This window comes from Bombina bombina, chromosome 6 (genome assembly GCF_027579735.1).
Source record: "Bombina bombina isolate aBomBom1 chromosome 6, aBomBom1.pri, whole genome shotgun sequence".
NCBI lineage: Eukaryota > Metazoa > Chordata > Amphibia > Anura > Bombinatoridae > Bombina > Bombina bombina.
The window spans coordinates 847390077-847534255 of record NC_069504.1 but is presented as its reverse complement, the minus strand read 5'-3'; the positions used below and the strand labels follow the sequence as shown (position 1 = coordinate 847534255).

The 144179-nt window shown below is 39.5% G+C and overlaps 1 protein-coding gene across 1 annotated transcript; it reads right to left on the bottom strand.

The window, feature by feature from the left end:
* Positions 1-26645: 26645 nt before the first annotated feature.
* Positions 26646-88594, bottom strand: LOC128663766 (AP-1 complex subunit sigma-1A). Its single transcript, XM_053718258.1, has 5 exons — positions 88441-88594; positions 47171-47349; positions 32413-32521; positions 31384-31521; positions 26646-27240 (listed from the first exon to the last, which is right to left on the bottom strand). The coding sequence occupies exons 1-5, from the start codon at positions 88441-88443 to the stop codon at positions 27193-27195; spliced, it is 477 nt and encodes a 158-aa protein (XP_053574233.1). The 5' UTR covers positions 88444-88594; the 3' UTR covers positions 26646-27192.
* Between the last annotated feature and the right edge of the window lie 55585 nt (positions 88595-144179).

Genomic DNA, 144179 nt, shown 5'->3' with positions numbered 1-144179 from the left:
AAGTAAACACAAATGTACTTTAGTGCAGAGATAAAGAGGGGCACTACTGCTGGGGAAGTAAACACAAATGTACTTTAGTGCAGAGATAAAGAGGGGCACTACTGCTGGAGGAGAAGTAAACACAAATGTGGAAATGCAGACAAAGCCTTCATAATAGAATCATAAACAAATTCTTTAAAATTTACAGGTATATCATGCACAATAGAAGTTGAAGGAACTGATAGAAACACTATCTGCATGTAAAAGTTTATCATGACAACTATTACAAATGACATTCGGTGGAATAATTTCTACAATTTTACAACAAATGCACTTAGCTTTGGTAGAACCGATGTCAGGCAACAATGTTCCAGCAGAAACTTCAGAGACAGGATCAGATTGGGACATCTTGCTCAATGTAAGAGAAAAAACAACATATAAAGCAAAATGATCTATTTCCTTAAATGACAGTTTCAGGAATGGTAAAAAATGCAAAACCATAGGCGTCTTGATAGAAAAGAAAGCAGGAGGCAAACAACAATGGGGTATTGAAATAATGAAGAAAATTTGGCGCCAACTATAACGCACAATGTACCGTAAACTTTTTTGCCGACAGAAAATGACCGGAAATGACACACTTGCGTCACTAATGACGCCGCCGTGTGAAAGGTCTCGGTGTCACGTATGACGCCGGAAATGACAAAGTTGCGTCAAAAACGTATTTTTTTCCGCGCCATAAATGACGCAATAAAGTCTAACATTTGACGCACCCGCGGGCCTAACACCCGCAATTGCAAAAAGTAGTCAGATTGAAAAAAGACTAAACCCCAGGTAAGAAATAAATTTCTTAAAGTGTTTATATTCCCAAATATGAAACTGACAGTCTGCAGAAGGAAATACATGAACGTGACTCATGGCAAATATAAGTACAATACATATATTTAGAACTTTATATGATTTGCATAAAGTGCCAAACCATAGCTGAGAGTGTCTTAAGTAATGAAAACATACTTATCAAAATACATCCATCCACATATAGCAGATAGCCAAACCAGTACTAAAACAGTTATTAGTAGAGGTAATGGTAAATTGAGAGTATATCGTCGATCTGAAAAGGGAGGTAGGAGATGAATCTCTACGACCGATAACAGAGAACCCATGAAAAAGACCCCCATTAGAGAAATCATCGTATTCAATAGGTGATACTCCCTTCATGTCCCTCTGACAATCGCTGTACTCTAAGAGGAATCGGGCTTCAACAATGCTGAGAAGCGCATATCAACGTAGAAATCTTAGCACAAACTTACTTCACCACCTCCATAGGAGGCAAAGTTTGTAAAACTGAATTGTGGGTGTGGTGAGGGGTGTATTTATAGGCATTTTGAGGTCAGGGAAACTTTGCCCCTCCTGGTAGGATTGTATATCCCATATGTCACTAGCTCATGGACTCTTGCCAATTACATGAAAGAAATGTCAGATATACATTATGCGTCTGTTGTGACACATTTTCTGCGTGTAACATGGCACGCGACCAGGATGAGCATTTTATGTGTCTGTTTTGACGCGGGCATAGAATTTTTTCGTGCAAAAAATTGCAAGGGGAATAGTATCTGTCCCAGGGCCATACATACACATATAGTTAAACTTTTAAAAATCTTAAAAGTGCAAATAAACATAGCTGTGTCTATTAAAAACATAATTTATGTAAGAATTTACCTGATAAATTCATTTCTTTCATATTGGCAAGAGTCCATGAGCTAGTGACATATGGGATATACAATCCTACCAGGAGGGGCAAAGTTTCCCAAACCTCAAAATGCCTATAAATACACCCCTCACCACACCCACAATTCAGTTTAACGAATAGCCAAGCAGTGGGGTGATAAAGAAAGGAGTAGAAAGCATCAACAAAGGAAATTTGGAAATAATTGTGCTTTATACAAAAAAATCATAACCACCATAAAAAGGGTGGGCCTCATGGACTCTTGCCAATATGAAAGAAATTAATTTATCAGGTAAATTCTTACATAAATTATGTTTTCTTTCATGTAATTGGCAAGAGTCCATGAGCTAGTGACATATGGGATATCAATACCCAAGATGTGGAGTCTTCCACTCAAGAGTCACTAGAGAGGGAGGGAAAAAAACAAAAACAGCCATATTCCGCTGAGAAAATAATCCACAACCCAAAAAAAAGGTTTATTTTCACTTTTGAAAGAAAAAAACTTAAATCAAAAAGCAGAAGAATCAAACAAACAGCTGCTTGAAGAACTTTTCTACCAAAAACTGCTTCCGAAGAAGCAAATACATCAAAATGGTAGAATTCTGATCAACTGAAGCTTCATTCTTAAAAGCCCACGAAGTGGAGACTGATCTAGTAGAATGAGCTGTAATTCTCTGAGGCGGGGGTTGACCTGACTCCAAATAAGCTTGATGAATCAAAAGTTTCAACCAAGAAGCCAAGGAAATAGCAGAAGCTTTCTGACCTTTCCTAGGACCAGAAAATAAAACAAATAGACTAGAAGTCTTCCTGAAATTTTTAGTAGCTTCCACATAATATTTCAAAGCTCTTACCACATCCAAAGAATTCTTAGGATTAGGACATAAAGAAGGGACAACAATTTCTCTACTAATGTTGTTAGAATTCACAACCTTAGGTAAAAATTGAAAAGAAGTCTGCAAGACTGCCTTATCCTGATGAAAAATCAGAAAAGGAGACTCACAAGAAAGAGCAGATAGCTCAGAAACTCTTCTAGCAGAAGAGATAGCCAAAAGAAACAACACTTTCCAAGAAACATAATTTATGCTTACCTGATAAATTTATTTCTCTTGTGGTGTATCCAGTCCACGGATCATCCATTACTTGTGGGATATTCTCCTTCCCAACAGGAAGTTGCAAGAGGATCACCCACAGCAGAGCTGCTATATAGCTCCTCCCCTAACTGCCATATCCAGTCATTCAACCGAAACTAGCCGAGAAAGGAGAAACCATAGGGTGCAGTGGTGACTGTAGTTTAAAATTTAGACCTGCCTTAAAAGGACAGGGTGGGCCGTGGACTGGATACACAACAAGAGAAATAAATTTATCAGGTAAGCATAAATTATATTATCAGGGATATTGTGATACTGATGTAATACCACAAATCCCCTATAGGAGGCGCTAATAACTACGGGCAGAGTATAGTACTGGAATGGTAATACAATCAATATGCCCCTGGTAATACCATATATGTGGATAGAATTATAAATCTAAAAATTAAAAAATAATAATAATAATAAAAAATATATAAAATATAAAAAATAGTTAAAATATATGTATATACAGACTTATCAAATGGTCAAATGGAAAAGTTCAAATGAAGTCCAAATGAGTCCAGAGAAAGATAGATAAGGCAGCTCTCGGTCTTCACCCAAACGATGGTGTATCTTCAAAAAAAGGTTAACTGCAAGGAAAACAGAAACAGAGGCGCCACATGTGTAGATCAATCAAAACTGACAAAATCCAAGCAAGATGAGATACAGGATACTCACAAACGTGAAGGCACTCTCTTGTGCCTGTAGGGGCAGGCTGGTATTTAAACAGCAAACCAGCTGGCTGTACCAAGGGATCCCCGTCAAGATATCCTACAGTTGTGGTGAATCTCACACCAGCAACCCTTAACTAGGTTACTTCCAGCAAAAAGGAAAAATTGTCCAGAGGGGAGGTAGGCTAAACAGCCTTATGGTTACTGGCAAGGGAAATGCCACACGAACACCAGATTTGTTAAAAAAGTTTCAAGTATTTTATTTTTCAAAAGATAAAAAATACCATCAGTAACAAATTACAGCTGAGTGTGTTAAATGGCAAGTCTCCTTGTATATGCAGAGATAATAGCGACGCGTTTCTCAGGGAAGACCCTGTTTCATCAGGCTTGTATACTCTAAAACAGTTTAAATCCCCTTTATATAGGGATCAGTAACCATATGTTTGCAATAAACCCTCCCCTTCCTTAACATCAACCAATAAAACCTTTTCTTTCCAAAAACTCCCACTTGTTGCCTTAATTAGAAGTTTATTATAATTTTTTCTTATGTACTATGTTCACTTGATAAGTAATCTATGAGCCATAACCCTAATGTGGTTGTCTGTGAAATTAGATCTAAATAATGATGTATCGATTATGAGATAATTATAAGTGTGTAAATGTAAACAAACTCCATAGGTAATCGTTCCCTGACCAATTGTAAGCCATCTTAAGGAGGCTTGTATAATTTAAGGCATCTAATTGGTTTATGTGCTCCTAGTCTGATGACTGCAAGTACCATCGTGCCTCTATGCCGGAATTACGAGGAAATTGTGTCTGCATGATTGTATGTTGTTCTCTAACCGGCTAATCTAAGTGACTACAAGTACCATCATGCTTCTATATTCTATACCGGAAGTACCCGGATAATGTGTTCGCGTGACTGTTACTTTGTAGTCCTTTTGTTCCTGGAGGGGGCTTGTACTTAATGATTCATTTAATTGGTTAGTGTCACGTTATGATGAACTGTAGCTGCCATCTTGCTCTGATTAACTACAATTACCATCATGCTTCTGTGTGTCATATCAAAACCGCTCTCTGATTGTCTATTGGACGTTCACTTGAAGTTTCCCCACGAAAGCGCATTGGGTCAACTCATAATGCTTTTGCAGATGAACATATTGCGCTCCTCAATATGATAGTGGGGGCACCAAGATAAATAATAAATTGTATATATATATACAAAAAAATATATATAATTGCTGTAAAACTCAATATTCTCTTATGTTAATGTGGTCGCAATAAAAATAAATGTAAATATAAAGTGCTATAAATAACTAAACTATACTGTACTCACCCTATATACTTTTAACTATAAACTTACACAGATTTTTGACATAAATATATAATGTCAGTGCACATTGATTTATAATTGAAGTGACTTTCCCTTATCACCTTATGAGGTATTTTTGACATGAATATATAATGTCAGTGCGCATTGATTTATAATAGAAGTGACTTTCCCTCTTCACCTTATGAGGTATATTACTCCCCACCATTATAACAGTAGTAATAATTGTGAGGGTAAAAATTGTACTGAGTGAGGTGTTAGATATTATACTAAATATGTTATAAAGAATAAAAGTGAATGGTCATGTTTAGGACACTTGTGGCTAATGCAACATAAGTGTGTGTATCGACAGTTTACAATTAGTGTGAAGGTGATTGTGAATTCCTAATAATGTTTTAGACTGCCACTTCATCTAAGCTATACCCTACTGTTGTGTTGTAGTGTTGATGTGATTATCTATGATAAGTGAATACCTATTGCAATATATAATGTTGATAAAGTGGTTGTGTCACCATGTCAAGCTATACCCTACTGTTGTGTTAAAGTGTTAATGTGATTATCTCTAATAAGTGAATGCCTATTGCCATATATAATGATGATAAAGTAGTAGTGTCACCATGTCAAGTTATCTCATGTATGCGGCTATGTGAATGCCATTTTGTATAATAGGTATAATAATGTAATATGTTGTTATCCTAATTAGATGTAACTAAGCAACAAGTGAGCTAGGAAAGTCCAGTATACAGAAGCTCCCACTGTTTACAACAATAAAAAAAGAATACATAGAACATCTCAAAAACGAGGTATCAAACAATCTGCAAATAAGACCGTGTTAAACATACTAATCTCCAGAAATGTTAAAAGAGCCCATAATAAATCTAACATTATAACCATGGCATACTATAAAAATAACTTAAGAAAATGCAGCAGAATCTATAACTTCATTGAGGCCAGTGGGAAATAAACTATTGAATTTAAAGATCCAATAGGTTTCTCTTTGTCTAAGCTTACTAAACCTATTGTACAGATTGCTTTTGGGAATACATTCTATTGGAGTGATTTTAAATGGACATTTTCCAGATATATATTTTTCACAGGTATGGCGGGATACACTATGTTTAGATGACTTTACTTTGATGTTCCTTAAATGTTCACTCCACCGAGTCCTGACCATCCTACAGGTCCTGCCTATATATTGTATCCCACATTCGCACGTTAGTGCATAAATGACAAAGCTAGAGTCGCAAGTCATTTTGTTTTTGATGGGGAATGTCTCCCCGGTATTATGTGAAACAATCTCAGTGGAACCCTGAGTGATGTGATCACACATATAACATAGTTTCTTACCACATCTATAAGCTCCCGTCTTATTCAAGATGTTATTACCATTCTTTCTTGTTAATCTAGACGTATTGGCAATATTCCTTTTGGACATGACAACCTTACTTGGGGCCAATTTCTGTTTGTATGTAGGTGCTCTTTTGAAAACTAATTTTGGTTGTGGTGGTAAAGTTTTATTTAAGATCGGATCTTTAAGAAGGATAGGCCAATGTTTTTTTAGAACTTTGTTAATAATTCTATGGTTAGAATTATACTGTGTGACAAAAAGTGGTTGTTTATTAAATGTTGTTTCTCTCTGGCTGTTATGTTGATCTGAAGTAGTGACTGTTGATAGTAAAAGTTCCCTATCAAGGTCCCTGGCTCTCTGTTGGCCCGCACTAATTAATTCAGAGGGATACCCCTTTTCTAGGAATCTGGATGTAAGTATACGAGCTTGTTGATTGTATTGTTCTATTGTACTGCAATTCCTGCGCAGACGACAGAACTGGCTAAATGGAATATTCGTTTTCCATCTTGTTAGGTGGTTGCTTTGGAAATGTAAGAAATTATTGCAGTCCACTTTTTTGAAAAAGACTAAATTGTCTTTCGATCCCACTATAGATTACACAAAGAAACTGAATCTTTTATTGGAACAAGGTCTTGTGGAGAATATCCTCACAAAAAAAGAGAAAAGATATCTCACACCTGATCACCCCAGTACACCGTATTACTACCATCTTCCTAAACTCCATAAAAATGAAAAAATCCCGCCAGGTAGACCCATCATAGCGGGTATGAACAGTATTACTGACAAACTATCGGAGTATATAGATATCTATCTCCAGAGATATGTCATAAATCTCCCTTCTTACATTAAAGACACAAGAGACCTCCTGAACAAACTATCTGACATTAAAAACAAGGGGAATTATCTGTGGTTATCATGCGACGTAGGGTCTCTCTATTCTAATATATCTCACAATTTAGGGATATTATCCACACAGATGTATTTGAATGGAGACTTCTTTATGCCTGAGCAACAAAAGGAATATTTGTTATCACTCATCAATTTTATTCTGAAACATAATTATTTTCAGTTTCTGGATACTTTTTATTTACAGATCAAAGGAACGGCCATGGGCACCAGATTTGCCCCCAGTTTCGCAAATCTTTTTATGGGTCAATTTGAGGATCTATATATTTACAACTCGCGATGGAGGGGCAATCTGGTGTTCTATGGCCGTTACATAGATGATTTAATATTTATTTTTGACGGTTCAGAATCTGAGGCTCTTGACTTTGTTGCACATCTTAATAGGAATACTATGGGTATAAGTTTCACACATAATCTACAAAAAGACAATATTGAATTTTTGGATGTGACACTATCATGGGACGCAATAGGTAACATATCAACATCCACTTTTTTCAAAAAAGTGGACTGCAATAATTTCTTACATTTCCAAAGCAACCACCTAACAAGATGGAAAACGAATATTCCATTTAGCCAGTTCTGTCGTCTGCGCAGGAATTGCAGTACAATAGAACAATACAATCAACAAGCTCGTATACTTACATCCAGATTCCTAGAAAAGGGGTATCCCTCTGAATTAATTAGTGCGGGCCAACAGAGAGCCAGGGACCTTGATAGGGAACTTTTACTATCAACAGTCACTACTTCAGATCAACATAATAGCCAGAGAGAAACAACATTTAATAAACAACCACTTTTTGTCACACAGTATAATTCTAACCATAGAATTATTAACAAAGTTCTAAAAAAACATTGGCCTATCCTTCTTAAAGATCCGATCTTAAATAAAACTTTACCACCACAACCAAAATTAGTTTTCAAAAGAGCACCTACATACAAACAGAAATTGGCCCCAAGTAAGGTTGTCATGTCCAAAAGGAATATTGCCAATACGTCTAGATTAACAAGAAAGAATGGTAATAACATCTTGAATAAGACGGGAGCTTATAGATGTGGTAAGAAACTATGTTATATGTGTGATCACATCACTCAGGGTTCCACTGAGATTGTTTCACATAATACCGGGGAGACATTCCCCATCAAAAACAAAATGACTTGCGACTCTAGCTTTGTCATTTATGCACTAACGTGCGAATGTGGGATACAATATATAGGCAGGACCTGTAGGAAGGTCAGGACTCGGTGGAGTGAACATTTAAGGAACATCAAAGTAAAGTCATCTAAACATAGTGTATCCCGCCATACCTGTGAAAAATATATATCTGGAAAATGTCCATTTAAAATCACTCCAATAGAATGTATTCCCAAAAGCAATCTGTACAATAGGTTTAGTAAGCTTAGACAAAGAGAAACCTATTGGATCTTTAAATTCAATAGTTTATTTCCCACTGGCCTCAATGAAGTTATAGATTCTGCTGCATTTTCTTAAGTTATTTTTATAGTATGCCATGGTTATAATGTTAGATTTATTATGGGCTCTTTTAACATTTCTGGAGATTAGTATGTTTAACACGGTCTTATTTGCAGATTGTTTGATACCTCGTTTTTGAGATGTTCTATGTATTCTTTTTTTATTGTTGTAAACAGTGGGAGCTTCTGTATACTGGACTTTCCTAGCTCACTTGTTGCTTAGTTACATCTAATTAGGATAACAACATATTACATTATTATACCTATTATACAAAATGGCATTCACATAGCCGCATACATGAGATAACTTGACATGGTGACACTACTACTTTATCATCATTATATATGGCAATAGGCATTCACTTATTAGAGATAATCACATTAACACTTTAACACAACAGTAGGGTATAGCTTGACATGGTGACACAACCACTTTATCAACATTATATATTGCAATAGGTATTCACTTATCATAGATAATCACATCAACACTACAACACAACAGTAGGGTATAGCTTAGATGAAGTGGCAGTCTAAAACATTATTAGGAATTCACAATCACCTTCACACTAATTGTAAACTGTCGATACACACACTTATGTTGCATTAGCCACAAGTGTCCTAAACATGACCATTCACTTTTATTCTTTATAACATATTTAGTATAATATCTAACACCTCACTCAGTACAATTTTTACCCTCACAATTATTACTACTGTTATAATGGTGGGGAGTAATATACCTCATAAGGTGAAGAGGGAAAGTCACTTCTATTATAAATCAATGTGCACTGACATTATATATTCATGTCAAAAATACCTCATAAGGTGATAAGGGAAAGTCACTTCAATTATAAATCAATGTGCACTGACATTATATATTTATGTCAAAAATCTGTGTAAGTTTATAGTTAAAAGTATATAGGGTGAGTACAGTATAGTTTAGTTATTTATAGCACTTTATATTTACATTTATTTTTATTGCGACCACATTAACATAAGAGAATATTGAGTTTTACAGCAATTATATATATTTTTTTGTATATATATACAATTTATTATTTATCTTGGTGCCCCCACTATCATATTGAGGAGCGCAATATGTTCATCTGCAAAAGCATTATGAGTTGACCCAATGCGCTTTCGTGGGGAAACTTCAAGTGAACGTCCAATAGACAATCAGAGAGCGGTTTTGATATGACACACAGAAGCATGATGGTAATTGTAGTTAATCAGAGCAAGATGGCAGCTACAGTTCATCATAACGTGACACTAACCAATTAAATGAATCATTAAGTACAAGCCCCCTCCAGGAACAAAAGGACTACAAAGTAACAGTCACGCGAACACATTATCCGGGTACTTCCGGTATAGAATATAGAAGCATGATGGTACTTGTAGTCACTTAGATTAGCCGGTTAGAGAACAACATACAATCATGCAGACACAATTTCCTCGTAATTCCGGCATAGAGGCACGATGGTACTTGCAGTCATCAGACTAGGAGCACATAAACCAATTAGATGCCTTAAATTATACAAGCCTCCTTAAGATGGCTTACAATTGGTCAGGGAACGATTACCTACGGAGTTTGTTTACATTTACACACTTATAATTATCTCATAATCGATACATCATTATTTAGATCTAATTTCACAGACAACCACATTAGGGTTATGGCTCATAGATTACTTATCAAGTGAACATAGTACATAAGAAAAAATTATAATAAACTTCTAATTAAGGCAACAAGTGGGAGTTTTTGGAAAGAAAAGGTTTTATTGGTTGATGTTAAGGAAGGGGAGGGTTTATTGCAAACATATGGTTACTGATCCCTATATAAAGGGGATTTAAACTGTTTTAGAGTATACAAGCCTGATGAAACAGGGTCTTCCCTGAGAAACGCGTCGCTATTATCTCTGCATATACAAGGAGACTTGCCATTTAACACACTCAGCTGTAATTTGTTACTGATGGTATTTTTTATCTTTTGAAAAATAAAATACTTGAAACTTTTTTAACAAATCTGGTGTTCGTGTGGCATTTCCCTTGCCAGTAACCATAAGGCTGTTTAGCCTACCTCCCCTCTGGACAATTTTTCCTTTTTGCTGGAAGTAACCTAGTTAAGGGTTGCTGGTGTGAGATTCACCACAACTGTAGGATATCTTGACGGGGATCCCTTGGTACAGCCAGCTGGTTTGCTGTTTAAATACCAGCCTGCCCCTACAGGCACAAGAGAGTGCCTTCACGTTTGTGAGTATCCTGTATCTCATCTTGCTTGGATTTTGTCAGTTTTGATTGATCTACACATGTGGCGCCTCTGTTTCTGTTTTCCTTGCAGTTAACCTTTTTTTGAAGCATAAATTATGTTTTCTCTTGTTAGGTGTATCCAGTCCAAGGATCATCCATTACTTGTGGGATACCAATACCAAAGCTAAAGTACACGGATGAAGGGAGGGACAAGGCAGGTACTTAAACGGAAGGGACCACTGCCTGTAAGACCTTTCTCCCAAAAATAGCCTCCGAAGAAGCAAAAGTATCAAATTTGTAAAATTTTAAAAAGGTATGAAGCGAAGACCAAGTCGCCGCTTTGCAAATCTGTTCAACAGAAGCCTCATTTTTAAAGGCCCAGGTGGAAGCCACAGCTCTAGTAGAATGAGCTGTAATCCTTTCAGGGGGCTGCTGTCCAGCAGTCTCATAGGCTAAGCGTATTACACTCCGAAGCCAAAAAGAAAGAGAGGTTGTCGAAGCAAACGTTTTATATTGCACATTAATCAGAGTATATACCTCTGATAGCAAGCCTGATGCTAGTCGCTATGAAATCACTGTATTTAGGCTTTAACTTACATTAATCCGGTATCAGCAGCATTTTCTAGCAAATTCCATCCCTAGAAAAACTTAACTGCACATACCTTATTGCAGGATACCCTGCACGCCATTCTCCCTCTGAAGTTACCTCACTCCTCAGACATATGAAAGAACAGCAGTGGATCTTAGTAACTTCTGCTAAGATCATAGAAAAATGCAGGCGGATTCTTCTTCTAAATGCTGCCTGAGAAAAAATAGTACAACTCCGGTACCATTTAAAAACAATAAACTTTTGATTGAAGAAAAAACTAACTATATTTTACCACTTTCCTCTTACTACCTCCAGCTATGTTGAGAGCTTGCAAGAGAATGACTGGATATGGCAGTTAGGGGAGGAGCTATATAGCAGCTCTGCTGTGGGTGATCCTCTTGCAACTTCCTGTTGGGAAGGAGAATATCCCACAAGTAATGGATGATCCGTGGACTGGATACACCTAACAAGAGAAAAGTAGTTTAATGTCCAAAGAATGCATAGGTTCAAATGGAGGAGCCTGTAAAGCCCTCAGAACCAAATTAAGACCCCAAGGAGGAGAAATTGACTTAATGACAGGCTTAATACGAACTAAAGCCTGTACAAAACAGTGTATATCAGGAAGTATAGCAATCTTTCTGTGAAATAAAACAGAAAGAGCGGAGATTTGTCCTTTCAAGGAACTTGCAGACAAACCCTTATCCAAACCATCCTGAAGAAACTGCAGAATTCTAGGAATTCTAAAAGAATGCCAGGAGAATTTATGAGAACACCATGAAATGTAAGTCTTCCAAACTCTATAATAAATCTTTCTAGAGACAGATTTACAAGCTTGTAACATAGTATTAATCACTGAATCAGAAAAACCTCTATGACTTAGAACTAAGCGTTCAATTTCTATACCTTCAAATTTAATGAATTGAGATCCTGATGGAAAAACGGACCTTGAGATAGTAGGTCCGGCCGTAACGGAAGTGGCCAAGGCGGGCAACTGGACATCCGAACCAGATCCGCATACCAAAACCTGTGTGGCCATGCTGGAGCCACCAGCAACACAAAAGACTGTTCCATGATGATTTTGGAAATCACTCTTGGAAGGAGAACTAGAGGCGGGAAGATGTAAGCAGGTTGATAACACCAAGGAAGTGTCAGCGCATCCACTGCTTCTGCCTGAACATCCCTGGACCTGGACAGGTATCTGGGAAGTTTCTTGTTTAGATAAGAGGCCATGAGATCTATCTCTGGAAGCCCCCACATCTGAACAATCTGAAAAAACACATCTGGATGGAGAGACCACTCCCCTGGATGAAAAGTCTGGCGGCTGAGATAATCCGCCTCCCAATTGTCTACACCTAGGATATGTATCACAGAGATTAGACAGGAGCTGGATTCCGCCCAAGCAAGTATCCGAGATACTTCTTTCATAACTTGGGGACTGTGAGTCCCACCCTGATGATTGACATAAGCCACAGTTGTGATATTGTCTGTCTGAAAACAAATGAACGGTTCTCTCTTTAGTAGAGGCCAGAACTGAAGAGCCCTGAGAATTGCACAGAGTTCTAAAATATTTATTGGTAATCTCGCCTCTTGAGATTTCCAAACCCCTTGTGCTGTCAGAGACCCCCAAACAGCTCCCCAACCTGAAAGACTCGCATCTGTTGTGATCACAGTCCAGGTTGGGCGAACAAAAGAAGCCCCTTGAACCAAACGATGGTGGTCTATCCACCATGTCAGAGAGTGTTGTACATTGGGATTCAAGGATATTAATTGTGATATCTTTGTATAATCCCTGCACCATTGATTCAGCATACAAAGCTGTAGAGGTCTCATGTGAAAACGAGCAAAGGGGATTGCGACCGATGCTGCAGTCATGAGACCTAAAACTTCCATGCACATAGCCACTGAAGGGAATGACTGAGACTGAAGGAGCCGACATGCTGCGACCAATTTTAAACGTCTCTTGTTTGTTAGAGACAGAGTCATGGACACTGAATCTATCTGGAAGCCTAAAAAGGTGACCCTTGTCTGAGGAATCAAGAAACTTTTTAGTAAATTGATCCTCCAACCATGTTTCCGAAGAAACAACACTAGTTGATTTGTGTGAGATTCTGCAGTATGTAAAGACTGAGCTAGTACCAAGATATCGTCCAAATAAGGAAACACTGCAATACCCTGTTCTCTTATTACAGATAGTAGGGCACCCAGAACCTTTGAAAAGATTCTTGGAGCTGTTGCTAGGCCAAATAGAAGAGCAACAAATTTGTAATGCTTGTCTAGAAAAGAGAATCTCAGAAACTGATAGTGTTCTGGATGAATAGGAATATGAAGGTATGCATCCTGCAAGTCTATTGTGGACATATAATGTCCTTGCTGAACAAAAGGCAGAATAGTCCTTATAGTCACCATCTTGAAAGTTGGTACTCTTACATAACGAATCAAAATTTTCAGATCCAGAACTGGTCTGAACAAATTTTCTTTCTTTGGTACAATGAATAGGTTTGAATAAAACCCCAAACCTTGTTCCTGAGGAGGAACTGGCATGATTACCCCTGAAGACTCCAGGTCTGAAACACACTTCAGAAAAGCCTGAGCTTTTACTGGATTTACAGGAATGCTTGAGAGAAAAAAAATCTTCTCACAGGAGGTCTTACTTTGAATCCTATTCGATACCCTTGAGAGACAATGCTCTGAATCCAATGATTTTGGACAGATTTTATCCAAAAATCCTTGAAAAAACTTAATCTGCCCCCTACCAGCTGAGCTGGAATGAGGGCTGCACCTTCATGCGGACTTAGGGGCAGACTTTGGTTTCCTAAATGGCTTGGATTTATTCCAATTTGAGGAAGGCTTCCAACTGGAAGCAGATTCCTTGGGAGGAGGATTGAGTTTTTGTTCCTTATTCTGACGAAAGGAACGAAAACGGTTAGAAGCCTTAGATTTACCCTTAGGTTTTTTATCCTGAGGCAAAAAAACTCCTTTTCCTCCAGTGATAGTTGAAATAATAGAATCCAACTGAGAACCAAATAATTTATTACCTTGGAAAGAAAGAGATAGTAATCTAGATTTAGATGTCATATCAGCATTCCAAGATTTAAGCCACAAAGCTCTTCTAGCTAATACAGCTAAAGACATGGATCTAACATCAATTTTGATAATATCAAAAATGGCATCACAAATAAAATGATTAGCATGTTGCAGTAAGCGAACAATGCTAGATATGTCAGAATCCAATTCATGTTGCGCTAAAACCAGAAAGTTGATGCAGCCGCAACATCACCCAAAGAAATAGCAGGTCTGAGAAGATGACCTGAATATAAATAGGCCTTCCTTAGATAAGATTCAAGCTTCCTATCTAAAGGATCCTTAAAGGAAGTGCTATCTTCCATAGGAATAGTGGTACGTTTAGCAAGAGTAGAAATAGCCCCATCAACTTTGGGGATCTTTTCCCAAAACTCAATTTTGCTGGTAAAGGATACAATCTCTTAAACCTTGAATAAGGAATAAAGGAAGTACCTGGCTTATTCCATTCCTTAGAAATCATATCAGAAATAGCCTCAGGAATGGGAAAAACACCTGGGGAAACCACAGGAGGTTTAAAAACAGCATTTAAATGTTTATTAGACTGAACGTCAATAGGACTTGTTACCTCAATATCCAAAGTAATTAACACTTCTTTTAATAAAGAACGCATATACTCTATTTTAAATAAATAAGTAGATTTGTCAGTGTCAAAATCTGAGGAAGGATCTTCTGTTTCAGATAAATCCTTATCAGAAGAGGATGAATTATTATGTTGTTGGTCATTGGAAATTTCATCAGCTAAATGAGAAGTTTTAAAAGACCTTTTACGTTTATTAGAAGGTGGAAATGCAGACAAAGCCTTCATAATAGATTCAGAAACAAATTCTTTAAAATTTACAGGTATATCATGCACATTAGAAGTTGAAGGAACTGCAACTGGCAATGTACTATTACTGATAGAAACACTATCTGCATGTAAAAGTTTATCATGACAACTATTACAAATGACATTCGGTGGAATAATTTCTACAATTTTACAACAAATACACTTAGCTTTTGTAGAACCCATGTCAGGCAGCAATGTTCCAGCAGAAACTTCAGAGGCAGGATCAGATTGGGACATCTTGCTCAATGTAAGAGAAAAAACAACATATAAAGCAAAATTATCTATTTCCTTAAATGACAGTTTCAGGAATGGGAAAAAATGCAAAAGCATAGGCCTCTTGATAGAAAAGAAAGCAGGAGGCAAACAACAATGGGGTATTGAAATAAGAAAAATTGGCGCCAAGTATGACGCACAACATAACGTAAACTTTTTTGGCACCAAAAATGACCGGAAATGACACACTTGAGTCACTAATGACGCTGCCGTGTGAAAGGTCTCGACGTCACGTATGACGCCGGAAATGATGAAGTTGTGCCAAAAAAGTTCGCGCCAAAAAAAGACGTAATAAAGTCTAATATTTGACGCACCCGCGGGCCTAATACCCGCAAATGCAAAAAGTAGTCAAATTGAAAAAGACTAAACCCCAGGTAAGAAATAAATTTCTTAAAGTGTTTATATTCCCAAATATGAAACTGACAGTCTGCAGAAGGAAATACATGAACCTGACTCATGGCAAATATAAGTACAATACATATATTTAGAACTTTATATAATTTGCATAAAGTGCCAAACCATAGCTGAGAGTGTCTTAAGTAAATGAAAACATACTTACCAAAAGACACCCATCCACATATAGCAGATAGCCAAACCAGTACTAAAACAGTTCTTAGTAGAGGTAATGGTAAATTTGAGAGTATATCGTTGATCTGAAAAGGGAGGTAGGAGATGAATCTCTATGACCGATAACAGAGAACCCATGAAAAAGACCCCCGTTAGAGAAATCATCGTATTCAATAGGTGATACTCCCTTCATGTCCCTCTGACAATCGCTGTACTCTAAGAGGAATCGGGCTTCAACAATGCTGAGAAGCGCATATTAACGTAGAAATCTTAGCACAAACTTACTTCACCACCTCCATAGGAGGCAAAGTTTGTAAAACTGAATTGTGGGTGTGGTGAGGGGTGTATTTATAGGCATTTTGAGGTTTGGGAAACTTTGCCCCTCCTGGTAGGATTGTATATCCCATATGTCACTAGCTCATGGACTCTTGCCAATTACATGAAAGAAATATACTTATCCATATACACTCGTCCACTTAATAGCAGACAGCCAAAACAGTATTGAAACATATCGGCAGAGGAATAAGAGTATAACTTCGATCTGAAAAGGGAGGCAGAAGAGCCTATGAAGGATTTCCAATGAGGCGAAAACATAGTACCATGGGGCAGAACTCTATTCACATACCTCTGACAAGCACTTTACGCTGAGGGGAACTGGGCTTCAATATACTCTGAAGCGTCTTTCACTGAAGAAATCAAGCACATCATCATCCAATGGAGGCAAAGTTTAAAATGAAGGTATGAGTGAGGTGAGAGGGGTTTTATAGGTTTTTGAGGCTTGGAAAACTGCTTCCTCCTGGTAGGAATGTATATCCCATACATAACAGCTCATGCTCAACACCTATATGAAAGGAAATCAATTTTTCTGTGAGCTAAAGGTGCAAATTGTTTTCCAGTCAGTACACTCCCCTTATGAGCATGGCACTTTAGTTGTAGCTAAAGCGCTGATCGGACAACAATTAAAACCGTCAGTTCACAGAAAAACGTTTGAAGTGGGCGGTGGACCATTGGTTTTAAAATAGAAATTCTAGACACATTTTAAAGGTATTTCAAATCTGTTAGAAACAGAGCAAACAAAGCTTCTAACCAAATTTGAAATACAGTGACCAGAGAATCTGTTAAAACTCAAAATGTAATTCCATTTCAAATATTGGACATAACATTTTGCAATGTATTTTCATTACTTTGCCTGCTTTTCGGTTATTTAACACTACAAATTGCAGATCCCCCCAAAAGAGACTGACATCTATAGTACCCTAACTATCCTACATTCTGCAAAGTAATTATACATGCAGGAGATCTTTTATATCTGTCTCTGATTGGCCACACCAAAGGCAATGACATAACCAGTGGGCGTGTCAAAGGGCTGCAACACGGTGCACATTTTGCTAACATTGCAATTGTAAATGCTTTTAACCAATACTTTGTACATAAATATTTCACAATCCAGTCATGTTTGATGCATAGATAAAAATGACTAATATCCCTTTAAATGTTTTTTATATATATATAAAAAAAAGTAAGTACTGCAGCATTGCTTTTGTATTTTCAAACCTAATCCTTGCTGACTGAAAACAACTGTCTCTGCAAGTATGACAAGAAAACAGTTTATTCAAGAGAGGAATAGGTTAAAAAATGTACTTTTCTTTTCTACCCTATTCTGGTTTTTGCCAAGCGACCACCAGTGCTCTAGATTGCGCTTACAAGAAAATGAGGATTACTTTTTACTGAAAAAGCTCATTACATCGGATATATACAGTATATATATATATATATATATATATATATATATATATATATATATATATATATATATATATATATATATATATATAAAAAAAACTTAAATTATGCTTACCTGATCATTTTCTTTTCTTCAGATGGAAAGAGTCCACAGCTGCATTCATTACATTTGGGAATAAAGAACCTGGCCACCAGGAGGAGGCAAAGACACCCCAGCCAAAGGCTTGAATAATACTCCAACTTCCCTCATCCCCCAGTCATTCTGCAGAGGAACAAGGAACAGTAGAAGAAATACCAGGGTGAAAAGATGCCAGAAGAATAAAAACTAAGACGCCCCACACAAAAAAATACGGGTGGGGAGCTGTGGACTCTTTTCATCTGAAGAAAAGAAAATTATCAGGTAAGCATAATTTAAGTTTTTCTTCATAAATGGAAAGAGTCCACAGCTGCATTCATTACTTTTGGGAAAACAATACCCAAGCTATAGAGGACACTGAATGCAAAGAAGGGAGGGTACAATAGGCGGGCCATTCTGAGGGCACCAGGCCTGAAAAAAAAAAACACAACCCAACCAAACCGCAATTCGTCGGAGCCGGGCAAAAGAACTAGAAGCAAAAGGCTCCAAGGACACTGACCCCCAGATAGTCCAAAGGCCTAACTAGAGACCAAAAGTAGACTCACCGAGCCAACACTCCTCAAGGAGAACCGTCGCCCAGCAGTCAGTCCCCATACTAGTACAGAACCAAAATCCCCCAAAAAGGAGAGAACAAGGGTAAACCAAGGGATACCCAAGACCTGAAGATGAACAACAGATCTCAGATCCTACACCTAGCCGGACAAGCCCAAGCAACGGCAGATCTGAAGTAAGGGAACCGACAGGAACCCCAAGACTAGTCCCCAAAAGGATGGAAGTATTGACACAGCCACCTCAATCTACAGACAAACAAGCAGGCGTTAGACCTAAGGAGATCTAGCAAGGCCACCCGACCAAGTCTCAATGCGGAGCCAGCAGCTCCCCAGATGGAGAACAACTCAAAGTGCAGACCAATCCCCGAACCAGATAAACATGTGTTCCAAACACAGGAGAGGCCCCCAAAAAGGAAACCACACCTGCGTAAGGAGGACAAAGAGCCCCCTGAAGAGGAGAGTGTCGATAAACACCTGCCCATAAGACAGGGAGTCGTAGGAAGAACCGAGAGGACACAAGGCCATGTCACTGACGAACACAGAAGAACCCCTTAAAACACCATTGTGCTAGCACACATAACAGGCACAAAAGTGACAGCTGAGCAACCGTAAACCTTCCGTTTGCTAGACAGAAAGCCCACCATCAGGTCACGTTAGTTGGCTGTCCCAGGGGAACCGTATCGTCTGGCACAAGACAAGGCACAAGGAGCCCCGGCACTCATAAATCTGGCCACATTGTAAAACAGAACAGCCAGAACAAGGGCGAAGCCCAAGTACCCCGGAAACTGGAGCCCCCAGGCAGTCCTAGGATCATAAGGTCCGGTAACATCCTATGGCGGGATCCCGAAAGAGAAAATGCTGAGTAAAACCTTCGACAACCGGAAGATCAGGACAAGAAGCCCGGGCCCCACAAATGTTTGGATTAAACAATCTTCAAGGAACATAAATTCCCTGTCTGATATCAAAAAACAGACTTCCCAGGGAAGAATCCAGAATAAACCGGATAACAAGAGCAAGAAGCCCTTGCAAGTCCCAAAGGGAAGAGACCACCCCTTGCAGGAGCCCAACACTCCAAAGAGCCAGGGCCATAAAAAAGGACACTAGAGCTAACAGGCGTCCAAGCATCATTAACATGATTGTGCTTGAAAAGAGCGACTAATCCCCCTAAGGGACACAAGGCGCTCATTTTATCAACCTCGAAAGGAGAAAAGGCTGAGTAGACATCGCCGGGGATCGAACTAGCAACCCTCGGTTTGCTACAGTAGAGAGTAGCCAGAGAGAATTAGATGCTAAGCTAGCTGTCCTGCTAGCCCCAAGCTCCAGACACAAGGGAAACAGAGAGGACAAGTCACCCGAACAGAGCAACATCAACCCTCCACATCACCTCAGATTCGAAGTCAGAGGACAGTAAAACATGGGTTTGGATGCCACCGGGATGGCAATACCTTAACCCTATGATGGGAAAACCACTAGGAACTCTTCTATTCCAAGAAGGAGATGCAGAGCATTCCCAACACCAGCGAAGGACCCCTAACCGTAGCCCAAAAAGACCTGTCTAAAGTCCCGAAAAAGGAACAACCAACTCCCAAAGGGAATACAAGTTCCTGAAGGCGACCCATCCACAAGGAGAAACTCACAATCCAAGAGGTCTCAATGAAGAAGAGAACCACTAAAGGAACAAGTCCAAAAAGGAATAATTTCCTAAAGCAACACCGCCCGACCGGCGGATAAGAGGCGCTAAATCCTCTAAATTTTTCCACCACGTGGGAAGTAACTCTCTAGGTTTTAAGGGTATCGGAAGCAACAGAGAGTGACGCAGCAAAATTCACTGACCCAGCCACCAGAGAAACGTCTATTTAGGACTGAAACAATCCCGAGAGTTGCACGGACCCGTAAATCCTCTTGAGAATGCTTAGCTGAAACGTGTAAAACAAATGACAAGAAACATAATAATGTTAAGAGCACTCGGCACCCCAACCTGACCAGCAAGGTATATTAGGTGCCATGTGTCTGAATAAGCCGCGAGACAGAAAATCTGAACCCAAGCAGGAGCAACCTGCCAACCAGGGTCATAACTGCCAAGCTGACTAAATCTGCCCTCAGAGAGGGAGGAAGAAAAACAGACAAACATGGGACTAACGTGTCCCAAACAACTTCCGTAGAAGCAAACAGTGAGTATCGGTCCCAGAGAAGTTCCCGCAGGTAACATAGCATAAAAAATAAAAATAAAATGAATCCTAACCGGATAAAATAAAATAAAACAGGCAACCCGAGGGTTAACGCCCAAGAAGAACAGAAAGATCTGCAGGACCAGCCTAACAGAAACCCTGTTCTTCCAACAAAACTGGGAAGGATCTCGATAACAAGACTAAAAGGAGATTACTTCATCCCCCCATGTCTAACAAGGTTAGCCATTCAAAGGAGGAGACTGATGAGTCCCATAACCGAGAAGGTAGGGTCCCCAAACAGCTCAAAAACGTGACTGAGTAGAACATGAAGGTGAGCCAGCCTGTAACGAAAGGCACAACACTCAGGAACAGTTACACCCGCAGGGAACTGCACATGTCCTCCTGTGGCCGAGAGACCTGGGGCAACTGGGCACGAACACAATAGCAAATAAACATCTGGACCTTGTAGACGCGCAAGCGCCAAAAGAATGTGAAAACGAAAACGTGCCACAACCTCCGGGGGGGGGGGGGGGAACAATCCACAAAAAACATAACCTGGGTTACCCGCATGTGTAGTAGTAAGGAGCAGTAGAGAACTCGCCTCCCGGAGGACAGGGCCCCCCCAAGGCAGATGGCTCAGCAGTCTCTTGAATCTCCGAGCCTGAGAAACAAGGCGCTCTAGAACAGCCTAAAGAACATAACTGACTGACCTGAGTCAATGGGGCCCAATTCGCATTCTTCAAAGGACGAAGAATCTGAAAGTTGACCAAACTCAGTATCCTCCATAACTGGATCAAAGATACCCAAAAATGGACTATATATATAAAACAAGTTAAACGGCACCTGACACCCACAATGGCTGGGACACTCACCACCTCCTATGAACCAGACACCAGTGGACTAGAATTTTCCGTCTCCACACAGTCAGGAATGCAGAAATAGGAGACCAGAACATAACCCCGCTCGATCACAAGGTGAACCGTACAGTCCAAACCTAATGTTGCATTACTTCGAAAGGCTTTCTATTTCTATATTTATATTTTTTATATTAATTTTTTTTGTTTTTAGGGGTCTCACTTTGGGAGCTTGTATCTGTTTGGATGTTGGCACTGTATATGCACTTTTAATCACTTTGAAAGGCTGTTATGTTCTAAGCCACGAGCACAGATAACACAACACATAAGCAGGTTGAATCACAAACATGATTAAAAAAAACCCTGTTCAATAATCCCCCTTAGGAGATATTAACCCTTAATTCCAAGATTTAAAGGAGTGCCTCTGAGACCCTGCATTTTTCATGTGAGTTTGCAGGAACTTTCATGAAGAAGTAAAATGAAACGATCTTACCGGAATCTACACCTTCAAGTGTGACGGATAGTTGCCTAGCCTCCACCATGGACTTGAGAGAAAGAAGCAGGCAGCGAAGTTTGACAACGCCGATTGCTTGAGGAGCTGTTAACATGAGTCGGGATGGTTTTGCAGAAAGACTCTTCCTGCATCTCCTGACTGACTCATCCAAGCCCTCACTGAGAGACTGACAGGACTACTTAAAACTCCCGTCCCATGTCGAAGAGTACTACCCTCCATAAGAGACAAAAACAACTTCTTACACCTCTCTGCCAACCTCCTGAAACGAAAGGCAAAGAATGACTGGGGGATGAAGGAAGTGGGAGGAGTATTTTAGCCTTTGGCTGATGTGTCTTTGCCTCCTCCTGGTGGCCAAGTTCTTAATTCTCAAAAGTAATGAATGCAGCTGTGGACTCTTTCCATTTATGAAGAAAAGGAGCACAGTACTCTCACTTGCCATTATTGGAGTGGATTGCTAGACGGAATGATTTTAATCAACAGTACTTGTTACAAGCTGGATTGTTATAACTTTTTGTTGCAAATGCAATTTTAGTTAACGTTTGTGTCTTTTATTGCGATTTTGTGAATATTAAAACTGTATGCTATAAATATCAAACTATGCAATCTGATGAGACCATTTGCACATAGCTTAGTGTGAGCAGACACTTCCTTGTTATATATTTTGTTTTCTTCGACGTCCCTTTAAAGGGATACTAAACAAAATGTTAAATGATTCAGATAGAGCATGCAATTTTAAGCAACTTTCTAATTTACTCATCAATTTTTCTTCGTTCTCTTAGTATCTTCAGTTGAAAAAGCAGGATCGGAAACAGTAGGAACCGGACCATTTTTTGTTCAGCACCTTGGATAGGGCTCGCTGATTGGTGGCTACATTTAGCCGCCAATCAGTAAGCGCTACCCAGGTACTGCACAAAAATGGGCCGGCTGCTAAGCTTACATTCCTGCTTTTCAAATAAAGATACCAAAAGAACGAAGATAACGTGATATGAATAAATTAGAAAGTTGCCTAAAATAGCACGCTCTATCTGAATCATGAAAGAAACATTGGGGTTTACTATCCCTTTAACCACATAGCGAGTTTTATTAGTAATGCAAAAAATTCATGTGATGAAGTAGACATTTAATCTTTGCATTAGGATGTCCCATTAAATCTGATCTTGCTTGTTTCATTATTTTCTATGCTATGAAAAAAAATAAACATGCAATAAACTTAATCTAACCATGGTCTCTGAGGAATAGAGCTGAGTGACATTGCTTTAGTTCCAAGAGCAAGATCTCTACGGGATATCTGCAACTTTCATCTACTAAAAGGGATCTATGACACTCCATTAAGGTAGTTTGATTTCCTTTCATTATCGTCATGACAGTTCCTTATGGAGGCCTAGATCTATTAAAATTAAATACCCTAGAGGACTACAGTCTCTTTACGTCTAGAAATAAAATTAGGTTACTCTAGACTAGAGCTTCAGCTCTCTGGTAATGGCCACTGGAAATTTTCCCTCTACACAGATACAGGACAGGATATGTTTCCTGTTATCTGATGATATATGCAAGTTTAGGACAATTTGCCTTCTGGGAAATTCCAGTATTACTGCAATTTTTTTTATGCGTCATTGCACCCAAGAGAGGTTGGCATTGAAAATTAGAAACGGTTTAAATTACCCTCTCTTGATTATGAAATCTTATTAGTGTGTTTTTTTAATGAACAGGTTTTGAATTTAAAAAAAAAACAAAACACACATTTACACACACGTCAAGTTATAATTTTTAATCACGCATCCTGATGTTGTAGGAAATTAAAAATACCATCATGGTGGTGAAAAAGAACAAGTGTGAGGGAAACTGAAATTATACACAGGAACAAACCGGCATCAAACATCTAGATGCTGTATTCCTCGCAAACTATATCTTCATGGGGGGATATTATAAAAACTTTTAGTGCAGTAGGAGAAGGCTCACACTGAAGCTAAATTTAAAGCAAAGCACACACGCGTGTACTCAGAGTAGCCCTCAGACAAGACCTTCGCAATGTAATATTGCAGAACATGGCGGCCCCCAAATAGTAACTCCGGATGGTGAAAGTTATCGCTGCACACCAAACCAGTGGCCTGAGCAAACTTTGGGTGCATTAATGCAGATGCATGCATAAAATGGCAAAATGCCCTGGTGTCATAAATTACTGCCAAAAAAGATCATCCTGAGGCCTTCCTTGGGGAGAGTTTCCTAGCCATGTCCCCCTTGTGTCTGGACAGAACTATGAAGAGGAAAGGGAGGTGCCTGAGGATTACCTTTATAGGTTAAATCAGGGGAGTGGTGGTTCTGTCCACGCCTCTTTGGGGAGGGGTTTTAACTGGTAAGTATTACCAAGAAAGGTCGATATATAGCGAATTTTGCCTGTGGTTTCCCTACCTAAGTTTCTTTACTTAAAGGGACATAATACTCATATGCTAAATGACTTGAAACTGATGAAGTGTAACTGTAAAAAGATGACAGGAAAATATCACCTGAGCATCACTATGTAAAAAAGGAAGATATTTTACCTCACAATCTCCTCAGCTCAGCAGAGTAAGTTCTGTGTAAAAAGTTATACTTCACCTGCTCCCAGCTGCAGGTAAAAATAAAAAAAAAATATGAAGAAATGAACAGCAGCCAATCAGCATCAGCAGTGCTGAGGTCATGAACTCTTTTAATGTGATCTCATGAGATTTGACTTAACTCTCATGAGATTTCATAGTAAGCTTCCTTTACCCGATTGGTGAAATAATATGAGAGGTCACAAGGCTCATCCTTTCAGCTGTCCCAGGACAGACACACTAAAATGCTGCTAATAAATACTTTACAATGAGAGGTGGCTACTGAGGAACTTTTGAGGTAAAATATCTTTCTTTTTTACAGAGATGTTCAGGAGATATTTTCTAGTCAGCTTTTTACAGCTATGCTGCATCACTTTCAAGTGTTTAAACATTTGGGTATTATGGCCCTTTAAAGTGATGGTAAACTCCGCCCTTTGAATAAACAGATCTGAAATGTCAGTGATATTTTAGATGGAGTTTAATTCATCATTTGTAATGATGATGCGCTATAAAACATACTTTTTAAAGTAGTGCTGAAGTAGAAATACCCTGCACTCCGGCCTCCCACTTCAAAAGTAATTATTTTTCGTGAGCTACCTGTTTGAACTGTTCTCCAATCGGTGCTCTAGCCAGTGCTACGACAGTCACACAGTAGCTAAAGCACTGATTGGATAACAGTTCAAACCGTTGGGGTATACAATTCCAGCACTACTTTAAAAAGTTAATTATACCGCATCCTCATTGCAACTGATGAATTAAACTCCATCAAAAATATAACTGACATTCCAGATCTGTTTATACAAAGGGGAACGTTTACCATCACTTTAAGTGTTAGTTATAGAAAAGCTATGTAAACATAGCTAGCAGAATAAATTGCACTCCAAGTGGGATGTAGGAGAGATAAGCAATAACATTTTATTTCTAATTATTCTAAGTATTGGGAAGCATGTGTGCGATACAATAAGGAGAGTCGATTTCCCTGCAAGCTCACCCCATTTTGATAGGTTGTGGTTTCAAAGAACAAAACCAGCTATTCATATACAAAAATAACCATAAGGAAGCAATTTTTCATACATTTTATACTCTGCATCTGGTATAACAAGTCATTGGAACACATTAAGGGTTAAACAAATTTACAGTACACTGTCCCTTTAACCTCACCTAAGCATACATTCTGAAAGAAACATTAACAAAATGTATTCCCCATAAAATGTTTGTTATGCATTGTGAAAAAAATGCAGTACATTTTAATTATGTTCCTACACTTCCTGTAATTCAATCTTACATTTTTTGTAGTTTTTAGACTGACCTCAGAGAGGCTGGATTGCATTGGGTGGAATTATTTTCTACCTTACCACCCAACATGCTGCACAATGATTGCTTGATATGTTCAGGAGCACATTTATAGCTGTTCTTATTGGGCCAAAGTAAAGGAGAGAAGATAAACACTCAGGGGGGGTTTTCAAGGTGTCTGTGCCTGGACTACAAAGCAACTCAAAACTGCAGCCAACAAGGTGTTAATGTAGCCCAAAAGTTGTCATGCTGGGTTGGTATAGTAACTTCATCAGTCTACAAATATCTTGTAAAGAGTTACGTCAGTTTAAAAACAGATGTGTGCATACGTACACACATTGCACTGAATTTCATATAGGGGTCTGAGACTAGTATGGGCTGTGGTGTGTGAGGGCAGCAGTTTGAATACAAATACTGTGATAATACCAGATCTTTGCTTGCAGTCACTGCTCTATTAGAACCCTGTCAGCACACCTTGGTGATCCCAGCCCATTGTTTTCAGCCATTGCACCCCACACCTACCACTGCATACTAGGCCATTTCCAGACTCTTTACTACTCAGTTAACTTATAATAATACCAGAATCTCCTGCATACACTGTACACACATTACTCCCTGCTTATATACACAACTTCTACACACATAATAAAAACAATACAGAGCAATAAAATAGCAGCACCTATGTTTTATTTAGAAGAACGTGCAGGAAGGAGGTCCTTGTCACGGACACAGAGGGAGCGTGATATGTTTCAGGGTAGGATGGGCAGCTAGCTGTCATACACCCCATCCTTCCCCAGCACTAATGTTAATACAGTGCTTTGCCTAGAGAACGGGAGAGCACAGAATTATAATCTACAGACAAGTGCCCATCACCAAATGTTCAGATCAAGGGAAGATGTGAAAGTGCTCCAGCACATATTCATCTGCCTCACTTAGTAGAAAACATAATCAGGTAAACAAGTGAGGGCAGAAATGACTTAACTCACATCCACAGGTGGGTTTGGATAGGTCTGGCTGAGTAATTGGTCCCTTTGTTTTCCCATTTAATATCACCACACACTCCAATTTACACAAGCAGCTACACACACACACACACACACACGTGAAATCCTAGGTGGCCGAGGTCATTGTGTAAATGTTGGAAAATTGCTGTGATCAGGGTAAATGTTGCTGTAACTGGAATGGAAGAAAAAAGGGGAAGTGTATATGATTGAGTATCAAGCTAATCCCATCTCCTCCAGAACACTGCGCGGTGACTCATCCTCCTGCAGAGAGAGAAAAGAGATCGGAGGTCAGAGAGAAAGCATGGGGAGATAGAAAGAGAGAATATAGCATACTGCATCAAAACACAAATACAGTGTATATTCTGCAACTTACAATTACTTTCATAATCAATCGGGCGATTATTTTTTCTAGCAATTGGATAAAAAAAAAAAAAAAATTCCATACAATTTTTTTTGTATATTTAAAATTAAAGGCACAAACTGAGTGTTACAAATATAAACTGCAGACTAAAAACTTTACATCAACACAACGATGTCCAATTTTTAAGCAAAGGAACACAGTTTTATAATTTAAGGGATACTAAACCCACATTTTTAATTTAATGATTCCTATAGAGCATGCAATTTTAAGCAACTTTCTAATTTACTCCAATTATCAATTTTTCTTCATTCTCTTGCTATCTTTATTTGAAAAGCAGGAATGTAAATCTTAGGAGCCGGACGATTTTTGGTTCATCACCTGGGTAGCGCTTGCTGATTGGTGGCTAAATGTAGCACTATAACCTGGGTCTAATATGCAAGGTAACAATTATGGGAGAAAGCGGCAGGAACTGAACAAAGACTGGCTGTGGGGAGAGAAAGATTTCAGCCAAGTGTGACCCCAAGACATTGGGCATGCAGGGTTGGGGTAATGATGTTATTATCAACAGTTTCAGAGTCCGGGGGTTGAGATTTTTGAAGAGGGGGAAACAAGGAGCTCAATTTTGGAGAGATTTAGCTTAATGTAGTGAGAGGACATCCAGGATTAAATATTAGAAAGACAGTTAGTGACAAAAGTTAGTAAGGAAGCGTACAAATGATATTGAAACCCATGGGACTGTATTAAGGAAACTAAGGATGATGTATAAATTGAGAAGAGGACCAAGGACATAGTATTGTGGTACTCCAACAGAAAGTGTCAAAGGGTCAGAAGATGTGCCAGATAAGACTACACTAAAGGTCTGGTTAGACAGGTAGGAGAATCACAGAGGGCTGTATTGCAAATGCTGAAGGATTGCAGGGTTTGGAGCAAGAGAGGGTGGCCAACAGTGTAAAAGGCTGCAGACAAATCACAAAGGATTAACATGGAAAAGTGGCCTTGATGACTGCTGTTTCTGTAGTGTTTGGGGAAAATTAGATTGCAATGGATCAAAGAGGGAGGAAATTTGATAAACGTGTATATAAAAGCCTTTTCAAAAGTTTTGAGGTAAGAGGGAGAAGGAAAACAGGGAGGTAGTTGGATGAAGATTATGGATCAAGAGAAGATTTTTGAGGATAGGTGTGATTAGTGCATGTTTAAGGGATGAGGGGAATATACTAGTGCTGTGGGAGAGATTAAAAATGTGTGCAAGGATTGGAGTAAGAGTAGGAGAGAGGGATCCTGGCTGAGGCTGGCTATCTTTTTGTAACCTATTTTTGCCTGCAGAAGAGGAGGTCAGATTGTGTTGAGGTGCCAATTTTTTTTGCCAATTTAACCAAGGTGGGATATTTATATTTGAAAGCTCTCCACCAATGCAAAGGTTTTTCCTCCTTGGAAAGGGGCTTCTCAACAAAGTAAGCCTGGACTTCATTTTGAACTTAAATATCTATAAGCAGTGGTAAATAACCAGCTATATGGCTAGGGGAAAATTATCTAGTTCACTATTAAAATAACAGATATTAGGGAAACATCTAGTTCACTCTTAAAATAACAGATATATACTTAGAGGTTGAATCTGGTACAAAGCGCTAAGGGCTACATATAAATAACAGGACAAAGCCTTACACAGTTATCTATACAGTACATATAACAAGCAATAGCAAGCAATCAGCTAATAATTGTGCAAACAGATATTAGTGCACATCAATTTAAATTACTCATTACTCATCTAACTGTAAATAATAAGATTGGCACTATATCATGCAAAGCTTAGTCCAAAAACACCCGATTTAATATAAATAATCCAAATGACGACTACTATTATTTCTGGGTTGCCATGCACAGACCAACTACTTGATAATGAGACTCATTGACAACAATTTTCATAATCAATTATCGATTATATTGATTAGCAGTTGCAGCTCCAATATTAAGGCATTTTTTTCCCCCTTACCGTCCAACCTCCCTGATTCCTACCAAACAGCTCTCTAACCCTCCCTCTATGTCTGCCAGTAACTATAAAATGTATTTTTTTTTTCTGTATTGTATTGGTCCCCCACCTCCCCCCTTCCCGAGATCAGTAGTTAGGGAACCCAAACACCCCCAAACCCACTTTTTTCTGTAGCGTAGCGCCCCTTCCCTTTTTTATTTTCCGCAGTGTAGGGCCCTCCCACCCACCTCCTGGATTCCCGCCTACACCTCTCGCCGGCACCAGCAGATTATCATTACAGACTGACCCACACAGTGTAACCATCTGTAAAGTTCTGGCATCTGCCTTCCTATGGAATACTCACCCTCTCTTTCTTAAACCTTGCTCACGCTAGACCCCCCCCCCCCCCCCCCCCGGTTACATAAAGATCCCCTATGCATCGCAAATAGCTGCCTTTAGGTCTCCTCTCCATTCCAAAAGCTGTATCAAACCTCTCCTCCAACTTAAAAAATGCCTTAAGGCAGGGCTTGACAGATGTAGGTTGCCTACTTTCCATAGCGATTCAAAATTCTCAACTGATACTTTGAATTATGTCAGCTACTCTAGGTTTACACTTCATAGTGCTTTGAAACACTAGTTTCATTTTTGCATAGATGTATGCTGCACATGACAAAAAAACTATTTCAAAGCCAGGTGCAAAGTTATAGCAGAGCTTCCCTGTCTAACTGGCGAGAGCCTGAAAACAGGCTTAGAATAGAGGCCCGTGCACTGTTAAGGCAGTGCTCCCAATTTGTCAGGGTAAAATGGCTGATGCACAATTAAAGTATTGCTCCCAGCACTATAAGGGGACATTCTGGTGGTATGAGCTAAATTTGCGTGAGACTCCAGAAGCAATAGGTTCATTCTGCACACCAATTACCAATCTGAACAAGTTTAATTAAAAACCCTTTAATAAACAACCATTATGGAAATAGCAATCACAAAGATAGAAGCTTATCAGACTTGTTCCAAACTACAAAAGCTAGTTCACTGATTAAGGCTTTTAATAAAACTTTTAGCTTTTACTAAATTGGCATATGGGAATTATTTGGTCTTATGTGGATTGTTTTTTGTGCAGAAGGAGATGTGCCTTTGCTTCGTTGCCTAAAGGAGGATGGAATTTTGACGTGTGCCCTAGGAACTGTGTTGGGGGGTTGTTGGGGAAGACTGAGCACACCAGAATTTATGTGTGAAGAGCAAGTATATTGCAGCATACTTCAAGGAGCCAAATTAATTTGTTGGGTTTTTAATTTTAACTTTAATGTTTTTATTATGTAAAGTTATCATTACTGTATAAGACAAATTAATATTGCTATTCTTATTAATTATGGGCAGAATTATATAGCTTATATTATTTTCAGACAAAGTATTTAATTTCCAAAGACCTATGTAGGGTTAGAGCGGTATTTTCAGGGTTAGTGGAGTATATTTAATGTTAATAACTGGTCTAGTTTATGTAAATAAACTTTAACTATCATATTTTTTAGTGTTTAATCTAAAAAGTATACTAATTTGGGTCAACACCCCCATACACACACCCAAAAAATAATTATTTGCCTCTTTCATTCTGAAAAAATGGTTTTGTGCCCTGCATAAAGCAACTTTCCCAGTAACAAATGACTTTAAAAATACTCTGTCGGTCCCAAATTGCATCTCTCTCCTCTGCCTGTCCCCAGCAAATCCCACACACTTCAGCTAACTTTCCTTCTCTCCCCCGCTCCCCAGTCCATCTCTCCCTCCCACCACGTCTACAACGTGGAAATTTCTTGCAATGAAAGTGAGTGGGTGGGAGTCAGTGAGCTGTGACAGGCCAAGAGATGTGTGATTCATCCACTGCAGAGAAAGGGGGGAGCAGGTGCAAGAGACGGAGAGCAGGAGACACAAAGAAAAATACCGATGAACACAGAGAGCTATAGAAAGATGTTGAGTGACTGAAAGCTGAACAAAATGGAAGTAATGAGACAAGAGTGAAAGATAAGAGAGAGAAAATGAGTTTGCACTCTGTAGCCCACACATTTTACCCTGCCTGCTCTCTCACCTCCTGCAGCATATCTGACTGTTCAATTGCTTTAAGTACGCTCTTCTTCGATGTGTCTTGGATTTCACCTCCCATCAGAAATTCATCCAGAATAAAATAAGCCTTTTCAAAGTTAAATATGATATCAAGTTCACACACCTGTAAAATGAATGATAAAAGTTATTAAGGACATACGTATGGAGATGAATAATAAAGAATCAAACAAAAAAGTAATGCAGACGAGGAGGTTTAGAACAGAGAAGACAGAGAAAGAGACAAAGTAAAAAGGACATACAGAGAGAAAGAAAACCCTGAAGGTTTGGGTGGTAAGATGTATGTACAGGAAGGGAAAAAATACAGTAGAGAAAGGTGGGAAATTGAAAAGAAAAGAGGAATGATCTATGAAAGAGTATACGCAGCAGGGGAAGTAAAAAAGAAAAAATAACTGCTCAAAAAGAGGTACTAGAGAGAGGACAAGAAGATAAAAAAATACAGGAGATAATATAAGCTATATGAATATCTGAGCAGCAGGTAATGAATATAAGTCAATAAATAAATAGGAAAAAGGGGAATAAAAATTGAATTGTGCGAGGAGCACAGAAGTAACTGAAAAACAGAAGGGCAAACAAGGACCAAAATAAGCAAAGGGGGGGGAGGGTGAGATGAGGTAAGAGATTAGGGGTAGCAAATGGACAGGAAAAAGGGGGGTATAAAGTTTTATATTCCCGTGATAGGAAAGTAAAATCAAATGGTAGGGAATGAGGAGCAGGCTACAAAAAATAATTACACATGACGTTTGTTACACAGACGTCTGACCGTGCAGATTACAGAGAGCCTGTGATCCCTGCAAAACTCAATTAGCAGAACTCAGATTAATGCCTAAGAAGAATGGATTAGTCAGAGGCAAAAGGGGGAGGGGGTGGTGACAAAGCGAACAACATCAAACCGTATCAGGCCAGCTTTCTGTTACCCCAAGTCACATTTTCTGCCTCTGATCCAAAGGGTCTAAAACGCTAATAGTGGTCACAGCACATCACGTTTTTAACTCACGCTGCCAAAATATTTGTCCAGCAACTCCACGTATCTGTGAATTAACTCTAGGGTTATGAGCTCATTATCCTGGTCCTCAACTGCACAGCAGAAGTATAGACTGGCGTATCTGGAAACGAGAAATAGAAGGTGAGTGTGAGAAAAACAAAAACACAAAAACAAACAAATGGGATAAGAGAGAAACATATAACACTGAAAGAACAGGTATAAAAAAACAAGATGTTCCATAGTAAATTTTAAATATATGTTATAGATTGAACTGCTTCAAGTCATCCGTTTACTACTTCTACATATGTCTGCTATGACAAGTTGTTTGAAATCGTAAAAGTAAACTAGGTTTCGATCCTGTTTAGTGTTTATGTCTTGTAAATTAACTGACATTAAGCGAGATCCACTTAAACGATGGGTAACAAGGATTTAAAGGGACAGTAAACACCTTGTCATTTCAAGACATTACTGTTCTGTTATAAAAAAAAAATAAAAAAAAAAATAGCCTTGTCTAAGCATTTTAAAAACAAACTAACATCCTTATTACAGTAATTACTTTTTAACAGCCAAACTCCACCAACCATGTGTCTTAATTGAAGGAGCCAATCTGGGCTTGTAGTCCCACAGGCAAAAAGGCTAACCATTGTCATAAAAAAAAAAAAAAAAAAAAAAAAGAAAAAGGAGTATAGAATACATTGTTTTGCAGCTATCTGAAAAAGCCAATTTTCGGTATATGTAGCAGGGTTAGCCTTGACAGGTCAGCAGGGTGCATTTCATGGTCTTAGAATTAGAAACTGCTCAATTTTCGGAGCTAAATTACATGAAAATAGGGCAAAATAAATAATAAAAATATATTGCAAAGTTGTTTCATTACTCACAACTAAACATTAAAAAGGGACATTAAACACTGAGATGGTAACATAAAATTATATATATGCAATGTACTTTTCCTGTAATTCCATTCCTAAATTGTGAGCTTTTCAGTTTCTGCTAGAAATGGAAATGCAGAACACATATTCCACACAACCATTGGCTGCACACTTTAGTTACCTATTTATAACTTTCCCTAATTGGCCACAGCAGAGAAGGTAACCTAAGTTAGTTACAACATGGCTGCTCCTATTGTTTGATAGACACTAAAACTTTACACTTATTTTATTTTGTCAATATTTAAACAGTGAATGAAAATGTAAAAAAAAAAATACGTCTACATGTTATTGGCAGATTAATCTTTTCTTTGAATGCATATTTCTATCTAGCATTTATTTAGTGTTTAATTGGCAGTCATGCTACTCTATCCTGCTATTATATAAAAAGTTTTAGATTAGATTAGTCATTTAACGTTGCAACTATAGGCAGTCCCCAGGTTACAGACATCCGACCAACTCATACTTACAAACTGAGAAAAACAAAATGTATGCTTACCTCATAAATTTCTTTCTTTCCGGATATGGTGAGTCCACGCATCATAAATTACTGTTGGGAATATAACTGCTGGCCAGCAGGAGGAGGAAAAGAGCACCACAGCCAAGCTGTTAAGTATCACTCCCTTTCCCCCAAACCCCAGTCATTCGACCCAAGGTAATGGAGAAAAAAGGAACACAAGAAGGTGTAGAGGTGCCTGAGGTTTTAGTTAAAAAGGGAGGGACAAGACAGGTAACCTAAACAGAAGACACCACCGCTGTAAGAACCCTTCTTCCAAAAGAAGCCTCAGCCAAGGCAAAAGTATCAAATTTGGAAAAAGTATGCAGAGAAGACCAAGTTGCAGCCTTGCAAATTTGTTCCACAGAAGCTTCATTTTTGAAAGCCCAAGAAGAAGAGAGCCCTAGTGAAATGAGCTGTAATCCTCTCAGGAGGCTGCTGTCCAGCAGTTTCATAAGCCAAACAAATTAAACTTCTCAACCAGAAAGAAAGAGAAGTAGCAGTAACTTTCTGACATTTACATTTCCCAGAGAAACAAACAAACAGGGCAGAAGACTGGCGAAAATCTTTAGTCGCCTGAAGGTAAAATTTAAGAGAACGCACAACATCCAAGTTATGAGAAGGAGGATTAGGACATAGAGAAGGAACAACAATTTCCTGATTAATATTTCTATCCGAAACCACTTTAGGAAGAAAACCAAACTTAATATGAAGAACCGCCTTATCAGCATGAAAGATAAGATAAGGGGAATCACACTTCAAAGCTTAGATTTCCAAAACTCTCAGAGCAGAAGAGATAGCAATAAGAAGCAAAACCTTCCAAGATAACTTAATATCTATCAAATGCAATGGATCAAACTGAGCCTTCTGTAAAACCTTAAAAGATTAAGGCTCCAAGGAGGAGCAACCGACTTAAACACAGGCCCGATTCTGACCAAGGCCTGACAAAAAGATTGCACATCGGCATATCCGCCAGACGCTTATGTAGAAAAATAAATAGAGCAGAAATCTGACCCTTCAGGGTACTGACTGATGAACCTTTTTCCAGACCTTCCTGGAGAAAAAGCAAAATCCTAGGAATCCTGACCCTACTCCAAGAGTGGCCTTTGGAGTCACACCAATAAAGATATTTACGTCATATCTTATGATAAATCCTTCTAGTAACAGGCTTGCGAGCCTGAATTATGGTCTCAATGACTGACTTAGAAAACCCACGCTTAGACAAAACTAAGTGTTCAATCTCCAAGCAATCAGCTTCAGAGAAATGAGATTTGGATGAAGGAAGGGAACCTGAATTAGAAGGTCCTTCCTCAGAGGTAGTGTCCAAGGTGGGAGAGATGACATCTCCACTAGATCCACATACCAAATCCTGCGAGGCCACGCAGGTGCTATTAGAATCACAGACACTCTCTTCCCTGATACGAGCAATGACTTGTGGAAGGAGAATAAATGCCAGTCTGAAGTCCGAAGGAACCGCCAGAGCATCTATCAGAACGGCCTGTGGATCCCTTGACCTTAAACCGTACCTTGGAAGCTTGGCATTCTGCCCAGACGCAATGAAATCCAGCTCCGGCAACCCCCATCTGAGGGTTAAGCTGGAGAACACCTCTTTCATGGCTAAGGAACTCTGAGGTCCTCCCTGGTGGTTGATATAAGCCACTGAGGTTTTGTTGTCCGACTGGAACCTGATAAACCGGGCAACGAAGGCCAAGCCATCAGAGGATTGAAAATCGCTCTCAACTCTAAGATGGTTATAGTGAGAACTGACTCCTCCCGAGTCCAGAGTCCCTGCGCCTTTAACGAGTCCCAGACTGTTCTCTAGCCCAGCAGGTTGGCATCTGTGGTCACAATCACCTAGGAAGGTCTCCGTAAGCATGTTCCCTGAGAGAGATGTTCCTAAGAAAACCACCACGGGAGAGAATCTCTTACCGACTGGTCTAGATCTATCTTCTGAAACAGATCCGCATAGTCCCCATTCCATTGTCTGAGCATGCATAACTGCAGAGCTCACAAATGGAATCGAGCAAAGGGAACAATGTCCACGGAAGCAACTATCAGACCAATTACCTCCATACATTGAGCCACTGATGGCCGAACAGAAAACTGGAGAGAGGGGCAAGATGAAAGAATTATGGTTTTTCTGACCTCCCTCAGAAATATTTTCATCGATAGGGAATCTATTATAGCCCCTAAGAAAACTACCCTTGTAGCTGGAACAAGGGAACTTTTTCCCAGATTCACTTTCCATCCGTGGGAATGTAAAAAACATAATTTATGCTTACCTGATAAATTTATTTCTCTTGTAGTGTAGTCAGTCCACGGGTCATCCATTACTTATGGAATATATCTCTTCCTAACAGGAAGCTGCAAGAGGATCACCCAGCAGAGCTGCTACATAGCTCCTCCCCTCACATGTCATATTCAGTCATTCGACCAAAGCAGACGAGAAAGGAGAAACCATAGGGTGCAGTGGTGACTGGAGTTTAATTAAAATTTAGGTCTGCCTTAAAGACAGGGCGGGCCGTGGACTGACTACACTACAAGAGAAATAAAATTATCAGGTAAGCATAAATTATGTTTTCTCTTGTTAAGTGTAGTCAGTCCACGGGTCATCCATTACTTATGGAATACCAATACCAAAGCTAAAGTACACGGATGAAGGGAGGGACAAGGCAGGAACATTAAACAGAAGGAAACACTGCCTGAAGTACCTTTCTCCCAAAAATAGCCTCCGAAGAAGCAAAAGTGTCAAATTTGTAAAATTTTGAAAAGGTGTGAAGCGAAGACCAAGTCGCAGCCTTGCAAATCTGTTCAACAGAGGCCTCATTTTTAAAGGCCCAGGTGGAAGCCACAGCTCTAGTAGAATGAGCTGTAATCCTTTCAGGAGGCTGCTGTCCAGCAGTCTCATAGGCTAAACGTATTATGCTACGAAGCCAAAAAGAGAGAGAGGTAGCCGAAGCCTTTTGACCTCTTCTCTGTCCAGAGTAAATGACAAACAGGGAAGAAGTTTGACGAAAATCTTTAGTTGCCTGCAAGTAGAACTTCAGGGCACGGACTACGTACAAATTATGCAAAAGTTGTTCCTTCTTTGAAGAAGGGTTAGGACACAGTGATGGAACAACAATCTCTTGATTGATATTCCTGTTAGTAACTACCTTAGGTAAGAACCCAGGTTTAGTACGCAGAACTACCTTGTCTGAATGAAAAATCAGATAAGGAGAATCACAATGTAAGGCAGATAACTCAGAGACTCTTCGAGCCGAGGAAATAGCCATCAAAAACAAAACCTTCCAGGATAACAGCTTGATATCAATGGAATGAAGGGGTTCAAATGGAACGCCTTGAAGAACATTAAGAACTAAGTTTAAGCTCCACGGCGGAGCAACAGTCTTAAACACAGGCTTAATCCTAGTTAAAGCCTGACAAAAAGCCTGAACGTCTGGAACTTCAGCCAGACGTTTGTGTAGAAGAATAGACAGAGCAGAAATCTGTCCCTTTTAACGAACTAGCAGATAAGCCCTTTTCTAAACCCTCTTGTAGAAAGGACAATATCCTAGGAATCCTAACCTTACTCCATGAGTAACTCTTGGATTCGCACCAATATAAATATTTACGCCATATCTTATGGTAAATTTTTCTGGTAACAGGCCTGTATTAAGGTATCAATAACCGACTCCGAGAAGCCACGCTTTGATAGAATCAAGCGTTCAATCTCCATGCAGTCAGCCTCAGAGAAATTAGATTTGGATGTTTGAAAGGACCCTGAATTAGAAGGTCCTGTCTCAGAGGCAGAGACCACGGTTGACAGGACGACATGTCCACTAGGTCTGCATACCAGGTCCTGCGTGGCCACGCAGGCGCTATCAGAATCACTGAAGCTCTCTCCTGTTTGATCTTGGCAATCAAACGAGGAAGCATCGGGAATGGTGGAAACACATAAGCCATGTTGAACACCCAAGGGGCTGTCAGAGCATCTATCAGCACCGCTCCCGGGTCCCTGGACCTGGATCCGTAACAAGGAAGCTTGGCGTTCTGGCGAGACGCCATGAGATCCAGATCTGGTTTGCCCCAACGAAGAATCAGTTGAGCAAAGACCTCCGGATGAAGTTCCCACTCCCCCGGATGAAAAGTCTGGCGACTTAGAAAATCCGCCTCCCAGTTCTCTACGCCTGGGATGTAAATCGCTGACAGGTGGCAAGAGTGAGACTCTGCCCAGCGAATTATCTTTGAGACTTCCAACATCGCTAGGGAACTTCTGGTTCCCCCTTGATGGTTGATGTAAGCCACAGTCGTGATGTTGTCCGACTGAAATCTGATGAACCTCAGAGTTGCTAACTGAGGCCAAGCTAGGAGAGCATTGAATATTGCTCTTAATTCCAGAATATTTATTGGGAGGAGTTTCTCCTCCTGAGTCCATAATCCCTGAGCTTTCAGGGAGTTCCAGACTGCGCCCTAGCCTAGAAGGCTGGCGTCTGTTGTTACAATCGTCCAATCTGGCCTGCGAAAGGTCATCCCCTTGGACAGATGTGGCCGGAGAGCCACCATAGAAGAGAATCTCTGGTCTCTTGATCCAGACTTAGTAGGGGGGACAAATCTGAGTAATCCCCGTTCCACTGACTTAGCATGCACAATTGCAGCGGTCTGAGATGCAGGCGCGCAAATGGTACCATGTCCATTGCCACTACCATTAAGCCGATTACTTCCATGCACTGAGCTACTGACGGGTGTGGAATGGAATGAAGGACACGGCAAGCATTTAGAAGTTTTGATAACCTGGCCTCTGTCAGGTAAATTTTCATCTCTACAGAATCTATAAGAGTCCCTAGAAAGGGAACTCTTGTAAGTGGTAATAGAGAACTCTTTTCCAAGTTCACCTTCCACCCATGCGACCTCAGAAATGCCAGAACTATCTCTGTATGAGACTTGGCAGTTTGAAAACTTGACGCTTGTATCAGAATGTCGTCTAGGTACGGAGTCACCGCTATGCCTCACGGTCTTAGTACCGCCAGAAGTGAGCCCAGAACCTTTGTAAAGATTCTTGGAGCCGTAGCTAATCCGAAGGGAAGAGCTACAAACTGGTAATGCCTGTCTAGGAAAGCAAATCTTAAGTACCGATAATGATCCTTGTGAATCGGTATGTGAAGGTAGGCATCCTTTAAATCCACTGTGGTCATGTACTGACCCCTCTTGGATCATGGGAAGGATGGTTCGAATAGTTTCCATTTTGAATGATGGAACTCTTAGAAATTTGTTTAGAATTTTTAAGTCCAAGATTGGTCTAAAGGTTCCCTCTTTCTTGGGAACCACAAATAGATTTGAATAGAATCCCTGCCCGTGTTCCGTCCGCGGAACTGGGTGGATCACACCCATTAGTAAAAGGTCTTGTACACAGCGTAGAAACGCCTCTTTCTTTATTTGGTTTGCTGATAACCTTGAAAGATGAAATCTCCCTCGTGGAGGGGAAGTTTTGAAGTCCAGGAGATATCCCTGAGATATGATCTCCAACGCCCAGGGATCCTGGACATCTCTTGCCCAAGCCTGGGCGAAGAGAAAAAGTCTGCCCCCCACTAGATCCGTTTCCGGATAGGGGGCCCTCTCTTCATGCTGTCTTGGGGGCAGCAGCAGGTTTCTTGGCCTGCTTGCCCTTGTTCCAGGACTGGTTAACTTTCCAGCCCTGCCTGTAACGAGCAACAGCTCCTTCCTGTTTTGGAGCGGAGGAAGTTGATGCTGCTCCAGCCTTGAAGTTACGAAAGGCACGAAAATTAGACTGTTTGGCCTTTGATTTGGCCCTGTCCTGAGGTAGAGCATGGCCCTTACCTCCCGTAATGTCAGCTATAATTTCTTTCAAGCCGGGCCCGAATAAGGTCTGCCCTTTGAAAGGAATATTAAGCAATTTAGATTTAGAAGTCACGTCAGCTGACCAGGATTTAAGCCATAGCGCTCTGCGCGCTTGGATGGCGAATCCGGAGTTCTTAGCCGTAAGTTTGGTTAAATGTACGACGGCATCAGAAACAAATGCGTTAGCTAGCTTAAGTGCTTTAAGCTTGTTCATAATTTCATCCAATGGAGCTGTGCGAATGGCCTCTTCCAGAGACTCAAACCAGAATGCCGCCGCAGCAGTGACAGGCGCAATGCATGCAAGGGGCTGTAAGATAAAACCTTGTTGAACAAACATTTTCTTAAGGTAACCTTCTAATTTCTTATCCATTGGATCTGAAAAGGCACAACTATCCTCCACCGGGATAGTGGTACGCTTAGCTAAAGTAGAAACTGCTCCCTCCACCTTAGGGACCGTCTGCCATAAGTCTCGTGTGGTGGCGTCTATAGGAAACATTTTCCTAAATATGGGAGGAGGGGAAAAGGGCACACCAGGTCTATCCCACTCCTTGCTAATAATCTCTGTAAGCCTTTTAGGTATAGGAAACACGTCAGTACACACCGGTACCGCATAGTATCTATCCAACCTACATAATTTTTCTGGAATTGCAACCGTGTTACAATCATTCAGAGCCGCTAATACCTCCCCTAGCAATATGCGGAGGTTCTCAAGCTTAAAATTTAAAATTAGAAATCTCTGAATCCAGTCTCCCTGGATCAGATCCGTCACCCACAGAATGAAGCTCTCCGTCTTCACGTTCTGCAAACTGTGACGCAGTATCTGACATGGCTCTCACCTCATCCGCGCGCTCTGTCCTTAACCCAGAGCTATCGCGCTTGCCTCTTAATTCTGGCAATTTAGATAATACTTCTGTCATAACAGTAGCCATGTCTTGCAAAGTGATTTGTAAGGGCCTCCCTGATGTACTTGGCGCCACAAAATCACGCACCTCCTGAGCGGGAGGCGAAGGTACTGACACGTGAGGAGAGTTAGTCGGCATAACTTCCCCCTCGTTGTCTGGTGATAATTTCTTTACATGTAAAGATTGACTTTTATTTAAAGTAGCATCAATGCAATTAGTACATAAATTTCTATTGGGCTCCACATTGGCCTTTAAACATAGTGAACAAAGAGATTCATCTGTGTCAGACATGTTTAAACAGACTAGCAATGAGACTAGCAAGCTTGGAAATACTTTTCTAAATAAATTTACAAGCAATATAAAAAACGCTACTGTGCCTTGAAGAAGCACAAAAAGCTGTCACAGCTGAAATAACAATGAACCAAAATAGTTATAGCAACCAATTTTTCACAGTAAATGTATTAAGTTAGCAAAGGATTGCACCCACCAGCAAATGGATGATTAACCCCTTAATACCCAAAAACGGATTAACAATTTAATAATTAACGTTTTTCTCAAAGTCAAAACACACTGTCACAGGTCTGCTGTGACTGATTACCTCCCTCAAAATGAATTTTGAAGACCCCTGAGCTCTCTAGAGACGATCTGGATCATGGAGGATGAAGTAGACAGATTGTGACTGAATTTTTACTGCGCAAAAAAGCGCTAAAATAGGCACCTCCCACTCATATTACAACAGTGCGGAAGCTCAGAAAACTGTTTCTATGCAGAAAACAAAGATGGCCATGTGGTAAAAATCATGCCCCAATAAGTTTTATCACCAAGTACCTCACAAAAAAAGATTAACATGCCAGTAAACGTTTTAAACATACATTTGAAAAGTTATGAATGGTTATTAATAAGCCTGCTACCAGTCGCTTTTACTGCAGTTAAGGCTCATACATTATTTCAGTATTAACAGTATTTTCAGAGTCAATTCCATTCCTTAGAAAAATACATTCAGTGTACACACACTCATCAGCCTAATACCAGTCGCTATCACTGCATTTAAGGCTGAACTTACTTTACATTGGTATCAGCAGTATTTTCTCAGTCAATTCCATTCCTCAGAAAAATAATTACTGCACATACCTCATTTGCAGGGGGGCCCTGCATGCTATTCCCCTTCTCTGAAGTTACCTCACTCCTCAGATGAGAACAGCCAGTGGATCTTAGTTACGTCTGCTAAGATCATAGAAAACGCAGGCAGATTCTTCTTCTAATGCTGCCTGAGAATAAACAGCACACTCCGGTGCCATTTAAAATAACAAACTTTTGATTGTAGAAATAAACTAAGTTAAAAAACACCACAGACCTCTCACAGCGACCTATCTAGTTAGGCTGCAAGAGAATGACTGAATATGACATGTGAGGGGAGGAGCTATGTAGCAGCTCTGCTGGGTGATCCTCTTGCAGCTTCCTGTTAGGAAGAGATATATTCCATAAGTAATGGATGACCCGTGGACTGACTACACTTAACAAGAGAAAAGACAACAAGATCTCTGTATGAGAGTTTGCTTGTTGAAAAGATGGCGCCTGAACCAGGATGTCGTCCAAGTATGGCGCTACTGCAATTCCCCGAGCCCTGATCACTGCCAAGAAAAGTCTGGGAGCTGTGGCAAGGCCAAACAGAAGAGCTACAAATTGAAAGTGTTTGTCTGGAAAGGCAAATCTCAGAAACTTGTGATGATCCCTGTGAATGGGAACATGAAGGTACGCATCCTTCAGGTCTATGGTCGTCATGAACTGACCCTCCTGAACTAAAGGAAGAATGGAACGGATCGTCTCCATCTTGAAGGACTGTACCCTGAGAAATTTGTTTAGACACTTAAGGTCTAAAATAGGTTGGAAAGTTCCCTCTTTTTTGGGAACCACAAACAGATTGGAATAGAAACATAATCCCTGATCCTGGACTGGAACAATCACACCCAGGGAGAAGAGATCCTGTATGCAATGTAAGAACGCCTCTCTCTTTATCTGGTCTGCAGATAATCTTGAGAGGTAGAACCTGCCCCCTGGGGGGAAAGGTCTTAAATTCCAATTTGTAACCCTGAGATACTATGTCCACAGCCCAGCGATCTCAGACATCTCGAACCAATGCCTGGGAAAAAAAAAGAGAAAGTCTGCCCCCCACTCGATCCACTCCCGAATCGGTGGCAAACCCTTCATGCTTATTTAGAGTCAGCTGCTGGCTTCTTAGATTGCTTCCCCTTGTTCCACGATGGACTGGATTTCCAAGAAGGCTTGGACTGTTCCTGATCGACTGAGGCAGGGGAAGACTTACCTCTGAAGTAACGAAAGGAACAAAAATTACTCTGATGACCTTTTGGTCTATTCTTCCTATCTTGAGGTAGAAAAGACCCTTTCCACCCGTAATATCAGAAATAATTTCTGCTAGACCAGGACCAAACAAAGCCTTACCCTAGTAGGGAAGAGTCAAAAGTTTGACCTTAGAGGAGACATCTGCTGATCAAGCAGCAAAACCAGATGACTTGGCTCCCAGCCTAATCAACTGTAAAATAGCATAAAAAAAATATAGAATTAGTCAGTTTAAGAGCTTTAATCCTGTCTTGAATCTCATCTAAGGGAGTCTCTACCTGAAGAGAATCAGACAATGCATCAAACCAGTATGATGCAGCACTTGTCACAGTGGCAATACACACTACAGGTTTCCATAAGAGGCCTTGATGAACATATATTCTCTTAAAATAAACCTCCAACTTTTTGTCCATAGAATCTTTAAAAGACCAACTTATCCTCAATAGGAACAGTAGTTCTCTTAGCCAGAGTAGAAATAGCCCCTTCCACCTTAGGAACCCTGTGCCATGGTTCCGTTATGGAGTCAGCGACTGGAAACATCTTCTTAAAAATAGGAGACGGGGAAAAGGATACCCCCGGCTTCTCCCACTCCTGTGTGATAATATCCATAGCACGTTCTGGAAACGGAAAAAAACTCCTTAGAAGAAGGAACCTCAAAGTAATTATTACGTTTACTAGATTTTTTTAGGATGGGCAACGACAGGAGTGTCTGAGTCACCTAAAGTAGCCAAAACCTCTTAACATAACACGAAGGTGTTCAAGCTTAAATCTGAAAGAACTTCCTTCAGTTTCAGATGAAGGCATTACACTGTCCAAATCTAAGATTTTACCCTCAGAAAGACCTGATGCATCTTAAGAGGAAGAGCCATCTGAGAAGCATTACTGGAATCAGAAACATTGCCATCTGAATCCCTAAGTTCTCTTATGTTTTCCATTTAACATAGGAAAAGCAGCTAACGCCACTGATACCACTGAGGATACTTGAGCGACAATCTTTGCTTTCAAATATACTCCACTAGGAGTTATAGATGAACCGCAGGGCACTGCATGTGACACCATTGAGGCTTAGGAAGTTACAGGAGAAGGCTGTGGCATTACCTGAAGAGCATCATCCTGAGAGACAGGCTCAGTAATAAAAAGTCTCTCTTTACACTGTAAAGTCTTCTTAACACATGAGGAACAGAATTACATAGGAGAAGCAATCTGAGCTTCTAAACACAAAATACAGGCATTCAACTGAGCATGTTCTTGCTCTGTATCAGACATGATCTCAGTAAGTTTGTCCACTGCTTAAAATCAAAGTTTACCAGCGACATACCTCAGCTTAGGGCATATCCCCACAGCAATTACTAGATAACACTGCCGCTTATTAGCTAGGGTATAGCCTCACAACAATAAAAAATATATATATATGTTTTGCACCCTTTTCTTTATTTTCAAAAATACATGATACATTTAACACAAAAAGTACATTTTCGTCACGCAGGACAGAGTCATCTATAACAATATTATTAACATGAAATAATATACAAGTCCCAGAGTACCTAATCCGATAAAAAAAAAAAATATATAAGTGGCAGATTACATAATTTGGCACTTCTCAGGTCAAGAGAGGAAAAAAAAAAAAAGGGAAGGGAAAAACCCTAACCTCCCTCTCACCCTCCTCCCCACACCTATAACCTCATTTGGTAGTAACCTCTCCTGTTGTGATTTATAATGTTTAAATTAAAGATTATCAATCTCCCATTGTTCTAAAAGTTTAAATGTCTTAAGCGGGGAAGGTATTTGATTTCTTTCCGCTGGTTGTAGATGTTTGATAAAACACTGCCATTTTGATAATAATTTAGCCACATATGTCTCTCCAAATCTGCATGGACTGTATTGTTCTAAAATTAATTGTTCTTCAGAGAGTCAATAATCATAGTTAAAGTGTGTGTGTGTGTGTGTGTGGGGGGGGGGTTGTGTTTTTCCATGTCCTAAAAATCAGATTAAGACCAAAGATTATACTAAATGTTGAGGAATTTGGTTTTACAGAGAAATATGATATCCTAAATAGAAAACTTAATTTCTTCCTTACAGATTCTGCTCAGCCAGATTTGTAATTTAGCCCAGAGTTGTCCTATCTGACTGAGCGATAATGCTCTCAAAACAAATCACCTCAGGGAACCCAACACCTCAGTCTTGGCTCAGGCACCTACCTGCTCTTTAATTTCACGACAAACAACCAGACTCCAGAGAAGAGTACAAATCCTTGCAGCCCACACCACTCCGTCTTACACTAAAGCCGACAGAGCGCCACGTGACTGGGAAACAAACTACTGCGCCACAGTGAAGGCGCGAAAGTATCCGACTTCCAGAGTACACTGACTATAGCGTACTGCCTATAAAACAGAGCCACTGAGGAAATAATAGCAAGAAAAAAACACACCGCTAAGTTGCAAATGTCACATCAACACTGATGGCCGACCAAAGGCTCTCTTAATACAAAGAGCAGCTTAATAAGCCCCACAGAGGATACAAATAAGCCTCCTCCAGAAACAGACCAATAAAGTTAAATAACCCTTCACTTATAAAGTCACACTGTATGCAGTGCCTGCTCCATGCCCAGTCTAATCCTTACTTAAGGACTATCTCGACACATAACGAAATATATGCAGGAAAATATTTAAGTGCATAGTCTCCCCACCAGGAAGAAAAAGCACTTACCTGCCAAGTCCGCTGTCTGGCATGTAGACAGTTCACTAGGCATTTAAGGACACAGTTCCTCACAGAGACCTGTATAAAAGAAAAACCAGAGTAAACCTATGATTTTCTATACTAGGGCAAAAATGTTAGGAAAAAACGGGAGCAACGTCCACCTTACAAGTTCCTAACTGCTTGAAAGCCACCACTACCCTTACTGAAGAGATTAACGTAGAGTACGGCTATACCCATAAAACTTGCTTGTAGTAAAATTCCATTTCTTCAGACACCAAAAACTTCACCTCCTCCATAAATGAAGGCAAAGAGAATGACTGGGGTTTGGGGGAAGGAGAGTGATATTTAACAGATTGGCTGTGGTGCTCTTTGCCTCCTCCTGCTGGCCAGGATTGATATTCCCAACAGTAATTGATGAGGCAGTAGGAAAGAAATAGACCTTTATTGCCAATCCTTCTTTCCAGCATAACCCAAAATACAGAAAGGACAGAAAGTGATGTGAAAATTTCTGAACAGGGGCACAGATAGCAAAACAAACTTTTCCTTATGCTATCCAAAATTAAAAAAAATGTTTGGCTAGAGTTTCACCTAAAAACAAAAGTGCCTGTTCCAACTTACATACTAATTCAACTTAAGAACAAACCTACAGAACTTGTCTTGTTTGTAACCTGGGGACTGCCTGTATTTGTTCTCCCACGGCACATTTGTCTATCCTAGAACACTTATTTTGTGCCTAAGCTAGTATTGTATAGGAAGTAAAGAGATAGTAACTTGAATAATACATAATAGTATAGACTTTTTTTTTTTTTATTTGTCATTGGATACATACACATTGTGTCTGATTCTCGATATTATGAAATGCAATGAACAAAAAACACAACCAAACTCTGATCCAATATAGTGTAAAATAAGCCAGATCTACTAGACTTTCAGCAACAGGTTGCACTGCTGCCAGAAATAATGCACGTTATCTAAATGGATAAGTGCCATTTAATATAGCAGAATTGCATAATGCACAAGTGCATAATAAAAAGACAATGCAATAACACAGCTTACTCCGAATTTCAAATAAGCAGTAGATATATTTCTGGCAAGCCCCCCCAAAGCAAATCACAGACTAGTATATGAATACCCAGTGAACTTGTGCACACTCAGTAGGAAATGGTGAATATGAAAAGACTGTGCAAAATAATATAGAGGTAGTAAATTGGAAAGTCTCCTAAATCTGCATGCTATCTGAATGATGAAAATGTCTGACTTTATTGTCCCTTTAAGCAATAAGACTGCAGTAACCTGAAAAACAACACATTTGGATTACCATATGTAATGTTTTTAAGGTGTGTGGGAAATCACCCCAGCCCATAAGAATGGAGTAAGAGAAGTATGTGTAAATAAAATAAATAAATTATATATATATTAAATGCAGTGAGAGCTAGGATTTAAAACATGGAAGAACCCATGACTAAAGGGAGGTAGGAATGTCCCTTTAAAAAGAGGTTTTCAAAATAAGCAGAATATAGTATGAATGAGAAGGTAACACAAAAAAATAATACCTTTTGTAGACAACTTTAAGGTCCTTCCACTCCAGAAAGCTACACATCTTGGGTTTCCGGCTTAGCACTGTCTGCATAAGATCCCGTACAAGTTTTTTCTTCTCCCGCTCTGATGTAGCCACATACCACTTCTGCAAGCGGAGTTTCCCTTGCCGGCTGAAGAGCAGCATAAACCTCATCTTAAAGTAAAGAGATATATTCATTTATATAACTAGTTTGTGAACCACTAATGAAAAACAGGAGGCTTCAGAAGATGCTCCTTTTCGTAGGATTTTTTTTAAATCTATCTTTATACAGAAATCTATTATATCAAGGATTTAGCGCACCTGCACTGATATGTAGATGTAGTTACACCATATACTATCAATTGATAAAAGATTTAAAAAAAAAAAACAAAAACAAAAAACACACAATAACTTCAGACTTGTTATACAAGTGCAAAAATATAAGTACTATTAATTTCGTTTGAGTGATGTCAACGCACAATATCGCTAATATTTATGCTCTCCACTTGTAAAAACATAATTTATGCTTACCTGATAAATTTCTTTCTTCTGTTGTGTGATCAGTCCACGGGTCATCATTACTTCTGGGATATTATCTGCTCCCCTACAGGAAGTGCAAGAGGATTCACCCAGCAGAGTTGCTATATAGCTCCTCCCCTCTACGTCACCTCCAGTCATTCGACCAAAGACCAACGAGAAAGGAGAAGCCAAGGGTGTAGTGGTGACTGAATTATAATTTAAAAAATATGTACCTGCCTTAAAAAACAGGGCGGGCCGTGGACTGATCACACAACAGAAGAAAGAAATTTATCAGGTAAGCATAAATTATGTTTTCTTCTGTTATGTGTGATCAGTCCACGGGTCATCATTACTTCTGGGATACCAATACCAAAGCAAAAGTACACTGATGACGGGAGGGATAGGCAGGCTCATTATACAGAAGGAACCACTGCCTGAAGAACCTTTCTCCCAAAAATAGCCTCCGAAGAAGCAAAAGTGTCAAATTTGTAAAATTTGGAAAAAGTATGAAGCGAAGACCAAGTTGCAGCCTTGCAAATCTGTTCAACAGAGGCCTCATTCTTAAAGGCCCAAGTGGAAGCCACAGCTCTAGTGGAGTGAGCTGTAATTCTTTCAGGAGGCTGCTGTCCAGCAGTCTCATAGGCTAAACGTATTATGCTACGAAGCCAAAAAGAGAGAGAGGTAGCAGAAGCTTTTTGACCTCTCCTCTGTCCAGAATAAACGACAAACAGGGAAGAAGTTTGGCGAAAATCTTTAGTTGCCTGCAAGTAGAACTTGAGGGCACGAACTACATCCAGATTGTGTAGAAGACGTTCCTTCTTTGAAGAAGGATTTGGACACAAGGAGGGAACAACAATCTCTTGATTGATATTCCTGTTAGAGACAACCTTAGGTAAGAACCCAGGTTTAGTACGCAGAACTACCTTGTCTGAGTGAAAGATCAGATAAGGAGAATCACAATGTAGGGCTGATAACTCAGAGACTCTTCGAGCCGAGGAAATAGCCATTAAAAATAGAACTTTCCAAGATAACAATCTTATATCAATGGAATGAAGGGGTTCAAACGGAACACCCTGTAAAACGTTAAGAACTAAGTTTAAACTCCATGGCGGAGCAACAGTTTTAAACACAGGCTTGATCCTAGCTAAAGCCTGACAAAAGGCCTGGATGTCTGAATTTTCTGACAGACGCCTGTGTAACAAGATGGACAGAGCTGAGATCTGTCCCTTTAATGAGCTAGCCGATAAACCCTTTTCTAAACCTTCTTGTAGAAAAGACAATATCCTAGGAATCCTAACCTTACTCCAGGAGTAATCTTTGGATTCACACCAGTATAGGTATTTACGCCATATTTTATGGTAAATCTTTCTGGTAACAGGCTTCCTAGCCTGTATCAGGGTATCAATAACCGACTCAGAAAACCCACGTTTTGATAAAATCAAGCGTTCAATCTCCAAGCAGTCAGCTTCAGAGAAGTTAGACTTTGATGTTTGAATGGACCCTGAATCAGAAGGTCCTGTCTTAGAGGGAGAGACCACGGCGGACAGGATGACATGTCCACTAGATCTGCATACCAAGTCCTGCGCGGCCATGCAGGCGCTATTAGAATCACTGATGCTCTCTCCTGTTTGATTTTGGCAATCAATCGAGGAAGCAGCGGGAAGGGTGGAAACACATAAGCCATCCTGAAGTTCCAAGGTGCTTGTCAAAGCATCTATCAGAACCGCTCCCGGATCCCTGGATCTGGATCCGTAGCGAGGAAGTTTGGCGTTCTGGCGAGACGCCATGAGATCTATCTCTGGTTTGCCCCAACGTCGAAGTATTTGGGCAAAGACCTCCGGATGAAGTTCCCACTCCCCCGGATGAAGAGTCTGGCGACTCAAGAAATCCGCCTCCCAGTTCTCCACTCCCGGGATGTGGATTGCTGACAGGTGGCAAGAGTGAGACTCTGCCCAGCGAATTATCTTTGATACTTCTATCATTGCTAGGGAGCTTCTTGTCCCTCCCTGATGGTTGATGTAAGCTACAGTCGTGATGTTGTCCGACTGAAACCTGATGAACCCCCGAGTCTTTAACTGGGGCCAAGCTAGAAGGGCATTGAGAACTGCTCTCAATTCCAGAATGTTTATTGGCAGGAGACTTTCCTCCTGACTCCATTGTCCCTGAGCCTTCAGAGAATTCCAGACAGCGCCCCAACCTAGAAGGCTGGCGTCTGTTGTTACAATTGTCCAGTCCGGCCTGCTGAAAGGCATCCCCCTGGACAGATGTGGCCGAGAAAGCCACCATAGAAGAGAGTTTCTGGTCTCTTGATCCAGATTCAGAGTGGGGGACAAATCTGAGTAATCCCCATTCCACTGACTCAGCATGCACAATTGCAGCGGTCTGAGATGTAGGCGTGCAAAGGGAACTATGTCCATTGCTGCTACCATTAAGCCGATCACCTCCATGCATTGAGCTACTGACGGGAGTTGAATGGAATGAAGGACACGGCATGCATTTAGAAGCTTTGTTAATCTGTCTTCTGTCAGATAAATCTTCATTTCTACGGAATCTATAAGAGTCCCCAAGAATGGAACCCTTGTGAGAGGCAAGAGAGAACTCTTCTTTTCGTTCACTTTCCATCCATGCGACCTTAGAAATGCCAGAACTAACTCTGTATGAGACTTGGCAGTTTGAAAGCTTGAAGCTTGTATCAGAATGTCGTCTAGGTACGGAGCTACCAAAATTCCTCGCGGTCTCAGAACCGCCAGAAGGGCACCCAGAACCTTTGTGAAGATTCTTGGAGCCGTAGCCAATCCGAATGGAAGAGCTACAAACTGGTAATGCCTGTCTAAGAAGGCAAACCTTAGATACCGGTAATGATCTTTGTGAATCGGTATGTGAAGGTAAGCATCCTTTAAATCCACTGTGGTCATGTACTGACCCTTTTGGATCATGGGTAAGATTGTCCGAATAGTTTCCATTTTGAACGATGGAACTCTTAGGAATTTGTTTAGGATCTTTAAATCCAAGATTGGCCTGAAAATTCCCTCTTTTTTGGGAACCACAAACAGGTTGGAGTAAAACCCTTGTCCTTGTTCCGACCGCGGAACCGGATGGATCACTCCCATTAATAATAGATCTTGTACACAGCGTAGAAACGCGTCTTTCTTTATTTGGTTTGTTGACAACCTTGACAGATGAAATCTCCCTCGTGGGGGAGATAATTTGAAGTCTAGAAGGTATCCCTGAGATATGATCTCTAGCGCCCAGGGATCCTGGACATCTCTTGCCCAAGCCTGGGCGAAGAGAGAGAGTCTGCCCCCCACTAGATCCGGTCCCGGATCGGGGGCCCTCGGTTCATGCTGTCTTAGGGGCAGCAGCAGGTTTTCTGGCCTGCTTGCCCTTATTCCAGGACTGGTTAGGTTTCCAGCCTTGTCTGTAACGAGCAACAGCTCCTTCCTGTTTTGGTGCAGTGGAAGTTGATGCTGCACCTGCTTTGAAATTCCGAAAGGGACGAAAATTAGACTGTCTAGCCTTAGCTTTGGCTTTGTCTTGAGGTAGAGCGTGGCCCTTACCTCCTGTAATGTCAGCGATAATTTCTTTCAAACCGGGCCCAAATAAAGTTTGCCCCTTGAAAGGTATATTAAGTAATTTGGACTTAGAAGTTACATCAGCCGACCAGGATTTTAGCCACAGCGCCCTACGTGCCTGAATGGCGAATCCTGAATTCTTAGCCGTAAGTTTGGTTAAATGTACTACGGCCTCCGAAACGAATGAATTAGCTAGTTTAAGGACTCTAAGCCTGTCCGTAATGTCGTCCAGCGTAGCGGAACTAAGGTTCTCTTCCAGAGACTCAATCCAAAATGCTGCCGCAGCCGTAATCGGCGCGATGCATGCAAGGGGTTGCAATATCAAACCTTGTTGAACAAACATTTTCTTAAGGTAACCCTCTAATTTTTTATCCATAGGATCTGAAAAAGCACAGCTATCCTCCACCGGGATAGTGGTGCGCTTAGCTAAAGTAGAAACTGCTCCCTCCACCTTAGGGACCGTTTGCCATAAGTCCCGTGTGGTGGCGTCTATTGGAAACATCTTTCTAAATATTGGAGGGGGTGAGAACGGCACACCGGGTCTATCCCACTCCTTAGTAACAATTTCAGTTAATCTCTTAGGTATAGGAAAAACGTCAGAACTCGCCGGTACCGCAAAGTATTTATCCAACCTACACATTTTCTCTGGTATTGCAACAGTGTTACAATCGTTAAGAGCCGCTAAGACCTCCCCTAGTAATACACGGAGGTTTTCCAATTTAAATTTAAAATTTGAAATATCTGAATCCAATCTGCTTGGATCAGAACCGTCACCTACAGAATGAAGCTCTCCGTCCTCATGCTCTGCAAGCTGTGACGCAGTATCAGACATGGCCCTAGAATTATCAACGCACTCTGTTCTCACCCCAGAGTGATCACGCTTGCCTCTTAGTTCTGGTAACTTAGCCAAAACTTCAGTCATAACAGTAGCCATATCTTGTAATGTTATCTGTAATGGCTGCCCAGATGTACTAGGCGCCATAATATCACGCACCTCCCGGGCGGGAGACGCAGGTACTGACACGTGAGGCGAGTTAGACGGCATAACTCTCCCCTCGCTGTTTGGTGAAATTTGTTCAATTTGTACAGATTGGCTTTTATTTAAAGTAGCATCAATACAGTTAGTACATAAATTTCTATTGGGCTCCACCTTGGCATTGGAACAAATGACACAGGTATCTTCCTCTGAATCAGACATGTTTAACACACTAGCAATAAACATGCAACTTGGTTACAATCTTATTTAACAAAAACGTACTGTGCCTCAAAGAAGCACTAAACGATTAAATGACAGTTGAAATAATGAACTGAAAAACAGTTATAGCATCACTCTTTAAAAACAACATAACTTGTTAGCAAAGGATTGTTCCCATTAGTAAAGCAACACTAATTAAATTTTAAACATAAAAATCACAGAGCAACGTTTTAAAACACAGTCACTATATAAATCTCACAGCTCTGCTGAGAGAATCTACTTCCCTTCAAAGAAGTTTGAAGACCCCTGAGTTCTGTTAGAGATGAACCGGATCATGCAGAAAATATAAGTGTAACTGACTGGAAATTTTTGATGCGTAGCAAAGAGCGCCAAAAACGGCCCCTCCCCCTCACACACAGCAGTGAGAGAGAAACGAAACTGTCATAATCAAAACAAGCAAACTGCCAAGTGGAAAAATAATGCCCAAATATTTATTCACTCAGTACCTCAGAAATGCAAACGATTCTACATTCCAGCAAAAACGTTTAACATGAATTAAATACCTATTAAAAGGTTTAATGTATTTTTACAGAGTAATTCCGGTGAAATACCATCCCCAGAACACTGAAGTGTAGAGTATACATACATGTCATTATAACGGTATAGCAGGATTTTCTCATCAATTCCATTCAGAAAATAAAAACTGCTACATACCTCAATGCAGATTCAACTGCCCGCTGTCCCCTGATCTGAAGCTTTTACCTCCCTCAGATGGCCGAGAAACAGCAATATGATCTTAACTACTCCGGTTAAAATCATAAGAAAAACTCTGGTAGATTCTTCTTCAAACTCTGCCAGAGAAGTAATAACACGCTCCGGTGCTATTGTAAAATAACAAACTTTTGATTGAAGTTATAAAAACTAAGTATAATCACCATAGTCCTCTCACACCTCCTATCTAGTCTTTGGGTGCAAGAGAATGACTGGAGGTGACGTAGAGGGGAGGAGCTATATAGCAACTCTGCTGGGTGAATCCTCTTGCACTTCCTGTAGGGGAGCAGATAATATCCCAGAAGTAATGATGACCCGTGGACTGATCACACATAACAGAAGAAATAGGCATAAATTAGTACTTTAAAAAAAAAAAAAAAAAAAAAATTAAATATAAATTTGATCCAAGAATGCGTATAATGTTATACCTGTTCATACCATAAGGAGAGCACCATCTAGTGGCTTATCAGGTGAAGTAAAAAAAATCATCATAATCCAACATGTTCATATTCTTTTATAATAAACATGCAATAGAAATAAAGCAGACTAAATTTAAATGTTTCATAAAATGCAAATTAATTAATGCTGTTTAAGTATGACATCTAATGATTGAATGAAATATATATACATACAGTATATATTAGGGCTGTGCAATATATTGCGGATGCGGTTTTAAACCGCGATTAACCGCCGCAATTTAAAAACCGCTAGAGTTTGTGGTTTTTTGCAAAAAAAAATTTTTTTCTTGTACCCACCCCTCCTGCACCCGCCCACCCCTCCTGCATCTGCCTGTGTGGCTACGTTCTACTTCTGACAGTTTTAAATCAGAGCGTTGCCGCAGGTTACCAAGGCAACGCTCTGAAACATTGCCTGCTGAGCGGGAAAGAAGGAACTGTTGGAGTAAAGTATTGTACAGTATCAGTACAAGCAGGAAATCTCTGTCATCTACAATGGTTGCAGGTTTATTTGTGAGCGGTCTCATATATAGGCAGAACATTTTCCAACTAAAAAAAAAATAAACCAGTTTTGAACAGGTAAGAAATAATTGCATTAGTTTTCTATTTATATTCTAAGCAGTGAGCACTGAATTAAAAATGCTATAGTTGCATGAGCGTATCAGGGTAGTTTAAAATAGGGACTGATTTAATGTGTTTGTATTCAGACATCCAGCCATAATTTAGTTGCAATTAACTGAATTCCTATCATGTATAGACCCTCAAAAGCATATTTGAACAGCTGTTTCTTAGTCACTTTTATTATATTTGTTAAATACGGTAAAATTAAATAACCATGTAATCCCAAAATTAGAAGAAAATGCATATTGTCCGGAAACAACCCCATCAAATGAACTTTAAAAAGCAAAATCTTTCACGCCTAGGAGAAAACACTATATAAAAGGTATTTTTTTAGGTTAAATTATAGCTGATTATTTTGAAACTAACAGGAAGCACATGTTTGTGCACAACTAGCCTGTGCTAAAGTAACGATGGCTGATAAAACTGTCACAGCTCCATAGGTAGCCAGGGATTGGCCCCACAAGCATAAAGTTAAAACATTTTTGTTTTTTTTGGTGTGTTTTTTCAGAACTGGAAAATTCTTTAAAAAATTTTTTTTAACAAAAGTTCTATTTTAGATGCGACAGAGGTAATAAAAATGGATTTAAATTACCTTTAGACTGCAAAACAAAGTTTCCCTGATAATTGAGTTGTGATCAATCATCATAATATGAGCAATTAAATGAGTAGTACTAGTGTCCAAAAACTAAAAAAAAAACAATACTTTAAACTTTAACTTCTGTGATGCATAACATATCTGATTCCATTGTGTGTGTGTATGTATATATATATATATATATATATATATATATATATATATATATATATATATATATATATATATATATATATATATATATATATATATAAAATGTATGCAAAAGTTGCAAAAGGCACCCCTGACAATTTCTATGATTTTCATTTATAAATAATTAGGCGTTTGGATCAGCAATTTCATTTTGATCTATCAAATAACTGAAGGACACAGTAATATTTCAGTAGTGAAATGAGGTTTAATGGATTAACAGAAAACGTGCAATATGCATCAAAACGAAATTAGGCAGGTGCATAAATTTGGGAACCCTTGTCATTTTGTTGATTTGAATACCTGTAACTACCTATCACTGATTAATTGGAGCACACAATTGGTTTGGTGAGCCCATTAAGCCTTGAACTTCATAGACAGGTGTTCTCTTTGACTCTCCTCTGAAGAGTGGCAACATGGGGGCCTCAAAACAACTCTTAAATGACCTGAAAACAAAGATTGTTCAACATTATGGTTTAGTGGAAGGCTACAAAATACTATTGCAGAGATTTAAGCTGTCAGTGTCCACTGTGAGGAACATAGTGAGGAAATGGAAGACCACAGGCACAGTTCTTGTTAAGGCCAGATTCAATTCAGCATATGGGAGAGGGATGCGGAAGAAGCCTTTTCTGCACACATGCCACAAACACTTGCTAGCCACAGTAAAATTTGGTGGATGTTCCATCAAGCTGTGGGGCTGTGTGGCCAGTGCTGGTACTGGGAATCTTGTTAAAGTTGAGGGTCACATGGATTCTACTCAAAATCAGCAGATATTTGATAATAATATTGAGGAATCAGTCACAAAGTTGAAGTTACGCCGGAGCTGGATATTTCAACAAGACAACGACCCAAAACGCTGATCAAAATCTACTCTGGCATTTATGCAGTGGAACAAGTACAATGTTCTGGAGATGTTTTGCAAGGAGGAATGGTCCAAAATACCTTCATCCAGACACTCATTACAGGCTATAGAAAGTATCTAGATGCTGTTATTTCTGCTAAAGGAGGCTCTTCCAAATATTATTGCACTATTTCTGTTGAAATATTACTGTTTCCTTCAGTTATTTGATTGTATTAGCAATTTCATTTTAATCTAATTTTTATTTATAAATGAAAATCATAGAAATTGTCAGGGGTGCCTAAACACACACATTATATATATATATATATATATATATATATATATATATATATATATATATATATATATATATATATATATATATATATATATATATATATATCCTATATAATAGACCGCCAGGTATGTTTGTCAGATGCAGTCATGCGCATTAGAGAGTATTGCATTAAGAAATTATACTTTTTTATTGGACTAACTATACATTTATGAGATGACAAGCTTCCGGAAGAGTGGGTTCACTCTCTTCTGAAAGCTTGTCATCTTATAAATGTATAGTTAGTCCAATAAAAAAAAAAGTATTATTGCTCAATGCAATACTCTTGTTATTTTGATATCTAAATCTCTGGACTAACACGGGAAAGAAAGAAAGAAAGAAAGAAAGAAAGAAAGAAAGAAAGAAAGAAAGAAAGAAAGAAAGAAAGAAAGAAAGAAAGAAAGAAAGAAAGAAAGAAAGAAAGAAAGAAAGAAAGAAAGAAAGAAAGAAAGAAAGAAAGAAAGAAAGAAAGAAAGAAAGAAAGAAAGAAAGAAAGAAAGAAAGAAAGAAAGAAAGAAAGAAAGAAAGAAAGAAAGAAAGAAAGAAAGAAAGAAAGAAAGAAAGAAAGAAAGAAAGAAAGAAAGAAAGAAAGAAAGAAAGAAAGAAAGAAAGAAAGAAAGAAAGAAAGAAAGAAAGAAAGAAAGAAAGAAAGAAAGAAAGAAAGAAAGAAAGAAAGAAAGAAAGAAAGAAAGAAAGAAAGAAAGAAAGAAAGAAAGAAAGAAAGAAAGAAAGAAAGAAAGAAAGAAAGAAAGAAAGAAAGAAAGAAAGAAAGAAAGAAAGAAAGAAAGAAAGAAAGAAAGAAAGAAAGAAAGAAAGAAAGAAAGAAAGAAAGAAAGAAAGAAAGAAAGAAAGAAAGAAAGAAAGAAAGAAAGAAAGAAAGAAAGAAAGAAAGAAAGAAAGCTCTTGAAAGTAATGTATCATAGCTGTAAAAAGCGGACTAGAAAATATCAACTGAACATCCAAAGAAAACCTCAAAATGTCCTAAGTATTCACACCACACTGTCAAGAGACTTAGTCCCAGTACTTCCAACGGAGACTGCATCTAGCATGTGCAGGCATAGTCATGTTCTTTTCCTATTCAGTTTAAGGAAGTTTACTGTGAAATCTCATAAGATTTAAAGGGACATAATACTCATATGCAAAATCACTTGAAACTGATGCAGTATAACTGTAAAAAGCTGACAGGAAAATATCACCTGAGCATCTCTATGTAAAAAAGGAAGCTATTTTACCTCACAATCTCTTCAGCTCAGCAGTTAGTTCTGTGTAAAAAGTTATACTTCACCTGCTCCCAGCTGCAGGTAAAAAAAAAATAAAAAAAAAAATGAAGAAATGAACAGCAGCCAATCAGCATCAGCAGTGCTGAGGTCATGAACTCTTACTGTGATCTCATGAGATTTGACTTAACTCTTATGAGATTTCATAGTAAGCTTCCTTTACCCGATTGGTGAAATAATATGAGAGTGCACGATGCTCATCCTTTCAGCTGTCCTAGGACAGACACACTAAAATGCTGCTTCAAAAATCCTTTACAATGGGAGGTGGCTACTGAGGAACTTTTGAGGTAAAATATCTTTCTTTTTTACATAGAGATGTTCAGGTGATATTTTCTAGTCAGCTTTTTACAGCTATGCTGCATCACTTTCAAGTGTTTAAACATTTGGGTATTATGGCCCTTTAAGTGAAATCTAGTGAGATCAAAGCAATGCATGAGCTCAGCAATGCTTATGCTGATTGGATAGTGTTTTTTGTTTCCCCTCCCCCAACTTGCAGCTTTACAGCAGCTCTAACTGTTCACAGAGCACTTACTCTGGTGAGCTAAATAAATGTTGAGGTAAAATATCTTCCCTTTTTCCATAGAGATGTTCAATATATTCATGTCAGCTTTTTACAGTTATGCTGCATCTATTTCAAGTGATTTAGCAAATTAGTAGTATGTCCCTTTAACTAGCTACATTAGATATTTAAAAGAAACAGCAGCAATCCAAATTGGTAAAGCTTAATCACAGGTTTATTGCAGCATCAGCAAACAACAGCAGCAACATTTCAGACTACATGACCTTATTCATGCTATGCATACATCATTTCCTTTACAACTTTTAAACCCTCAGTGGTCATCCCCCAATTACATATATCACATATTTGTATACATTTTCAAAAACAAAGTGTGAACCCCAATCTATGTTACAATAAAACAAACTAACAGACATGGAGGAATTATCACATACCAGGACAGGAATTTCCTTATTCATACCCATTGGTATTAATCAGTTTAAATGGAAAATCCAAAAGGATTCTCTCCATTTCAAATACTGCTCTCAATTACATGCCCTATCCGAATTATGAAGGTTTAATTTTGACCAGAAAGTCCATTTAATTACCTAAGAGAAAATTAGTGCTATTCTGTCCTAAACTGAAAAAGTAACCACTACCTGTCCCTGGCTATCTTCACTGCCCTCCAAAAGTGATTGAGTTAATCTCCCTTTAATCCCTCGTCTGTTTACAAGGTTTAATGACTGGAGCAAGACTAGTGGAGTACAATTTATATAGTACTGTAAAAGTGAGTGTGTAACATTAGTGGAATGCTCACTGATTAATAAGAAAACTTAGAGAAGTCTAAGAGTAAAAAACAAGGCTAGGGTTGTCACCGACTTTGGTATGGTCAGGACAGTTTCAGAATTAGGAGGTATCTCCCAATGTCCTGGACTTCTTTGATCCTCCTTCTCACCAGCCCAGTGTAAAATAAATATATATATATATATATATATATATATATATATATATATATATATATATATATATATATATATATATATATATACATACATATACATACATATACACACACATACACACACACACACACACATACCTCCCAACATTTCAAAATTCAAAAGAGGGACACCCCCCCCCGCAAAAAAATTGAAATGTGGTGGGCGGGGCTTAAAAAATCATAAGATCAAAGTAATAAAAATAAAATTCTAAATAAAGTCATATATTTTAATACACTTAGGCAGCAAATCAAAAACAAGCTCAAACCACTGGTATGGCTATGTGAGCGCTGTATTTAATTAGCCTTTGCAAAGACATTGCTAAATATTTTTATCTTAATTGCACATTTATTCATAAATTCTTTAAAACTACTCTCTGCATTCCCCATTAATATTCTAGATTCTGGCCTTTAAAGTCAGCAAAAATGCACAGTAGCACTTTACATAGCATACACTTACACATGCAGATACACACACATACACTACATAGCATACACTTATACATGCAGATACACACACACTACATAGCATACACTTACACATGCAGATACACACACACACACTACATAGCATACACTTACACATGCAGATACACACACACTACATAGCATACACTTACACATGCAGATACACACACACTACATAGCATAAACTTACACATTCAGATACACACAATATTCCAATCAATATCAGCAGATACTTGAGAATAATGAGGAATCAGTCACAAAGTTTAAGTTATGCCGGAGCTGGATATTTCAACAAGACAACCCAAAACACTGCTCAAAATCTACTCTGGCATTTATGCAGAGGAACATGTACAATGTTCTGGAATGGCCATCCAAGTCCCCAGACCTGAATATCATTGAAAATCTCTGGGGTGATTTGAAGGGGGCTGTCCATGCTTGGCAACCATCAAACCTAACTGAACTGGAGATGATTTGCAAGGAGGAATGGTCCAAAATACCTTCATCCAGAATCCAGACACTCATTACAGGCTATAGGAAATGTCTAGAGGCTGTTACTTCTGCTAAAGGAGGCTCTGCTAAATATTGATGCAATATTTCTGTTGTGGTGCCCAAATTTTGCACCTGTCTAATTTCGTTTTGATGCATACTGCACATTTTCTGTTAATCCAGAAATTTCACTACTACAGTGTCCTTCAGTTACTTGATAGATCAAAATGAAATTGCTGATCCAAAACAGCCAATTATTTATAAATGAAAATCATGGAAATTGACAGGGGTGCCTAAACTTTTGCATACGACTGTGAAATACACACACACACACACAGATTCAAAAACCCCAATGAGCTGGTGCTCAAACAACAAGCCAAACGTAGTAGACAGTCACAGGTGTGGTTACCAACAGTGATAGGAGCTGCCGAGCACTAAATACCTCTGATAACAGGATTCCCCCAGGATAAGGGTAAAAACTTACTTCCAGCTTCTTGCAGTCAAAACCTTTCAATGTCACAACGGCCGCCACCGCAACCGTGAGTGACACCGGGATTGCTTCTCCAGTCGGAATGTTACCTCCTTAGCCTCTCGGGGGGTAGCTCTGTGGTGCTTCACGTCGGCTCACCTCTGTCTGCTCAATTACTGGCACCTGTGCAGGACTTGTGTCTCTCTCCTGCACCAAATAAATCGGTGCCGCCTCTGTATGCACCTCCTCCAATCACAGATATTAAATGGAAACTGTATCTCAGTGATAGTGGACCCAGAAAGGTGCTAAGCTCAGTAGGGACAATTCATGTGAAGATAGTTAAAGTTAAGCCAGAACTACACCTGCTTAATTAAAAGTCCAAATTTATTGAAGTTTCGATAAAATGAGAACAAGATAAAGTGCAAGACCAGGTCTATGATTAAGGCTACGGCCGAAACATGTTAGACAAGCTAGTACCTTAAATAGCTATTGCACTTTATCTTGTTCTCATTTTATCGAAACTTCAATAAATTTGGACTTTTAATTAAGAAAAGGAAGAATATATCCTTTGAAACGCAATTCGTGAACCAAAGGCTATTACTAAGTGTTTATTACATGCCTCATATGTTTGAGGATTTTTAATGTGAGTGGCCATTTGTCTGTTTTAATTATAGCTTTTATGTATAATAAACAGTTTTACACTATGTATTTTCCTTCTGCTTCTTATTTTGCATAAATCTGCGTGGAACTTGGAGAACATTTGTTACAAGTATCTACCTGAACGCTGACCCCATACTCTGAGAGGAGAAGGTTATACACATACGGCCAAGCGACTACCATCACTTCAGATCTCCGGAAGTTTCTCACTTACAGAGGCGGCAACTTGCCTCATATGATTGAGGTTTGCTCTAGTAAGTGCAATACCTACTGGATTTAAAGTGTGATAATTTATTCATTCTCTATATATTTCCTTACTCTCATCCCCACATACATTGTGGATGGACTTCTTAAAAACTGTTTCATGTTCAAATCATCATTAATGAATGAGATATACCGTTTGTGAACCCATTTATGGTAAACAACACAGCCTTGAACATAGTTCATCAATAACAATCACCACAATTTTTTGTGTGACCTCCATCAAACGATTACCAGTGTTATCTGTATGTATAAACATACTTAACTTATTATATAATATTAACAACCTACTATAAGGGCAATGTGGGACTAAATCCTTGTAGAGCGCTTTTCTCAACCCCAACCTTTTTCCATACATATACACACACTATATATATCTCCTTTATACACTATAGCACTGTGTGTGGCAGGTTTGTTAAAAAATTTAGGAGCCAGAAATATTTTGTGCAAGTGTATAAAAATCACAAAATGAGCAAACTGGCAAAACTATAAAAATCCAGAGCAAGGCCGACGGAGAATACACTTTGTAACTTTTTTCTATCCAGACGTAACTTTTTAACCCCTTCAACCATATGGACTTAGGTACTACATCACACAGCACTTTTCCCAGCGTACTGTATACACATAGTACCTATGTCCAGCACAGACCTAGGTTGATATTGCATTCCCCAGTGTCAGCTCAGATATGGGGAGACACAACCAGGGGGGCAGAAGGCATCTTCTTTTCATGTGGTAAGAGTGCAGTGAATGTGCTACCCTTGCCATATGAAGCCAGTTCGCTGATCGTTACAGAGAGTGAAACTTTCTGGGTCACTGGTGGCGCAAGTGGGAGGGAAGAAAGGAGGCGAGTGAGCTGCCCAGTAAAGGAGGGGGTAGGGAAATTATTTGTAGCACTGGTCCCTTTTGAAGATAATCAACACTGGACACTGCAGGGATCCTGAGAAAAGAAACAGCTGCACTGCTCATCAAAAACTAAGCCAACAGGGGGGCGGAGCCAGCAGCATAACTAGCAAGACGTGTAGTGACTGAGCTCTCCTTGCAAAAGCGGTATTTTAGCCTTTTTTAGCTATATACACCTAGCGAATTTGCTCACAAACCACCTGGGGCAACTAGTGACACTACCCGGAGCAGATCCCTGTCCGATTTTTCAGTCAATTTTGACCGCAAAATTAGACTGCCCAGGAGAACCGGACCGCTTCCCAGGAAAGACCGCGGCTGCGGCCTACACCGGCACTCGACACCAGGCCTGAAGAAATAAAAGTGTACCTGGTGACAACAATACACCTTGTAGACTTACCGGACCTACAATAACCCTGGGAGAGAGGGGAAGCAACGACTGGATTCTGCTTTTTTCCACTTTGGCAGACGTGGTGACCCCCGCAGCATCCCACATGGCGGCCTGTAAGTAGCGAGTTCCTTGCGGCTCCTATAAGGGACACATAGACTGTGACTTTTGTATCCAAATCGCTATGTATATTACCCCCCTCTAAGATACAGTCCACAGGCAATTGCTCACACAGACTTTTTCACAGCGGCCTTTTAACACTGTTACGGCCCTATATACTCTGGACACCTCTGAAGTTCGCTGCAGCTCACTTCTCCCTCATGCTTACTTGCAGCCCCTCAGAAGCCCACACTAACAGAATTCTCAGTACCTACCGACCACAATAAGGGCCCGGCACTACTCACTATCCTTATTATAACTGCTCTTCACTAGTCCCCCCCCCACCCTTTCCTGCAGGAGCGGGGTACCTGTGGGTCATACCCCCCAACCTTTTACCGACTTCGCCGATAGGAGGCATATCCCCGGGGGGGAGACAGTGCTTGCAGAAGGCTTAACTCTGTTAATTGCTTTTTCCTCATCCTGAAACTGCTTGAAACAAAGGAGGCTCTCACTATAAGCCGCCACTGGGCGAAGTACAACCATATGCCGGTTCTAATCTTAAACTAGTCGATCCACATGGCTCACAACATGCACTAGGAGACAGGGGTCCTTAGGGCCGAGGCATAAAATGGAACATAAAGGAATATGATCTAAGAAACTAAGAGATCTCTACCCAATCATATCATTTCATATTGGAGTACTTCTACTGAACCCCCACTTCCTTTATCATGCCACAAGGGTCTAGAAGAAAAACCGCTAATCCCTCAGAGTATAGGAAATCGGTGGTAGACCACTTTAAAGTCAAACCTACTCTGGGAAAGCCTGCAACCGATCCTGACACCCCACAGCAATTACTAGGAAACGGCTGTGATATGGCCGAAGCTGCTAACATTGAGAGCAGTATCCCTGACTCTGTAGCCTCAGATATTGTCACTACCCTTACTCAGAGGATGAATTCTCTCCAAGATTCCCTTACAAAAGCTATTAAGAGCTCCACGGCAGACCTCAGGCGAGATATTGGCGTTATTAGTGAACGCATTGATGTCCTGGAAAAAAAACAAGAGGACTTAACTGTTGAACAGGGAAACTTGGCTAACCATTCTCAAGTTCTAGTGGACATGCTAGACACAGTTGAAGCTAAGATGGCGGATATGGAAGACCGCTCCCGCAGAAACAACTTAAGATTTAGAGGTGTACCTGAAGAGATTACCCCAACTGATCTTAGCAAATACCTTCTTGAACTGTCTGAAATACTCCACCCTCCAGGTTTCCCCAACGAGACCCTGATAGACAGAGCGCACAGACTCCCCAGGGGGAGGAATGTCTCAGCAGAGAAACCAAGGGATGTGATAGCCAGATTCCACTACTTCACATACAAAGAACAAATTCTTAGAGCCATGTTTCTTCGCCCCACTCTGCCAGCCAAATTTGCCTCTATACAAATATTTCCAGATCTGTCTCAATTTACGATGCAAAAGAGAGGCACATTCCGTGAAGTGACAAAGACATTGAGACAGATGGGAATTAAATATAGGTGGGGATACCCTACTAAACTTCTGATTCAAAAAGATGGAAGATTCTACACAGCGGATACCCCAGACAAAGGCCTCTTCCTTCTCAAGGGATGGACCAAGTTCCCCAACCAATTTGGAGAAAATAGCTCCCTTATCCCTCAGGATATGGAACTCAACACTACCCCCTCCTCTATCCTAAGACCATCTGCATTTGAATGGAGGCCCCTTGCTCAGAGAAGTACCCCTTCTAAAAGACAGAACTTAGCACCTCAGCAACTATCATCAGATAGGGTAGAAGAATCCTCAGGAGATGAAGACTGATAAGTATATCCTTTGCTACTAAATGTTTTTTGTTATATTGTTTTGCAGGGGGGATGTTTTATTTGCTCCCTAGTTATGCAACTGTTATGAAAGGGGGAATGTTAAACTACAGGACTAGAGACATTGGATCCTGATTGAAGATAAGTTTCATGGACACATACATATTATAAGAGACTTCCTACCTTAGGAACCGTGCTCCTGACTCAGCTCTAACTGTGAAAATATCTGAGTACTACATACCTTTCTTGCAATGCTTAGATTTCCTATTGCTGATAATGTAAATGCTAGAATTCTTTTTATTGTTTGCAGTGCCTACAGTCCTTATGTGTTACTCTTGATATTGATTGCATGTACTGTCATAAGAGACTTTCTGCCTCAGGACTCATCCTCCTGCTTTGGCATTGACTGTGAAAATGTCAGAGTAATACATACCTTTCTTGCAATGCTCAGGTTTATTCTTCATCTGTGTTTACAGTTTTCATGTGTTACTCTTGATATTGATTACATGTACTGTCATAAGAGACCTTCTGCCTCAGGATTCATCCTCCTGGTCTGGCTTCGACTGTGAAAATGTCAGAGTAATACATACCTTTCTAGCAATGCTTAGGTTTATTTCTTATCATCTCTGTTACTTGTTGCAAATTTCAATGAATCTTATATGGAAGGTATATATGGGGATACGCTGCAAGGATATGGACACGCAATATGAGACTATCCCATTTTGCCCTATTGCTGATAACGAAAATGCTTGAATTTTTCTTTCTCTTACAATGTTTACAGTTATTCTGTGCTACTCTTGACACTGATTATATGCAATGTTTATCATAACTCACAAGCCCTATGTTTATCATATGTTACATTTGTCTAGAGATTTGAGACAGGTAATTCCTAACCAACCTAACAGCCTCTACAAGAGATAAAATATTACTATCTCTGTTCCAAAGTACGTATCATTTCCCAGGACCTTGACTCCCGCATCCTATTCCCTAGACACCCATACTTGCTTTAATAGCTCTCAGCCCATAGTACTCTACAATTATATTTAAACCTAGCATACACCCACTAGGTACTAATAGAGACACATAAGCCGCTGAATATGCGAAGGGGTATGTTAAGATGGATGTGATAGGAAGGATATGTTTCATCACATGACTAGAGCCTGTTAGCCTCAATCGGAGAGTCTCGCTTGATAAGGCATAACTTATTGAGTCCTAAAGTAAATGCTATAAGACAAGTCCTAAGCATATCTGATAAAAAGGCTTTACTAGATCCCCTCTAGTTCTCTATTGCCTATATGAGTTAATTATTAATTAAGATATATTAGTTTTGCACCTGTGAGTATAGATTAGCCTAAATATCAATAGATAAGCCACATAAGAGATGCGAGATCAGAACTGAAACACCTGACCTTGGCAACTAAGCTGCCATTATGCACTTAAATGTAGATTCGCAGGTTTTGGTTATACAGAGTGAAGCTACTATGACCCATACCAGATGTTAGATCAGAACAGAAACACCTAACCTAGGCAACAAAGATACCATTATGTGCTAAAATATAGTTGGTAGGTTCTAATTACACAGACTGAAGCTATTATGATTACTGTGATCCTTCACCATTTTCTCTCGCATTTATGATTGAAAGATATTGTCTTGATCAGATAAAGTTTTTACATGACCTTCAGGACAGCACACTGAACCATTAATATCTCATTTTTCTCTCCTTGACATCTGCACTTTTAATCATTTACGGTTAAACCCTATACAGGAACACCTTTCTCTTCTTTCCTCATGACCTATAAAATGATACTAATTTATACAGTCACACCTCGATAAATATACATAGAATTGACCCTGCTTATCAGGGAAGTGATGCACATTACTGTTTCTCTTTCCCCCTCCCCCCCCCCCCCTGCTTACAGACTTTGCCTCGGCCCGAACCCCATCTCCTCTCTCCTCTCTCCGATTTTCAGTTTTTCTTTCTCTTATTTCTTACTCTTTTGGACATTGGTTAATGCAGTCGTAGGACTGTATCTCTCCACCCCCCCCAAGGGTAACACCATAGCTTACCGAAAGTAAGCACAAGAACACAGATTCAATCGCACTCAATAAGTGACCTACTTTTCATATTTTCATAACTTATAAACAGACGATAACCACCAGCCCACACTCATTACTGCTCTCAGACTACTAACAACGGCTATTTAACTTCCCTTCTTACTCCTTCCTCACCCTTTAGATCCCCCCCCCTCTTTTTTATTTTTTATTTTTTTTTTTTCTTTCGCGATGAACCCTGGTCTTAAATTTGTCTCCCTCAACACGAAGGGACTTAACTCGCCAGAGAAGCGAAGCATGGTACAAACTTACTTAAGGAAGCTCCAGTGTGATGTTTCCTTTCTACAGGAGACGCATTGGTCTTCAACTAATACTCCAATATTGAAATCTAGACACTTTCCGGTGGTCCTTAATTCGACCTACCATGAAAAAACCAGAGGAGTCTCAATTTGCATCAGTGCAAGAGTTGCATTTCAACCACAACATATAGAAATGGACCCAGAAGGGAGATTTCTTTTGGTGGTTTGCAAACTGAATTCACACCTCTTCACTCTAGTAAACTTGTATGCCCCTAACCAAGGTCAGATAACCTTCCTCCGCACGATGCTGCATCTTATCGATGGCCTGAAGCAAGGCACATTAATTCTAGGAGGAGATTTTAATCTAGTCTGGGACCCCCATACGGACAAAAAATTCCCGAAAGATAGAGTTTTAGACAACTACTCTAGATCTACAGCTCCTAAATTTCAAAACCTGATATACCAGTCTGAGCTCTATGATGTGTGGAGGGCATGTCACCCTGACTCACGAGATTACACGTATTTTTCTCCCCCTCACCGATCATACTCGAGATTGGACTACTTCTTTGTCGACTCCTGGTCTATGAACAACATCACAAACTCTAGCATATGCAGCTGTCCATGGTCAGATCATGACGCTGTTACAATGTCTATTGACATTGAGAGATCCGCACTGGCTAGACCGTCATGGAGGCTCCCGAGGTTTCTCTGGGAGGACATCTCTTTTGTCACAGAATTGGTCGACAGGGTCGAGGAATTTTTAGACACTAACAGACCCAATCAGACTTCACACCAAATCAGGTGGGCAGCATTAAAGGCGTACATCAGGGGATTCTGTATTGCAAAGGCATCGAATATCAAAAAAAAATGGGGGGCCCCGCTAGGCAAGCTCACTTGCGACCTTCGGGCGAAAGAAAGGCAAAACAAACTAATGCCTACAGCTAGCCTATCCACTGAGATTTTGAATTTGAAATCACAGATTAAAAACCTGGAAGTGGAGAAATTTAAACGAGCCCTTTTGAGATTCAAAATGATTATGTACTCAAAAAGCAACAAAGCAGGCTCGATGCTTGCAAATAAACTGAAGCAGAAACTAGCTAGCTCCCGAATACCATACCTCGTCCTTGAAGGTCAAAAAGTACATGCTCCTGAAGACATAGGAAAGGCTTTTGCCGACTTCTATGAACGCCTGTATAACATCAACTCTCATGAGACACCCAGAGTGATGTCTCCTCCGGATATCTCCTCCTTCTTACAGAGACTAGGCCTACCCAAACTCTCAGAGGAAGACAAGGTTAAGCTAACTGAACCTATTACTGAAATGGAACTCGGAATAGCAATTAAACAGTTGAAGACTGATAAAGCCCCGGGCCCGGATGGGTTTCCGGGGCAATTGTACAAAAAATTACAAACGCAACTCAATCCTGTACTCTGTCAAGCTTATAACGAAATCAGAACTGAAGGACAGATACTACAAGAATATCTTGAAGCAACTATAGTTGCGATCCCAAAGCCGGGTAAAGACCCGACCCTTTGCGGCAATTTCCGTCCCATTTCACTTATTAATGTAGACACAAAATTATATTCTAAAATTCTCGCGGAAAGGCTGTCTCCCCTGCTGCCGGGATTAATCAACACAGACCAGGTCGGATTCGTGAACGGCCGGCAGGGCCCGGACAATACGAGACGACTGATTTCCGTCTTTTCCGAGGCGAAGAGACGAGCTGTCCCCCTTCTGGCCCTGTCACTAGACGCTGAAAAAGCGTTTGACAGGGTCAGATGGGAGTATATGTGGAGAGTTTTGGACACGTTTGACTTCCCACCCGAAGCCATAACCATGATCAAAGTCTTGTACTCTAATCCAAGTGCCAGAGTAAGAGGGTTGGGCTTCTGCTCTCCTCCCTTCAATATTTCCAATGGTACCAGGCAAGGCTGTCCACTATCCCCCTTGCTATTCGCCTTGGTCATGGAACCATTGGCAGAACTGATTCGGATGTCGCCTGTCATTGAGGGATTACCAGTAAGCACCAGTCAGGAAAAGATTGCTCTGTATGCGGACGACGTTACTCTCTTTCTCACAAACCCCCAAAGTTCAGTCCCGGCGGTTTTCACTGCCCTAGAACAGTTTAGCCTTCTGAGCTATTACAAAATAAACGTCTCAAAAACAGAGGCATACAGTATTAACTTGCCCGAAGACCAACTCCTGAGCCTACGTGAAACGTATGACTTTCACTGGTCTACAACGTCCCTCAAACATCTAGGTGTTCACCTAAGTGCAGACCTAGACGTCATCCTCTCTTTAAACTTTGACGCCCTCATCATTGAGTTGCGATCCTTAACACACAGATGGGATTTCAGAGAAATCTCTTGGATGGGCCGCATCGCCACGGTGAAAATGTCACTGCTTCCTAAAGCGCTGTACCTATTCCGATGTCTCCCATTGAACATCCCGCATGGTACATTACAACAAATTCACCGAATTTTCTCTAAGTATGTATGGGGGAAAAAGATGCCTAGGATTGGCTACAAAACCATGCAGAGAGAGTTCTCCAAAGGTGGAGTAGCTTTTCCAAATATATTCCTTTACTATGAAGCCGCTAGACTATCACAGATCACGGCTTGGGGCCCGACTAGAGAGGAACCGAAATGGTTCAAAATAGAGGAACTACACCTACCTGAAGGCCTAGACTTACCAAGTATTCTCTGGGTTCATGAACACAAGCAGCTGGTAGATAGAGTTCCTAACCCCATAGTACAACAAAATATCAAAATGTGGCATGTACTTAGACATCATAAGGAGATTGCCCCACATCCCTCACCGATTCACCAGATAAGGGGTCTTCTCTGGGACCTACCGAATATCCATCTTGAGTTTTGGATACAACACAACATAGACATGGTGGAACATCTGTTTTCAAACGGTAAACTTATGACAGTTCATCAAGTACTTGACTTACTAAGCGGCTCTCCCTTATGGCTCTACTTTGAATGCTGTAGGGTACTCAGCTTACTTCGCTCCTGGAAATTTGGCACTCAGACGCTCAGACCCCATTCTAAATGGGAAGAAAGATGGCTGCTTGAGATGGGGACGTGGAAACCCCTCACATTCCACTACAAAGCCATGCTACAAGACCACTCAGAAGGCCTCCCAAGCCAAATCAAAATGTGGTGCAAGGAGTTGGCTTTAATCATATCAGATATAGAGCTGAAAGCAGCGATTGAATTGACAAAAAAAACGATCCATTGTATAACGATCTTCGAAAGTTATATGAAACTAATGCTACAATGGTACAGAGTCCCCACCAAACTGTCGAGAATGTTTCCTAATGTATCTCCTGATTGCTGGAGATCGTGCGGAAGGGTAGGCTCCAATTCCCATATATGGTGGTCATGTCCTAAAATAAAGGACCTATGGAAAGATGTCGAGACACTCTTGCATTCTATGAATCTGACTATACAGCTAACGCCAAGGGTGGCACTCTTCCACATCATGGATAATACTCTCCCCAAATGTAGCAAACAACTGGTGATCTATGTGATGGCGGCCACCAAACTTTGCATTGCTAGAGCCTGGAAACAGGTTACCTCACCCACGATTTCGGAAGTCTGTGAGGTAATACAATACTTAGCCAACATGGAAAAATTTGCATATAGCTCGTTAGAGCGAATGGAAGTTTACTGGGCAATCTGGGGTGACTGGATTCAGATCCAGTAGACCCATACGGACTCCCGTACTGCTCTTCCTCTCCCTAGGCAGTTGGGACTGGAGATACCGCGCACAAGTAGTTTTACCTCCCCTTTTTTTTTTTTTTTTTTTCCCTCCCCTTTCTCCCCCACTCACTCTCTTCATGTCTCTATCTTTACTACCGCGTTCTTTACCCTAACCCCTTCCCCTTTCCTCACCTCTTCTTACCTGAACTTCCCCTCCCCCTCCCATGTGATGACTCCCTCCCTACTAACCCTATAACCTACCCCTTACTCCCAATGCCACTGAATGACCATGTCAAAATACAGACCGACAAAGTAATTGAGAAACGTGGTTACAACTGTCACTTCAACCCTATCACTACGACTCTGGAGTTATACTCCGCTATCCGTGACTTCTAGATACATAGTAGACTCCCCGCATTGACCGAATAAGAAGCACAAATATTGCTTACAATATATATGGATGTATATAACTCTGCAATACGCCTAATTGTTATATGTTAATGCTATGTAATTGTTTTAATGTACTTGTGGAAAGTAATTTCTTTCTTTGGTTATTTAACTGTATGTACCTTTTGTTCTTAATAAAGAAAAAATTTAAAACTCAAAAAAAAAAAAAAAACTGAGCCAACAGTCTCTTCCAGAGTAACACCCAGCATGCCCTATGTGCAATTGTAAAAGCCGGATGCCACCGTTGCAGCCATACAAAAGCCTGGCACGCTGGAACAGTTACAGGCAAGGCTTATTAAGCACTGTCATAGCACAATATAATTTTAAACTTGTACTATACTCAGAAAGGTTATCCCTCCCTCTCTTTTTAGTATTAAGGTGGTTAGAAAACCAGGAAGAGGTGCAAAATTAAGTGCATTGTCAATAACTGCATCTCTAAAACCTGTAACATGATAATTTTGCTTTCTGATTATGTAAATATACTAAAGTAGATAAGTCATACTTAAAAGGGACATTGTACACTATATATTTCTTTGCATAAATGTGTTGTAGATTATCAATTTATATAGCTTATCTGGTAGTGTTTTTGTAAAAATGTATAGTTTAGCTTAATTTTTAATAACATTGTGCTGATTTTCAGACTCCTAACCAAGCCCCACAGTGTCAGATGTATACACGCATTTGCAGACTCCTGATGCGTTCTGTTTATGTTATCAGTCTTTTCATATGCAGGAAAAGGGAGGAGGGGCGGAGTGTCTGCTATTATTCTTTCCCCAGCCCCTTTCACTGGGTATCCCAGCCAAACCTCATTAAAAGTGCTAAACTGGGAGATTCTAAGTAAGTTTTTAAAAGGTTTTATACTGGATTTTTATATCAGTTTCTGTACATATTCTTGTATCTAGCAGGGTGGATAAAAATCAATATCAGATTTTTTTTTTTTATTTAAAATAGGAATTTTTAAATGCTGTATATTCATGGCTGTAATGTTTAATTGCATTAAAGGGACAGTATACACCAGAATTGTTATTGTTTTAAAAGATAGATAATCCCTTTATTACCCATTCCCTAGTTTTGCATAACCAACACAGTTATATTTATATATTTTTTACCTCTGTGATTATCTTGTATCTAAGCTTCTGCAAACTGCCCCTTTATTTCAGTTCTTTTGACAGACTTGCAGTTTAGCCAATCAGTGATGGCTCCCAGGTAACTTCATGTGCATGAGCACAGTGTTATCTATATGAAACACATGAACTAACACCCTCTAGTGGTGAAAAACCTGTTAAAATGCATTCTTAAAAGAGGTGGCCTTCAAGGTCTAAGAAATTAGCATATGAACCTCCTAGGTTAAGCTTTCAACTAAGAATACCAAGAGAACAAAGCAAAATTGGTGATAAAAGTAAATTGGAAAATTGTTTAAAATTACATGCCCTATCTGAATCATGAAAGTTTTTTTGGACTAGACTGTCCCTTTAATCCATTCACAATGTCATGCTTTCCCAGAGGTTTCTGTCAGATTATTTTGGCCAATGTTTCTATCTTGAAGACATTACCACATGTTATTGGTTTTGTAGTTCTGAAGACTGAATTTGTCTCTGCAGAAAAAGCATGCCTCTTCTTTACAGCAACTTTTTAAAATAAAAATAAACATACACACAGAGTTGAGAAATAGACCTTAAAGGGACATAATCATGAAAGAAAAAAAACAAAACAACTTGTGTTTCAGATAGAGTATACCATTTTCAGATTTACTTCTATTATCAAATTTACTTCATTCTTTTGGTATCCTTTGTTAAAGGAGAGCAATGCTCTATTGGGGTCTAGCTGAACACATTGTGTGAGACAGTGACAAGCAGCTCGCTCACAGTAGTGCATTGCTTCTGAGCCTAACTATGTATGCCTTTCAACAATGGATACCAAGATAATGAAACACATTAAATAAGAGTAAATTGGAAAATTGAATATTATTATTTCTAAATTATGAAAGTTTAAATTTTAACTTTACTGTCCCTTTAATACCATTGCTCCCCTGTAAATCTATGTACGCAGAATCAACACATACTAATTTTCAAGAAGCTCAATGAATAGAAGATTGTTTGGAGCTGAATATATCTGCAGAAGGACCTAAGTGCACGGAGGGAGGGGCAAGCATTAAAAATTAACAATGTAATTGTTTTAAATAAAATATTTAAATGGATGTTATTAAAAGGCAATGGTTATTTTTATTTAGTTAAAGGGACACTGAACCCAATTTTTTTTATTAGAAAAATGCTTAAAATTGCATGCTCGATCTGAATCATGAAAGAAAAAAAATTGGGTTCAGTGTCCCTTTAAATAAAACTCATCAGGGGGTGGGCGCATGCGCTATGTACAGAAGGGAGTGAGATCCGGCTAAATGTATATATAGAAAAGATTCAACAAGGTATAGAAAAGGCTGCTAGAAAACGTTTTATAAATAACGAAAGAGACATTTATTGATTATTCAGCACTGACAGTTATCTATTGGAGTTCTTTCATTTAAAAACTGTTCCTATTTTGGGTAAACTGTCCATTTAAAATGTTATTAAGGTAATCATTTTTCTCCTTCTAATAAAGTAGAACTGAAAATGATCAAATATGAATGATTAACCTATTAAACTGGAGAAAGTTCACCTCACAATAATTGCATTAAAGGACCACTCAATACAGTAGAATTGCATAATTAATAGGCGCATAATAAAAAAAGACAATGTTTTAACAAATACTCAGAATTTTTTTTTTTACTGCTTATTAGAAATTCAGACATTTAATTTTTTTCTCCCATTTTCTGGCCCCTTGTACCATGTGACAACCAATCACAGACTAGTATACATATACCCTGTGAGCTTGTGCACATGCTCAGTACGATCTTGTTCCCCAGAAAGTTTGTATATAAAAAAGGACTGTGCAACATTTAATAATGGAAGTAAACTGGAAAGGGTCTTAAAACTGCATGCTCTTTCTAAATCCTAAAATATTTTTTACTTGAGTATTCCTTTAATTTCAATGATCTATCTATCTATACTTATATACTGATATATGACCAGAGCAGTAATGCTCTGATATATTGTGACAGGAGCGAGCTGCACTTAGTCTTATGGCGCGGTCGGCCGGGCTGTGACTATACAGCTGGCCCGATGCGCTGAGTAAATATAACAGACCCGCTCAGCAGAGAGCGGGTGTGTGAAACAGCGGGGGTTTTTTTAAATTAATAGAGGAAATTATGTTTTATAAATGTTTGGCTAATATAATGTTATATAATTCTGCACTATGTGCAGAATTATATAACATTATTTTTAAAGTTTACGGACACTTTAAATCAAATCCACCCCGATACCTACGTAGCCTCAGGAGCAGCAATGCACATGTACCTCCTGTCACTGGCTCACCAGATGTGTTCAGCTAGGTCCCAGTAGTGCACTGCTGCTCTGGAGCCGATTAACCCATTTGTATAGATTAAACATACAGTTATATGCAAGTTAAAGGGACAGTATACACCAATTTTCATATAACTGCATGTAATAGACCCTGCTATAAAGAAGAATATGCACAGATACTGGTCTAAAAACCCAGTATAAAATATTTTAAAAATGTACTTAGAAACTCCCAGTTTAGCACTGTTGATGAGGTTAGGCCGGGACACCCCGTGAAAGGGGCTGGGAAAGCAGATAGTGCAGACACTCCCCCCTTAACTGCATATGAAAAGACAGATCACAAACAATAGCAGCAGGAATCTGTAGACTTGTGTCTACACCTGATACTTTGGGGCTTGGTTAGGAGTCAGGAAATTAGCACAATGTTGTTAAAAAGTATGCAAAACTATACATTGTTACAAAAACACTACTAGATGGGCTATATAAATGGATCTACAAAACCTTTGTGCAAAGAAAAATCTAGTGTACAGTGTCCCTTTAACAGTGCAATAATAACATGTTCTAACACATTAGAACTGGGTAGTGTGACTACTGCAGTTGATTGTCTCAGTCTGTTTATGCTTGGGACTAGTTTTTTCTCTGCGGCTTCTTAACCCCTTTGCAGGGGTTAAACATACAGACTTGCAGGGCCGGTAGTGCTAAAATGACATGATCTTTTATGAAATAAGAGCATTTCATGTTCCCACTATAATAGCCCTTTAAAAATAATAAAGGCAAGGGGGAGGAATACCCCCTCTCTTTCTTCCATTGGTTATATGTGAAAAAGAATGCACTTTCATACACCGTGTATATGACTGTGATAACTATGGTCCTTTTGTTCCAGTAAACTCAGTGCTGCTCAGTAGTAGTACCCTGGGGTATATTGGAGTTTTAAATAGGACTAATGGATGAGTACAGAAAAATGCTTCTAAAATTTATATACAGCAATAATATCAGTCATTTTTATGTTATAAAATGGATTCAATATAGTGAAAGTCAACTCCAGAGCAGCAATGTACTTCTGTGAGCTAATGAACGCATCAAGTGAGCCAAGTACAAGAGACATATATGCAGCTGCCAATCGCCATCTAGCTCCCAGTAGTACATTTCTACCTCTGAGTCTACCCGAGTATGCTTTTCAACAAAAGATACCAAGATAATGAAGAATTATAATAGAAGCAAATGAATGGTGTGCACAGCTATAAAAGAATAGTAACTACTCACTATGCTTTTGCATTTCATCCTGTTCCTATAGCTCTTTACAAATTATTTCTCCTTTTTTAATAGCTTAAAGGAAAAGTAAACTTACGTTCACTTCAAACCCCCAAAGCAAAGTACATGCAAAATTAGCTGGACTTTAAAGGGACACTCAGGTTAAATTAAATTTTCATGATTCAGATAGAGCAGTAATTTTAAACAACTTTCCAATTTACTTCCATTAAAAAAAATGTGCACAGTCTTTTATTTTTACACTTTTTGAGTCACCAGCTCCTATTGAGCATGTGCAAGAATTCACAGACTATACGTATATGCATTTTTGATTGGCTGATTGCTATCACATGGTACAAGGGGAGTGGAAATAGACATAACTGAAATTTGTTATTAAAAAAAATCTACTACTCATTTGAAGTTCAGACTAAGTGCTATTGCATTGTCTTGTTATCTTGCATTTGTTGATTATGCAAATCTAATATGTTGACTGGTCCTTTAATTCATGATTTTTAGCAGTTTTGTCGTATTTTTATTATTTTTGTTATAATTCTACCTCGCAATCCGCTATGTCAGTCCGCCTGGATAATATTTTTTTATTTTTATTTGTATGTGACTAAAATCATCTTACCGATCCTCATTAGTCCCCCAGTGGCGTCTCAACAGAGTAACTACCCACTCCCAACTTAAACTACGCATGCGTGTCTCATTGAATCTCCTGTCTGATTAAATGCTCGTTCATGAGACACTCATGCGCATTGACGGCACAGGAAAACTATGTATCACAGCAGAGATCGTATTTTAAGGCATGCGCAATACAGGATGCTTTAAAAGGAGCATAAAAGAGCGGGTTGGACCGTTCTTACTTCAGAAAAAAGCAGGAACTTTACATGCGGGTGGGCGGAGAATCAGTAAGGTAGGTCATAAAAATAATAAATATAAAAAATAACTATGGGTCTTTTAAAAACTACTGTACATAAAGGGAGAAAATATGGATCAATGGAATTGCAGTTTTAGACGAAACTTAACTTTCACTTTAAAGGTGCCAGATACTAAAGCTCCGCCTTTTTGTACTTGTAGCTGCCATCATGGAGGTCAGGTATTCTCACAGCTTGTGACAGAAGCTGTGCACACTCACAGATCAATAATATTGGCCACTTTTTTACATCTGTATAATGTGCTCAAAGTTAGCGTACATAATACATCATGTGAGATTTACATTTTTTACAGTTTTACAGTTACACAAAATATATTAAAAAAAGCACTCAATAATATAGAGCACTGCAGCCTCTGTAAAAATGTACAGTTCCTGCTTTGTATGATGCGCCCTAACCCCAAGCACATTATACAGCTGTAAAAATAGACAATATTACCGATCTGTTAATCTGAGCAGCTTATGTCACACTGGGAGAATACCTAAACTCCAAGATGGCAGCCCCCAGTACAAAGAGGTGGAGCTTCAGTATTTCACATTAAGCTATTAAAGCAGAAGAACTAGTTTGAAAAGAGCTGTAGAACAGGATGAAATGCAATAACATAGTGAGTAGTAGCTATTATTTTGAAGTTGTGCTTAGCAGTTTTAATATCCCTTTAATATTGTATGCTCTGTCCGAATTCTGAATATTTAATTTTGACTTTCACAGAGAAAAGACTCAGCAGATATAAGAAACTTCTTGGAATTTTTAAAACTGCCTTTACCAACCTAAGGTCAAGGGGCCAAAATGTAGACCCTTTCTATTATGGCCTTTGCTATATATATATATATATATATATATCACACAGGTATGAAACCCTTTATCTAAACTGCTTGGGTCCGGAAAAAAGTTTGGATTTCAGAATAGTTTGGATTTTGGATTATAATCTTTAAAATGGGACACTTTGGAAAGGGGATGTAAACAACAATATCTTATGCCATTTAGGCAATATTTATATTCCATTATACAGCCTATAAATGCGAGTGAGCTGCCCAGTAAAGGAGGGGGTAGGGAAATTATTTGTAGCACTGGTCCCTTTTGCAGATAATCAACCCTGGACACTGCAGGGATCCTGAGAAAAGAAACAGCTGCACTGATCATTAAAAACTTAGCCAACAGTCTCTTCCAGAGTAACACCCAGCATGCCCTATGTGTAATTGTAAAAGCCGGATGCCACCGTTGCAGCCATACAAAAGCCTGGCACGCTGGAACAGTTACAGGCAAGGCTTATTAAGCCCTGTCATAGCACAATATAATTTTACACTTGTACTATACTCAGAAAGGTTATCCCTCCCTCTCTTTTTAGTATTAAGGTGGTTAGAAAACCAGGAAGAAGTGCAAAATGATGTGCATTGTTAATAACTGCATCTCTAAAACATGTAACATGATAATCTTGCTTTCTGATTATGTAAATATACTAAAGTAGATAAGTCATACTTAAAAGGGACATTGTACACTAGATATTTCTTTGCATAAATGTGTTGTAGATTATCAATTTATATAGCTTATCTGGTAGTGTTTTTGTAAAAATGTATAGTTTAGCTTAATTTTTAATAACATTGTGCTGATTTTCAGACTCCTAACCAAGCCCCACAGTGTCAGATGTATACACACATTTGCAGACTCCTGATGCGTTCTGTTTATGTTATCAGTCTTTTCATATGCAGGAAAGGGGAGGAGGGGCGGAGTGTCTGCTATTATTCTTTCCCCAGCCCCTTTCACTGGGTATCCCAGCCAAACCTCATTAACAGTGCTAAACTGGGAGATTCTAAGTAAGTTTTTAAAAGGTTTTATACTGGATTTTTATATCAGTTTCTGTACATATTCTTCTTTATAGTGGTGTCTATTACATGCAGTTATATGAAAATTGGTGTATACTGTCCCTTTAAAAAAAAAAGACAAGAAAGCCAAAATGACAATTTATAAAATGTATTCTCATGGTATCCTTGAAATGCGTATCTAGCAGGGTGGATAAAAATCAATATCAGATTTTTTTTTTTTAATTTAAAATAGGAATTTTTAAATGCTGTATATTCATGGCTGTAATGTTTAATTCCATTAAAGGGACAGTATACACCAGAATTGTTATTGTTTTAAAAGATAGATAATCCCTTTATTACCCATTCCCTAGTTTTGCATAACCAACACAGTTATATTTATATATTTTTTACCTCTGTGATTATCTTGTATCTAAGCTTCTGCAAACTGCCCCTTTATTTCAGTTCTTTTGACAGACTTGCAGTCTAGTCAATCAGTGCCTGCTCCCAGATAACTTCACATGCACGAGCACAGTGTTATCTATATGAAACACATGAACTAACACCCTCTAGTGGTGAAAAACCTGTTAAAATGCATTCTTAAAAGAGGTGGCCTTCAAGGTCTAAGAAATTAGCATATGAACCTCCTAGGTTAAGCTTTCAACTAAGAATACCAAGAGAACAAAGCAAAATTGGTGATAAAAGTAAATTGGAAAATTGTTTAAAATTACATGCCCTATCTGAATCATGAAAGTTTTTTTGGACTAGACTGTCCCTTTAATCCATTCACAATGTCATGCTTTCCCAGAGGTTTCTGTCAGATTATTTTGGCCAATGTTTCTATCTTGAAGACATTACCACATGTTATTGGTTTTGTAGTTCTGAAGACTGAATTTGTCTCTGCAGAAAAAGCATGCCTCTTCTTTACAGCAACTTTTTAAAATAAAAATAAACATACATACAGAGTTGAGAAATAGACCTTAAAGGGACATAATCATGAAAGAAAAAAAAACAAAACAACTTGTGTTTCAGATAGAGCATACAATTTTCAGATTTACTTCTATTATCAAATTTACTTCATTCTCTTGGTATCCTTTGTTAAAGGAGAGCAATGCTCTATTGGGGTCTAGCTGAACACATGGTGTGAGACAGTGACAAGCAGCTCGCTCACAGTAGTGCATTGCTTCTGAGCCTAACTATGTATGCCTTTCAACAATGGATATACCAAGATAATGAAACACATTAAATAAGAGTAAATTGGAAAATTGAATATTATTATTTCTAAATTATGAAAGTTTATAGGGCCATAATACCCAAATGTTTAAACACTTGAAAGTGATGCAGCATAGCTGTAAAAAGCCGACTAGAAAATATCACCTGAACATCTTTATGTAAAAAAGAAAGATATTTTACCTCAAAAGTTCCTCAGTAGCCACCTCCCATTGCAAAGGATTTCTAAGCAGCATTTTAGTATGTCTGTCCTGGGACAGCTAAGAGGATGAGCCTTGTGAACTCTCATATTATTTCACCAATCAGGTAAAGGAAGCTTACTATGAAATCTCATGAGAGTTAAGTCAAATCTCATGAGATCACAGTAAAATAGTTCATGACATCAGCACTGCTGATGCTGATTGGCTGCAGTTCATTTCTTCATTTTTTTTTTTTATTTTTACCTGCAGCTGGGAGCAGCTGAGTATAACTTTTTACACAGAACTTACTCTGCTGAGCTGAGGAGATTGTGAGGTAAAATATCTTTCTTTTTTACATAGAGATGCTCAGGTGATATTTTCCTGTCAGCTTTTTACAGTTATACTGCATCAGTTTCAAGTGATTTAGCATATGAGTATTATGTCCCTTTAAATTTTTACTTTACTGTCCCTTTAATACCATTGCTCCCCTGTAAATCTATGTACGCAGAATCAACACATACTAAGTTTCAAGAAGCTCAATGAATAGAAGATTGTTTGGAGCTGAATATATCTGCAGAAGGACCTAAGTGCGCGGAGGGAGGGGCAAGCATTAAAAATTAACAATGTAATTGTTTTAAATAAAATATTTAAATGGATGTTATTAAAAGGCAATGGTTATTTTTATTTAGTTAAAGGGACACTCAACCCAATTTTTTTTATTAGAAAGTTGCTTAAAATTGCATGCTCTATCTGAATCATGAAAGAAAAAAAAATAGGGTTCAGTGTCCCTTTAAATAAAACTCATCAGAGGGCGGGTGCATGCGCTATATACAGAAGGGAGTGAGATCGGGCTAAACGTATATATAGAAAAGATTCAACAAGGTATAGAAAAGGCTGTTAGAAAACGTTTTATAAATAACGAAAGAGGCCTTTATTGATTATTCAGCACTGACAGTTATCTATTGGAGTTCTTTCATTTAAAAATTGTTCCTATTTTGGGTAAACTGTCCATTTAAAATGTTATTAAGGCAATCATTATTTTTCTCCTTCTAATAAAGTAGAACTGAAAATGATCAAATATGAATGATTAACCTATTAAACTGGAGAAAGTTCACCTCACAATAATTGCATTAAAGGACCACTCAATACAGTAGAATTGCATAATTAATAGGCGCATAATAAAAAAAGACAATGTTTTAACAAATACTCAGAATTTTTTTTTTTTACTGCTTATTAGAAATTCAGACACATTTAATTTTTTTCTCCCATTTTCTGGCCCCTTGTACCATGTGACAGCCAATCACAGACTAGTATACATATACCCTGTGAGCTTGTGCACATGCTCAGTACGATCTTGTTCCCCAGAAAGTTTGTATATAAAAAGGACTGTGCAACATTTAATAATGGAAGTAAACTGAAAAGGGTCTTAAAACTGCATGCTCTTTCTAAATCCTAAAATATTTTTTACTCGAGTGTCCCTTTAATTTGAATGATCTATCTATGCTTATATAATGATATATGACCAGATCAGTAATGCTCTGATATAACTGGAAAAATAATCTGTAAAGTTGTTATTCAAAAAATGAAAACCATGATTTAAAAAATGGTCTTACTGACTTGTGATTTAAAGTGTGATTTAAATCAAAACCACCCTGATACCTACGTAGCCTCAGGAGCAGCAATGCACATGTACCTCCCGTCAGTTCAGCTAGGTCCCAGTAGTGAACTGCTGCTCTGGAGCCGATTAACCCATTTGTATAGATTAAACACACAGTTATATGCAAGTTAAAGGGACAGTATACACCAATTTTCATATAACCGCATGTAATAGACCCTGCTATAAAGAAGAATATGCACAGATACTGGTCTAAAAACCCAGTATAAAATATTTTAAAAATGTACTTAGAAACTCCCAGTTTAGCACTGTTGATGAGGTTAGGCCGGGACACCCCGTGAAAGGGGCTGGGAAAGCAGATAGTGCAGACACTCCCCCCTTAACTGCATATGAAAAGACAGATCACAAACAATAGCAGCAGGAATCTGTAGACTTGTGTCTACACCTGATACTTTGGGGCTTGGTTAGGAGTCAGGAAATTAGCACAATGTTGTTAAAAAGTATGCAAAACTATACATTGTTACAAAAACACTACTAGATGGGCTATATAAATGGATCTACAAAACCTTTGTGCAAAGAAAAATCTAGTGTACAGTGTCCCTTTAACAGTGCAATAATAACATGTTCTAACACATTAGAACTGGGTCGTGTGACTACTGCAGTTGATTGTCTCAGTCTGTTTATGCTTGGGACTAGTTTTTTCTCTGCGGCTTCTTAACCCCTTTGCAGGGGTTAAACATACAGACTTGCAGGGCCGGTAGTGCTAAAATGACATGATCTTTTATGAAATAAGAGCATTTCATGTTCCCACTATAATAGCCCTTTAAAAATAATAAAGGCAAGGGGGAGGAATACCCCCTCTCTTTCTTCCATTGGTTATATGTGAAAAAGAATGCACTTTCATACACCGTGTATATGACTGTGATAACTATGGTCCTTTTGTTCCAGTAAACTCAGTGCTGCTCAGTAGTAGTACCCTGGGGTATATTGGAGTTTTAAATAGGACTAATGGATGAGTACAGAAAAATGCTTCTAAAATTTATATACAGCAATAATATCAGTCATTTTTATGTTATAAAATGGATTCAATATAGTGAAAGTCAACTCCAGAGCAGCAATGTACTTCTGTGAGCTAATGAACGCATCAAGTGAGCCAATAACAAGAGACATATATGCAGCTGCCAATCGCCATCTAGCTCCCAGTAGTACATTTCTACAACTTTCCAATTTACTTCCATTAAAAAAATGTGCACAGTCTTATTTTTACACTTTTTGAGTCACCAGCTCCTATTGAGCATGTGCAAGAATTCACAGACTATACGTATATGCATTTTTGATTGGCTGATTGCTATCACATGGTACAAGGGGAGTGGAAATAGACATAACTGAAATTTGTTATTAAAAAAATCTACTACTCATTTGAAGTTCAGACTAAGTGCTATTGCATTGTCTTGTTATCTTGCATTTGTTGATTATGCAAATCTAATATGTTGACTGGTCCTTTAATTCATGATTTTTAGCAGTTTTGTCGTATTTTTATTATTTTTGTTATAATTCTACCTCGCAATCCGCTATGTCAGTCCGCCTGGATAATATTTTTTTATTTTTATTTGTATGTGACTAAAATCATCTTACCGATCCTCATTAGTCCCCCAGTGGCGTCTCAACAGAGTAACTACCCACCCCCAACTTAAACTACGCATGCGTGTCTCATTGAATCTCCTGTCTGATTAAATGCTCGTTCATGAGACACTCATGCGCATTGACGGCACAGGAAAACTATGTATCACAGCATAGATCGTATTTTTTTTTTTTTTTTTTAAATAGTATTTTTTTATTGAGGGAATAACAATAACAGACAGGAATCAGTTTGCTCAAACAAACATATGGCACATAGTATATGACAATATAGGTTTCATGAACAGAGACAAATGCTAAATACCAAGTTTGGGTATAAATCTCTTACTATAACAATCAGAGGACTCGTAGATTGGGATATACATAAAAAATGGCAGAGCAAACCTCAAATCACCTCCTTTTTTCCCCCCATGGTAGCCGAGGCCGCTTTTGGACCTCAGTAAGATGAATGTACTACTCAGAGGACTTTTAGTTAGTTCAGGCCTGAATGAGGCCTACATTTTATATCCCCCTTCCTATAGCCGCTGGGACCATAGTTAGGTCCAGAAAAACTAACAAAAAAAACTGAAGGAGATGTAAGAAGGAAGTGAAAAGTTTACAATATATCCATGAGTACCTTACACTACTTCAGGAGAATAAGCTACAGGGACTGGTTCATAATTAAACTTGAACATTAATAGGTGCCTGCGTATGACTGGTCACTTTAAAACAGCTACCAGGAGGTCAATAAGAATGTGAGTCTAAAAGCTGTAGGTTCAAAAGACTTATAATCAAGTGAGAACTATACAATCCCTAAACCTATTGCAACGCGCCAGAAGTATTATCCCATACATTAGGTACATAAGTGAGAAAACTCTTATACTGAAATGAGAGTAAAAAAGTATCTAGAAGTATTGAACACAGAATAGTAAACATAGGAAATTCCCGAGGCTCTACGGGCAGGGCAGAGACAGCACAACTCTGCCAAATAGGAATGTGGAGGATAAGGTGATTATCCCTTACCACATATTTGGAAGAGGGAGGAATAAGGGGGAAAGGGGGGATAGGGAGGGGGGGGAGGGGGGGGGGAAAGGAGAGGGGGGAAAGGGGAAGGGAAGAGGAGAAGAGGGACAGAGGGGGGGGCGGATTTAAAACAGATAATTAACAAGTGATCCCTAACATAAGCCCCAGGGGTACTGGGGACAGTAGGTATCCATTTGGATATCAAGAGCGGCTAATGTGATTCTGTATTCATGTACCCAGTTATAGTCCCAAACAACATTTCTAAAACCTGTACACACATTTTTGTATCACCTTAGCTGAATAGCCGCTTCTTAATAGCACAGACATAGAGTAACCCCTTAAGAGCTATAAAGGTCGAGGCTTAGTATATAGTGGTATTTTAAGGGATCTGCATACAAAGACATATACACTTAGATTTTTGGAGGAGTAGGTAACTAGCTTAGATAAAATATTCAAATATGCTCGATAAATAATTAGCAGTGAACTGTCTTAAACACATGAAGCACATACATATCGGCTTTTACAGCCCTCATACAGTAATGTCTTGGATAGGGTGAACAATAATACAGACGTACTAATAGGCAAGAACATGCAAATCATATTGGTTGTAACATAGCGCTATAGCCCCAGACCCAAGACTCAACTTATCCCATGTCTAAGTCTCTTATATATAGGGAAATAACAATGATGTAGGTCACGTATGTAGGGCTCTCTTATACTGCTTCAGACTGTCAGATTGAGGAGGGCATCCCCAAGAGTGAAAAACAGATCCTTTGCTTAAGTCAATGAAAATTGTCCCCAGCGGAAGCCAAAGCTGTGTTGGGGTAGACATATCTGCGCAACCAGCATAAAATAAAATGCCCCCTTTCTCACTGCATTATAAATTCAAAAGAACAGAACTTCCCAACATCGATCAGTTTGATACTCAAAATACAGACATTGTAGGGTAAATAAACATTCACAAGGCATTTACAATATATGAGTCCAGCTGCGTGCGTTTAAAGATAAAAAACGGGCTATAGTACGCATTGTCCCCTTAAAAAGCATAGTGATATTAAGTGTATGCATATATGGTCTCTTAGGATAAGATAGGTAGTGGAGAGAGTATATAATGCTTAGAGTAGGAAGTCTCACTTGTGCTGCTCCAGATTGCCGGATAGAAAAGACATCTCTAAAGTAAAAAAAAGCAGTTCTGTTTCTGGAGTCAATTAGTATTGCAGATAGCGGTAGCCAAGACGGTATGAGGGTGTACATATCTGAAAGGACCGGGTAGAAGGATGTCGTGGGTCCCAGGGTAAAATCCTTAAACTAACCCACACCTACTCGACAGTTTTTAATGCCTGTCTGAGCAGCTGGGAAGACAGGTGCGCCCTGGGGAAGCTGGTCGGCATGTACCGCAGATAGGCCGCGAAGGTAAGTCCCCGCATTCAGCCAGATGACCTCACCTCTGTATAGGAACCAGGCAGCGCTAGTATGAGGTGAGAAGCGTTGTAGCGGCATCAGGTCAGGCTGAGCATGCAGATTTTCCCCAGTCACCATCTCCGCACTCGGACTGCCTCCGTCATCAGAAGCGTCTGCAGCTGTTTCTCGGGTGAGGGCTAAGGGGAGCAGCGAAGGCTCGCAAGCCACCGGTCTCGCACCAACTACTCTTTGGGACCCAGGTAGCTCCATCTCTAGTGCATAGTGGCCGGAGGTATTCTCTTGGGTAGGGTCCTCACCAGAAGTGGAAGTCGCAGGAGGTCTATCTCCCTCCGAGCCCAAGCGACTGCTAATCAGTATTAGCCGGTCTAGTCTACATAGTAGATTACGGTGATGCTCCTCAAAAAGGGCCAATATAGCCATGCGAGAGGCCTCCATATTTACACCGCCTCGTGGCTAGGCCGCACTTTGTGGATCCGGTAGAAAACCAGGGGAGCGCTCCTCAATCCTCAATCTTGCTCCACCTCGTATAGCAGTGTCCCAGATAGGGGTATACCACCTCCTCAGTATTTGTGAGCTCCTAGGGTAAGATTATCCCCCAAAAACATAAGGCAAAGACAGGAGCTACTATCCATAGATCGTATTTTAAAGGCATGCGCAATACAGGATGCTTTAAAAGGAGCATAAAAGAGCGGGTTGGACCGTTCTTACTTCAGAAAAATGCAGGAACTTTACATGCGGGTGGGCGGAGAATCAGTAAGGTAGGTCATAAAAATAATAAATATAAAAAATAACTATGGGTCTTTTAAAAACTACTTAGCAACTACTGTACATAAAGGGTGAAAATATGGATCAATGGAATTGCAGTTTTAGACGAAACTTAACTTTCACTTTAAAAGGTGCCGATACTAAAGCACCGCCTTTTTGTACTTGTAGCTGCCATCATGGAGGTCATGTATTCTCATAGCTTGTGACAGAAGCTGTGCACACTCACAGATCAATAATATTGCCCACTTTTTTACATCTGTATAATGTGCTCAAGGTTAGCGTACATAATACATCATGTGAGATTTACATTTTTTACAGTTTTACAAAATATATTTTAAAAAGCACTCAATAATATAGAGCATTGCAGCCTCTGCAAAAAATGTACAGTTCCTACTTTGTATGATGCGCCCTAACCCCAAGCACATTATACAGCTGTAAAAATAGACAATATTACCGATCTGTTAATGTGAGCAGCTTATGTCACACACTGGGAGAATACCTAAGCTCCAAGATGGCAGCCCCCAGTACAAAGAGGTGGAGCTTCAGTATTTCACATTAAGCTATTAAAGCAGGAGAACTAGTTTGAAAAGAGCTGTAGAACAGGATGAAATGCAATAACATAGTGAGTAGTAGCTATTATTTTGAAGTTGTGCTCAGCAGTTTTAATATCCCTTTAATATTGTATGCTCTGTCCGAATCCTGAATATTTAATTTTGACTTTCACAGAGAAAAGACTCAGCAGATATAAGAAACTTCTTGGAATTTTTAGAACTGCCTTTACCAACCTAAGGTCAAGGGGCCAAAATGTAGACCCTTTCTATTATGGCCTTTGCTACTCTAATAATTCACTCAATATCTTATGCCATTTAGGCAATACAGCCTATAAATGCAACCTAAAAGGTAAATGTATATAATTTTAATACAGCCACATACATAGAACCATTAAGAGTTAAGAGAACCATTAAGAGTTATAGTATAGTACTGTAATCAGAAAGGTAATATTTATTGTTTTACACACACACATAAATTATATATATATATATATACACACACCCACCAATAAGCAGCTAGAACCTAGGTTCTTTGCTGCTCCTGAGCTTACCTAGATATACCTTTCAGCAAAGGATAACAAGAGAATGAAGCAAATTAAATAACAGAAGTAAATTGGAAAGTTGTTTAAAATGTTATGCTCTTTCTAAATCATGAATGTCTAATTGTGACTTTACTATCCTGTTAAGTACAAGTACTTGTACTTATGTCATTAATTTTGCTTAGCTCTCTTCATATCCTTTGTTAAAGAGTAATCCAAGGTGCGCTCAGGTGCGTGCACATTTCTATAGCCATCTGGCAGCAGTGTTTGCAATGTGGGAAATACTGCTGCCATATACTACTCAAGACACATGCATGGGCCTAACCTCCTATCTAGGTTCTTGCTTCAACAAAGGATACCAAGAAAACAAGGCAATTGTATCAAAGTAAATTAGAAAGTTGTTTAAAACTGCATGCTCTATCTGAATCATTAATGTTTAATTTTGTATTTACTGTTCTTTTAATAACTGCTCATTAAAGCATGAGAACTATATTTGTATTTATATATAATTTACTTGCTTTCAAAGCTCAGCCACATAGTAATTCTGCTCCCATGTGTCATGCTAAAATGATACATAGATGAAGCAGTGGCTTTAGAGCGTTTAAAGAAGGTAAACTGATAAATATACATTAATAAGTATACTGAAATATAGCATATAAAATGTCTACCAAGTTTTATATTGATTTCAGAGTTTAAAATATCATCTAGATATATTCAAAACTTTTAAATGTTAAAAATACAGCTTTATTTTCCAGATACATATTTCCCTTATAATATAATAGAACTACCTGTGAATAATTTCAAGTTTATAGAATAATACGTTGCAATGCTATTGAAGGCAGCTGCCAAACCTAAAAAAAATAGCAAGTGTAAGCATATACACGCACTGGTTTTTAGTAATTTTCTATATCCGGGTGTCAGTGTCTATATACTTGCATTTCCTGGTGCACTAATTTAATACCTGTGTACAGGTAAACTCGCACATACATTTAACATTTACAACTTCATCATTCCATTCTCACCATCTTGACGCCTGCTCTTTAACCGGATGCACTCAGTGCTGCGGCCTGCCCTTGGGCCTCGGTCCCCGGTCTCTCCTGGCTCAGAGTCCGGACCTGGAGCCTCCTCCCCCGGCCTCACCCCGAGGGGAGGGGGAACATATTGTGCGCATGCGCATACCACAAATTTACGTAATGCACATGCGTAAATCCGACTACTATTAGTGTTACGGACTCATTCATCTCGAACAGAGCGTTCTGCGCATGCACCCGGGCTAGTGCGGCCCTTCTTTCCATGGCAACGGAATCAAGTCATCGCCACTAAAAGTTGTTAGGTGGCCGTGACTTTACCTGTCCAACAAGGTGTGCTGTTACGTCACCCACTGAAGGACGGCCTTGTAGCACATTCTCTGCGTGAGAAACATTATACCATGATTCGCCATGACATAAGACATGAACACTGTAGTGCAAATCTGAGAACACAGGCGGTATATAATATTTCTATAAGACCACCAACTTTTTCAAATAAAGAGGTTTTACGGGAGGATAAATCTGTATGAACAGGCAGACTTAAATCAGCAACTCAGCCACTATGTTTGCAGAGTGAAAGGAAATAAAGTCGCAATAAATAGTCACAACTTTGGCTAGGAAAAAAGTCATATTTTTTTTCAAATAAGCAATTTTAAAACGTATTAACTGAAAATACATGACATTTTACATAGTAACAGCATTTTACAAATGAGGGCATGACACAAATCTGAAAAAGAAGATTTATTTAGTTTATTAAATAAAGTAATGAAGATGCATTGTATATATTTATTTTATTAATTTGGGGGTAATAATATCTTATTTTAGCGTATTTTATCATCTATGGTAAGCGTTTAAATTCCCAGCCACTGTGGATGTTTCTTAATACAATGTTGCATCTATGAAACTGCACACAGAGCTTCTAAAATGAAAACTGCACAGTCTTTAGGGCACATATTGATATGCTGAATTTAATCTATTTTCCTATTAACCCTTGCAATGCCATCAGTTATTAACCCCATTTCCTATTAACCCTTACAATACTAATATTAGTCTCCATATAAATATATTCACCTATTTCATCCCTTACCCCTCATTATAACTTCATGCCATACATTAAAGGGACATAAAAACCCAAAATGTTCTTTCATGATTCAGTTACAGAAAACCATTTTAAACAACGTTCCATTGTATTTCTATTATCTAATATGCTTCATTCTTTAGATATCCTTTGTTGAAGAAATAGCAATGCACATGGATGAGCCAATCACATGAGGCATCTATGTGCAGCCACCAATCAGCAGTTACTGAGCCTATCTAGATATGCGTTTCAGCAAATTATATCAAGAGAATGAAGCAAATTAGATAATAGAAGTAAACTAGAAAGCTGTTTAAAATGCCATGTTCTTTCTAAATCATGAAAGAAAGAAAAAAGTTTAATGTCCCTTTAACCATTTCCTCACTGCAAATGACATATTTCTCCTGTCTCGACTCTAATTGAATCCTATTCTGTGTGCAGTCACCCTTGTGCAATGTTAAATAAGCATACGCTGTCGGCATTCAGCGATGTTGGGCGGACATGATCCCCTTCAGCAGATCATGTCCGTCCGAGTGATGATAAATCGGCCCCTAGGAGTGAATTTGGTATGTAAGCTAAACTTTAGGCAGTAATCTCTTATTTTAGCGTATTTTATTCTCTATGGGAGAAACAAGCATTTTAAATTCCCAGCCACTGTTGATGTTTTCTATACAATGTTTCTTAATACAGTACAATGTTGCATCTTAAAGAAACTGCACAGAGGGCTTCTAAAATGAAAACTGGACTGTCTTTAGGGCACATATTGACATACTGAATTTAATCTATTTTCATTATTAACCCCATTTTCCTATTAACCCTTGCAATATTAATATTAGTCTCCATATAAATATATTAACCTCTTTCATCCCTTACCCTCACTATAACTTCATACCAGTGATGTGCAGTCACTAGAGGCAGGTGAGGCAGTGCTTCACCTCTCATATGGGCAAAAATATATTTTTTTTTATTGGCTTTAAAAAAAAAAAAAAAATGTAATTTTTTTTCCCCCAGCATTTTTTTTCTTCACAGCTATATGTTGTGCAATGGAGAGGCACAATCAGGTCTGCCCACCATTACACAACATGCTCCGCCACCTACTGGATGCAAGTGGTTAAGATCATTGCATGGCCCATTAACTGCTTATTTGAGGCAGTCTTATTTGGGCTGAACCAATCCAGCGAGAGGTATTAGTAAGTGGAACATAGGGTTGGGGCTGGATGTTAAATCATATAAAACAAAACAAAAACGGAAAAAAACAACTTTCATATATTTTGTTGCTGTCCTGTGAACCTGCTAGCTTTGCTAAAGTGAAAAAGAGAGTTCTGTTCTTCCCCTCTTAGTGCAGTGGAATGTGCCACTGTCACTTCCTGAATCCTTACAGAGCAGGAAAAGAGGCACAGAGAGCAGTGTTTCAGCCACATCTTATTAAAGTAAGATTTTACTGAAAGGGATTCTGTTAGTGAAAATGATAATTAAATGAATGTGGTTTAGTGTTTTTTTACTCTTTTACAGCAGGGTCGTTTTTGTATTTTGTTTACTCAAACTTTACACCCACTAACTTAGCAGCTTGCCTTTGTACTTCACACTAAATTATAGACTCATTTTCTGAACTCTGTAGCTCTGCTGTTTTATTACTTTAAAATGCAGTGGTCCCTCTCCCCCCCCCCCCCCTTGTGTGTGTCTCTATCTATCCATCTCTCTCCTTATGTGTTGTTCTCCCCCATGGTCTCTTTCTCTCTCTCTGTCTCTCTTCCTCCCCCTCTGACTCTCATCCCTTATATGTCTCTCTAACCCTCTGCTCCTCACTGTGCAGTCCCCACATTAACCCTTTCAATGTATAAATGTATCTCCAAACCCCTCCCTATTCTTACCTATCATAAAACCAATTATATCCTTCCTCCTTCTGCTCAGATTCAGCTTGCCCTCAGACATGTAACTCACTTTCCACCTTCAACCCCGTAAACATTAGAATCACCCTTGCCATATAACCATTTACCTTACAATCTCTAACCTGTTTTAAACCTATCCTGTATAGCCAGTCGATTCACATGTGCATTTTTAGTTATTTGGTTCTTCAGAACTGAATCACATAAATGATTTGGTTCCTCTGAGTCAAATTAATTTAAGGTTCCAATTCCAACATGTACGCACAACAAGAAAATTGTGCATGTGCCTTGTCACATTGGACGTATGGAAAGGGGTAAATTGGGATCTACAGAATGTAGAGGAAGCTGGGTTACTGGCTGCAAAATATGAGGTTCATAACAAGGGAATCAATGTGGGGAAAGGGTTAAAGGGCCACTGTAAGTAAATATTTTCTATACCTGTTACTAACTAACTACCCCAAATAGCATTTCATTAACATATCTCTACCGTATATCAGAAATCTTGTCTGCAAATTTAATTGTTTTCCAAACCCACTCTGTGGGTATCCTTTGCTCTGTACCAATCTGTTTACAATACCTAGGTTTTAAAATGGCGCTTTAAACACAAAGTTATTGGTATAATAATAATAATTGGTATTTTGAACACTCAGTGCTGAAAATAGTGGGCAGGATAACGTGACATCATTGGCGAATAAAAGATATAACTTTTAGAACGTTATGAAACTTTGTTTTGGAGAAAATATAGGTCAGTAGGTTTTAATTAATGTTTATTAACTTTAATATGTTAGTTGTTTAGCTTAAAAATTATAACAGAAAGTAATCCTTTAATGACAGCATGGTAAAAATACTGAGATAGACAAGGGCATATTGGAGTGAGTTCTAGGTGGATGCGCTCTAAGTACTACAGAGTTTACCCTTCAATCCTATGAAGTATATTAGCATATTTAATTATTGTAGGTAAAATAGACTTAAGAGAGGAAATATAGGCACACCTGAGAGGGTCCCAGGCACTTTAGTGTGGGACAAAAGCTCACTGAAGATAACTTTGTCTGGGTGGAGGCACTCTAGGGGCTCTATTTATCATTCCAATTCTCCTATATTTTCTCCTAAAAGTTCTCATGAGAAATAATTTTCCTATTTATCATTCAAAAATACTCCTATAAAAAATTGGGCAAGTTCGACTGTAAAATTCTCATACTCTGTTCTAACTCTCCTTGGAGAACATGTTCTCCAAAAAAAGGGTTAAATTAGATCTTTTTAGTCGTATTTCATATAGTTCTCCTCATAATTCTCCTAGTTACAAATTTATCATTTATATTCTCCTGTGGAGGACTGAAAGTTCTCCTGCAAGTTCCTACCTTAAAGTTCTCCATAGTTAAAGTGGAGAACAGCATTAGAAATCTATTCTCTACCAGTTGTAGAAGCAGTTACACACAAAAAAAGGTCTCTACAAGGTGCAAAAATGATCTATAACAAAGCACAATAATAATGGTTATTGGAGTGCAATAATAATTTATGATGGAGTAAAAAATATATATATAATGGAGCACCAAAATAATATATAACAGAGCACAAAAATGATATCTATTGGGGCATAAAAATAAGATATAAAAAAGCACTAAAATTGAAGCACAAAAACAATGAAAATGTAGATCTATTTTCTTATATGAAAGTTTGCTGAAGAGGGGCGTTAACAAAGCTACTAGGAAGGCTGTATAAAGATTTCTATTGGTTTATATATGATTGACATGGAGAATAGTTGCTTATTTTTAGTGATAAATAAGGAGAAGATACTAATCCGACTGGAGAAATTTATCATTAGTTCTCCCCAGCTCTCCTCAGCTCTCCCATGGAGAAAAAACAACTTTTTATGATAAATATGGGTGCACATGTGCTCCTCTCCTAAGGAGAGCTGTGGAGAACTGATAGGAGAACAGAAAGGAGAATTCCCCAAATGATTGATAAATGGAGCCCTAAGTATAACTAAGTTGATAATTTATTCCTATGCAGTATTTTAGCTTATTTCATTATTGTAGGTCAGTGAGACTTAAAGGGGCAGTATACACCAATTTTCATATAACTGCATGTAATAGAAACTACTATAAAAATCCAGTATAAAACTGTTTAAAAACTTAGAAGCTCTCAGTTTAAAAGCCCACTGCAAGTGAAAAATAAGACACTCCCCCCTCCCCCTTCTTTTGCATATGAAAAAACCCTTTACACAAACAGGAGCAAGCTGGAGTAGTTATCTGACGGTATTCTCCTAAAACTTTGGGGCTTGGTTAGAAGTCTGAAAGTCAGAGCAATGTTATTTAAAAATAAGCAAAACTATATATATATTTTTTTTTTACAAAAAAAACTTTGTGGGCTATATAAATAGATAATCTGAAAAAAATGAATGCAAAGAAAAAAATGAGTGTATAATATCTCTTTAAAGGATTACTTTCTGTTATAATTTTTAAGCTAAACAACTAACATATTAAAGTTAATAAACAATTAAAACCTACTGATCTATATTTTCTCCAAAACGAAGTTTCATAACGTTCTAAAAGTTATATATTTTATTCGCCGATGATGTCACGTTATCCTGCCCACTATTTTCAGCACTGCATGTTCAAAATACTTAAACCAATAACTTTGTGTTTAAAGCGCCATTTAGGTATTGTAAACGGATTGGTACAGAGCAAAGGATACCCACGGAGTGGGTTTGGAAAACAATTAAATTTGCAGACAAGGTTTCTGATATACGGTAGAGATATGTTAATGAAATGCTATTGCTAAAAAGGGTATTTGGGGAAGTTAGTTAGTAACAGGCATAGAAAATATTTACTTACAGTGGCCCTTTAAGTGAAGAAACAGGCACACCAGGGAGGGTCTCAGATACTATACGGTGGGACCAGAGATCCCTGGAGTGAGTTTTGACTAGGTGGAGGCACTCTAGGTACAACTAAGTTTAGCCTTCAACCCTATTAAGCATTTCAGCATATTTAGTTATTGTAGGTCAGTTAGAATTAAAGGGCCACTAAACCCAAAATCTTTCTTTCGTGATTCAGATAGAGAATACAAATTTAAACAACATTACAATTTACTTCTATTATTTATTTTGCTTCATTTTTTTAGATATCCTTAGTTGAAGAAAAAGCAATGCACATGGTGAGCCAATCACACAAGGCTTCTATGTGCAGCAACCAATCAGCAGCTACTGAGCATATCTAGATATGCTTTTCAGCAAAGAATATCAAGAGAATAAAACAAATTAGATAATATAAGTAAATTAGAAAGATGTTTAAAATTACATTCTCTTTCTAAATCATGAAAGAAAAAATGTGGGTTTCATGGCCTTTTTTAAGTGAGGAAACATAGGCACACCTGAGAGGGTTTCAGACACTGTATGAAGGGACATGTGCACACTGGAGTGAATTCTGACTGGGTGAAGGCACTCCAGGCACAACTGCATTTATTATTCAATCATATGAAGTATTTTAGTATATTTAATTATTGTAGGCAAGTGAGATTTAAGTGAAGAAATAGGCACACCAGAGAGGGTCTCAGACACTGTATGGAGGGACACGGGTACAATAAAGTGAATTCTGAGTGGGTGGAGGCACTCCTGGTACACCTGAGTTTACCATTCAATCGTATAAAGTATTTTAGTGTATTTAATTACTGTAGGTCAGTAAGACTTAAAGGCGCGTTAAACACTTTGAAATGGTAATATAAAATGATAAAGCGTACAGGGAGTGCAGAATTATTAGGCAAGTTGTATTTTTGAGGATTAATTTTATTATTGAACAACAACCATGTTCTCAATGAACCCAAAAAACTCATTATTATCAAAGCTGAATATTTTTGGAAGTAGTTTTTAGTTTGTTTTTAGTTATAGCTATTTTAGGGGGATATCTGTGTGTGCAGGTGACTATTACTGTGCATAATTATTAGGCAACTTAACAAAAAACAAATATATACCCATTTCAATTATTTATTTTTACCAGGGAAACCAATATAACATCTCAACATTCACAAATATACATTTCTGACATTCAAAAACAAAACAAAAACAAATCAGTGACCAATATAGCCACCTTTCTTTGCAAGGACACTCAAAAGCCTGCCATCCATGGATTCTGTCAGTGTTTTGATCTGTTCACCATCAACATTGCGTGCAGCAGCAACCACAGCCTCCCAGACACTGTGGAGTACTTGGACGCGTGTGATGGAGCATTGTCCTGCATGAAAATCATGTTTTTCTTGAAGGATGCAGACTTCTTCCTGTACCACTGCTTGAAGAAGGTGTCTTCCAGAAACTGGCAGTAGGACTGGGAGTTGAGCTTGACTCCATCCTCAACCCGAAAAGGCCCCACAAGCTCATCTTTGATGATACCAGCCCAAACCAGTACTCCACCTCCACCTTGCTGGCGTCTGAGTCGGACTGGAGCTCTCTGCCCTTTACCAATCCAGCCACGGGCCCATCCATCTGGCCCATCAAGACTCACACTCATTTCATCAGTCCATAAAACCTTAGAAAAATCAGTCTTGAGATATTTCTTGGCCCAGTCTTGACGTTTCAGCTTGTGTGTTTTGTTCAGTGGTGGTCGTCTTTCAGCCTTTCTTACCTTGGCCATGTCTCTGAGTATTGCACACCTTGTGCTTTTGGGCACTCCAGTGATGTTGCAGCTCTGAAATATGGCCAAACTGGTGGCAAGTGGCATCTTGGCAGCTGCACGCTTGACTTTTCTCAGTTCATGGGCAGTTATTTTGCGCCTTGGTTTTTCCACACGCTTCTTGCGACCCTGTTGACTATTTTGAATGAAACGCTTGATTGTTCGATAATCACGCTTCAGAAGCTTTGCAATTTTAAGAGTGCTGCATCCCTCTGCAAGATATCTCACTATTTTTGACTTTTCTGAGCCTGTCAAGTCCTTCTTTTGACCCATTTTGCCAAAGGAAAGGAAGTTGCCTAATAATTATGCACACCTGATATAGGGTGTTGATGTCATTAGACCACACCCCTTCTCATTACAGAGATGCACATCACCTAATATGCTTAATTGGTAGTAGGCTTTCGAGCCTATACAGCTTGGAGTAAGACAACATGCATAAAGAGGATGATGTGGTCAAAATACTCATTTGCCTAATAATTCTGCACTCCCTGTAATGGTATATTATTGTGTATATGAGTCCATGCATTTGTGGGTAAATGTCTTTGTATATGAGTGTGTGAATGTATGGGTAAAGGACTGTGTGTAGGAGCATGTGAATATATGCATGCGTTACTGGGGGGCCTCATGTTCAAGTTCTACCTAAGGCCTTTAACAGCCTCTGCCCCAAAAACCACATACAATAGACCCTAAAACAATACACAAATTGCACGCTGTAGCACCTATAGTAGCAGAGAAAAATTAATAAAGCAAAGGACACGCCGTTATTCAATGTAATTTAGAATGCTTTTGTAATGGGTAGGGAAAAAAGCAGAAGTAGAATTAGTGTAAGACACATTACTCTAGGGGGTCTATTTAACAAGGGCCGAATGGCCCCTGATCCCCCTGTTTCCGCGCGAGCCTCCAGGCTCGCCGGAAACAGCAATTAAGAAGCAGCAGTTTTAAGTATGTTGCTCCTTAACTAGCAATCAACCCAATCGTATACGACCGGGTTGATTGACACCAACTGCTTTTGGCCGATTGGCCGCAAATCTGCAGGGGGCGGCATTGCACAAGCAGTTCACCAGTGCTGTCGGCATGCAGCAGTGCTGTCGGCATTCAGCGATGTCGGGCGGACATGATCCGCTACAGCAGATCATGTCCGTCCGACTGTTGATAAATCGGCCCCTAGGAGTGAATTTGGTATGTAAGCTAAACTTTAGGCAATAAAGGGTTCATTTTACAGGGCATAATACTAGTTGTTAAAACTGAAGGCATTAAGTGGTTAGCTTCACAGGTTTTTATGCAGTCTGATTACTTGCAACATTGTTTAAACATTATCGCCTAGATTACGAGTTCTGCGTTAGCTTTAAAAAGCAGCATTAAGGGGTCCTAACGCTGCTTTTTAACGCCCGCTGGTATTACAAGTCAGGCAGGAAAGGGTCTACCGCTCACTTTTTTTCCCGCAACTTTTCCATACCGCAAATCCCTTTACGTCAATTGCGTATCCTATCTTTTTAATGGAATTTGCCTAACACCTATATTATATTTATTAACCCCTAATCTGCCTCCCCCAACGTCGCCGCCACCTACCTACAATTATTAACCCCTAATCTGCCAACCGGACATCGCCGCCACATACCTACAATTATTAACCCCTAATCTGCTGCCCCCAACATCGCCGCTACTATAATAAAGTTATTAACCCCTAAACCTAAGTCTAACCCTAACACCCCCCTAAGTTAAATCTATTTTTAATAAATCTAAATAAAAGTACTATAATTAAATAAATTATTCCTATTTAAAGCTAAATACTTACCTATAAAATAAACCATAAGATAGCTACAATATAACTAATAGTTACATTGTAGCTATTTTAGGATTTATATTTATTTTACAGGCAACTTTATTTATTTATTTTAGCTACCTAGTTAAAATAATTACAAAATTTCCTGTAAAATAAATCCCAACCTAAGTTACAAATACACCTAACACTACACTATCAATAAATTAATTAAATACATTAACTACAATTATCTATACTAAAATACAATTAAATAAACTAAACTATATTACAAAAAAAACAAACACTAAATTACAAAAAATAAAAAAATATTACAAGAAGTTTAATCTAATTACACCTAATCTAATCCCCTAATAAAATTAAAAAGCCCCCCAAAATAATAAAATTCCCTATCCTAAACTAAATTACAAAGTAATCAGCTCTTTTACCAGCCCTTAAAAGGGCTTTTTGTGGGGCATTGCCCCAAAGTAATCAGCTCTTTTACCTGTAAAAAAAAGAAATACAATGCCCCCCCAACATTACAACCCACCACCCACACACCCCTACTCTAAAACCCACCCGATCCCCCCTTAAAAAAACCTAACACTACCCCATTGAAGATCAGTGAGTAGGAGAGTGACGTCGCTACAGCCTGAAGAGGGTGTGTGCGCTGCTATCCAATTACAGCCCCAGAATGTCGGCAAAAAGAAAGAGAAGCACTGTTGGCGCGGTGCCAGCTAAAAATGCGAATCAAGCCAAATCCAATAGTAGAAAGTAGAGGGAAGCAGCACTCTTACTCCATAGTCCATAAAATCCAAAGGTTTATTACAAAAATGTTTAAAACAAGTAGACAAGTAGACAAGCACAGCACAGTACAAATGCAAGCTATACAGGTGGAGGGGGGGGAAGCAAATCCTTACATGTTTCGTGCTTGTCTACTTGTCTACTTGTTTTAAACATTTTTGTAATAAACCTTTGGATTTTATGGACTATGGAGTAAGAGTGCTGCTTCCCATTGAAGATCACCCTACCTTGAGCCGTGTTCTCCCAGCCGGGCACCGATGGGGCAGAAGAGGACATCCAGATCGGCAGAAGTCTTCATCCTATCCGGGCAGAAGAGGACATCCAGACTGGCAGACATCTTCATCCAGGCGGCATCTTCTATCTTCATCCTTCCGGAGCGGAGCCATCTTCTATCCAGCCGACGTAGAGCCATCCTCTTCCTCCGATGTGCTAACGAAGAATGACGGTTCCTTTAAATGACGTCATCCAAGATGGCGTCCCTCGAATTCAAATTGGCTAATAGGATTCTATCAGCCAATCGGAATTAAGGTAGGAAAATTCCGATTGGTTGATTTAATCAGCCAATCGGATTGAAGTTAAATCCGATTGGCTGATTGGATCAGCCAATAGAATGCGAGGTCAATTCTATTGGCTGATCCAATCAGCCAATCGGATTGAACTTTAATCCGATTGGCTGATTAAATCAACCAATCAGAATTTTCCTACCTTAATTCCAATTGGCTGATAGAATCCTATCAGCCAATCGGAATTCGAGGGACGCCATCTTGGATGATGTCATTTAAAGGAACCGTCATTCTTCGTTAGGACATCGGAAGAAGAGGATGGCTCCGCGTCGGCTGGATAGAAGATGGCTCCGCTCCGGAAGGATGAAGATAGAAGATGCCGCTTGGATGAAGAAGTCTGCCGGTCCGGATGTCCTCTTCTGCCCCAACGGTGCCCGGCTGGGTGAACACGGCTCAAGGTATGGCGATTTTCAATGGGGTAGTGTTAGGTTCGGGTGGGTTTTAGAGTAGGGGTGTGTGGGTGGTGGCTTGTAATGTTGGGGGGGGATTGTATTTCATTTTTTTACAGGTAAAAGTGCTGATTACTTTGGGGCAATGCCCTGCAAAAAGCCATTTTAAGGGCTGGTAAAAGAGCTGATTACCTTGTAATTTAGTTTAGGATAAGGAATTTTATTATTTTGGGGGGCTTTTTTATTTTATTAGGGGGATTAGATTAGGTGTAATTAGATTAAACTTCTTGTAATATTTTTTTATTTTTTGTAATTTAGTGTTTGTTTTTTTGTAATATATTTTAGTTTATTTAATTGTATTTTAGTATAGATAATTGTAGTTAATTTATTTAATTAATTTATTGATAGTGTAGTGTTAGGTGTATTTGTAACTTAGGTTAGGATTTATTTTACAGGAAATTTTGTAATTATTTAACTAGGTAGCTATTAAATAGTTATTAACTATTTAATAACTATTGTACCTAGTTAAAATAAATACAAAGTTGCCTGTAAAATAAATATAAATCCTAAAATAGCTACAATGTAACTATTAGTTATATTGTAGCTATCTTATGGTTTATTTTATATTTAAGTATTTAGTTTTAAATAGGAATAATTTATTTAATTATTGTAATTTTATTTAGATTTATTAAAAATAGCTTTAACTTAGGGGGGTGTTAGGGTTAGGGTTAGACTTAGGTTTAGGGGTTAATAACTTTATTATAGTATCGGCGACGTTGGGGGCGGCAGATTAGGGGTTAATAATTGTAGGTGGTGGCGATGTTAGGGAGGGCAGATTAGGGGTTAATAAAATTTATTATAGTGTTTGCGAGGCGGGAGTGCGGCGGTTTAGGGGTTAATACATTTATTATAGTGGCGGTGATGTCCGGTCGGCAGATTAGGGGTTAATAATTGTAGGTAGGTGGTGGCGACGTTGGGGGCGGCAGATTAGCGGTTAATAAATAGTGATGTCCCGAACTGTTCGCCCGCGAACGGTTCACAGCGAACATAGCTTGTTCGCATTCGCGTTTGTGGGCGAACACATGGCTTAGATCCGCCCCTATGTGTCATCATAGAGGAAACTTTGACCCTTTATGTCACAGCCACCTGACACATTAGAGCCAATCAACATCAGACACTCCCTCACAGACCCTCCCAGCTACTCGGAATCCACCATTTTAGACTCATAACGACCTTGCTTTCTTAATGAGAGGACGTGTTGTGTTTTTGCTCCTGACATTAATAGGAAAAACATACGGCTAGATTTGGAGTTTGGCATTAGCCGTGAAAACCAGCGTTAGAGGCTCCTAACGCTGGTTTTAGGCTACCGCCGGTATTTGGAGTCAGTGATTAAAGGGTCTAACGCTCACTTTTCAGCCGCGACTTTTCCATACCGCAGATCCCCTTACGTCAATTGCGTATCCTATCTTTTCAATGGGATCTTTATTTTGGGGGTGTTTGTTATTTTATTAGGGGGCTTAGAGTAGGTGTAATTAGTTTAAAATTGTTGTAATATTTTTCTTATGTTTGTAAATATTTTTTTATTTTTTGTAACTTAGTTCTTTTTTATTTTTTGTACTTTAGTTAGTTTATGTAATTGTAGTTATTTGTAGCAATTGTATTTAATTTATTTATTGATAGTGTAGTGTTAGGTTAATTGTAGGTAATTGTAGGTAGTTTATTTAATTAATTTATTGATAGGGTAGTGTTAGGTTTAATTATAACTTAGGTTAGGATTTATTTTACAGGTAAATTTGTAATTATTTTAACTAGGTAACTATTAAATAGTTCTTAACTATTTAATAGCTATTGTACCTGGTTAAAATAATTACAAAGTTGCCTGTAAAATAAATATTAATCCTAAAATAGCTACAATATAATTATAATTTATATTGTAGCTATATTAGGGTTTATTTTACAGGTAAGTATTTAGCTTTAAATAGGAATAATTTATTTAATAAGAGTTAATTTATTTTGTTAGATTTAAATTATATTTAAGTTAGGGGGGTGTTAGTGTTAGGGTTAGACTTAGCTTTAGGGGTTAATCCATTTATTATAGTAGCGATGAGCTCCGGTCGTCAGATTAGGGGTTAATAATTGAAGTTAGGTGTCGGCGATGTTAGGGAGGGCAGATTAGGGGTTAATACTATTTATGATAGGGTTAGTGAGGCGGGTTAGGGGTTAATAACTTTATTATAGTAGCGGTGCGGTCCGCTCGGCAGATTAGGGGTTAATAAGTGTAGGCAGGTGTCGGCGACGTTGAGGGGGGCAGATTAGGGGTTAATAAATATAATATAGGGGTTGGCGGTGTTAGGGGCAGCAGATTAGGGGTACATAAGGATAACGTAGGTGGCGGCGCTTTGCGGTCGGCAGATTAGGGGTTAATTATTGTAAGTAGCTGGCGGCGACGTTGTGGGGGGCAGATTAGGGGTTAATAAATATAATATAGGGGCGGCGGTGTTAGGGGCAGCAGATTAGGGGTACATAGGGATAACGTAGGTTGCGGCGGTGTACGGAGCGGCAGATTAGGGGTTAATAATAATATGCAGGGGTCAGCGATAGCGGGGGCGGCAGATTAGGGGTTAATAAGTGTAAGGTTAGGGGTGTTTAGACTCGGGGTACATGTTAGAGTGTTAGGTGCAGACGTAGGAAGTGTTTCCCCATAGGAAACAATGGGGCTGCGTTAGGAGCTGAACGCTGCTTTTTTGCAGGTGTTAGGTTTTTTTACAGCTCAAACAGCCCCATTGTTTCCTATGGGAGAATCGTGCACGAGCACGTTTTTGAGGCTGGCCGCGTCCGTAAGCAACTCTGGTATCGAGAGTTGCATTTGCGGTAAAAATGCTCTACGCTCCTTTTTTGGAGCCTAACGCAGCATTTTTTGGAACTCTCGATACCAGAGTTAATTTTATGGTGCGGCCAGAAAAAAGCCAGCGGAGCGTTAACAGCCCATCTACCGCCAAACTCCAAATCTAGGCCATAGCTAGGCTAGTGTATTTACAGTCCAGAAGGACTCCACTCATCTCTGCTGCAAGCACAGCACCCCAAAAAGCCCTTTTTAGGGCTATATTTCGTGCTGTTTTTTTTTTTTTTTTTATTAGCATTTGCCTGGCTTTCAGGCTGTGTGTTTAAGGCTCACAGCATATGCTGTGATTACTGCCACCACTGATATCTCCCTAACAACATTAGTTTAAATTTAACTAACCAAAAAATTTAATTATTTTGCTAGTGTAATTTTTTTTCATTTTCTATCAGGCCAGTGTCACACAGCATATACTCTGGTTCATTGCTCTGTGCCAGCCAGCAGCCACCAGTGTTAATATCCGTTTATAACATTATTTTAAATTTAAAAAAAAAAATAAAAAAATATTTTGCTAGTGTAATCTAATTACATTTACTATCAGGCCTGTGTCTGTCAGGCTCACTCAGCATTAATATACCTCATTTTTTTTTCAGTCTTTTGGTTAATTGGTCTGTGCCAGGCAGCCACCCAGCACTCATATCTATTCTTCTTCACCTTAATTTTAATATATAAAAAAAAAAGTTTAAATTTGTTTGATAGTGTAACATAGTAACATAGTAGATAAGGTTGAAAAAAGACTGAAGTCCATCGAGTTAAACCTATACAAATCTAAAATACTTACAAAAAGCTCCAGTTAAGCTTAAATAACCCCATTAAAATGTGACCCATTTAATACTAGCAATCATATCCATGAATTTTGTTTATATACAGAAATTTATCCAGACTATTTTTAAATGTATCTATGGTGTTGGCATTCACTACCTCCTTTGGTAATGAGTTCCACAATTTTATTGCTCTTACAGTGAAAAAACATTTCCGTTGCAGGAGATTAAATCTCCTTTCCTCCAATCTTAAATTATGACCTCTTGTCAGAAACAATTTTCTTGGAATAAGCAGAGCTTCTGCCATCTCTGTATATGGGCCTTGAATATATTTATATAAAGTAATCATGTCACCTCTCAAGCGCCTTTTTTCCAAAGAAAACAGACCCAGTTTGGCTAGCCTCTCCTCATAGGTTAATTTCTCCAATCCCCTTATTAGCTTTGTGGCCCTTCTCTGAACTTTTTCTAGCTCTGCAATATCTTTTTAGCAATTGGTCCCCAGAACTGCACTCCAAACTCAAGGTGAGGTCTTACCAGGGCTTTATATAATGACAGAATTATGCTTTCCTCCCTTGAATCAATGCCTCTTTTAATACATGCTAGTATCTTATTAGCCTTTGAAGCCGCTGCCCTGCATTGTGCACCCATCTTTAGCTTGTTATCTATTACTACTCCCAAATCCCTTTCCTCCTGTGTTTGGCTAAGTCTTGTCCCATTTAAAAAATACGTAGCCTGCTTATTTTTACTTCCAAAATGTAGAACCTTGCATTTTTCTGTATTAAATCTCATTTTCCATTCACTTGCCCATAGTTCTAATTTTAGCAAATCCCTTTGTAAAGAGAGTTCGTCCTGCTCTGACCTAATGACCTTACTTAACTTAGTATCATATGCAAAAATAGAGATGTCGCTATTTAATCCTTGCTCCAAGTCATTTATAAAAATATTAAAAAGAACAGGGCCCAGTACTGATCCCTGGGGGATGCCACTGATTACCTTTGTCCAATCTGAGTATGATCCATTTACTACTACTCGTTGCTCCCTATCTTTTATCCAGTTATTTATCCATGAGCTAACATTTTCAGCTATTCCCAGTCCCTTAATTTTGTGCATTAATATCTCATGTGGCACTGTATCAAATGCCTTTGCAAAATCTAAGTATATCACATCAATTGATTCCCCTTTATCTATATTTTTACTTACTTCCTCGTAGAATCTAATTAGATTAGTTTGACATGATCTATTTCTCCTAAAGCCATGCTGATTAGAACTCATAATCTTGTTTACACGAATATGCTCATCAATATAATCCCTTATAATCCCTTCAAATATCTTCCCCACTATTGATGTCAGACTAACTGGTCTATAGCTTCCTGGATCATCCCTGCTTCCCTTTTTGAAGAGTGGCACCACATCAGCTGTACGCCAATCCTGGGGTACCATGCGTGAGGATAATGAGTCTTGAAAAATTAAGAGTAAAGGTTTGTCTATAACAGTGCTAAGTTCCCTTAACACCATTGGGTATATTCCATCTGGGCCTGGAGTTTTATTTACCTTAATATTTTCCAGTTTTTTCCTGATATCCTCTAAACAAAACCCAGTTAGTGGTATGGACTGGCATGTTCTATTCTGTTCCAAAGTATCATTCAATGGTTCCTCTCTTGTGTATACTGAAGAAAAAAACTGGTTTAGTACCTCAGCCTTCTCCCTGTCATTATTTATCATGCTACCCTCCACGCATTTTAATGTACCTATATTATCCTTCTTAGATTTTTTGCTATTTATGTACTTAAAGAACCTTTTAGGGTTAGACTTAGAATCCTTGGCAATTAATTTTTCATTTTCAATTTTGGCTAATTTGATTGCTTTTTTGCATGCTTTGTTACATTCCTTATAAATATTGTATGCTGAGTCTGTACTATTTTCTTTTAATAATTTAAATGCCCTACGTTTTTTCCTAATTTCTCTTAACACATTTTTATTTAGCCATAACGGCTTTGTTTTTTTATTTTTATTTTTATAACCATATGGTATGTGTTGATATGTATATTTATTTAACACATTTTTAAATATTATCCATTTACCCTCTGTATTTTTATTAGAAAATACATTGTCCCAATTTATATTATTTAATGATTTCCTTAAATCGTTGAATTTTGCTTTCTTGAAATTAAAAGTCTTAGTTAAGCCTTTAAAACACTGCATTTGAAAATAGATTTCAAATGTGACCATGTTATGATCACTGTTACCCAAATGTTCTTTAACTTCTATGTTTGATATTATATCTGAATTGTTTGATAGCACTAAATCCAATATAGCTTTACTCCTAGTTGGATCCTCTATTAATTGTGACAAGAAGTTATCCCTGAGAACATTTAAAAATGTATCCCCCTTAGCTGAATTACTAGTTTCATTGGCCCAGTTTATATCAGGGTAGTTAAAATCTCCCATAATTACAGCACTGTTATTAGCAGCCTTACCTATTTGGATAAGTAGTTGAGTTTCCTAATATAATTTTCTATCCGGCCTGTGTGTTTTGCTGACATACAGAGCCTACTGTGTTTACTTGCTGCCCTCCCTAGTCTATGAGCCACGACTCATATGTGTTTAACCTTTTTTTAATTCCCCCCCAAAAAAATAATTTAAATCATTTTTCTAGTGTAATCTAATAGTATTTTCTATCAGGCGTGTGTGTATCTGACTTACAGAGCCTACTGTTTTTAATAGCTGCCCTTCCAAGGCTATCAGTCACGACTCATATGTATGTGCTTAACCTTTTTCTTTAAATTGCCAAAAAAAGTCTTTAAATCATTATGCTAGTGTAATCTAATTTTATTTTCTATCAGGCCTGTGTCTAACTGTCTTACACAGCATACTGTTGTTAATTGTTGCCCTACGTAGCAGCCAGCCAGTGCGAACACTCATAGAGTCATATGTGCATTGCACTTCTTAACATAATTTTAATATTAAAATCTAAAATTTTAAAATATTTTGCTAGTGTAATCTAACTTAATTTTCTATCAGGCCTGTGTTTTTGTCACTTACACAGCATACTTTGTTAAATGGCTGCCCTACCTACCATCCACGACTCATATCTGCCAGCCTGTGTGCCAGGCCCAACTAAAAAATTTTTGATTGTTGATCTTAATCCTAAATTTGCTCGTGCCCTAGAATTGCACTTTTCTACTGCCTTCCAAGCCTGTGTGCCAGGCCTACTTGAAAAATATTTACACCAATCATATTTGTTGTCACAGTATTCTTAATAATTAAAAATTAAAATTTTTGGTAATAGTTGTTGTGAATCCTCAGTTTGCTGGTGCCATTGAATTGCACTTTCCTCCTGCCTTGCAGCCTGCTGTGTGCTAGGCCCACCTAGCCAATTATTGCCAGCAATCATATTTCTTTTAACAGTATTGCAAAAATTGTCAATCATCACTGTTTTGACTGTCAGTAATCAGTCTCCTAGTGTCCTTGAATTGCATTTACCTCCTGCCTGCCAGCCTTTTGTGCCAGGCCATCTTGCCAACTATTTACACCAATCATAATTGTTGTCACAGTACAGTTACTAATTAAAATAAAAAAATTCTTGATTGTTGATATTAATCCTCAGTTTGCTCGTGCCCTAGAATTATACTTTTCTACTGCCTTCCAAGCCTGTGTGCCAGGCCTACTTGAAAAATATTTACACCAATCATATTTGTTGTCACAGTATTCTTAATAATTAAAAATTAAAATTTTTGGTAATAGTTGTTGTGAATCCTCAGTTTGCTCGTGCCATTGAATTGCACTTTCCTCCTGCCTTGCAGCCTGTGTGCCAGGCCCACCTAGCCAATTATTGCCAGCAATCATATTTCTTTTAACAGTATTGCAAAAATTGTCAATCATCACTGTTTTGACTGTCAGTAATCGGTCTCCTAGTGTCCTTGAATTGCATCTACCTCCTGCCTGACAGCCTTTTGTGCCAGGCCGTCTTGCCAACTATTTACACCAATCATAATTGTTTTCACAGTATAGTTACTAATTAAAATTAAAAAAAATTTGATTGTTGATCTTAATCCTCAGTTTGCTCGTGCCATTGAATTGCACTTTTCTACTGCCTGCCAGCCTGTGTGCCAGGCCCAACTATCCAATTAGTGCCAGCAATCATATTTATTTTAACAGTATTGCAAAATTTGTCAATCATCACTGTTTTGACTGTCAATCTGCAGTCTACTAGTGCCCTCCTTGAATTGCATTTTCCTCCTGCCTGCCTGCCTGTGTGCCAGTCCCAACTAGACAATTAGTGCCACCAATTATTAAACTTTTATTTTATAGTAAAGAAAATATATTACAATAATCACGTGTAAAAATACATCACAATGAATAAAATATTCCATATACAGTTTAAATATTAACAATCCGTTTCAAGGTAAGGGCCAGCAATCCCCCTTACAATAGTGGATTACATAATAAAGATAACCCCAAAATTAGACAATCAACCAGAGTTTATCCTATGTGTATCAAAGTCTAAAAAACATAATAAACTTGTGACAAATTTGTGGTCATTTTTCATCCTTACTTCTTTTAGTAATTAATATCTCTCCCAAGCATACACACATCACACAAAACGAGAAGAAAAAAAAAAAAAAAAAAAAAAGGAAAAATAAAAATCCCCAACTCTCTCGTCTCCCGCCCAGCCTAATCACCTCACCCAGAATCTGACGCCCATTCTCCAGGGAAGTGGCCAGCTAGAATATTTACCATAACATACTCCGTGTCTCTAAGAGGTTTAATCAGCTTTTTCTGAAGTGCAAGAGGAAAAGATCTCAAAAGTGTTTCCCATTTTTTGAAGAATGTAGGCAGATATTTATCTTGTGGATAGGGAATATTGAATTGCTCAGTTGTGAAATGGTTAATCATAGCACTTTTAAATTGTATCATTGTAGGTGCAGAAGAAGCTTTCCACTGTTTAAAGATAAGATTCCGAGCCGTTAGAATTATAGTGTTTATCAGATTGTAATTCTTGGTTATTCCCTGAAATTTCACCAGAAAGAAAACATCTATTGGGGATAATTTGTGATCCAATTTCAGAGTTACTGTCATCCAGTAGGATATTTTCTTCCAGTATTGATGGATTTTGGGGCAACTCCAGAGACAGTGGAATAGATCTGCACTTAATGAAGAACATCTAGGACAAAGGACTCTTGATTTATACCATTTGGAGAGAACAGCAGGAGTAAGATACCTTTTAAGGCCAATTTTTATCTGTGACTCTCTCCACGAGGTCGGTACCCAGCTTTGTTGGATTATTTGGAAACTCCCTGTAATGGTCTGTTCGTCTATAGCTGGGAAATATGTGTCCCACATTGCCACCATCTCAGTTACCTGTGTCTTTGACGTTTTCTGATTTATGAGAAGATATAGTGGGGAAATTATATAGATTCCTGCCGCATACAGGGAGATCTTGGCCTGTAGCTCACCCCGGGACCAATTATTCCCGTATTTTGAGCATAGCTCATGCAGATAGTGTCTAGCTTGGAGATAAGCATAGAATTCGCGTGGCTGTAGATCGTATTGCATTGCAATATCCTCAAACAGTCGCGGGTATCCGTCTGTGTCTAGTAGTTGCCACATATTTTGAAGGCCCTTTGACGCCCAAGCTTTGAATATCTGATTGGTTAAGCCTGGCCCAAACTCGGGATTACCACATATAGTTAAATATTGTGATAAGTGAGGGGAGCAATCGTTTTCCACACAAAGCCTCTGCCAGGCCACAATAACGTTCTTAAAGGTGGTCATATAGAATATATTGGAGGGCAGGGAAGTGAGGGGACAGTGTAAAAGTGCCTTCAAATTGAACGGGGCCACAATTTGATTTTCCCAGATAACCGAGGAAATTTGGTCTTTCCCAGTTAGCCAGTCTAGAGCAAATCTGGCTAAAATGACCAGATTATATGATTGAATATTAGGGAGAGCGAGGCCTGCTGATAGCTTAGAATTCATAAGTCTATGGGGCGCTATGCGTGGTCTCTTACCATTCCATAAGAATTGAGAACATGCCATATTATACATGATAATATCTTTTTTATGTAGAAAGCACGGGATATTCTGCATAATATAAAAAAGTTTTGGAAAGAGGACAGATTTAATTAAAGTTACACGCGCCGTTAATGATATAGGTAGCGAAGTCCACTCCACTAACTTCTTTCTGCAGTAGTCTAGACTTGGCCTATAATTTATTTTGTACCACTCTTCTGGATTTCTAGATAGACAAAGGCCGAGATAAGTAATCTGGGAGACCTCAAGGAAGGGATGATTACAATAATAAGGAGGATTTCTATATAGCCACATTAGTTCTGATTTTGAGATGTTTATCTTAAATCCAGAGATCTCCCCAAATTCTTGGATAATCGTTTGAAAGATGGGTATAGTGACCTTAAGATTAGAAAGAAATATTAGAAGATCATCCGCATATAGGAGCAACACTAGCTTTTCATCTGCCATGAGGATCCTGTCCAGTTCTTGTCTTAATCGAATGGCAAGGGGTTCTATACTCAGGTTGAATAGAAAAGGAGAAAGAGGGCATCCTTGTCTAGTCCCTCTGGAGAGCTCAAAGCGTTGGGTAGATGTATTATTTATGATGACAGCCGAGGAAGGGGTACTATAGATTAATTGAATATAATTAATAAAGTATTCAGGAAATCCGAACCGATCTAGCGCGGAGAACAAATGGACCCAATCAACGCGATCAAACGCTTTCTCTGCGTCGATCGTTAAGATAGCCTTATCTTCCGTTTCCCGTACTCGTAAAGACTTATATTTAATCCAGAAGGATTCGATCAGGATTAATAATTTCCTTGTATTTCTTACATGGTTCCGGCCCGACATGAAACCAGATTGGTTCTCATGGATTAAATCACCCATGTATGGCTTCAATCGGGAGGCTATTATAGATGCGAGCAGCTTATAGTCGGTGTTTAGGACTGAGATCGGTCTATAGGAGCTAGGTAATTCCGGGTCTTTACCCTTTTTTAGGATTAATGAGATATTTGCGATTGTAAAAGAGGGGGATCAATTGGTGTTCTCTGAAAAATAAAAATTAAATAGTTTGTTCAATATTGGGGTCACCTGTGTCTGCAAAATCCTATAGTACTCAATGGGGAGGGCATCAGGTCCAGCCGCTTTATTAGTTTTCGCATTCTTAATTGCTATTGTGATTTCCTCCTCAGTAATAGAGGCATTAATCGTGTCTCTGGCCTCAGAAGATAACCTTGGGATCTCAATCTTTTCCCAGAATACAAGTCTCTTATCGGGGTTAGTAGGCTCTCTTTTGTATAAATCTTGAAAAAAATCAAAGAATACTTTTTCAATGTCAGTATGTTTGGTATATCTCATATCTCCCTGTTTAATAGCAGATATTGGATGTCTGGGAGAAGATTTAGTAGTTCTGGCCAGAAATTTTGCCGATCTACCCGTAAAGCCACCGTATATTGCTCTCATTCTCATTTCTTCCTGAACGCTACTTTGCTTAATATGCGTGTCACGGAGCGTTTTTGCCGTCACATATGCATCCCAGCAAACTTTAGTGTGGTTTATAATATAAGCCCTATATGCGTTCTTAACCCGATTAGCAAGTTGTCTAGTTGTTAGGGTCCAATTTTTTTTCAGGTGTAGGGAGTAAGATTTAATTTCCCCTCGTAAAACGGCCTTAGAGGCCTCCCAGAATACTTCGATCTTATCTATATAACTGTGATTATTATTATAGTATTCATCCCATTTTAAGCGTAGTTGGTTCTGAAACTTGATATTGTTGCTCAGGTACTTAGGAAAATATATATGATTCTTACCTCGGTGTCCACCATTTATATCACATCTCAACCCGATCACGGCGTGATCGGAAATGACGATATCTCCAATACTGGACATCCAGTTCCAGTTAAGCAGGGATTCAGAAATTAGAAAATAATCGATCCTCGAGAAGGACTGTTGGACTTGAGATACACAGGAGTAATCTCGAGCATCCGGGTTCTGGACCCGCCATATGTCCACCAGTCCCAGCTGACTACAGAGTTTCTGAAAGGTCCGGGCTTTCCGATCCCTAATTTTTAAGGCCTTTTTATTTGAGCTATCTAACAGAGGGTCTGCCATTAAATTTAGGTCTCCCCCGATAATTAGATTTGACCCAATATAGTTATGTAGTTTAGCTGAGAGTGTAGACCAAAATTTGCGATCGATTTGATTGGGACCATATATATTGCACAGTATGTATTTTGTATGTTTAATTTCCAATTCCGCGATTAAAAATCTGCCCTCAGGATCGGCTACAGTATTAATTACCTGATATTCCAACTTCCGATTCACTAAAATGGCCACTCCCCTCTTCCTAGATGTAAAAGGAGCCGCCAGAACTTCCCCCACCCACTTAGATTTCAATTTAGGGGTTTCAAGAGCCTTGAGATGAAGCTCCTGTAGGAAAACTATATCAGGGTTAAATTTACCCAGGTGTTTTATTATAGTTTTCCTTTTGATTGGGGAGTTAATACCACCAATATTCCATGATAGTAGGTTGAACTTATTAATCAGAGAAATTATTTGTCCCTAATCCATAGATACATACCCAAATAAACTCATTGTATATACGATCTCGGCAGTCAAAAAATGAGCCCGAAGGAGAAGGTGGCAGACCCTTGGGTGTGGAAAGAGGAAAGGGGACCGGAGAGACAATGAGAGAGACGGGAGAAGAGAGAAAGAAAGAGAAAAAAAAAAAAAAAAAAAAAAAAAACTTGCCCCATTTATATTTCTAGAAGCAGAAGCAAACAAACACACACCCCAGTTATACCATTTCTGTCTCAAATTCCAATACCCTTCAGAAAGTATAAAAAAACCATAGTGACTCTCATTTCTAGCGCCTCTATAATACCTAAACAACAATACACAGGCTAAGGTACCCCTGATTCTCTACAGAAAGCTTCAGCTTCCATAACATTGTTCAGAGTGTATGTAGTACCGTCTTTCAGTACCACTAATTTTGCAGGATACAGGAGCTTGATATTATACTTTTCCTTCTGGAGTCTACCATAAAAGAAAGACATATCCCTTCTCTTTGCCATGGTTTCAGAGGAAAAGTCCTGAAATATCAACAGCTTATGTTGGCCTAAAGCGAACGGGTTACATTTCCTGTAATGTCGGAGATACAGCATTTTATCCTGAAAGTTTACAAATCTAAAGATCACAGGTCTAGGTCTCTGGGACTCACTATGCTCACGACGCTGCCCTATCCTATGAGCTCTTTCAATCTGGAAGGGAGCAGCAGGAGCTGGAATCTGCAGGGCCTGAGGTAGTGTAGAGGAGGCAAAGGTCATTAAATCCAGAAACTCAGGGGTTTCAGGGAGCCCAATCACTTTTAAGTTATTACGCCTTGAGCGATCCTCCAGGTCCTCGATCTTAGCTTGAAGAGATGTAATAGTTTTACCATAGGTATCTATAGATGGATCTAATACATTAAACCTGTCTTCCAGGTCTGAGATTCTATTCTCAATTTCATCCATTCTGGATGAGAATTGCCTAACTTCAGTAGTGAGGTTAGATATCTCATTTCTGATCTCTTTTTTGATCGAATCAAATTGGGGCATCAAAATTTTAGCTACTTCGGCTGCAAATTCTGCCATGTTATTAGAAGGGGGGTTAAAAGGCCCCTTATCTTGAGGGGACACAATGCTAGAATCCAGATTCCTGCTACTCCCTTTTTTTTCTTTGGACTTAGGAGGCATATTGGAAGGAGAGCCCCTTTGATGCAAGTATCTGTCCATAGACCAGGCGTATTTCTTGACAGACTACAGTCTGAGAAGAAAAAAAAAAAAAAAAAAAAAAAAAAAGTTGCAATAAATGCAGGGCCTTACTAATTACTTAAGTAGTCTCTAACTATGTGTTTCTATTGAATATGGGCGTATAAATTATATACGTATTACTTGTCTAAAAGCACAGGAAAGTGTTCCCTGTGGTATCTGTATAATCAGCAATTCATGCTTGTGTTATCTTGGCAAGATTATCTCCAAATGTTGTCTATCGTGCAAGTGAATCTATAATAAATAAATAAATTACGTGGTAGTGTTACCTAGTTGCCTCTACCTCTATTATATATAATAAATCCACATCAAAGCCAGCTCCCTAGAGGTAGAGAACCTAGGGCAAATGTCTCTTAAGGTGCTTGTGTTTCTGTTGTATTATTTTAACTCGCACAAAAATATAACTGAATGTGCTCTGAGGCAATAAGGTGCTTATACTCCTATTCCTAGTGACTGTTATAGTTTAAGTGTATCCCCTAATTCTTGCCTTTATATAAATTGTAACCCTTTCTTAGCAAATTCCCTGGTCCTAAACCATGTCTAACGTGTAATCCTATATAGTTAGGAACTTTGTAGCACTGAGCTTTTCGGGAAATATGTTAGTACAATTGTTGCTTATTATAAGTTATTATAAATTCACTAATAAACCCCATATATGTCCAAACAGAGCTCCAAGGCCTAAATTCACATTGACCCTAGGAAAACTATAGAAGGGTTCATAGGGAGGATTCTGTGTAAAACAATTAATAATATGTGACTAAAAAGGTTAATGCAATCAAAGTGAGATACCACAATGTTAAGTACAACCCAGCAGCAAAAAACAAAACAAAAATTGTTGTTTTAAACGTAGCAAAAACAGGCAAAATAATAAAACAGTATATACCAAATTAAATATAGTATATAAACATCAACAATAGTAGGCTCTGGAGGTACATAATACAAAATAAGAGTTTATATGAGAGCAACCTGTTGGAATGTTGCACAGGGGATTTATCAATGCTGAAGTCCTTAGATATACATTGTTTCAAAAAGTCTCAGCATGCAAAAATACAGGACTCTTTCATCATAAACTAGTTTAGAAAACAGCTTATGTATGTGCAGATTGGTAGGAAGCCAGTAGGTAGCAATAGGTAGGGCTAAAATTCCAGCCCAAATGGCCACTTTAATAAGCAGCAGGCAGTAACTTCACCGCAACCGCGGTAGCCTGATCTGACAGTAAAGAAGCAGCTGCTTATAACGACTTTCAATTTTCTTCTGTACCCAGCAAAAAGCAAGCAAACATATATAGATACAGTACCTCGCCACAGGAGTCGCAAGCCTCGGCGGCGCTTCTGCTTACCCACTTTCCCAGGCTGTGAGCAAACTGTTGAGGCGGAGGCCTACCGCTTTAATGATCGGAAAGAGAGCCACTCCGCAGCGCGGCCGTCCACCAGCCACCGTAGCCGATGAGTACTGCAGTCCGATTGGCCGCCCCAGCAATCGTTCATCCAATCCCGTATAGGCCTGTAAGGGGAAGCCCAAGCTATGTAGCAACCAGGTCCGGCGTGCACAGCAACACTTGCGGCTTCTCTCGCTGAAGGAGATGGATACACTTCTGATATTCCCCCTTCCAGAGGGCCCTGATCTCCTTCAAGGTACCCAACTGTGTCTTCCTCACGACCAGGGAGGGGGGCACTACCGCTTGTGATACAAGCCCATCCAGGTAGGCTAAGGAACCGTGCCACCTTCAGCGTGCACCGCGCCGTCTTCAGATCCCCCAAGGCACAGAGGAACTGCCGCTCACCTGTATAGAACACCCGACCAGGCAGGCGTCTGTGGGAGAGCGCTGGTGTCACCTCTGCCGATCACACCTCCAACATAGGTAAGCCAGGTACCTCTAGACGGACATAGTTAAATATCAGGTAGGTGACCGTGGTAATCAGGTGGTCCTCAGTACACTGGACCTAAGCAGGTGATAGATCCCAAGCAACTTTAAACGTCTTATCCAAAGGCTACTTGTTACAGTACTTGCGGGCTTATGTAGAAACGGTGTGCACTAGCCAGCGTGCACCCTTAGGCTATAGTCCAGACTTCCCATGCAGGATCAAGATCCTAGTGCCCAAGCCTATAGAGGGCCAAGGGCAAAAACGCATATGTTGGTGGTGGTTTAGGCCTCACCTTGAGGCGCGGAGCTTCCAAGACACCTGCAGCTACCTGCAACTACCTGCATGCCCCGCCTCCAACAGGAAGAGGGTAAGCATTCTTGCATCCAATGCAACTCTAGTGCCACCAATTATATTTATTGTAACAGGATTGGAATTTTTGTTAATCATAACTGTTTTGACTGTGATTCTTCAGTCTCCTAGTGCCATTGAATTGCAGTTTCCTTTCTCCCAGTGTGTGTGCCAGACAGGCCCATTTGCCAACTAGTGCCAAACAATCATATTTGTTGTCACAGTACTTGTAATATTTTAAAAAATTAACAATTTGTGATTTTTAAAACATCTGTCTTTTTTGTTGTTGTCAGTCTCACAGCTTATACTGTGCCCACTTTCACAGTGCTACCACTCAATTGGTGTAATAGTATTGTTAGTGTCCATTTAAAAAAAAATGACAGGCAGAGGCAGGCCACCACGCAGGTTCCGTGGTCGTGGTGCTGTGATTCCTTTAGACCCTACAAATATGCACATTGTTCAGACGCCGGATGCCAGGGGGGACGCGAAAACTTCTGAGGAGGACCTAGTTGAATGGCTAACACAGGACACCCAATCTTCTTCAGCTTCCGCTGCTAGTCCTCCTAACCTTGACGCACCATCTAAGTCCAACTGTGCTTTGGGCAGGTCTCAAGTGACCAGTGCCACTCCCCTGCCTGTCGCCACCACCAACACTAGCACCACAGCTGCTTCACTTGATCTGTCACAGGAGTTATTGACACATCATTTGGAAGAAATGAGTGATGCGCAACCATCATTGACAGAGGATGTAGATAATAGGGATCAGTCTCAGTCAGGCAGCATTACCGACATGGAGGTACGGTGTGATGATGATGATGATGTTGTACCCGCTGCTGCTTCCTTTCTTGATGTTTCAGATTCAAGTGAAGCGGTTGATGATGATGTGTCGGTGGATGTCACGTGGGTGCCTGCTAGAAGAGAAGAAGAAGAAGGGGAAAGTTCAGATGGGGAGACAGAGAGGAGGAGGAGGAGGAGACGATTTGGAAGCATGGGGAGGTCGTCTCAAGGAGCTAGTGGCACAGTCAGACAGCATGCATCATCACCAGGGGTCAGCCAGACAGCACGCCGTCGCCCATCAACGCATGCTGTTGCCACCACCAGAATGCCGTCATCGCAGAGCTCAGCAGTGTGGCATTTTTTTTGTGTGTCTGCCTCTGACAACAGCGATGCCATTTGCAACCTGTGCCAAAAGAAACTGAGTCGTGGGAAGTCCAACAGCCACCTAGGTACAACTGCTTTGCGAAGGCACATGGTCTCCCATCACAAAGGCCGATGGGAAGAACACATGAGTAGAAGCAGCACACAAAGTGAAAGCCGCCCTCCTCCTCCTGCTCCAGCATCTTCAGCCACGTCAACCAGTGCTGTCCTCCTTGCCCCCTCTCAACCATCCTCCACTCAGTCTCTCTTACGTAGCAGTTCCTGGTCATCTGCCCACAGTCAGGTGTCTGTCAAGGACATGTTTGAGCGTAAGAAGCCAATTTCTCAAAGTCACCCCCTTGCCTGGCGTCTGACAGCTGGCTTGTCTGAACTCTTAGCCCGCCAGCTTTTACCATACAAGCTGGTGGAGTCTGATGCTTTCAAAAAATTTGTATCTATTGGGACACCGCAGTGGAAGGTACCTGGCAGAAATTTCTTTTCACAAAAGGCAATCCCAAACCTGTACTCTGTTGTGAGAAAGGAAGTTATGGCATGTCTGGCACACAGCGTTGGGGCAAGGGTCCATATGACCACGGATAGCTGGTCTGCAAAGCATGGTCAGGGCAGGTATATCACCTACACTGCGCATTGGGTAAACCTGCTGACTTCTGACAAGCATGGAATGCGTGGCTCTGCAGAAGAGTTGGTGACACCGCCACGACTTGCAGGAAGGCCTGCTGCTACCTCCTCTACTCCTCCTACTCCATCCTCTTCCATAACCTCTTCCTCGGCTGAGTCCTCTTAAACTTGTGCATCTTGCTCCACATCTATGGCACCCCCCAGCTCCCCAGGTATTATTCTACATCCCGGGTACGGCAGTGTCACGCTGTCTTTGGGTTGACTTGCCTGAAAGCGGAGAGTCACACCGCACCAGCACTCCTGACCGCCCTGAACGCACAGGTGAATCAGTGGCTGACTCGCACCAACTGGAGATTGGCAAGGTTGTTTCTGACAATGGAAGTAATTTGGTGGCGGCATTGAAATTGGGCAAGTTGACACATGTGCCGTGCATGGCACATGTGTGTAATCTAATTGTACAACGATTTGTCCATAAGTACCCAGGCTTACAGGACGTCCTGAAGCAGGCCAGGAAGGTGTGTGGCCATTTCAGGCGTTCCTACACGGCCATGGCGCACTTGTCCGATATCCAGCGTCGAAACAACCTGCCAGTGAGGCGCTTGATTTGCGACAGCCCGACACGGTGGAATTCAACACTCCTAATGTTTGACCGCCTGCTCCAACAAGAAAACTGTTAATGAGTATTTGTATGACCAGGGTGCTAGGCCAGCCTCTGGGGAGCTGGGGATATTTTTTCCAAATTACTGGACGCTCATGCGCAATGCCTGTAGGCTCATGCGTCCTTTTGAGGAGGTAACAAACCTTGTCAGTCGCACCGAAGGCACCATCAGCGACATCATACCATTTGTTTTCTTCCTGGAGCGTGCCCTGCGAAGAGTGCTGGATCAGGCAGTAGATGAGCGTGAAGAGGAAGCGGGAGAGTTGTGGTGTCCATCACCCCCACAAACAGCCGAATCAGCATCGATTGCTGGACCTGCGGCAACGGAGGAAGAGGATTGTGAGGAAGAGGAGTCAGAGGAGGAATGTGGCTTTGAGGAGGAGGAGGAAGACCGAGCACAACAGGCATCCCAGGGTGCTCGTTGTTGTCACCTCTCTGGTACCCGTGGTGTTGTACGTGGCTGGGGGGAAGAAGATACCATCAGTGAGATCAGTGAGGAGGAGGAATGGGACATGATTAGCTCGGCATCCAACCTTGTTCAAATGGGTTCTTTCATGCTGTCGTGCCTGTTGAGGGACCCTCGTATAAAAAAGCTGAAGGAGAACGACCTGTACTGGGTGTCCACGCTCCTCGACCCCCGGTATAAGCATAAAGTGCCTGAAATGTTACCAAATTCCCGCAAGTCGGAAAGGATGGAGCATTTTCATAATAAATTAAAAACTATGCTTTACACAGCGTATAAGGGTGATGTCACAGCACCACGGGAATGTAACAGGGGAAGAGATGAAATTAATCCTCCTCCTCCTCCTCCCACGACCACGGCGGCAAGGACCGGACGCTTTCCTGACGTCTTGTTGATGGAGGACATGTGTACCTTTTTAACTCCCATGCACCATCAGAGCCTTTCGGGATCCAGCCTTAGAGAAAGACTCAACCGACAGGTAGCAGACTACCTAGCTTTAACTGCGGATCTCGACACTCTCAGGAGCGATGGACCCCTTGACTACTGGGTGTGCAGGCTGGACTTGTGGCCTGAGCTATCCCAATTTGCAATGGAACTTCTGGCCTGCCCCGCTTCAAGTGTCCTGTCCGAAAGGACTTTCAGTGCAGCAGGAGGTTTTGTCACTGAGAAGAGAAGTCGCCTAGGTCAAAAAAGCCTTGACTATCTCACTTTTATAAAAATGAATGAGGGCTGGATCCCGAAGGGACTGACATTGGGCGATACATTTGAATAAAAAAGGCCTGATGATGAGATGAGCTGGCTTGGGCTACAACTGGTACACAGGCTGGCCTTTTTTTTTTGTTATAAAGCCGGAGGACTTGCTTGACTTATCCGCCAACAACTAGTGTTCAAGCCACAAGCTTTTAGGGCACTTTATAAATGTTTTACAAACATCAATTTTTCTGGCCGCTGCTACAGCAGTTGCTACAGCAATACCCAATTTTTTCAGTCATTTGTACATTCCTAATTTTTCTGGCCTCTGCTGCAGCTCTGTGGGTACAAAACTCAAATAAAAAAAATAAGGCACATAACACTAGTGATTAAACTGTTACGAATTGTACAACTTAGCAAACCACTCGTATCTGGTGGACCATTAAATTGAACGCAAAATGCCACAAATTTGAAGGAGGAGGACTGACCAAGCATCTTTATCCGTCTCTTGGTTGCTCTAAATTATCTCCGTGTTCCATCTATGCCATACCTGTACTCTATTGTGCAAAAGGGTGGCATATGTGGTGTTTCATGCTGTTGTGCCTGTTGCGGGTCGTGGCCCATGGTATAAAAAGGCTGAAGGAGAACGACCTGTAATGGGTGCCCCATCAAATTTTTAGAAAAATGTTCCTGGTTCCTCTCAATTATCTCTGGGTTTCTAAAATGGATGCCATACCTGTACTCACTTGTGCAAAAGGATGGCATATGTGGTGGTGTTTCCTGCAGTTGTTTCTGTTGAGGGTGCTGGACCCTCTTATAAAAAAGCTAAAGGAGAACGACCTGGAGTGGGAGTCCAAGCATGGTTTTTGGGGCTATTTCACTTTTCCAAACAATTATCTGTGGGTTTCTAAAATCAATGCCGTACCAGTACTCTATTGTTCAAAAGGATGCCATATGTTCTCTTTCCTACTGGTATTTTGTTTGAGGGTCCTGGACCCTCTTATAAAAAGGCCTAAGGAGAAAGAGGTGTACTGGGTGTCCACTCAATATTTTTTTCTATTTCATATTTGACCAAAATTATTTCTGGGTTTGTAAAATCAATGCTGTACCTGTACTCTATTGTTCAAAAGGATGCCATACGTCCTCTTTCCTGCTGGTGTTTTTTTTGAGGGTCCTGGACCCTCTTATAAAAGGCCGAAGGAGAAAGAATTGTACTGGGTGTCCATCGAATCATTTGTTTGATTCAAATTCCCGGTTGCAACAAATTATCTCAAAAGGATGCCATATGTCCTCTTTCATGCTGCTGGTTTTGTGGAGGGTCCTGGAGCCTCTGCTAAAAAGGCCTAAGGATAAAGAAGTGTACTGGGTGTATAATCTATGTTTTTTTAGATTTCACGGTTGCAACTAATGATCTCTGTGTTTCTAAAATCAATTCCTTTCCTGTAATCTAATTTTCAAAAGGATGCCATATGTCCTCTTTCATGCTGCTGGTTTTGTGGAGGGTCCTGGAGCCTCTGCTAAAAAGGCCTAAGGATAAATAAGTGTACTGGGTGTCTAATCAATCTTTTTTTAGATTTCACTGTTGCAACAAATTATCCCCGGGTTTCTAAAATCAATGCCTTTCCTGTAATCTATTATTCACAAGGATGTCATATGTCCTCTTTCATGCTGTTGTTTCTGTTGAGGCTCCGGGAGCCTCTGATAAAAAGGCCTAAGGATAAAGAAGTGTACTGGGTGTCCAATCAATGTTTTTTTCTATTTCCCGGTTCATATAAATGATCTCTGGGATTCTAAAATCAATGCCTTAACTGTAATCAATTGTTCACAAGGATGCCATATGTCCTCTTTCATGCTGTTGTTTCTGTTGAGGGTCCTGGAGCCTCTGCTAAAAAGGCCTAAGGATAAATAAGTGTACTGGGTGTCTAATCAATCTTTTTTTACATTTCACGGTTGCAACAAATTATCCCCGGGTTTCTAAAATCAATGCCTTTCCTGTAATCTATTAGTCACAAGGATGCCATATGTCCTCTTTCATGCTGTTGTTTCTGTTGAGGCTCCGGGAGCCTCTTATAAAAAGGCCTAAGGATAAAGAAGTGTACTGGGTGTATAATCTATGTTTTTTTAGATTTCACGGTTGCAACTAATGATCTCTGTGTTTCGAAAATCAATGCCTTTCCTGTAATCTAATTTTCAAAAGGATGCCATATGTCCTCTTTCATGCTGCTGGTTTTGTGGAGGGTCCTGGAGCCTCTTCTAAACAGGCCTAAGGATAAATAAGTGTACTGGGTGTCTAATCAATCTTTTTTTTTAGATTTCACGGTTGCAACAAATTATCCCCGGGTTTTTAAAATCAATGCCTTTCCTGTAATCTATTATTCACAAGGATGCCATATGTCCTTTTTCATGCTGTTGTTTCTGTTGAGGCTCCGGGAGCCTCTAATAAAAAGGCCTAAGGATAAAGAAGTGTACTGGGTGTCCAATCAATGTTTTTTTCTATTTCCCGGTTCATATAAATGATCTCTGGGATTCTAAAATCAATGCCTTAACTGTAATCAATTGTTCACAAGGATGCCATATGTCCTCTTTCATGCTGTTGTTTCTGTTGAGGGTCCTGGAGCCTCTGCTAAAAAGGCCTAAGGATAAATAAGTGTACTGGGTGTCTAATCAATCTTTTTTTACATTTCACGGTTGCAACAAATTATCCCCGGGTTTCTAAAATCAATGCCTTTCCTGTAATCTATTATTCACAAGGATGCCATATGTCCTCTTTCATGCTGTTGTTTCTGTTGAGGCTCCGGGAGCCTCTGATAAAAAGGCCTAAGGATAAAGAAGTGTACTGGGTGTCCAATCAATGGTTTTTTAGATTTCACGGTTGCAACAAATTATCCCCGGGTTTCTAAAATCAATGCCTTTCCTGTAATCTATTATTCACAAGGATGCCATATGTCCTCTTTCATGCTGTTGCTTCTGTTGAGGGTCCTGGAGCCTCTGCTAAAAAGGCCTAAGGATAAATATGTGTACTGGGTGTCTAATCAATGTTTTTTTAGATTTACCGGTTGAAACAAATTATCCCCGGGTTTCTAAAATCAATGCCTTTCCAGAAATCTATTTTTCAAAAGGATGCCATATGTCCTCTTTCCTGCTGCTGGTTTTGTTGAGGGTCCTGGAGCCTCTGCTAATAAGGCCTAAGGATAAATAAGTGTACTGGGTGTCTAATCAAGTTTTTTTTAGATTTCCCGGTTGCAACAAATTATCTCTGGGTTTCTCAAATCAATGCCTTAAATGTAATCTATTGTTCAAAAGGATGCCATATGTCCTCTTTCCTTTTTTTTTTTTTCTCGGTATTTTAGAAAATGTAATGCACTTATAGGTTCACTAAGATTATGACTTTGCACACTGCCATTTTCCATGCAGCATTTTGACATGTCGTGTGATATGACTAGAAGAATGGTATGTTTTTAATCTGCTGAGCATAATAAAAAAAATAAAAAAATAATTTAACTTGAGTTAATAACTGAAGCATGACAGGTGTGGTCGTAGGTAGTGGTTGTTAGCAGATTCTTTTTAATGCAAATTGCAATTGCCACAGCGTGCATAAAATGTGTGTCACTAGTCTCCAAATCTTACCTTTTTTTTTCATTCAGGATTAGTTTGGTGTCCGGCGCCATATTAGAAAGGCAAAATACAGGTCTCCGTACCCGTTGATATAAGAGGTGACTAGTGCTTTTCCTTCTCTTTGTCAATAGTTGTGATTAACGAGTTGTCCAGTTACTATAGAACTGGTTTGATAACCCAGGGTCCTGGGGGGGTATATTGGCTGCAGCTTTGACAGCACTATCAGGCTAGAGAGGCCTCTCAGTGTCGCGGCTAGCTGTAACGCAGTCAGCTGAGGAACATAGGTAAGCCGATATGAGTAAGGTATCTCCAGGCTCCTCTTGGATAGCCCCAGAAAGTGTGACTATGAATCCCAAAAAGAAAATTAAATTAAGGTTGAAAACTAACTCCAAAGTAAATTGTAAGACCTGGAGCTACTCAAACACACGTCCTACCGCAACAGCTATAGGCTCCGCCCCCCCAAATCTTACCTTTTTAATGCCAATTGATATTGCCACAGCTGGAACAACAGTAAATAACATGTGCGTCACCACAGTCTCCGAAGCTGTTGTCGGATGTATACAAAAACACTGATAAAGTATTCCTTTTGGGGCGCAAAGAGATGGCTACCGGAACACTCCAGGAACTTCCCAAGAGTCGCTGTCTTGTGTTTCTGGTGATGTTGGAGACATCTGGGTAGTGTACAGGGAGGCCCAAAATCCTCTCCATCTCTGTGCCCCACAGGACAGGACGTCCTTGTCATCCATAAGCACATGAAATTGCTTGCATTTTCCTTGGTTCAAGAAGTTCAGCTTTTGTGGTGATAGTACAGAATTAAATAAACTTTGGTTTCCTACCATACTCAAGACAATCTTGTAGTTCAAGCTTCGGACTTGCTGTGGGAAACAGTGGCCTGTCCATACCAGGAAGATGATTTAGACAGAAGTAACGGGCTCTGATTGCAGGTGACACATGTTTATCGTCAATCATCAAAGGGGTTGCGTGCAAAATATGGCTGATGGCCCCTTATTCACATGTTTGTCCAGAGCCACAACATTTACAAACAGCCAGAAGAAAGGTCGGTTTTCACCAGCCTTAAGTTGAGCTTCAATTACCAAATGCTGATATTCAAAAAATAGACAAACAGTGCCTTAAAAAACACATTTGCAATATGGATTCACCAGAGCAAGGTCATTGCAAGTACTTCCCACGATAACAAAATTAAAATGCCACAACTCCGCAATCTTCCCCTTCACATTATTATTGTCACACTCCATTGTACTCCTATGGCCACCTCCCTGCTCTTGTTTTTTTTGAGGGTCCTGGAGCCTCTGCTAAAAAGGCCTATGGATAAAGAAGTGTACTGGGTGTCTATTCAATGTTTTTTTAGATTTCCCGGTTGCAACTAATTATCTCTGTGTTTCTAAAATCAATGCCTTTCCTGTAATCTATTATTCAAAAGGATGACATATGTCCTCTTTCATGCTGTTGTTTCGGTTGAGGCTCCGGGACCCTCTAATTAAAAAGGCCTAAGGATAAATAAGTGTACTGGGTGTCTAAACAATGTTTTTTTCTATTTCCCGGTTGCAAATAATGATCTGTGGGTTTCTAAAATCAATGCCTTACCTGTAATCTATTATTCAAAAGGATGACATATGTCCTCTTTCATGCTGTTGTTTCGGTTGAGGCTCCGGGACCCTCTTATTAAAAAGGCCTGAGGATAATAAGTGTACTGGGTGTCTAAACAATTTTTTTTTCTATTTCCCGGTTGCAAATAATGATCTGTGGATTTCTAAAATCAATGCCTTTCCTGTAATCTATTATTCAAAAGGATGACATATGTCCTCTTTCATGCTGTTGTTTCGGTTGAGGCTCCGGGACCCTCTTATTAAAAAGGCCTGAGGATAAATAAGTGTACTGGGTGTCTAATCAATGTTTTTTTTCTATTTCCCGGGTCATATAAATGATCTCTGAGATTCTAAAATCAATGCCTTTCCTGTAATCTATTATTCAAAAGGATGACATATGTCCTCTTTCATGCTGTTGTTTCGGTTGAGGCTCCGGGACCCTCTTATTAAAAAGGCCTAAGAATAAATAAGTGTACTGGGTGTCTAATCAATGTTTTTTTTCTATTTCCCGGGTCATATAAATGATCTCTGGGATTCTAAAATCAATGCCTTTCCTGTAATCTATTATTCAAAAGGATGACATATGTCCTCTTTCATGCTGTTGTTTTGGTTGAGGCTCCGGGACCCTCTTATTAAAAAGGCCTGAGGATAAATAAGTGTACTGGGTGTCTAATCAATGTTTTTTTCTATTTCCCGGGTCATATAAATGATCTCTGGGATTCTAAAATCAATGCCTTTCCTGTAATCTATTATTCAAAAGGATGACATATGTCCTCTTTCATGCTGTTGTTTCGGTTGAGGCTCCGGGACCCTCTTATTAAAAAGGCCTGAGGATAAATAAGTGTACTGGGTGTCTAATCAATGTTTTTTTCTATTTTCCGGTTGAAACTAATGATCTCTGGGTTTCTAAAATCAATGCCTTTCCTGTAATCTATTATTCAAAAGGATGACATATGTCCTCTTTCATGCTGTTGTTTCGGTTGAGGCTCCGGGACCCTCTTATTAAAAAGGCCTGAGGATAAATAAGTGTACTGGGTGTCTAATCAATGTTTTTTTCTATTTCCCGGGTCATATAAATGATCTCTGGGATTCTAAAATCAATGCCTTTCCTGTAATCTATTATTCAAAAGGATGACATATGTCCTCTTTCATGCTGTTGTTTCGGTTGAGGCTCCGGGACCCTCTTATTAAAAAGGCCTAAGAATAAATAAGTGTACTGGGTGTCTAATCAATGTTTTTTTTCTATTTCCCGGGTCATATAAATGATCTCTGGGATTCTAAAATCAATGCCTTTCCTGTAATCTATTATTCAAAAGGATGACATATGTCCTCTTTCAAAATATTTTTTCTGTTGAGGCTTCGGGAGCCTCTTATAAAAAGGCCTAAGGATAAAGAAGTGTACTGGGTGTCCAATCATGGGTGTCCAATCAATGTTTTTTTCTATTTCCCGGGTCATATAAATGATCTCCGGGATTCTAAAATCAATGCCTTAACTGTAATCAATTGTTCACAAGGATGCCATATGTCCTCTTTCATGCTGTTGTTTCAGTTGAGGCTCCGGGAGCCTCTTATAAAAAGGATAAAGAAGTGTGCTGGGTGTCCAATCAATGTTTTTTTTTATTTCACAGTTGCAAAAAAATGATCTATGGCTTTGTAAAATCTATGCCTTACCTGTCATCTATTGTTCAAAAGGATGCCATATGTCCTCTTTCCTGCTGTTGTTTTTGTTGGGGGTCCGGAACACTATTCTAAAAAGGCCGAAGGAGAACGACCTGTACTGTACTTGGTGTCCAATCATGTTTTTGTTTTCAATTTCACGGTTCATAATAAATATCGCTGTGTAACTAAAATCAATGCCATACCTGTACTCTGTTGTTCATAAGGATGGCATATGTGGTATTTCATTCTGTTGTGGTTGTTGAGGGTCGTGGCCGTGGGACAGCGTATAAAACGGCTGAAGGAGAACAACCTGTACAGCCTTGCTCCTCTTTTTAGGCAGGCCAGCTCTTTGCATACATGCCCACAGACTCTGTAACGCATTCCTCTTTTAGGGAGAGGTGCAGCCATAATGCAGGGTCAGAACCTCTGCCTGCAACTGTTATACTCGATTTTGCGAAAGGAAGTAAGCTTACCATGGTTCCCTGCACGCACGTATTGTTGTTATATTTTGGTGAGGGTAATCATGATGGCCATGTAGACCACCACCACTGAGAGTCCTGTAAATAATAGGGATGAGATGAAAGAGCTAAGAATAGTAGAACTTGAAACAACAGAGTTAGCCATGGGTGTTAGTGCAAGACCGCTTGGCTTTTTTTTGGCTTTGGGTGCGGCTATTCATGCAGGCCATATAGAGCTGCCACCATTCGGTGTTGTATCAGGTATTAAACTAATAAGAACAGTACTACCAAAATACAGCCAATGAAGGGCCTTATGAAGACTGAGCCAAGGTTGGATTGTAGTATTTGGTTAGGCTAATCATGATGGCCATGTAGACCACCACCGAGAGTCCTGGAAGTAACAGGTATGATGAGATGAAAGTGATAAGAATTGTACTACTTGAAACAACAGAGTTAGCCATGGGTGTTAATCCAAGACCGCTTGGATTTATTTTTGTATTGGGTGCGGCTAATCATGCAGGCCATATAGAGCTGCCACCATTCGGTGTTGTATCAGCTATAAAAATAATAAGAACTGTACTATCAAAATACAGACAATGAAGGGCCTATGAAGACTGAGCAAAGGTTGGATTGTAGTATTTTGTTCGGCTAATCATGATGGCCATGTAGACCACCCGTAACAGGGATGAAAGTGCTAAGAATAGTACTAATTGAAACAACCGAGTTAGCCATGGGTGTTAGTCTAAGACCACTCAGCTTTTTTTGGGGTTTGGGTGCAGCTAATCATGAAGGCCAGATAGACCTGCCACCATTTGGTGTTGTAACAGGTATTAAACTGCAAAGAACAGTACTACTTAACACAACCTACTTTCCATGGGTCCCAGAGCATATGTTTGGTTATTATATTTTGTAAGGGTAATCATGCAGGCCATATAGACCTCCACCGAGGGTGAGTATGAGTAACAGCTATTAAAATGCGAAGGACATTACTAATTAACACAAGATAGTTACCATGGGTCACAGACCAAGAGCAGATGTCTTATTATTATATTTTGTATGGGTAATCATCCAGGCCGTATAGACCTCACCAAATAGGGGGAGTTACAGAGATTAAAGTGCTAAGAATGGTAGTACTTAAAACACAACCTAGTTAAAATGGGTACCAGACCGCATGTCTTATTATTATATTTTTTCAGGGTAATCAGGCAGGCCATATAGAACACCCCCGATAGGGGGGGGGGGGGGAACAGGGATTAAAGTGCTAAGAAAAGTACTAATTAACACAAGCTAGTTATCATGGGTCCAACACCGTGTGTCTTGATGTTATACTTTGTCAGGGTAATCATGCAGGCCATATAGACCTCCCTTGATAGGGGGAGTAACAGGGATTACAGTTATAAGAATAGTACTACTTAAACACAACCTAATTACCATGGGTCCAAGACCAGATGTTTTATTATTATACTTTGTCAGGCTAATCATGCAGGCCATATAGAGCTCCAACAAAAGGGGGGGTAAGAGGGATTCAAGTGATAAGAAATGTTTTACTTAACACAACAAAATTACCATGGGTCCCAGACCACGTGTCTTGTTGTTATACTTTGTCAGGGTAATCATAAACGCCATATAGACCTCCACCAATAGGGGGAGTTACAGGGCTGAAAGTGCGAAGAACAGTACTACTTAACACAACCTAGTTGGGTCCAAGAACGCATGTTTAATTATTAGACTTTATTAGGGTAATTATATATCTAATTAATCTATCTATTTCTCTTCTATCAATTCTATCTAACTATCAATCTATGTATATCTATCTATCCTATCTATCAATCTATCTTCTGTCTGGGATGTTTTGAGACAGCCACTTTGGGAATGTTAGTTGATTTAGGCCCATTATGGCTTAAAAGCAGACTCTGCATAAACTATGTAATTTTCCATGGGAGTTTTGCCAGGGATCCCCCTCCAGCATGCGGCAGTCCAGGTGTTAGTACCCTTGAAACAACTTTTCCATCACTATTGTGGCCAGAAAGAGTCCTTGTAGGTTTTAAAGTTCGCCTGCCTATTGAATTCAATGGCGGTTTGCGACATCACTATTAATAAATATAATATAGGTGGCGGTGATGTTAGGGGCAGCAGATTAGGGGTTCATAGGGATAATGTAGGTGGCGGCGGTGTCCGGAGGGGCAGATTAGGGGTTAATAGTATAATGCAGGTGGCAACGATGTTGGGGGCGGCAGATTAGAGGTTAATAAGTGTAAGGTTAGGGGTGTTTAGACTCGGGGTTCATGTAGGGTGTTAGGTGTAGACTTAGAAAGTGTTTCCCCATAGGAAACAATGGGGCTGCGTTAGGAGCTGAACGCTGCTTTTTTGCAGGTGTTAGGTTTTTTTTCAGCCAGCTCAGCCCCATTGTTTCCTATGGGGAAATCGTGCACGAGCACGTTTTTCCAGCTTACCGCTACCGTAAGCAAAGCTGGTATTACAGGTAGAAGTGGAGCTAAATTTTGCTCAACGCTCACTTTTCTGAGGCTAAAGCAGCCATTCAGAAAACTTGTAATACTAGCGTTGTTTAATGTGAGCGCTGGAAAAAAAAGGAGCGTTAGCTCCGCAAGTTTTACCGACAAAACTTGTAATTTAGCCGTATGTTACCAGTGACAGCACTGAGAATAAAATACGCTAAAATACTAAATTGGGCAGATGTTCTTAATAAAATACACTAAAATAGGAGATTACCAATTTTGGTTCAAGTCAAGGCATACAGACAAGTATAAATCATTAAAGAAAAATTCAAAACATGAATTACATTATTTAGTAACGTGTTTTGAAATTAACAATATACAAATTACTTGCCGGTTAGGCTGTGTATCTGCTAAGTAAAATAAGAAAATAGAGCCTTTTAGGAATCTCCTAATGCTATAAAGGAAGCAAATCTGCAAAAAAGTATTCTTGAGAGCAAGAAGACCACTCTCGGGTCTCAGATATTGAACCTCATTTTATCTCGTTTTATTTATAACCAATAAAAATAATCACACAAAAAATTAGAAAATTAATATAAATCTATTATCTGTACAGACTATGCCTGTAGGTTAAATATTTAGTGAAGAAAAAAAGAAATCCTCCCTCTCCTCTCTCTAAATCAAAATTTTCCACTCCACAGGATACAAAGAGATAGCAAGAGTCCTCAACATGAAATCTGTGGAGTGTTGAAAAGGATAGAGAATTTGAAGTTGTGTCTCCAATGGGAAAGACATTATCACTTTATCCCATTTATGAAGGAATTTTTCCACTTTGCTCTCAGCAACGATCAACAGATCATATTGCTCCAATACTAATTGAAATCTGATCCCTTTCAAAAAAAATAGAGAATCTTGAACTAGCCTTATCTTTCCAGGATCTAACGATCATCTATCTGGTAATGAGAATAGCTGTATTAATTAACTCTTTGTTCTGCCCGCGGTAATAATTAAAGAGAAAGATAATATAATATTTGTTAAGAGCAAATTTCCTCTTGAAGAATTTATTTAACCAGAACCCAACTCGAGACCAGAGTTTTTGGATCTTGGAGCAATACCAAAAGCAATGTAATAGATCTGTCTCCTGTGCATTACACCTGGAACAGTGGACCTGACCACTCGGATTCCATTTATAGCTCGGATTCCATTCATTGTGGTCAAAGTTCAAGCATACTGGCTCTATGAACGATCACTGTGTATATAGACAATGGCAACATATATGCACTAAACAAACAAAATTGGCCAAGGCCCAATATTTCTGTGAAAATCTGAACAATAACATATCAAACCCTAGAAAGTTTTGGGAACTCATAAATAACTTACAAACCCCACCAATCCACTCCCAACCCTCCACTGTCAATGTGGACAACAAAACCCTGCAACTCCCCTTAGAAGTAGCAAATGCCTTTAACAATTATTTTGTCGGATGCTCCACCACCCTGATTGACAAACTAATAAATGACACGCATCCTGAAGCTACAAATGTGGATCAGGCCCCACTAAATCAGCAAAGACCCAATATAGAGAAGTTCAATTTTAGACCTGTACCTATCAATGTCATTAAGAAACACCTTAATAACCTAAAAATGAAAAACCAGTCTGGACCTGATCAAATCCCAGCAATGCTGTTGAAGCTCAGTGTGCCAGCAATTGCTAAACCTGTCACAACCCTAATTAATGAATCCTTGGTGTCTGGATACATACCCAAACTTTGGAAGACTGCAAGAGTAGTGCCTATCCATAAAAGTGGGGAGATAACCTTGTTTTCTAACTATTGCCCAATATCATTGCTCCCAGTATTGTCAAAAATCTTATAAAAATGCGTCCATACGCAATTATGTGAATATTACCAACAATCTAACTATCTGACCCCTGATCAATCAGGTTTTCGTAAAAATCACTCCACTACAACTGCCCTCCTAAAAGTTTGCAACAACATCCAAACTGGAATGTAACAAGAAGACCTAACTGGAGCTATTTTCCTTGCTTTTGTAAAGGTCTTTGACACAGTAGACCATGACATACTACTGCTCAAATTAAAAAATTCAGGTATTAGTAATCATCCGCTAACCTAGTTTCGATCATATCTTTCGGATCGATCACAATATGTTTCCATTTCTGACAGCGACTCCCTCCCTCTCCCAGTCACGTGTGGTGTTCCCCAAGGTTCTATTCTCGGCCCCCGACTATTCACATTATTTATAAATGATCTGCCTAATGTCTGCAAATCCTCAACTGTACACATGTATGCAGATGACACGGTAATCTATGCAAACAATTCTGATCTGCCGCAGCTTGAAGCAGTGCTCCAAGACCAGTTCACAGAGGTAGAAAAGTGGATCTCAAAAAACAAACTCTTCCTAAACACTGACAAAACTGTCATAATGATCTTTGGAACGGGACCTAAACTACACAAACTACAAAATTCCCATCTATGCATCAAAACAAAATCAAATTGCACACTGACCACAGTCCACTCTTTTAAATACTTGGGTATGTTGTTAGACCCCAATCTATCTTTTGGCCTCCATATAGAAAAACTGGCATCAAAACTTTATCCAAAAATAGGTGTCCTGTACAGAAACAAATCCTGCCTCAGCCCTACTGTAAAGGAAAAGATTGTACAGCAAATGCTGATGCCAATCGTGGATTATGGGGATGTAGTATATGCACCTGCACCGCAAACTCACCTTAATAAACTTAATACATTGTATAACTCGTTCTGCCGCTTTGTGCTACAATGTAACTACAGGACCCACCATTGTGACATGCTAAAAGAACTAAACTGGCTGTCGCTGGAATCCAGACGCACCCTCCATCTTTCCTGCCTTGTGTTTAAAAGCTTTTCTGGGAAGCTCCCACCCTACCTGAGCAGAATGCTCTCACCAGTTATTCCCACCTCCTATAACCTCCGATCCAGTACCAGCACATTATTTAGCTTGCCTCAATACAAAAAGAAAGCAGCTCGATCCTCCTTTTCCTACAGAGCACCACAATTATAGAACGACCTCCCGCACACTTTCAAACCTTCCCCTTGCCTAATATCCTTTAAGAGATCCCTCTCTACATATCTCAAAACAGAATGCACCTGTCATGGTTGATTATATATTTCCTACCTGTTCTATGTTAAATTTTTGTGCATATATTGAGTATTATTATTGTTTTGAATTTTATTGTACCCATTGTATCAATGCAATGTTTTGTGTACCCAGGACATACTTGAAAACGAGAAAAATCTCAATGTATCTTTCCTGGTAAAATATTTTATAAATAAATAAATATCTCATCAGAGGTGTAATATAGGATCTATTTATTAGTTTCATATGGGATTCCCTCCAGGTTATAGAAGAGGTATATTTAGTAATTATATTAATATTATTTTTAAAATCATCAAAATGTAGGTCTTCTAAGTCAGATACGCATTTGGAATATAATTTTATTAAATCTGTTTTACCCTGTTTTGAGATATATGCTTTGTACATTGAGGAGGTCGATCGCATACCTGCCTGATATAACTTAATATTCAATTCCTGTACCCCCAGAGACCATTTTTCTTTCTCAATTTTTTTTTTATAATAAAGAAGTGTCTCACCTGTAGGTAAGCAAAAAATTCTTTATTACTCTGTTCAAATCTTTGCACCAAATGTTCAAAGATCTTGATGGAATTAGTAGTTTCATCCTTAAATTGGACTATTAAATTAAGATCTCTTTGAGCCCACTTCTTGAAGATCTTTGAATCAAGACCAGGATCAAATTCAGGATGACCATACATCGGTACGTAGTTGGAAACAGAGTTATCGATATCCAGGCCTTTACATATTTTGTTCCATGCTTTAATTATATTGAGGATAGTGAATCTGGGTATCTTAATATTGAGACTTTAAATTTTGGGAATATGTAATAAGGCTCTCAATGAATATGGAAAAATCAGACTCTTCTACTTGGTGCATAGAAATATAATCAGAACCAGTTACCCAGTCCAAGGCAATTTTAGCCATGCTTGGCCAGTTATATATTTTAATATCGGGAAGTGCCAACCCCTCATCCTCTTTTAACCATGAGAGCCTTTGTATGGAGATACAAGGTTTGCCCGTGCCCCATAAAAATCTTGTACAATGAGATCGATATTTTCTTAAATCTTCATTATGAAGGAATAGAGGTAGATTTTGTATAAGAAAATAAATCTTAGGAAATAATACAGTTTTAATTAAACTTATTTTTGCAGATAGAGTCAGAGGCAGAGAAGCAAAAATCTTGGCCCATAATTACGAATAATTCAGATCATACCATTGGTTTAGGTTTTTAGAGAGCACTATCCCAAGATACTTTATTTTCTCTGTCACCAGGATAAAAGGGTTTTCTGTTAAACTATCTTTATGTTTAATAATCCAGAATATCTCCGATTTATTCAAATTTATTTTATAGCCTGAAAAGAAACTATACATTTTCAAGATGTCTAATAACTTTGGTATAGTTTCCTTTGTGTTCGGCCCTTGATAATTCGGCCCCTAAGGATTAATTATGTACAAAGAACAAAGAAAGTTTCTGTGGAAAACTCACGTAGCAGAGAAGTTTGGATGTTTGGGGGATTCAGCGGACCCCCTTTCGTTTGGCTGATCAGTGATCCAGAAGAAACAAGTGGTTGAGCTATAGGCACCTGCGGTAACACATTATTACCTTTGGGAACTTCATGTATGATGCTTGCCAATTATCGTGGATTTGGATGTGACACACAATGCTACCATTATATGGTGGTTTCACTATAGGCCAACATCTTGAGGGAATGAGAAGTCTATATGTGGGAGGTGATATATTGCTCACATGGACTTTGGCAAACTACTATATACCATACAATCAAGCAACATACAAATGACCTGTGTCCATGAGGTTTGAAGCGGGTTTCCTCAGCAAGACATAGTTCCCACCCTGGGAATATTTTATTTTGGACTATTCAAGCCGCATCTGTATATAATGCATGGGGGCATATGTATCAAGCTCCGAATGGAGCTTGATGCCCTGTGTTTCTGGTGAGTCTGCAGGCTCGCCAGAAACACCAGTTATGAAGCAGCGGTCACAAAGACCGCTGCTCCATAACCTGTCCGCCTGCTCTGAGCAGGCGGACACACATCGCCGTAAATCAACCCGATCGAGTACGATCGGGTTGATTGACACCCCCTGCGAGTCTGCAGGGGGCGGCGTTGCACCAGCAGCTCTTGTATTCAGTGGTCTGGCGGACCTGATCCGCACTGTCGGATCAGGTCCACCAGACTTTGATAACTTGGGGCCACTATCTTTGATTGGATTATAAACTGAACCCAAATCTAAAACCTGTAATATTTTGGAAAAATAGACTTGGTAATAGTCCTAGCATGCTATATACTGTATTAACTACTTCCTGGGAAGCTTAATAACTTTAAATTTACTGACCGGTCACTTTTTTGAATGTGAGTACCAGAGTAGGATGGTTGTACATTTAGTAATATTTTTTTTATTTTTTATGTATTAACCTTGTTTGGTGTGACATATGCAATATACTGGGTTTTTTACTGTAATGTTATAATTTTTATAGTATATTTTTATAATATATCTTACACTTATAGTTGGTTTATCACTTCTAACACTACCCATGGGATATAACAATGTAAGAGGATTAGTGGTGTTAAACCGCCGTATTTCACAAGCTTTAAATTGGAAAGTAATTCACAAACATTATTCCAAAATACTAGGTGAGATTATTAAATTATGATAAATGCACACTAATGCTTTCAGCATAAGTCATAGGACTTTCATAAGGTGACCGTTAAGGGCAATACAAGTAACAGCTTGATGAAAATAAACCTCTTGAAATATCCCTCCGCTAGCTCTGCTATTGGATATACCAAGGAGATATACCAATCGCCCAACAAAGGGTTAATAACAGGATTCAGCGTGAGGGTTAAGTAAGGTCAAGTCCCAAATTGTGTCAGAAACAATGTCCGAGAGCATTCAACACTTCACTCACCCGGTATGGGAACATATGAAGGCTCCTAGTTGCGGTCTGTGGATATACTGCTTAGCCGTGATGTCAGAGTGTGAGACGGATTCCCCTGCTCCTCAGACACCCGACAATTGCACGCTGCATACCATGACTCTGTTCTGCCATGGAAATTACCTACATGTCCTGTTGATTTTAACTGGAATAAATTAAAGTGAAGTTTGTTCAAAGGCTTCTTTTGGAACTTTTATTTTTTATTGCACTACCCATAGGAGTTAGTCATCTCACATCATTTTATTACAGCTTATCACATCATTTCTGTTTAGTTTTTTCATTTATTTTCATTCATTTTTTTCATTTCTTTTAGATCTCCAGGCCACGATCCGATATACGGAGTAGTTTGCGGCGCAAGCGAGGGAACCCCTACCGCCCGTAGTTTCAGCTCGCAACTTGAGCTATTCAATATACCCCGCTGGCAATTGCTAAAGTGCCGTAAGTAGGATAAACTAGCGATGTCCAGAAATCTGCGTAAGTACAAATTTCTGGAATCGCCAGTGACTTACGGCACTTTAGAAACTGCCGGCGCCTACAAAAACTGACTAAAGTATTAAATCTCCCGTACTGTCTAACACGCCTCCCAAACATAGCCCGACACGTATACCCCTCTATCCGCTATCCCCCCTCACTCTCCTAATAATAAATGTATTAACCCCTAAACCGCCGCTCCCGGACCCCGCCGCCACCTACATTAACTACCCCCTAATGTGAGCCCCTTACTCCGCCGCCACCTACATTACCTACCCCCTAATGTGAGCCCCTTACACCGCCGCCACCTACATTACCTACCTCCTAATGTGAGCCCCTTACACTGCCGCCACCTACATTAACTACCCCCTAATGTGAGCCCCTTACTCCGCCGCCACCTTCATTACCTACCCCCTAATGTGAGCTCCTTACACCGCCGCCACCTACATTACCTACCCCCTAATGTGAGCTCCTACCCCGTAGCTATCTTAGGGTTTATTTTATAGGTAAGTATTTAGATTTAATTATCAATAATTTAGTTAATATTATTGATATTATTTAGATTTATTTTAATAATAATAATAATTAAGTTAGGGGTGTTAGAGGTAGATAGGGTTAATATAGTTAATATATATATAATATAATAACTATATTAACTATATTAACCCTAATATAATTAGGGTTAATATATATAATATAATAACTATATTAACTATATTAACCCTAATATAATTAGGGTTAATATAGTTAATATAGGTGGCGGCGGTGTAGGGGGATTAGATTAGGGGTTAATGTATTTAATATAGGTGGCGGCGGTGTAGGGGGATTAAATTAGGGGTTAATAATTTTAATATAGCTGGCGGCGGGGTAGGGGGATTAGATTAGGGGTTAATAATTTTAATATAGCTGGCGGCGGGGTAGGAGCTCACATTAGGGGGTAGGTAATGTAGGTGGCGGCGGTGTAAGGGGCTCACATTAGGGGGTAGGTAATGTAGGTGGCGGCGGAGTAAGGGGCTCACATTAGGGGGTAGGTAATGTAGGTGGCAGCGGTGTAAGGGGTTCACATTAGGGGGTAGGTAATGTAGGTGGCGGCGGAGTAAGGGGCTCACATTAAGGGGTAGTTAATGTAGGTGTCGGCGGGGTCCGGGAGCGGCGGTTTAGGGGTTAAATACTTTATTAGGGATTGCGGCGGGGGATCGCGGTTGACAGGTAGATAGACATTGCGCATGCGTTAGGTGTTAGGTTTTATTTTGCAGGCAGTTTAGGGAGTTATGGGCAGGGCCGCCACTAGAAATTTTGGGGCCCCTGACTTAACCATTGATCAGGGCCCCCCCCCTTTGACATGTGCAATTTTTGACCAAGTGACTAAAACGTATATGCACTTTATTCTTAAATGTCTATTTAAACTTGGAAATGTTGTAAAGGTAGTAACATACAAACACGCAGACACACACTCACACATAAGGATTCACATATAGGGGGGTAGTTATCAAGCCGTCGACCTCAAATACGCTGGAATTCCGCAGCGTGTTTGTGGCGAGGCTGATTCGCCTTAGTTATCAAAGGCTAGAGACCGGCAAAAGTAGAATTTAGTGACGTAAGCTTCGATCCGCCGGACTCAGTCCGACACAGATCGATTCTTACGTCACTCCAGATGTTCCGCACACATGTGCGGCACAATCTAACTACTTTTTCTAGTTATCAAAAAACTAGCAGGTACGCTCGGCACTTTTCCGGCCCAGCGTACCTGGTTTTCAATCTGCCGCCATAGGAATCAATGGGAGTCTGACCAAAGTTCATGTTCGCTGCTGCCCGACATCCCATTCATTCCTATGGGAAACGTCTGCACCTAACACCCTAACATGTACCCCGAGTCTAAACACCCCTAATCTGTTCCCCCTACACAGCCGCAACTAAATAAAGTTATTACCCCCTAAACCGCCGCTCCCGGAGCCCACCGCCACTCTAATAAACGTATTACCCCCTAAACCGCCGCTCCCGGAGCCCACCGCAAGCTATAATAAACATGTTAACCCCTAAACAGCCGCTCCCTGACCCCGCCGCAACTATAATATATGTATTAACCCCTAAACCGCCGCTCCCAGACCCCGCCGCCACCTACATGATACCTATTAACCCCTATCCTGCCCCCCCTATACCATCGCCACCTATAATAAAGTTATTAACCCCTATCCTGCCGATCCCGGACCTCGCCGCAACTAAATAAATAGTTTAACCCCTAAACCACCGCTCCCGGACCCCGCCGCAACCTATATTAAACTTATTAACCTCTATCCTGCCCCCCTAAACCGTCGCCACCAATAATAAATTTATTAATCCCTATCCTGCCCCCACCTACACCGCCGCCACTGTAATAAAATTATTAACCCCTAAACCTAAGTCTAACACTAAACCTAACACCCCCCTAACTTAAATATTAATTAAATAAATCTAAATAATATTTCTATTATTAACTAAATGAATCCTATTTAAAACTAAATACTTACCTATAAAATAAACCCTAATATAGCTACAATATAAATAATAATTATATTGTAGCTATCTAAGGATTTATTTTTATTGTACAGGCAAATTTCAATTTATTTTAACTAGGTACAATAGTTATTAAATAGTTATTAACTATTTAATAGCTACCTAGCTAAAATAAAGAGAAATTTACCTGTAAAATAAATCCTAACCTAAGTTACAATTACACCTAACACTACACTATACTTTAATAAATTATTCATATTTAAAACTAAATACTTACCTGTAAAATAAACCCTGAGATAGCTACAATGTAATTAATAATTACATTGTAGCTATTTTAGGATTTATATTTATTTTACAGGTAACTTTGTATTTATTTTAGCTAGTTAGAATAGTTATTAAATAGTTATTAACTATTTAATAACTACCTAGCTAAAAGAAATACATAATTACCTGTAAAATAAATCCTAACCTAAGTTACAATTAAACCTAACACTACACTATCATTAAATAAATTAAATAAATTACCTACAAATAACTACAATTAAATACAATTACATAAACTAACTAAAGTACAAAAATTAAAAAAAATAAGTTACAAACTTTTAAAAAATATTACAACAATTTTAAGCTAATTACACCTAATCTAAGCCCCCTAATAAAATATCAAAGCCCCCCAAAATAAAAAAATGCCCTACCCTATTCTAAATTAAAAAAGTTCAATGCTCTTTTACCTTACCAGCCCTTAAAAGGGCCTTTTGCGGGGCATGCCCCAAAGAAAACAGCTCTTTTGCCTGTAAAAGAAAAATACAACCCCCCCGCAACTATTATAAATGTATTAACCCCTAAACCGCCGCTCCCGGAGCCCACCGCCACCTACATTATACCTATTAACCCCTATCCTGTCCCCCCATACCGCCGCCCTCTATAATAAAGTTATTAACCCCTATCCTACTGATCCCGGACCCCGCCACAACTAAATAAATAGTTTAACCCCTAAACCGCCGCTCCCGGACCCCGCCGCAACTAAATAAATAGTTTAACCCCTAAACCGCCGCTCCCGGACCCCGCTGCAACCTATATTAAACTTATTAACCCCTATCCTGCCCCCTACACTGTCGCCACCTATATTAAACTTATTAACCCCTAACCTGCCCCCCCTACACCGTCGCCACCTATATTAAACTTATTAACACCTAACTACAATTAAATACAATTACATAAACTAACTAAAGTACAAAAAATAAAAAAGCTAAGTTACAAAAAATAAAAAAAATAAGTTACAAAGATTTAAAAAATATTACAACAATTTTAAGCTAATTACACCTAATCTAAGCCCCCTAATAAAATAACAAAGCCCCCCAAAATAAAAAAAATGCCCTACCCTATTCTAAATTAAAAAAGTTCAAAGCTCTTTTACCTTACCAGCCCTTAAAAGGGCCTTTTGCGGGGCATGCCCCAAAGAAAACAGCTCTTTTGCCTGTAAAAGAAAAATACAACCCCCCCAATGTTAAAACCCACCACCCACATACCCCTAATCTAACCCAAACCCCCCTTAAATAAACCTAACACTACCCCCCTGAAGATCATCCTACCTTGAGTCGTCTTCACTCAGCCGAGCCACCGATGGAACCGAAGAGGAAATCCGGAGCGACAGAAGTGATCCTCCAAGGGGCGCTGAAGAAGTCTTCCATCCGATGAAGTGATCCTCCAAGGGGCGCTGAAGAAGTCTTCCATCCGGGCGATGTCATCTTCCAAGTGGCGCTGAAGAAGTCTTCCATCCGGGCGATGTCATCTTCCAAGCGGCGCTGAAGAAGTCTTCCATCCGGGCGCTGTCATCTTCCAAGCGGGGTCTTCAATCTTCTTTCTTCAGGATCCATCTTCATCCCGCCGACGCAGAACATCCTTCTTCCCCGACGGACTAACGACGAATGAAGGCTCCTTTAAGGGACGTCATCCAAGATGGCGTCCCTTCAATTCCGATTGGCTGATAGGATTCTATCAGCCAATCGGAATTAAGGTAGGAAAAATCTGATTGGCTGATTGAATCAGCCAATGAGATTGAGCTCGCATTCTATTGGCTGATCGGAACAGCCGATAGAATGCGAGCTCAATCTGATTGGCTGATTGGATCAGCCAATCGGATTGAACTTCAATCTGATTGGCTGATTCAATCAGCCAATCAGATTTTTCCTACCTTAATTCCGATTGGCTGATAGAATCCTATCAGCCAATCGGAATTAAAGGGGTGCCATCTTGGATGACGTCCCTTAAAGGAGCCTTCATTCGTTGTTAGTCCGTCGGGGAAGAAGGATGTTCCGTGTCGGCGGGATGAAGATGGATCCTGAAGAAAGAAAATTGAAGACCCCGCTTGGAAGATGACATCGTCCGGATGGAAGACTTCTTCAGCGCCGCTTGGAAGATGACATCGTCCGGATGGAAGACTTCTTCAGCGCCCCTTGGAGGATCACTTCATCGGATGGAAGACTTCTTCAGCGCCCCTTGGAGGATCACTTCTGTCGCTCCGGATCTCCTCTTCGGTTCCATCGGTGGGTCGGCTGAGTGAAGACGACTCAAGGTAGGATGATCTTCAGGGGGGTAGTGTTAGGTTTATTTAAGGGGGGTTTGGGTTAGATTAGGGGTATGTGGGTGGTGGGTTTTAACGTTGGGGGGGGTTGTATTTTTCTTTTACAGGCAAAAGAGCTGTTTTCTTTGGGGCATGCCCCGCAAAAGGCCCTTTTAAGGGCTGGTAAGGTAAAAGAGCTTTGAACTTTTTTAATTTAGAATAGGGTAGGGCATTTTTTTTATTTTGGGGGGCTTTGTTATTTTATTAGGGGGCTTAGATTAGGTGTAATTAGCTTAAAATTGTTGTAATATTTTTAAAATGTTTGTAACTTATTTTTTTTTATTTTTTGTAACTTAGCTTTTTTTATTTTTTGTACTTTAGTTAGTTTATGTAATTGTATTTAATTGTAGTTATTTGTAGGTAATTTATTTAATTAATTAATTTAATGATAGTGTAGTGTTAGGTTTAATTGTAACTTAGGTTAGGATTTATTTTACAGGTAATTCTGTATTTATTTTAGCTAGGTAGTTATTAAATAGTTAATAACTATTTAAATAACTATTCTAACTAGCTAAAATAAAGTATTTAGTTTTAAATAGGATTCATTTAGTTAATAATAGAAATATTATTTAGATTTATTTAATTAATATTTAAGTTAGGGGGGTGTTAGGTTTAGTGTTAGACTTAGGTTTAGGGGTTAATATATTTATTACAGTGGCGGCGGTGTAGGGGGGGCAGGATAGGGGTTAATAAATTTATTATAGGTGGCGACGGTGTAGGGGGGCAGGATAGGGGTTAATAAGTTTAATATAGGTGGCGACGGTGTAGGGGGGGCAGGTTAGGGGTTAATAAGTTTAATATAGGTGGCGACGGTGTAGGGGGGGCAGGATAGGGGTTAATAAGTTTAATATAGGTTGCAGCGGGGTCCGGGAGCGGCGGTTTAGGGGTTAAACTATTTATTTAGTTGCGGCGGGGTCCGGGAGCGGCGGTTTAGGGGTTAAACTATTTATTTAGTTGCGGCGGGGTCCGGGATCAGCAGGATAGGGGTTAATAACTTTATTATAGAGGGCGGCGGTATGGGGGGCAGGATAGGGGTTAATAGGTATAATGTAGGTGGCGGTGGGCTCCGGGAGCGGCGGTTTAGGGATTAATACATTTATAAGAGTTGCGGCAGGGTCTAGGAGCGGCGGTTTAGGAGTTAGTAACTTTATTTAGTTGCGGGAGGCTCCGGGGGCGCCGGTATAGGGGGTAGAACAGTGTAGTTAGTGTGGTTGCTTAGTGACAGGGGTATCAATAAAGCTGTGAAAAAGCCGAAGAGCAGCGAGATCGGATGAGTGATAACTCTCACAGTCCGCTGCTCATCGCCCCGTACTTGGTGTGCGGCTTTTTGACAAATTTATTGGTAACTTAGGCGAACTTTTGCAGGTCCGCGGCGGCGATGGTAGGCGAGCTTAAGCGGGCGTATTGGACCGGCGAAGGCAGGTAAATTAGACGCATTGATAACTAGAGGCCATAGACACTCTAGCAGACATGCTAAGAAACACACAAACACACTTAGACACAGACACCCAAACAGACACTGAGCACTTGATTACATTGACCTGACAAGTAATGAGGTAGACTACAGTTTTGTAAAAAAAAAAGGACATTTAGAAAACAAAATATGGAGTTCTGATTATCTTTTTGTAAAGGAAGATGCTAAATAAATGATGACAACAGCATGCAGTGGCTGAAAGGAAGGGCCCTGAACTGCCTAAACAATAATTTAAAGGTTAAATGGTGGATTGGTGACTTTCGTAAAGGTCTCATTAGTTTCAGTCTGTAGAAAGATGTGAATAATCAGTAGTAAGGTCAAAATGTCCTAAAAAGGAACAGACAATGGACACATACACAAACACAAACTAAAACATGCACATACACCCAAGGAAACACAGATAGAGACAGCCTTAGAAAACACACAAAGACATACACACATACACCCACAGAAAACACAAAAAGACATACACACACACAGAGAGACAACCACATAAAACACAGAAAGACATACATACACACACCCTCACTGAGACATCCACAGAAAACACACAAAGACATGCACATACCCTCACAGAGACACCCACAGAAAACACACACCCTCACCGAGACATCCACAGGAAACACAGACATACATACATACACACACCCTCACAGAGACATCCACAGGAAACACAGACATACACACCTACCCTCACAGAGGCATCCAGATAAGGGCACCTACTATTTGTGTATTGAGGAGGAAACATTTCTGCATGGTTTTATATATAGAATTTCTACAGCATTGTCAAATAATCATAAATACACTGCTGCTAAAAAGAATTTTTTATGGACCCCTGGCCCCACCATACAACTACTACCACACTGAAGTTACAATCCAAAATTGCACAAAGAAATAAAAAACATTTGCTAAGTAAGTCCTACCTCCTCTGCAAATGAAAGTGATCTGCCGTCTGACTCAACAAAGTGCCAAGTCTGTCTCACACTGTGCATAGTGGTTTAGTGCACACTCAGAAATCCTCTCAAATGCTAATACTTTACTCCTTGTAATAACATTTCCCATGCTCAATTAGCACTCTGCTGTAGTACCCACTTTTAGTTCTTGTCCCATTGGGCCCCTGACAGGAGTGACCCCTGTCACCTCCTGATGGCGGCCCTGTTTACGGGGCTCCAATACACAGCATAAGGCTTACCACGCCTGCAATTTGTGGCGAGGTGAAAATGGAGTAAGATTTCTCTATTTTCGCCACGTAAGTCCTTACGCTGTATATTGGATACCAAACTGCGCTGGTTTGGTATACCTGTCTATGGGCCAAAAAACTACGGCCGAAGGCAGAAATATATGAACGTAACGCCGTATATGTGATACCAAACCAGCTCAAAATTTGGCGTCGCCGGTTTTGCGGGCGACACTGCATATCGGATCGGGGCCCCAATATCCCTAACACTTTATTATTTTATACATCTCTCAACATATTTTAAGATAATCATTCACACTACCCACACCATTACTCTCACAAACCACTTCCCCTCCTATTATAGTACAACATTAGTGCTGTTTCTACCTTTTTTATTCAGCACTCTTTATATTGTTACACACACTTAGATTTACACACAATCTTCCATGCACGCTGTCCCAGCAGATTCAATAGCACATTGCTCTAATTTTCCATTGAACACACATCACTTGCATTTTATATTTCCCCATGTTACACTTCAGTCTTCATTCAACACTTTGATTGTAGACATTTTTCCCTTACACCTAGATTACAAGTTTTGTGCCATAGAGGGTAGTTAACGAACGCAACAAAAGTTGCGTTATTTCACCCTCCATAGCACTGCCGTTACGAGGTTTGAAAAGTCGGCTTGTGCACGCGATATGGTTGCGTTGAGCTCCATACTGCACAAAATACAAGCACTGCTTTGACGTGCTCATGCACGCTTTCCCCATAGACATCAATTGGGAGAGAGTGTCACAGAAAAACCTAACACCTGCAATCGCGGAATGAAAAGCTCCGTAACGCAACCCTATTGATGTCTATGGGGAAAAAAAAGTTACGTTTAAACCTAACACCCTAACATAAACCTCACATCTAAACACCCCTAATCTGTTGCCCCGACATCGCCGACACCTAAATAAACTTATTAACCCCTAATCTGCCGCCCACGATATCGCCGCACCTAAAATAAATCTATTAACCCCTAATCTGCCGCTCCTGATATCGCTGCCACTATAATAAAGTTATAAACCCCTATTACCTCGCACCCCAACATCGCCCACACTATAATAAAGATATTAACCCCTATTCCGCTGCTCCCCAACATCGCTGCCACTAAATAAAGCAATTAACCCCTAAACCTTATCTGTAATAAATTAC

Coding starts and splice junctions, on each gene's coding strand:
- LOC128663766 (XM_053718258.1), bottom strand. Junction 32,522..47,170: donor CTTAAAGTTGTCTACAAAAG/GTATTATTTTTT, acceptor TCTCGTTTCCAG/ATACGCCAGTCTATACTTCT. Junction 27,241..31,383: donor AGTCAGATATGCTGCAGGAG/GTGAGAGAGCAG, acceptor CTCTCTCTGCAG/GAGGATGAGTCACCGCGCAG.